Raw genomic sequence first — 127,948 nt, forward strand, 5'->3', positions numbered from 1 at the left:
AGTATATTTAACACGGGTCCCTGTGTTCCACATGGCACCATGAGATACTGAGAAGGTCAAAAGAAAACAAAACCAAAACCATCCAAACTAAAACAACAAATCTCAATATGGCCTATACATATTTCATGAAAATCATTGAGGCATGGAGGAAATTGAAACCCATCTGGACATAAACTCGGATTAACCTGTAAAGTTGGGAAGGCTTTACAACATACACTGGAGGTAGTTTACAGAAGGAAATGCAAACAGTAAGGGTGGTATGCTAGACACTCCAACCTTTAAAAAATGTCACTTTTAGAGGTGGAGAGATGGTTCCGAGGTTTAAGAGCACTTTTTTCAGAGGACCAAGTTTAGCTCCCAGAAGCTATGTTGGGTGGCTCACTATCATGTTCAACTCCATCCAGCTGCAGGGGTATCTACCAGCAGCTGTACCCATACACCCACACCCACTCGGTTTATAAATAGCAGTGAGCTGTCTGAAGTGGATGCTGGAAATTTAACTTGGGTCCTCTGCAAGTATAGTAGTACATAAATAAACAGCTGAGCTCTTCAGGTCCCAATTATAACCATGTTTTTTAGTTGAATGTGGTGGCCTCATGCCTGTAATTCCAGCACTTGGGGAGGCTAACATAGGATAGCTCAGGAGGCCATCCTGGGCTATAGAATAAGACTGATTCAAAAAACTAACCAGTCCTTTTTAGTTTTTCTCAGAGATCTTAGAGATTGACTGCTCTGCAACACTAGGCTCAGGCTCAAGCAGTGTTTTAAAATAACTATTACCTGCCACTGGATAGCACCTATTTCAGTTGTTAAAACACTACAAGTGCTTGCTTAAGCAAACACATCATGCCTACCAGTTCAAGTGATCCATGGGTCAGAATCCAAAAAGAAAAAAAAAAAAAAAAAAGTCCTGGGTGGGGGTCAATAAGATGGTTCAGTTTGACATGCAGGCCTGATCACCTGAGTTTGATAACTGGCATCCACAAGTGGAAGAGAACTGATTCCCAAAGTTATACTCTGCCTTCCACATGCCTAAGTGTGTCATTATGTTACCAAGGGCTAAAATTATGTAAATAAATCACACACAGCACAGTTCCCTAAGAGAAGGCAGGGCCTGACCTTTGGTGTGATTTAATTAGGCCACCTCTAGTGCTGCCACTAACTAAGGCTACAATGTTTGGTTTTGCTCCTGTATTAAACATTCTTTTCAAGTGGCTTTTTTACATGACATGGTACATGGCTCTTCAGGGCTCCTATACTTAACAGCTTGACTAGTGGCACAAAGGATTTCATCTAATTCCAGTATGCAAAATGCAGGGAAGGACTAAATTTGGCCTGGCTCAGTGTCTATCACTCAGGCAAGAAGTTCTAAGTCTAAGTCTGACTATTATTAGCATCATTTGTGAACTTAAGGAAATTCAGACCTAGAAATCGTAGGCTTAAGGCCCAGAAAGTCTTTCAGATGAATGTGATGCATACTCACAATCCTGAGGAACTGGCTAAGAGACTAGGCTCATGGGAAAACTGAATTCAAGAGATTTGCCCTGTTTCTTCTTGCCACCTCCCAATCCTTTGAGACTGGGTCTCCTTGTATAGTGTTGGCTGGCCTAGAACTGCCTTTGGCTTACATGTGTCACCATGCCTGGCTTCACACTCTATGAGACTTCCATCCTCATCAGAAATGTTCAGATTTCTTAAGGTTTCTCTTTTCATTTACAAAACAAGTGTCATACTTTTGTGGGCTTACTCTGATAAGGAAGAGATATAAACACAAAGAATTAGCCAGGTTGGAGAGATGGCTCAGCGGTTAAGAGACTGGCTACTCTTCCAGAGGCAGAGTTCAATTTCTAGCAACCACATGGTGGCTCACAATCACCTATGAGATCTAATATATATAATCTTTTTTAAAGTAAAAATAAATGAGTGTGGTTTAGTTCAGAGGATAAGAATGTAAAAAGCAAGCTAGACAGGAGAAATGACAATGTGAAGGGTATTTTACAAGGTACAAAGAGGCTAGATGCAGAGTCCTATGAAAGGAGGCAGAAAGCCATTTCATCCCAGTTTTGGATTTTCAGTTTTCTAGGTAGGGTTTCTGTGTTGCCCTGGCTGTCCAGGCTCTGTAGATAGACCAGGCTGGCCTAAAACTCAGAGATCCGTTTGCCTCTGTTTCCCCTGCCTCCTGAGTGCAGGGATTAAAGGTGCATACCAACACTGCCCAGCTGGATTTTATTTTCAGTCCAACAAGAAGCTATTAAGAGTTTTAAGCTGGGGGATGACATCATTCAACTGATCCATAACATTTTAGCTATGTGAAGAATGGATTATACGGGGTTAAACATGGCCTACAATTTCAACTGTTTCTGGTTTGTCTAAAACACAAATTTATTGTGCCTTCTTTCACCAGAACTAGATAATCGCCTGGTTAAGAGTTGGCCTTTCATAGTCATGTGATGGTAGAAGTAGACAATCAACTCTACAAAATTATCTTGAACCCAACATGCACCCTATGGCACCTAAATACATTCTCCCACACCCATCTTTCTCTCCTCCCTTCCCCTCACTCTTCTTCCTTCTCCCCACCCCCCAACCCCCCTCACATATATGTGAACTGTGGCGCAGAGGGCAGGGCCCAGAGGATACAAGCTGCTGAGGCACAGCCATGATGTTCCAAGTTGAGGACCTAGAACTGAACTAGACCCCAGAAGAGACACAGGACGGTCCTCTCCAAACAGTCTCTTCAATACCCCAGATTGCTTTCTGACCTCCATGTGTACACACCTGTAACACACAAATCTTACATAAAGAGTGACTTTTTTTAGTCAATAATGTTAACCATCAGTGCCTGTTGCTCAACATTATAAAAAAGAAACTTCAATAAAGTGAAAAAATTGTGTAATTCTAAACTTTTATAGAATTTCACTGGACCTAATAAAAACTTTATGGATCAGAAAACAAGTCATAAAAATGCCTAGAATTTCTGTACCCATGCAAGGAAAGAAGCAAAGGACACATGTCAAAAAGCCTATGTAACCTTGCCTAGGAGTTCAGTAAGAACCCAACACTCTTATTGTCAATCAGCGAAGGAAACAAAACACCCCAATGTACCAAACAAAGCAAGCTTCACAGGAGCATGGGAAAGGTTAATTTGTCAGTTACTCTAAACTCTGCCCATGCCTGTGCATTGAAATGGCTTGGAGACTGTAGCAGTTTGAATAAGAAATGTTCCCATAGGCTCACATAATTCAATCCCTGGTCCCCTGCTAGCAGCACTCTGGGGAGAGTATGGAACCTTTAGTTGGTGGACCCTCACTTGTACTTCATAGGGGTAGGTAGGGTATCCCACTCACAGTTCTTGCTCTTTTTCTCCTGTGTGAAGATGAAAGGTAGAATTTCTTAGCTTCCTGCTCCTGCTACTATGACTTCACTCTCATTATGTAAAGCTAACCTATCCTTTGGCAAGTGATCCTAAATAAATTCTTCTTCAGTAACAGAAAATTACTACAGAGATTGAAAACTTAGATTTATTCTTCCTTCTGCATCTAAAGGGATGAGAGTCTGTGTTATTAAATGCAGAGCCTACACAGAAGTAACTGATGATGACCTCTGACCCTCTTGCCTTCACTTCCCAATTGCTGGGGTCACAGACATGTGCTGCTGTCCTGAACATTTAGGCTTCTGACATAAACAGTGAAAATCCTTTGAGGGACTACTTTTACACTGCTCTTGTAGATAACATGTGGGTCAATCAGTGATTAGTACAATGCAATGACTGTATTTTAAACATATAATTAGCACCAGGAGTCTTGAGAAATAAAGTCTAGATGAGAAACATTAGAACAGGGGTCACAGACTGGTTTTTTGCTGTTTCTTTCCCCCAATCCAAAATAGACACTTAAATTCAAGCAGGTAAATTTAATAACCCCAACACTTCCACTGTGTTCATAAATTTCAAAACTAAAGGTTAAAAATTAGTTTGAGTTTGTTATAGTTAAGATACATTTGCATCCAAGTTCAAGCAAATGACTAAGAAATGATTGCTACAGCTATAAATGGTAGTTGATAGAGGATTGCCACAAGTTTACGTGGACTACACAGTGTGTACTAGGCCAGCTTAGTTTCAAAGTAAGACCCTATCTCATATAGAGCAGGCTGCACGTACTGCTTTCCTTCACAGGTAACCAGACTGCTGCTGTTATTGGCACTGAGGTTGAACTCAGGGCCTCTCGTGAGGTAAAGAGGTGCGCACTGAGCTTCACACCCCAGCATCTCACTGAAGTACTGTCATTCTTAGGTGAATCTAAGAAACCTCTCCTTCTTAACACTCTCAGTCAAGACCACAGGTTGCACTGGTTTACTTTAACCAGTAAAATGCTTCTTTCTGGGCTGGAGAGATGGCTCAGCACTGGCTATTCTCCCAGAGGACAAAATTCCAACCCCACATGGAGACTCACAACTGTCTGTAACTCCATTTCCAAGAGATCTGACACCCTCTTCTGGCCTCCACAGGCACCGGGAAAGAAGACAGGGTTAGACATACAGGCAAAATATCCATATATATAAATAAAATTCTAAAAATGCTTTCTCCCTAACAAAGGAACATTTTATATAAGGAAACTTAACACCCTATGTTCTGTGAAATACACAAATACACAATACACAGGGGCGGGGTTAAGTCTTCCAACACCAATTTAAGAGATTTCTTATAAGAATGTAAACAAACTTAAAAATATATCCAAGTATTTAACTTGCATAAGCTCCCCTCTCCCATTTTCTAGTTAACCTTTCCAGACATTTCAAATCCTGTAGCTAAACTCAAACATATCTTACCCATTTCTGATCAGGTTAGACCTATTTAGTTAAGGAAGCTTTAGAGCAATGAGAAATACCTCCCTAAGCCTTAAATTGATCTATAAAGAAAAATGATTTGAAATGAAGTCTGAATCTTCATGTGTGGATTTCTTTTAAGGATTAGATATTCTGGGAAACATGTAACCAGTTCTCAACTTTAAGTGCTTCATGGCCATGTTATAATTTTAACCATTTAGTAGATGCCAAAATGGTTATTAACATGGTATATGCAGAAGAAAGTCAAAGACAGGAAGTACCCAAGAGTACTCAGCTCTCTACTGGCCCCTGAGGCAGAAGTGTTTTGTTTTTAACCAAAGGCTGCAACATAAAAAACAACTGGGAAAAGTTCATTTACTAATTTTGAGAACCTAGGAAAAAAGCCTGACTATAATATCTGATGACATAAAATATAAGAATTAAAAAATAATTATCACTGAAAATATAGCACAACTCCAGCTGTTTCCTCCAAATTTACTTTATAATTGGATGGATATAAATTAATAAACAGAAATTAAGCAAGGTATATGTATCAATTTAACAGAACCTGATAATCTAATTTCAGTATTTTCCAAGTTAAGTCATACCATCATGGGGTTTGTTGGGAAATTAAACAACATATGAATGCTTCTGCTGAATGCCAATTAACTATGACATAATTTCTTCTATAATGCAATTAGGAAGAACCTTCAAGAAACTTTTGATGTAAAAAAGGTGTTAGATACTCAATACAATATAAAAGAATCATTTCTGATTTGTTAGGTAGAGAGCTCTTTTGCTCTCAATATCACTGGGTTGAAGGAACAAATCACCTTGAGAACAGAAGGAGAAATAAACACATGCTAAATGGATAAAACATTACATCTTTACTAGACCATCTCTACCTCTAACACTTCAGAAGTTTAGAGACTTGGAGTATTCTTACATTAATTGCAAGAAAAAGGAAAGAAGTTCCTTTGAGATCACAACTATGAAGTCATATGGTTATACAAATCCTGCTGCATTGGTATGTGAAACATGAAACACATTTACCTTTCTTGCCAGTCACTTAGCCAGACTTAACAGACACCTTTCCAGACTAGATGTGTTTCTGTAACTCCATAACCTCAGCACTACAGTAACAAGAGATGCAGTATCCTTTTGCTATGGTTCCAGACATGGGGAAAGAGGTCACAGAAGAGAATCAAAACTGTTACTGCTGGAAAACTACTTGTTAAGTTTCACCATGGTGCCACCTTCATTTTTTACATAAGTGTAGTGGCATAGTTCAAAGCTCAATAAATCAGAATATTAATATTTAAATTTCAACTTGACTTTCAATTATCACCATATTAACAACCAAAACAATAAGATAAGACACACAAGGAAGGGGATATCAAATCCATTTTGCTAGCGTTGGTTTCCTCCTGACACATCAATTCATTTTTAATAGAAAAGGGATAGTGCATCTCAGTTTGCTTACAAGCTAGGAGATCACTTTGAATTCTGCATTTCCTAACTGCAAACAGAATATAGCACTTACAACAGGTTATAAATAAACTGGTTTTCAAGCATAGAGCCAGCCCCAACGATAATAATACACTATTTAAAAAGACCTAAGGCAATGAATTCCATTTCCAATGGAAAAAAAGAACTGTGCAAACAAGCTTACAACTACTTTTTTTTTTTGTGCCAGTGTTATAAAATGTAGCTTTTAATAAAACCTTGACCCAAATGCCAGTAACTTTTCAGAAAAGAATTTGGGTGGAAGGGAGAAGAAACTTATTTCATTTAGGAAAAATAACAACTATCTTTTTCCTAATCTTCAACACACACAATTTAAACATGTACAGTTGCTGTAACACTTTACACAATTCCTATGTACTGGAGCAAGAACAAGGTCTAATAACAATTATATTTTAAACACTGGGTCAAGGCTTTACATAAAAATACCATCCATCCTACTTTCCCCGTAAGTTTCTAAAATATCACATACTTTCCTCAACATCTGCAGCCATCCAGGAATTTTTAGGAAACTTTTGTGCATGATCTTAATTCCTAATCCCTGGCTCTTTGGGCTCAGTGACAAAAGATCAAAACCACCCAAAATGATGGTTCACTTGAAGTCAGACGAGAGACCCTGGCTCAGTTAGTCTCATAGGATGAAAGCAGTGCTGCATCAACTGGCTCCATGCAGGAGGGGCACGTGAAGGATCTCATCAGCCAGTCATCTATACAGTCCAGGTGATAGATGTGCATGCACGGCAGAAATCGAATTGGGTCCCCATAAACAAAGTCCATCATACAGATCACACACCTGTAGAAACAAGGAAGAAATGAAAAGTTCCCATAAATGGCCTATCCCAGAATATTCTTTACAAAGACAGTGTTAACCCAAATGCACACACATATATACAAGCAAAATACACACCTAAGGTAAATAAATTTCATTATCAAAGCATATAAATTGAAATTTTCCTCACATGCTTTGATCCATCAATATTCTTTTATTTTGATCTCTTGTTAATGTATAAGCCTGGAAAGCAACTAACTGAGCAAAGAGAAACAGACTACATTAAGTATCAAACTCATGCTGTGCCTGAAAATAGTTACATTATTACAGGAGACATCTGTGATGCTTTAGGTAGGAAATCAGATCAATTATTTCCTTGCATTGAGTTTTCAGAGTTAATAGGAGCATGTAAAAACTGAATGGCTGGGCCTGGAGTGGTGGTACACTTTTATAATTCTAGTTCTCTGGATACAGAAGCAGGTGGATTTTTGTGAGTTTGGCCAGCCAAGGCTATATATATACTGTCTCAAAACCAATGCAAAATCTGCACTCAGATATCTGCCTGCCTCTGCTATTCAAGTGCTGGTATTAAAGCCGTGTACCAACATGCCTGGCTAAAAAAATTTCTTAATCACAAATTACTCAACCATACCTCTACTGGTGGACATTTACAGAGTTTATATTTTTGCCCCTCAATAAAACTTTGTAAGTAAACACTTTGTACCTAAGTTTTAGTATGCATTTGGCATGGAATGGGGTATAAATACTGAGGACATTAATTAGCTCAAGAGTTTTAAAAGAGGTTTAACTCTTTTTAAAAAACAAGTTTTAACTCCTTGGAAAACTGGTAAGTCAATTTCATAAAATAAACTACCAGAAATGTCACACTTATATAGGTAAATGGTTTTAACTATCATCTAAATGGACATGCAACTATATTTATCAGAATGCAAGACTTATCCTTTATTGCTACATTTAACTTTTTCCAATATAAATTTCATAAGCTTCCTAAATAAATGAGAAAAAGACAAATTCAAAAAGCTAGAGTTTATGGATGGATAGACACCCAGTAGCATCATCCAAAAAAAAAAAAAAAAAAAGAAAAAAGCGCTACACATACAAATCTCTACTACTTACTCTCGTATCTTTTTTTCTGATCCATCTCTTCCAGGGTCATAAACTCCTTTAGGCAGATGCTGTATAAGGCCTATTCTTTGAGCTATTCTAATTTGTTCCTCTTCAGTCAGCTGAGTTGCTAGCCGAGTCTGGCTAGGTGTTGGATGATAGACGGGGACGGGAACTTGTTCCTAAATATTAAAGTGCAAAAAAAAATTAAAACCATTTTCTGGGGTGTATTAAATTACTTAGCCAGAGAAGAAAAAATAGGCCCCGTGATAAGCAGGAGGCTGAATAAGCATGCAGCAGTCTTGACTGTATCTCACTGACTTGTCAAGTCATATAGACACTCTTGTCTATAAGATCAAAAATGGGAGTGACCCTTTACACTATAACTGAGAATGTGAGCATCTTCTTAGACACACTTCTTCAAAGTTTTATATTTAGTAAGCAAATTTCAATGCAAACAAATCTAACTATGATGCTTATTAACTATGTACAACATTGACCAAGTTATTTAAATTGTGCCTCAACTCATATTTAAAGAGAATCTTATTTAACTTTTGTAGTGAACTTTTAGTGTTGTCCTTACCACCACACATTAATACACGTGAAAGCTTAAATATGTATCAGTTAGGATTACAATTTGGCTACTCGATGACTGCAGAACAGCATTTCAAAATCAACAAAGATGTACTGGAGCCAGATGTGGTTTCACACTCCTTTAATTCCAACAGAGATTGAAGTATCAAGGTGAGTTTGAGGCCTGCCTGAACAATACAGTGAGACTGACTCAAAAAAATTGGATTATAGTGAAAGTAAATTTATAAAATCATTTATGACAAGGGCTGTCTATATTTGCTCCTGTTTCTTTTCATCTTTTTAGTTTAAGCCAAGGTCTCTCTATGCAGACCTACCTCTGTTGGGATTAAAGGCAAACTTCACCATGGACAAGCTCTCCTTCTTTGTATAGAACAGTCTTTGATAGGATGGAACAAAGAAAGTCTACTAAAAATGTAACCTACCCCAGGGTTTCATTTCAGTTTATTGTATCAAACATTTCCTGGAACCTGTAGCCCATTGTTAAATACCTAATTAAAACTTGAGTTCAAGCCACAGTCTTTTGGTTTTGTTTTGGAAGTATATTTTTAGGAGTGACTGATAATTGTACTCACTTCTGCCATCTCCTCTTACCTCAAAATATAAACCAAGTAATCATTTCCTATATACAAACAACACAAAAAAGGTAATTATGAGTTTATGAAAAATCACTAATTAGTAGAGACACTGGCCTTCAAAAGTCTGTGTAAGCACAAAGTATCAATCAGTAGGAAAAGTTTGCCAAAACATACTTGAAGACCGGCTATTTCTGAATGGAAAGGCCCTTAGGTACGTATTTCTACAAGAATAACCTGAGTTCACTGGTTGTAACCATTTTTTTTTTTTTTTTTTGGTTGTAACCATTTCTATCTAAGAATACAAAGATAGTTACTTTGCTATAGAGTTACTAAGAGTAATTATCTGTGCTCCAGGCATATAATTCCAAAACAAATCTGCCCGATTTGGTGTGTGTAGGGGGGGCACACAGTGGTGGACCGTGCAACTTTAATCCCAGCATTTGTGAGGTAGAGGCAGGCAGATCTCTGTGAGTTCCAGGACAGTCAGGGATACACAGAGAAATCCTGTCTCAAAAACACAAAACAAAACAAAATAGAAAATTTAAGGTACTCATAGTTCTATAATCTATATCATGTAACATCAGAATTTTGTAACCAGTATTTCTTCTCCAAGTGACAATACTGGGCTTACTGCTTTAGATTTAACTTGGGTCCAAAACCAAACTGTATTTCTGTATTTCTGTTTCTTCTACTACCTTCTTAACTGAATAATTTCTACCTAGTTGTCTACCTAGGTTAATGATAGGTAAGTATAATTTTTTTGGGGGGGGTCACTTCATAGAATTTCAGACCTGGCATATTAATACATCTGAACCTCAGGGCTCCACATAGCAAGTGGTGTGGTACATACATACTATAACCCTAGCACAGGGAAAGTAGAGGCAAGACTGCTTCCAGCTTAAGGCCAGCTTGATCTATACCCCAAGTTCTAGATTAGCCAGATATACATAGTGCAAATCTCTCAAGTAATAGACAAATAAGAGGTAAGGAAACCACAAATAATACAGGAGCTCAGTATCTAGGCCACTCTATGATGACCTCATTTAGTCACGCAAGGTAGCTAGTTTATCCTCTGATTCCTCCAACTTCCTCCTTTCCCTTTATTCTACTGATTTTTCCCCCTTTAGTTATATTTCTGTATTAGTATTTGTGTTTGAGGTCAGAAAACAACTTGAGAGAATTCATCCTCTCCTTCCTCTATGTGGATCTAGGGATTGATGTAAGAAACTCAGGTCCTCACATTTGGAATACCTATTATTTGCTAAGCAATCTCAAGCTCCTTTTTAAAACAGGGTCTTGATATGTAAACCCATGCTGGCCTCTTGTCTTAACTTCTCAAGCACTGTATTATAGAGTCTTATCCAACCATTTGTTCTACAAATCCACATTTTGAGATAATATGGAATTCATAACTGGAGAAGCAAATATATTTCAAAATAGTATTTTCCTTAATGCTTTGGTTTCTCACATGAATCTGCATGGGGGGGGGAGTGGGGTTTAAAAAGTATTTGCCCTAAAGGGATAATTTTAAATTAAAATTTTCCTCCAGAACAGGAAAATATGGTGATTAAATATGCTCAGACAGGGCAAAGGGAAAGGGAAATGATAGGGTTAGATACCCACATCCTCCCATCCCCCCCCCAAAAAAAAGGAAAAAGAAAAAAAAAGGCAAGTTCTGAAACACTAAGAAGATTCTGTAACATTTGCTATTATTGTGTTGGAGTTCAAACCTATGGCCTTGTTATATATATAATAAAGCATCTATATAGAATGACAAATGTTGTCAATAATAAGGCCCTAACCTTAACATAAAGGAAGAAACATGCTAGACAGCACACCTTTAATCCCAGCACTCAGGAGGCAGAGGCAGGCGGATCTGAGTTCAAGGCCAGCCTGGTCTACAGAGTGAGTTCCAGAACAGGCTACAAAGCTACACAGAGAAACCCTGTTTTGAACACTCCCTCCCCCCCCACAAAAAAAGAAATACATGCAAATGTAAAATGTGCCTTTAATCTGAGCATTTGAGAGGCAGAGGCAGAAGATTTTGTACTTTGAGGCTAGCCTGGTCAACATAGTATGTTCCAGGAGAGCCGGGGCCACTTAGAGAAACCCTGCCCCTCCACCCCCAAAAGAGAAAATGTAAAATATGTCTGCAGTATAAAGCTGGATTTAATTCCAGCATGGTAGAATATACCTGTAACCCCTGCAATTCAGGTGGAGGCAGAAGTTCAAGGACATCCTTGACTATACAGCAAATTTGAGGGCAGCTTATGTTACATGAGACTCTCTCAAAAATTGTTTTATTCAAGTTAGAGAATATGATACAATTTCCGAAACTAAAACAATGCAATGGGACATGCCTAAATAATATCCAAGGCTGGAAATAGTACAAGTCTGGCTTGTGGTGAAGGAAAAATAAAGTCACTACTAAAGAATGCAGCCTGTCACCAACAGCTGTATATTTTCAGCCAGTAGGAAATGAGAGCTTACTCTTGATTTTTCTCCTTACACGATGCTACTGGCACCACCTCCTCTCCAGCTGCAGTCTCTTACTGGGAATGCTTTCTCTAAATTTTGCCACACTTACATTTAAGTCCATAAAAAGGAAGATTCGGAAGTTGGTCTTAAGTTTATGTTTTAGTTCGGATAATTCATTAATTTTGACCATAAAAGGGTGGGGGGAGAACCCCAGCAAAGCAAGATTACATTTATATGTAGTTCTCAAAAGATACATACAAAGAGAAATAAAAACCTGCATATCATCTATGGTATGGAAATACCACTTTATATTTAATGGTATAAACCAGAGTGGCCTGCATGTTTCAAAAAGAACTTCAACCAGGGAGGTGGGCTGGTATTTCTTGTTTAAGGTAGGTTATGTAGCCTAGACTTGTTTAGTAGCCAAGGATGAACTTCTGATCCTCCTGCTTCTACATCCTGAGTTGCTGAGATCAGTCATGTACTACATCTACAAGATTATAATTAGTGTTCAAAACATCCTCACATTCCAACCTTCACGTAGGTTAAGCAAACAAGAACTGAACCATAACCTCAGCCCCATTTTATTAAAATTAGGGGGCTAGTGAGATGGCTCAACAATTAACATTCTGAGTACATATGCAAAGGATTCAAGTTCATCCATTTGGGGGAGCTCACAACTGACTACAACTCCAGGGATGCTCTCTTCTGACCTCTGGGTATTTGCACTCTTATGCAAGTATTAAGTATTGTGGCGTATACCTTTAATCTCAGAATGCTTTCAAAGCTTACCTACACTCCCCAGCATGTATTAGAACTGCATTTTTTTTCCTTTTTGCTATTCTATCCTCTGGATATATAACAATTTACACAGTCACTGATATACATTTGGGTTGTTTTGATTTAGTTGTCATAAAATCACACTATTATGAAAATACACTCACAAGACTTTGGACATTTCTCTGGTACACACTCAGGAGCGAAACTCTCCACAAGATTTTGAAGAACTGCCGGATTCCCAAACCTTTGAATTTACACCAGGAATGAATAAGTGATAGTCCCAATTTTTTCATCATTACTAAAACTTATTTGTCTATCTTATTTTAACCACTCTAGTAGGTATGAAACGGTAGCTGATTGTGAATAGTGTTAATCATCTTTTGGGTTGCTGCTCTTTAAAAATTAGGTCCATCTTTTTTATAGGCCAAATACCATCTAGAGAAATGACTTGTGAAAATTTTCTTGTCTTCTATGAATCTTTTCACCTATTGTTCTTTATAGTATGCTGCAGGAGATTTGTTACCTCTCAGAGACTGCCAACAGGAATCCGACCTTGGTTCGGAGGGTGGAGTCCATATTCAGCAGGACAGAGAGGACCATAGAGTTTTCTGGCCTACTTAGAGGAAGCTAGAGACACACACAGGAGGAATAAGGAGGGGTTGAGGAAGATGGGCCAGCTTTTCAATCCAGGAAGGTGGAAAAGAGAACAGGTGATCGTTTCTTCATTACTCTGTTTCTCTCAGGTTTACTCCCTAATATTTAACTCAATAAAAGTTTCAATAGTAGTACATGTTTATTTTTCCTTTGCTGAAGGTGCCAAGGATCTTGCCCAAGGCTTTGAACATGCCAGACAAGTGTTCTCCCACTGAGCTATACCTCCAGCTGCCAAAGCACAAGTTTTTAATTTTGATGAGACAAACATTTTCTGATCACAGAGCTTTTGGCATCAGATCTAAGCAAGTTTTGTCTAACCCAAGGCCATAAGGATATACTCTGTTTTCTGAGTTATATTGCTTGCTTCTATTATTCTGTAGCCCAGTCTGTATGAATTCACATTAACCACCATCCCCACCACCAATATTGCATTATCTTTGAGTATAGCTCTTAAATGTATGGAGCATTAATTTTTTTTTTAAATGACAGAGAAAAGGATACAGTTTTGCTTTTTATGTTGACATGAGAAATTGTTCTTTGCCGGGGGTGGGGAGGGGTAGGATGAGGGTGGGGATGGGATTCTCACCAGGCCTCACCCCTTGACAAAGAATTATAGGCAACTAGTGACAATTGATAAGGATCTCTCAACAAGGATAAGCCCCTAATTAGTTATCCAACTCCAAATGGTCATCCCTGAAATCATATATATGATTATATATATATATAAATTACATATATATGAGGAAAAATCTGAAAGCATGAATATGAGTGCCACTAAACAGAAGACTATGAGGGTTGTATTTACATATCTGTATTTATATATGGAATGTATGTAACAAGAATAAAGCGGCCAAACTTCAGATGGAGCAGGAGGGAGACATGGAAGGGGCTGGAGGGAAGGATATGATATAGTTATTTTAATTAAAATTTACATTTATAAACTTACTAAAGTGATAGCATTTCCTAAAACCTCAGTGAAATATTTTAGATTGAGGTATAAAGAAAAAAAACAGGAATCACCTAAAACCTGAATTTCTGGAGGTCACCTAAAATTAGCCCAACTAGCTAGATTTTTTTTTTTACACTCTACTCAGATGTGCTGATCTTTCTGTACAGGTGATTATTTTCTAATAAACAATCCAAAGGCATCAATAATGCATTGGACTACTACACAGTATACTGCAGGTATTTTTTCTACTACACAATTCAATTTTACCATATGTCAGTTTCTATAAATCTTGAAGTGAAAAATTGGGTTGTCTTGCTTTCAGATTTTTTTCTCAGGGGCATAAGGCTCAGTAGTAAACTGCAAACAGTAAGTTCTAGTATAGCCTGGGTTAGTGAGATCCTATGTCAAACAATGCAAAACTCTTTTAGAAAATACAAGAGTGGTTTCATATGACCTAGGGTTAGTCAAAACTTTGAGGACCTCAAAAGCTCAATAATGAAGTAAGTTGGTCATGGCTAAAATTAAAACCTGTATTTTCAGAGGGATAATCGTTCAGTCAGTAGTAGAGTTCTTGTCTAACACACTGAAAAGTCAGGGTTTTCAGCCCCTCTCCTGTCAAAATCATCTCATCCTATTATTCTCAGGTAAAACTATAAAAGCTCACTGGCATAATTAACTTTGGAACTGAAACATGAAGCTGTTTACAGCAATGTCATCTGCCCATATTATAAGGGTTTTTGGTTTTGATTGAAAACAGTCTATAGTGTAGTTCAGAGTAGTCACAGGTTGGCTGAGGTTGCCCTCTCCTATTTCACTTATTTGTCCAATGCTAGATTACAGATGCATACCACCACAACCTGGTGGTTATTTTCATATAGAAACTGCTTGCATGTTTTTTGTTTGTTTGTTTGTTTGTTTGGGTACAGGGTTTCTCTGTATGGCTTTGGAGCCTGTCCTGGAACTCACTCCATAGACCAGGGTGGCCATGAACTCAGATCCACCTGCTTCTTCCTCCTGAGTACTGGGACTAAAGATGTGCACCACCAACGCTTTTTTTAAAATGCTCCATGGCACAAAGATGAGAAACATATCCCACCATCTTTACTACCAAGAGTTCTACCACTTTGTTGCTGGGACACATTTTTTTCCATGATTTAAATAAATTGGTTAAAATACAACTAAGTACAATTATCTTAAAGCGTTTAAAACATTTTTTTGTATCTAATTTTTTTTTAATTCTTAATTAAAATTTTTTTTTTTTTAAAAACAGGTTCTCTCTATAGCTCTGGCTGTTCAGGAATTCACTTGAGATCCATCTGGCTCTGCCTCCCAAATGCTGGGATTAAAAGTGTCACCATGCTTAGAGCCTTTCTTAACTATCTGAGTTTGAGCTCTAGAACACAGATGGTGGAAAGAGAATCCCTGCAAGTTATCCTGACCTCCACATGTATACTGTGACATGTGTCACTTTCTCCCAAGTAAGTAAATAAATGTAAAAGAGAATTTTAAAAAATCCAGTCATACCTAGGTAGTGGTGGTTTACACCTTTAATCCCAGCACTCAGACAGAGGCAAGCGGATCTCTAAGTTTGAGGCCAGTCTGATCTACATAATGAGTTCCAGGACACCCAGAAATGTTAGAGAGAAACCCTGTCTCAAAAAATAAAACAAAATCCAGTCATTCCCAAGAAAATGTACACTTCAAATGTTTTAACAGTACAACAATGGCAGCTTAGCAGTAAAGTGGCTGCCTGGCATTCACAAGGCCCTGGGATTCAATCCCAGGTACCATAAAACAACCAACAAATATTGGCCATATTTACAAATATGTTAAGAGCAGAAAAAGAATTATCTTTATATTCTAGCACTTAATATAATCTCTCAGGTTTTCCTTTTACTTAGTATTACATGGAGAAAATTACTATTGTTTTTATCAGCAAAATATAACTTGTCTCAAGTGCCTAAAATTATATATACATATTTTTTTTTATTTAAGTATGTGTAGATCAAAGGTCAAAGTAGGTCAAAGTAGTACCAGCATACTTAGGACATATGCTGGAGATGGAGCCCAGAGGCTTTGTGCTAGGTAAGCAGTCACATCCCCATTTATATGTTACTTTAACTGTACATGATTCTGCACCTCCCTGAACTCTTAACTTGTGTCTTCCATCTACTGATAAATTCTTTCAACTATAAATTTACCTAACCAGGGCACCTCAATTGTTTTTATTCACTTTTATAGTAAGGTTCCATGTAAGATTTCATAGGAAGCTTTCATCAATTAAATTTCAAATTCATGATTCACTACACTATCATATAGTTATGCAGACTTCAAAAATCTGTATTAGGGACTACTGGTGGCTTACTGGCTAAGAGCACTTATTGCTCTTGCAAAAAATCCAGGTTCCATTCCCAGCATCCATATGGTGGCTCAAATACCATACCCCTAATTTCAGGGGGTCAAACAAGTATGTATGTCATGTACACCTAGGCATAATAGTCTTATACTAGTCTTATCTCCTGAACTAAAATGTCAGCTAATTCCTTGAAAGCAAGGGATTCATCACTTCTCCTTTCTCCTTGGTGTCTCAAACATACTGAAAGAGGATACAAGTGGGCTCAGTTGATAAGAAAGCATGCTGACTTAAGTTTGATCCCTAAGACCTACATGGTTGAGAGCCAACTCCTGCAAGTTTTTTGACATGCACTCCTAACCCACATGAAATAATAAATTTTAAGAATAATTTTTGAATATTCAGAAATTTAAAAAATTTCTACTGAGAAATATATTTGAAGGAATGTTTTCTTCATTTCTACACTTTCAGATTCTGTAGTTACTTTACTGCATGCTTTCTAGTTAACTAACAAGATAATTACTTATCTGCTCCTGAGAGGAGCACACATCAGGCTAGTTATTTAATTAAAAGACATGTTTTTTAAGACTGGAGATATGGCTCAGCATTTAAGAGCACACAGTATACTGCTCTTTCAGAAGAGGTTCCGGGGATCTACATTTGGCAGCTCACAACCAACAAACTCCAGCTGTAAGGGAGCTGATCTTTTCTACATGAACACACACACACACACACACACACACACACACACACACACACACACACACAGAGAGAGAGAGAGAGAGAGAGAGAGAGAGATATCTAAAAATCCTGTACTGGTAATCCACATTAAATAGCATGGTAAGAAAAACTTCTAGGCATTTTATAGCACAATTTCCCCATTTTTACCACCTTAAATATCATTTAAGTTCATAGTTTAGTAATATGACATATAATCACTACCAGTATCTACCTCCAAAACTCAAATTGTCTACTTACTAAACAAAGCAACCTGCATCCCATGGCCACATTTCATAGGACAGTTATACATGGTCCAACACATTTGCAGATGACACCATAATGCCAAAACACCTGCTAGTAACTCTTCATTTACTTGACAACTTATTTGAATACAGAATAGAAACCTATCATCTTTAACCCTGTATGTGAAGGCAATATTCAGAAAACAGTTTTTTAAAAAAAGTATCATTTCTTCCTGGGGGGGGGGCTCATGTGCATTTGTGTGTATGCAGTTGCACACCTTTAATCCCAGCAGTTGGAAAGGCACAAGCAGATAGCTCTGTGAATTAATTTAATTAAGAGCAGCCTGTCATACATAGCAATTCCAGGTCATCCAGGTCCACAAAGTAAGACCCTGTTTTTTATTATATCTGTGAGTACCCTCCAATTTACTATCCCCATTTCTGGACTTCACCCTGACTAAAAGAAAATAAAACAAAAATTAACTAAGGAAAAAGAAAGCAAAGAAATGACACATTTTGGAGGGGGATTGAAAAAAAATTCACAGTAGCCTGATGGGAGATGCCATTATGTATATATGTTTCTCATACTGGTAATGAATAAAGCACTGTTGGCCAATAGGAAAGGAGATAGGAGGGACTAGGAGACAAGGAGGAAATAGGAAGGAGGGGTCAACATGGAGAGTCTGGAGAGACTAGAACCACCAGCCGCCTCTCTCGCTGGTAAGACCACGTGGAAATACATAGAAACGGGTTAATAATTAACACAGAGCTAGCCGAAAAGAAACTAGTAACTGGACAACAGAATTATATCATATACAGAGTCTCTGTGTGTTAATTGGGGCCGGCGTGGCAGCGGGACAAGACCGGCGGCGGGAGGAAAAACCTTACTCATTACAGTAGCCATTTGATTTTTTTTGTTTGTTTTTTTTCATTCAGAAATAAAGCCCTGAAAAACAGACTCATGGTGGGCATGATGGCAAATGCCAAAAATCCTAGTGTTCAAGTCCAGCCTGAGCTACTTGAGACTTTGCCACAAACAGGCACACAAACAAAAATCTACTGGGCATGTTCTCAAATGCCTTTAACCTCAGCACTAGGAAGCAGTGGTAAACTCTTAATTTTGAGTTCAGCCTGGTCTACAAAGTGAGTTCCAGGACAGCCAAGGCTACATAAAGAAACACTATCTAGAAAACAAACAAAAGAATCAATCTCTCCTATATCAAGTAGTTTATGAAATTGAGATCTAAAACCAAGTTTTATCTAAAAAGGAAAATCAAGTTCAGACTTTTTATACCAAGTAACTCATCTCATGGCCCCATCTTCTCATATTACTCTATAATTAGCTCTAGAATTAAACTGTTGATGCAGACTGTCCTACTCTTAAAGGAACAGGCATCCTTAATAACATTTGACCCAATGACTCAGTTCAAAGTCAAGACATAAATAACAAAAATTTCAATAATTGTCTATGAGATGGCTTGTAGGAAGACACTTGGGACCAAACATGCAAGCCTGAGTTTGATCCTTGAATTCCTATAAAAGTGGAAGAAGACACCTGCAAAGTTATCCTCTGATTATCATACCTATACCCACAAGTACACCCAAAGTTGTGTGGGCATACCCACAAGTGCATGCACATAACCCCCCCCCCCAAAAAAAAAAAAAACTGAACCAGAGAGGGCAAACTGTTCTGTCAAGTTGAACTACAAGTTGTATAAGAGAAAATACAGGGCTTTAAAGGGCTGGAAAGGCATAGAATAAAACCACAATTTCAGTGATTAGTCACAAAGAATCACTAAGGATTAATCCACAAAGGATCTGATCTGGGGCAAGGTAGAAGGGAATGGGTAGAGAAGATATCAATTAAGCTATGTTGCAGGAATTAATGAGAATCTCAATTAAGTTAATTGCAATAAAGGAGAAAAAGGCACATTTCTATGCTAGTCACTCAAATAGTTACTGGGTGTCAGCATTTTGATTTGTTTTTCAAACAATGATGTCATGCAGGCTGGCCTTGAACGTCTACCTCCTGCTTGTCTACAGTATTTACAGTGATGTGTACATCAGTGAGAAAATTTGAAAAGTTTACTATATCATTCTCATTTGAAGAAGGTGATCTGGAAAACCTAAAATTATGAAATTACTAACAGCTAACCTAGGTATGGTAGGTAGCTTCTCTGAACTGCTATCTGCTCTACATAACCAGTTTCAGACAAGCAAGGGCAACTTAAGCAATATCTATTTTATGTATGTGAACCATACACACGCAGAAAACCACAGAGACCAATGTGGGTGGTGGAAACAGAATTTGGGTCTTTCAGGAGCAGCAAGTGATTTTAACTGCTGAGTCATCTCTCTAGTCCTGATAGTCTAAAGTATATAGGACAGACTTGGGACTCTTCAAAAAAAAAAAAAAGAAAGAAAGAAAGGAAAAGTTGTTTGTACCTGTATACCTGTGTAAGGCCAGAAGAGGGCATTGGGTCCCCTGAAACGGTAGTTATGATAATTGTGACAAACTAAGAGTGCTGAGAACAAAATTCAGGTCCTCTGGGTGAAGGCTTTTACTTTAATCACTGCACCATCTCTCCAAATTCTCTGGACTATACCTTTTAAGAACAAAATTGTACTTTAAATTGTACTTTATTCAGGGCTGTGGGTTCAGCTTACCACATGAGAGCTTGATTTTGGATCACCAGCACCCACCCAAATATAGGCTGACTGGGCACAGTGAAGCACATTATACTTGTAATCTCAGTGCTAGGAAGGCAGTGATAGAGGTAGATCCTTGGAGCCAAATTGGTGAGGTTCAGATTGAGAGAGACCCTATCTCAGAAACAAAAAGACCCTGTTTCAAAAAACCAAAAACAAACAAAAAAACTGAATAGTGAAAATTTTTGGCCTTGTGTATATTCACACATGCTAATGACATAATACAAAGAGAAGCCTTACTCATTATAAAATAATATGAATGTTTTCTTGTGTTCTTTTTTCATATTTTACAAGTATGCACTAGAGTCAGAATTTGAAAACAGGTCCATGAGTCTAAAACTAAAGGAAAGATGGTAAAGTGCTTGCTGTAAGCAGGATGACCTGACTTTGGTCTCCACGATCTATGCAAAAAAGCTGACTTTGGTAGAGCTGGATAGCTGGAGGCATATGGATCCATGGTGCTCCCCAACCAATCAACCTTGCACCAAATCAATGAGAAACCCTATCTCAAGAAAAATCTAGGTGACAGCATTTGAGCAATGATAGCTAAGGTTGTCATCCAGCCTCCAAACAAATGCACACACAACCATACTCCCAAAAGAAAACCTTAGCTATCTATACTTGAGGCAAGTAGGACTTTGGGAGTTAGGGCTAGCATAAGCCATGGTATCAGATCCTGTCTATCACTACAACCAAAAGTATAGAACAAGAGATGACTGGCAAATCTCAAATTTAGATAGACATGATGGCTCTCACTTGAAATCCTAGCACCTAGGAGGGTGAGGCAAGACTGTCTGAAGTTCAAGGCCAGCTTGGACTACACACTATGAGACCCTCCCTGTCTCTAAAACAATCCATTTCAAACTAAAGATATTCCTTGATCTATAGTGGAGTTAACCCTGATAAATCTACATAGTAAGTCGAAAAAACATACAAACAAAACCAAAAATCTCCTGAGAGTATAAAATATCTCATTAGTCTAGGGAAAAAAATTCAAAGTATAGACTATCATGTGTTACTTTTACACCATCAAAACTGTAGGATGAACCAACACAAGTCAGGACGATCTATAAATACTGTAAAATTGAGACACACCAATCCACATAAGCTCCTCAACAGAGTGTCATCCTCAAATACTCCTCCACTAATACTTTATGAATAGAGATTTCAAGCATTCTTCCATAAAATGTTTACTTTGTGGCAGGTAATAAATATGTAGGACAAAAATGTGAAATCATTTTAATCAATAATTGTTTTAAACCAATTCTTATATTTAATGTTGGCCTTTGGCTTTTTAGGTTTGTTTACTTATTTTTTTCCTAAAGACAAGAATGTCAGGCAGCCTAGACTGCCCTTAACTAACCTTCCAGTCTCACCAGGGATTATAAGTGTGTTACCATGTGATTATCAGGACTTTAAGGTCATCCTTGGCTATATAGCCACTTAGAGGCCAGCCTAGGCTACAAGTGACTCTGCCTTTTAAAAAGTTTCAGGAATAGAGCACAGTGTTTGCCTACCATGTGTGAGACCCTGTGTTTGACCTCCAGTATAGTCCCTCACCCAAAATTTCTCCCACCATCAAAAACAAAAAAACTTGAAGGAGGTAAAGGAATCAGTCATGCATTCATGGTGAAGCCTAGGGAGTAATCCAGTCAGAAAATAAACAGGACAAAGGTCTGAGACCTAGACTATCTTAATAACAGTCCAGAAGGCCAGGGGGAGAGCTGGAATAGGATTTAGGGAACATTGTAAGAATTTTTGTAAAATTAATCATTGTAAAATTAAACATGGATCCACTGAGGAGCTTAGGAGAGAGTACTGTGGTCCCATTACTCTAGCTGTTATGTTGAGAACATGGTATAGAGAAGGGTGAAACCTGGACCAGATAGGATGCTAGTAAAGAAACCAGAACCTGGTATGATGCTCAGATCTGTAATCTCAAAATACTCAGGAGACCGAGTCAGGAGCTTAAGTCTCAGACAGAGGAGACAGTTTCACTATTTATCCCTGGCTGGCCTGAATTTGGTATTTCAACCAGGCTGGCCTGGAACTCAAGATCAAATACTTCTGCCCTGCCTCTTACTCTAAAGGTGTATGCCACCATGTCTAGCCTGAGTCTAATCTTTAAAGAAACAAGTCACTGGATGGTAGTTGGGCACATCTTTAGTTCCAGGACTTGGGAGGCAGAGGCAGGTGGAATCTCTGTGAGTTCAAGAGCTAGTTCCAGGACAGCCTCCAAAGCCACAGAGAAACCCTGTCTGGACAAACCAAAAAAAAAAAAAAAAAAAAAAAAAAAAAAAAAGGTCAACATTACTGTGCCTATTATGTTAATTATACATTATTCCTTTTTTTTTTTAAAAAGCCTATATGTAAAGAACACATTATTATTTCTATAGCTTTCTTTTAAAAATTCTTGAGATAAGGTTTTATTCCACAGCCCAGACCAGCAATCCTCCCACCCCAGCCTTCCTTCTAAGCACTAGGATGATAGGCATGAGCTACCATGCCAGACTAAAATTTTCTTTTTATGTTCTCATCTTTTAAAGTAATCACTCTTTCAATTCATACTCACTTTGCATATCGGTATCCAGGTCATTCATTCATATCAGGAAAAGGCAACCACAATACAATTTCACTGTCAAAAATAACACATTCCAAAAAAATCTACTGGCAATACTAAAACCCATCATGCTCTATTTAGTTCCTCTATAAAGGACAAAATAGAGTTCCTATAAACTCTAAAAATGATAAGGATAACAGAAAACAAGTCAGATAATTCAATTTTCCTAGAAAGAGGCTATAAATTATAGATAAGGGGGGAGTTTGCTCATGACACCTCAATAAATACATCTGTTGAGTAGCTATGGTAGAGGGGGAAACAGTAAGCTACAGATACCTGAGAGGAAGGCCTGGTGGTATAGGTCTCCAATTCTAGCAACTCTGGAGGCTGAGGCAGTAGGACAGAAAGTTCAAGGCCTGTCTGAGTGACTTCATGAAACAGTTTAATAAAAAGGGGGGGGTGTACGGGAATTATAGCTCTGTATTTGTGTTTTGCTAGCATGTACAAGGCTCTCAGTTCAATTCCTGCTACCGATAAAACATCCAGATTCCATTTAGTATTAGACTCTGCTCCTGGAACAATTTAAACAAGTTGGGAAAAACGGGGTACATAAATACAGTAAATATTGCATTTTTATGTGACAGATAATGCATGAACCACTGAAAACAGAGCTTCTATTCTTCATTTATCTCAGTTATTGAGGATCTACTATGAGTCAGATGCTGGAGTATAAAAGCACCTGGAAAATGTCCCAAATTCAGCTTATACAAGGGGGGGGGAGCACATATTTCAAGGATGAGCACACAACTGCCTGAATTATTATAGGCACAGTATTGCTTATAAAAGTGTGTAAAGTTGGTGAGGGACATGTCCAGGAATTCAGGGAGAGAATGTCAGGACTTTAGATAGTGAGCTGAGTCCTTAAAGAGGATTAGACGTTCACCTGGGCAACCTTGGGGCAAAAGCTTTTAGCAGCAAGATCACCTGGAGCTAAGAGGAACTTGTCAACAGCCTGGTTTGGTAAGCTCGAAATAGAGGCTTTTGCAAGGCTACAATGAAGACTGATGAAAGACCACTGAAGGGGTCAGAACAGCAGCATATGTGATCACATGATGAGAAACTGGTTTACATAGAATTGAGAAAGGAAAACACTAAACTAGATAATGATGTCACCACATAAAAAACAAAGGAGACTGCCCCGTTAGAAAAGCAACCTCTCTCCAGGAAAATACTGAAGAATTGTATTTAAGTCCACCTGGGAGTTTACTCAGTATCGTTTAGAAAGAGCCATTCAAGAGTCTCTTGATAAAGAGAAGGCCTTAAGTAACAGATGGCATTTTCCAAGTCATGCAGAAAGGTCTCTAGAGTTCAAGATAATCAAGGTTTTATTAAGTCAACTTATTTAAAAGGTGTGTCACAGGGTGGAGCAAAAACTGGAGCTTAAAAATTACCACATATGTATATATAAACAAGTTAATTCTTTAGGAAGCTGAGGCTAAAATCCCCACTTGGAATCCTACCTCCCAAGCAGATGGTAAAAAGAACCAATTAACAAAGATAGGGTGGGAGTGGGGAGGATTATATACACAATTATAAAGGGGGGGGGGGTGACAACCTACCCACAACCCATAATCCTGTTGGTAGTCTGTTGAGGAAATCACACAATTCAGACATAAAGGCAGGAAAACCATGTCATCCTTAACTCCACAAGCTAACTATCAGACACCGGCCAAGGGGATATGATCACATACTTTGATTCCTGAACTCAAGGGCAGAACACCATCCCCAAACGGTGCCCAAGGGGAAGGCAAGAAGGATCGTTCTCTACTGGGGGACTGGGCAGCAGACACCCTCAAGGCCAGCCCCGAAGGGGTCAACGCCCCCCCCCCCCCAGGCTAGGCCTTGGAGGCCAAGGGCAGAGGGCCTGAGCCGCCTCCCCTCTTACGCCAACACACACCCTCCCCTACCTGATATGGCGGCGGCGGCTCCTGATCTGGCTCCGTCCCCTCGCCAAAGCTAGCCCGGTCGGACTGAGACTCGTGAAGCAGGGAGATGTCATCCGAGGTCGGGGATTTGAGGCAGTTCCCCATCTTCCAGGGCTGAGGTGTGTGCGTGAGATCTGGGGGAGGAAGAAAGCTGTGACCCGGTCTCTCGCACACTCGGCGGTGAGCTCGCCCGGCGCCGCGGGGTCCAAGGCGGCAGGCCCGGGGCTCAGGCGGCGGCTCCCCCGCGCCCCGGCGCCGCCGAGGGGCCACTCATGCCAGCCCCCGGGGCAGGGGGCGCGAGGCTAGGCCGCGGGCTGCGCCGGGGTCGCGCCGGGAGCCTGAGGGGGGCGGGGGCGGGGAGACGGAGCGCTTCCCCCACCCCGCCCCCCGCGAGGCGGCGGCGGCCACGGGGCTGCTGGGCCCTAATCCAGGTCAGGAGGGGGGGGGCGCGGCCGTCGCGGCTGCCTCAGCTGCTGCCTCAGCTGCTGTTGCCCCTGCCGACGCTGGAGCCGCGGCCTGGGGCCTCATCCTACTCCGCCTAAGCGCGGCGGCGGCAGCCAGAACGAGGCCGGCCGGGCCTACGTCACGCCGCCGTGCGTGTTCTGGCCCCGCCCCGGACCCCCTTGCGCCCCGCCCCCGGCGTGGCTCCGAGGTTAAGGTGCTGACTGTGCGCTTGTCAGTCTCTGGCACCCCATCTGTATCCCGGCTGCACCCTGCACGCTCGCGGCGTGAGGCTGGTCCCTTACCTGCGCAGCGTCCTCAGAGACTGTTCACCCTGTCTGCGAAGTGATGTTTATATGCTCGCACCTGAATGGATCTGGCAGATAGCTGAGGTGTTTAAATAGCGTCTCCTTTATCCTTTCAGAATAAAGTCCACACGCATTAATGGCACGCCCTTTCCAATCTCTTCTATCCTCCCATCATCACACGGCCAACAGATTCTTAGATTGATCCATTTCTTCCCAGTCCCACCACCCCAATCTGAGCCACCTCAACACCTCTCAAACTAACTTTTGCAGCTGATTCTCAGGCTCCCTGCATTCACCATTGCACCCCATCCCACCCTTTGAATGGTTGAGGATTTTTGTTTTGTTTTTGTTTTTTAATGCCATTATAGTTGCATTTAAGATTTACAGTGGCTCCTCAGTACTGCCTACAGCCTATCTCCTTGGTGGTGGTGCACTCCCTTAATTCCGCCTTTAATCCCAACACGGGATGCAGAGGCAGGCAGATCTCTGACCTCAAAGGTCAAGGCCATCCTGGTCTACAGAGTGAGTTCTAGGACAGCCAGGACTACACAGGGAAGCCATGTCTTGGGAACATAACTAACAAACACACTGCTATTTCATTAGCAGTACTTCCCCTCTTTCATACATTCTAAACTCCAAAATGGCCAAAGTGCTTTAGTTGTCTCAAAGACTGTTCCCACTGGCTGGGATTTCCACAGATAGACCCTACTTCTGAACTTCTACCCCTCATTGGGCTAATTATTATCCCCACAAGTCCTTCCTGGATTTAATTTGCTTCCCTCGGGAAGCTTTTCTGACCCTCTGGGTTAGTCTCCTCTGAGTTCTCAGTCCCTGTGCCTTTCTGTCAGGAGGATCAAGCTGAGTTATCTGTCCCTTCCTTGTGTAGGCCTGGCATGTTGCCTAAGGTAGATTCTTCTCCTTGGTTGAATGAACAAATGCTAGAAAAGAAGAAACATGAGGGTGTTCTTCCATGGTCATTCCTTCAACAAGAAGGCGGGAGGTTGACTTTGACCGGTTTTTATTCACCATTTACTGACTTATTATTATTCTTATTGTCAGGCCCTATGCCAGCACAACTGATTTGTAAAACCCGCTTGTGCCTGATAGAGCCAGGTCCATCTAGAACAACAAATAAACAGGAGAGCCATTGAGCCACCCATCCCCTGCAGTTTTTAGGGAAGTCTGACTGATGATGTCATTTGAGTGAGGGTCAGAAGGGATTTTGAGAGATACTGCCATGTTTAACGGGTAAATTCCAAACACTTTTACTTTACATCCAAATTCTACAACATCACTACCTCAAAGTGCACTCAAATTCTATGTTGAAAGCAGGGGGTCTTAGTCTGGTGGTAGTGGTGAAGGCAGCAAACACCTTTAATCCCAGCACTTAGTAGGCAGAGGCATGCAGATCTCCATGAGTTCAAGGCCAGCCTGGTCTACAGACAGCCTGAGCTACACAGAGAGAGAGACCCTGTCTTGAAAAACCAAAACCAAACCCAACAACAACAACAAAAGGTGGGGGAGTTGATGAATGCCTATAATTCAAGTACTCAGAGGGCCAAGGCAGGAGGCTGCTGAGTTCAAGGCTAGCCCCTGCCTCAAAAAAAATTCCAGTATTCAATTTTTTTTGGTGGGGGGTGGGGGAGCTGGGGGAAAGATGGGTCTCACTATGTAGACTATGTAGCTCTGTCTGTCCTGGAGCTCCCGATGTAGACTAGGCTGGTTTGAACTTACAGAGCTCTACTTGCCTCTGCCTCCTAAGTGCTAGGATTAAAGGTATACAGACCACACCTGGCTTCTGACCTGTTTGTTTTAAAAACGGAACCAGCCAGGGGGTGGTGCACACACCTTTAATCCCAGCATTTGAGAGTCAGAGACAGGAAGATCTCTGTGAATTTGAGGCTGGCCTGGTCTACAGAGTGAGTTTCAGGACAGCCAGGGATCTTCCGTAGAGAAACTCTGTCTCAAAAAACAAAACTCTATGGCTATTAACCTAAACAAATAAAAGCCACTGTACTTATCAATGGGCCTAATTTTGTTACTAGTGATCCACATGGTCAGGTCAACCAGCCCATACCATGCAATATAGAATTTGTAACCACCAATGCCTTAGGACTTGCAGAGTTTTGTTGAGCTTATAAGGAAACTGCAGATAAGGATAGCAAATATTGTTTTCCCATTGAAAAAGCTCAGAGATATTTCCTTTTCATCATTGGAGAAGATGATAAGAATCTCAACAGCAAAATGCATGCTCATCAAGCCACAGCACTGCTGATAAAAAGCGGGAAGAATTGGACTCTGCTGTCTTACCCTGGGGCAGGTTACCTCATTGAGCCTCCCTTTGCCCCTGTGCTCTGCTTCAAGGATCCCCTATGTGATCCCAAGCATCATATGGGGGAGATGTCCTATATGCAGTCATACAAGGAGCATTCTTGGAAGGAGATACAGAAATTTCTCAAGAAACATCTTGTCCCAGATATGAGCAGCCAGCTCTGGGTGGACTTGATAGTATTACTGGGAAGTAGAGCTGTTTAATCTCCTTACCAACACTGTCTCACTTTCCATAGAGGGATATCTCTGATCTCTCACTGGATGACGAAGGAATCTATCACAAGAAAATGCAGGTGGGCTGAGAGTGATAATATCTTGACTTTGGAAGGGGAAAAATGTTTTTCATGTAATGAAATGTCAGGAAGTGAGAGCCCCATATATGCTTAAATAAAATCTTAGGACTACCTTTCTTAAAATTTTCATCATCATAAAAATCTTCTGTAATCATAATTATCAAGGAAATTTATTAGTGACAAAACACAGGATACTGTTTTATAAAATAAACACAAAAGGAAAAGAAGAAGAAAAAGAAGAAGGAGAAGAAGAAGAAGAAGGAGAAGAAGAAGAAGAAGAAGAAGAAGAAGAAGAAGAAGAAGAAGAAGAAGAAGAAGAAGAAGAAGAAGATTGAGTTCCAGGACAGGCTCCAAAGCTACAGAGAAACCCTGTCTCATAAAACCAAAAACAAAAACAAAAAACCAAAACAAACATCCCCCCCCCAAACAAATAAACAAAAACAACCAAGAGCTGGACATGGCGACAAATGCCTGTTATTCTGGCACTTGGAAGGTGTAAATGGATGGCCAGGGGTTCAAGATCACCTTCTGATACATAATAAATTCCAGGCCAGAGTGGGCTACAAGAGAACCTTTTGTCAATAACTCCTCCCCACCAAAAGACACTAAGTCTCACTAAGTAGCCCAGGTTGGCCTGGAATTCCACATTACCTTTTAGCCTCCCAAATGCTGGGATTACAGATGTGTGCCCCTACATCCAGCACTCTTTGTCTTTATTCTGTTTTTCTTACCTTATTCCTACAAGTTCATTACATGTATGTAATATGCCATATATATTATCTATTAATATATACTCACTTCTTCATAAAGGTACAATTTTAGGCCTGTGTGTCTGGTGAGAAAACAATTGTTGTGTGTTTCTTTGAGCCTACTACCATTTCCATTAGAGAACAGTACTGAAACATTAGTCACTCTCTCATCTGGCAGGAAGTTCAAGAGAGGTGTTAGTTACTTGTAAATCGCCAGAGGATGTTTTTGCAACAGCACCTATAGAAAAAGGAAAAGGAAACGTGAGCCAGGTGTAGTCTAAATTCCTGATATACAGGACTACCATGAATTCAATTGCCTGGGTTACATAAGGATACCCAGTCTCAGAAAGAGGAAGGAAGGGCAATATTGAGAAAGTGCTAGCTTCACAAGCCTGAACCTGAGTTCTGTCTCTGGAATCCACATAAAAGCCAGATACAGAGATTCAGTGATGTTATAATCCCAGCACTCCTACAGTGAGATGGGCGACAGAGACAGGGCAACTTCAAGGAAGCTGGAGTATGCAACATAGCAACAGAAACAAGGAGGAACCTGCCTGGACCAGTGGAAAGCAAGAATGGACTACTGAAACTTGTCCTCTGGCTTCTGCAGGTTCCATGCGACATGCACAAACCAGCATTCACATATCAGACACATACACTTTTGAGAGACAGGGTTTCTCTGTATAGCCTTGGCTATCCTGAAACTCTCTCTGTAGTCCAGGCTGGCCTTAAAGTCATTACTGCCCGGCAACAATCTCTTATTTTACTTCAAATATACAGCTTTTCAGAGTGCCTCTTCAGCCAGGTGGTGGTGATGCACGCCTTTAATCCCAGCACTTGGGAGTCAGAGGCAGGCAGATCTCTGTGAGTTCAAGGCCAGCCTGGTCTACAGAGCTAGTAGTTCCAGAACAGACTCCAAAGCAATGCAGAGAAACCCTCTCTCCCTCTAAAAAAAAAAAAAAAAAAAAAAAAAACTTTTCTTGAAAAAATTAAGTGGTTATTGATATTGCAATAAACTGCATATTCCATGATGATCCCACAAGAACAAAACAGGTTGAAAGTTCCTTTCGCCTCCATGATGTCACAGCCATTGAAAGGTCATAGCACAACATATAAAGGCTGTATTTGTGATAATCCTAGTGTAAACACACTTACTGTGCTGCCTGTCCTCTTGTATAGTGCAGGGCTATGCACACTACATGGTACTTCAAGACAAACAGCTATGTCATGGGTGAGTCTATATATTTATTATATCTTTCTTTTTCTGGTTATTTTAGAAAATACTGTCAGGTGGTGGTAACACATGCCTTTAACCCTGCACTCAGGAGGCAGAGGCAGGTGGCTTTCTCAGAGTTCAAGACCAGTCTGGTCTACAGAGTGAGTTTCAGGATATCCAGAGCAACACAGAGAAACCTTATCTCAAAAATCAAAAAGAAAACAAGAAAGAAAGAAAGGAAGAAAGAAATAAAGAGTATATTTGTATTTACAAAAGGAAGTTTTGCTGATCTTGTCAGTGTTGAATCACAGAAGCTGCCCCATCTAAGGATCACCCACGCCTTATAGCCTGCCTAGTACCTGCCCCAAAGTGCTAAACTTCCAAAGTGTAATAGCCGTTAGTAGGGTTGGAACAATAGGATTAACTCCCTAAATTAGTGCCTTATATCCCACCTAAACTTCCATTACTAATCTGCTAAACTTAGAGATCTTAACTCCTTTATGTAGACGGACCTTTTCTAGGGCCTCCAGCTCACAAAACATGACATGGACTTATTATTGGTTGTGAAAGCTCAGCCTTAGTTTAGGCTTATTTCTAACTAGCTCTTATAACTTAAATTAACCCACATTTTTCAATCTACATTCTTCCATGTGCTTGTTACCTCATCTCCATTTCATCCATTCTGTTTCCTCCCAGTCTGCCTGGAGACCCCATTTTCTTCTTCCCAGAGGGTTCTCTGTCCAGAAGTCTCTGCTACCCCTCCTGCCTAGCTGTTGCTCAGTTAGCTTTTTACTAAACCAATCACACATCCTCACAGTGTAAAAGAATATTCTACAGCACCTCTAAGTTCAGAGACCACTACCCTATAAAGTCTGTAAATACAAAGAATGTTCTTGTTCTAAAGATGGCTTGCGGTTGGCTCTCCTATCCCAGCTTCCTCCATGTGGCCAGCTTTACTAAGGACTTACCTCAAATCTCTCTCGGAGTGTATCTCTACCAGACCTGGGATCTCTTATTCAAAACAGGTGGGCCTGTGATATGGTTCAGCTGGTAAGGTGCCTGCCACCAAAACTGATCCCCAGAGCCCATGTGGTAGAAAGAGAAAATCAGCTCCCACAGGTTGTTCTCTGACCTCCACATCAACCATAGTACACACACACATACAAGACTGATGGGTTGTGCCACACCATCTGAAGCCCTCATACAGCTCATGATTTCATGATTACCACATCTTTTGATTTCATAACTTTCTCTCGCTCTTGACTTAATCTCCTGTTGTTTGGGTTCATAGTGACCCCTGAGCACACCAAACCCACCCCAAATGTTACCAACCATCATTTGACTGACCTAGGAATGAGTTTACACTGATTAAGAAGCTGGGCATGCACAAATGACACACACCTTTAGTTCTAGCTATTAGGAAAGCTGAGTCAGAAGAACTGCTGAGGCTTAGGAAATCCTGGCCAGCCTAGGAAACATAGCAAGGCTTCCATTTAAAAAATTACGAAGGGCTGCAAAGGTGGAAAAGTCAGACAGAGATTGCTCACAAATCAAGTCAGTCCTGTTCCGGCACAGCTGCCAGGACAGCTGTGATCTTGGAGAGGAACTAAGGGGTGGGATCAATTAAAGGTCTGTTTCACTGAAGGCAACAAGATGTAACAGCAACAACAAGAAAGCCCTATAGAAAGTTGTTGCTTCTTTGCAGAACTAGGGGTTAAACCTAGGGTCTTCCGCATGCTGGGCAAGCACTCCACCATTGAGCTACATCCCTAGACTTTTAGAATTATGTTTATTTTATCAAGGTGGTGGTAGTTGAGCCCTGATCCCAGGAGATAGAAACAGGCGGATCTCTGAGTTGCAGGCTAGCCTGGTCTACAGAGTGAGTTCCAGGATAGCCAAGACTACACAAAGAAACCCTGACTGACTTGAAAATAAAATAATATTTATCTTGAGACAGGTTCTCAAAATAGTTGCCCAAGCTGACCATAACTTGTTATGTAAGCCAGGCAGGCTTTGAATTGTCAGTCCTCCTGCTTCATCCTCCAGAAAGGCTGGAATTACATGTGTATGCCACCAGACCAAAATTGGGAATACTCTTAATGACAGATATTGATGTCCAGCCACATAAATTAATCCCCTTTAACTCCAAAATCACAACTGCTGTGACTGGGTTGGGTTGTGGAATGCTGGCTCTAGGGGTGGTGAGGGAATGAAGGACAGACACACATACACATATACACAGGAATGCTGGGATCAGGTTGGCATCTGCTACTGCTGATGGAGGCTGTGTACTATCACAAACCACCCAGAACCTCAGCACACTCAGGGTAGCAGCAGCTGATCTTGGTAGGAGGGCTCCATAGGTTCCATAGGTGAGCTGTTTCGGGCTGGAAACACCAGGGAAAAGGAAGCTGCAGTTTCTAGTTTTTGTACACAGTGGTCACTCTTTCCTACTGGAACCTGGGAGGAAAGTGTTGCCATCCCTCAGGAGCCTTGCCCATGTAGGGAAACCGCTTTGTCTATTTCCGATGGCTTCAAAGCCTTAGTATCCTTGACATCGAAGTGCCCATATCAACGTCATACTCACTCAGGGGTTCCTTTGCTCCCCAACACAATCAAAGCAAGAAGCCTGAAATGTTGAAAGAAAAGCCCAGCCTGCCAGTGATATTGGATTCACTGCTATCTTTGGGTAGCTGAGAAGATTCAGGAATCATCATCATTATTATTTTTGCTAAGAAAGTAGCTCAGTGACAAATTACTTGTCTAGCATGATCAAATTCTGCCAAGAAAGGGAGGGAGATGGGAGGCAACAGAGAACAGGACAAGATGCCATGGGAACCTATAGTTTTCTCCTCCTCAGGAGGCTGAGGAGAGGGGATCACTTGAGCTCAGAGGTTGGAGGCCAGCCTGGGAAGCACATTGGGACTCTGCCTTGAAAACAGGTGTCCAATGTGGCACTTAGAAGGCATCAAGGTCATCCCAGCCATACAGTGAATTTGAGGCCTTTTCTGGGCTTGTATGAGACCCTGTCTCAAAACAAAACAACCTAAGTGAAGTGTTTTGGTTCATACCAACAGCCTCAGTACTCATGAGGCTGAGGTAAAAGACAAATTTTTGCCTACAAAGTAAGTTCTAGGCACTGGGATAAAGTACAAGCTCTTGTTCCCTCAAAAGCCAATAAACAACAAAAACAAAATAACAAAAAGGAATACAAACGGTGAGTCTTAAAGGGTATTGTGAAGACTGCAGGATCATTTTGGGGGCACTCCACATGAGCTGACTATGGAAGAAAAAAAAAATCACCCGCCAGAGCAAATCTTAAGCATAGGGAAGCATTCCCATTCTGGAGACAAACAGATCAGTTCTAAGTAGCAAGCCTTTTAAGGATGGCACTACAGTCTTGCTTGGGAGCAGTGTTGCAGTTACAAATTGAAAGTCTTGGTGATCTGGTTAGAGATAACTCCAGGGTCTCCAAGCATATCGGTAAGTACATAATGCCCATGTACTTCAGTAGCCACAAGAAATCTTGGCCCAGATTTTCTGAGATGTTCTGGATTGCTATGCTAGCAAGAATGAGGACTGTTGTTAAAACTACACATTTCAAGAGCTTTATTATTAGTTGGGTTTGTTGGAGCATCCCTGTGGTCCTAGCTACTCAACAGCAGAGGCAGGAGGATCACAAGCTCTGCCTGTGCTATGAGAGTGAGTTCAAGGATAGTCTGGCCAAGGAACTGAAAGCCTGTCTAAAAATAAGGAGTCTGGGGCAAACCACTTTTAGGTCTGCTCCCTGTGGGACTCTCTGGCCTCAGGGAGCTGCTTCTCTACCTCAGGAAACTCTGCTTCCTTTGCCTTACAAAACAAAACAGCAACAACAAAAACCAAACCAGTTGTCATGTTATACACTTTGGGAAGTAGAGATTGGACCAATAGGAGTTCAAGGTCATCCTCAGCTACACAAGATCCTACCTCAAACAAGAGGGCTGGAGAATTAGCTGATCAGTATTGGGTTAGCAGTTATGAGACCCTGCATTCCATTCCCTCCTCTCTCTCTCTCTCTCTCTCTCTCTCTCTCTCTCTCTCTCTCTCTCTCTCTCTCTCTCTCACACACACACACACACACACACACATTTTTGCTTATTGAGAATATTCTAATAAATTCTTCTATGAGTGATGTTCATTCCAGCACCAAGCTGCTGTTTCTCCACCCAACCTACCTATTTGATCTAACCATGAGATCAAGGAGTTATGGTTAGAAAGCCCTGTGGCTCAAGGAGAGGACCCTTGCCCAGGTTATTGCTGCAATGGAGGAGGATGCTGAAAAGACACTGATGCAATTCTGGAAACATTGTGACATCTATGACTGTATCCGGAACCTTGTCTGTGGTTAGGTGATGTCACCGAGGTATGAATGCATGGTATCTGGAATAAGACACTCAAGAGTTCATCCAGAACTACAGAGGACTCACCAAGGGTGAGGAGGTAGCAATATCTGTAACACTGCGTGGAGATGGCCAACAATTTCACCTGGGTGTGGATGAGGATGACGCTGAGCTCCCAGGAGAGGTTTCTTGGCAACTGGCATGGGAGTTGATGGGAACAGGAACACAGCTGCAGACAGGAAAGGGAAAAGTAAATGGCAGAAGAAGACAAATCCCAAGAAAACTCAGGGAATAGTTGAAAGGAAACCTTATAGACTTTCGTGATCTCCTCAAGAACCACTTCAAAATAAAAACTGTGTGTGTAGCTGGTGGGAGACCACTTGCTTAGGATGCTTAAGGTTCTGTCCCCAGCACCGTAGGAACAACAAAATAACATGGACCCCGATACTGAAAGATTTTCTCTTTTATTGTTGAGATTATGATATAATCACATCATTTCTCACTTCCCCCTTCCTTCCTCCTTGCTTTTTCCCTAACCCGTGGCTTCTTTTTTCATGCATATATGTATATACACATATATTTCTAAGTATAACCTGCTCAGTTCGTATGATGTTACATGTACATTTTCAGGGCTGACCATTTGGTATTGGATAATCAATTGGCGTACTCTTCTCCATTTTGCCCACTCTCAGCATTCCTTAGTCGCCTGTAGCTCCTTGTGTGGGGTTGAGGCCTTGTGGGCTCCCCATCCACGTAGGAATGTCTATAATTGTTGTCTTGGTTCAGCTGATGTTTAGGCAGTCATGTGGTGATACTTTATGGGTGTAGCTTCAGACATTCCTAGGAGACACAGACTCACAGCAAATTCCTGATCCTCTGACTCGTCTACAATGTTCCCTGAGCCTTAGATGTAAGAGTATATCCATTGGGACTGGGCTTTGTAACACTATAATTTGATTGGGCAAGGGCTTTGATTTAGTTATTACTTTGTCTTCAGCCTCACAAACAGTGTGTAGTATTGTTAAAACTATAGATATTGTTTTAATATATGTACGAACAAAATGAGATTATCTTAGTATGCGTTTAAATTTTATTATATCATACATGTATGGGTGTTTGCCTTAACATATATCTGTGCACCCCTTGTGTGTCTGGTACTCATAGAGGACAGAATGGGACATTGGATCCCTGGAACTGGAGTTACAGTCTGTTGTGAGCTGCCATGTGGGTTCTGGGAATTGAACTTGAGTTCTCTGGAAGAGAAGCCAGTTAACCTCTAAGCCATCTCTCTGGCCCTAGGATGTACTTATTCAAAGAATTAAGAAAAGGAAATGATATATGTTCTTTCTCTCCTTGACACATTAAGGAAAGGACACATATATGCCCACAGAGAATGGGATTTAAGAACTTGCAGAGAATAGTCAACAAAATAATAAAGAGAAATAAAAATTGTTTATCCGATAGGGAGCAGAATTGCTAGCAACATCACCCCTCCTCCTAAGGATTATGGCTTCAAAATGTGCTGTGCAATGACAAAAGCATTAAAAATCATAATGAAGGTATGGATAGAACATTATGTTTGTTTGCCAAACTTGTTCCTGACAAATGGGAAGCCACAGTCCTCGAAGCTTTCAGACAGAGAAATAAGCTCAAGATGCAAAGTGATTTGCTTAATGTTTGAACAGTAAGTAACAAAACACATTAGAAAGACAGGATGTGGGGAGAAGAAATGGAAAATAGCCTCTCTGCCTGTGTCCACAGGCTCTGTTCTGAATTTATTAATGGAACATTAACAATGAGGCATGCCAGCACATTGAGCTGCACAGTTTATATGTGTTGTAAAGGTGCCCAACTCAGGGAACAAGAGGCAGCTGCAATTCAGAAGTTATTCTCCAAACTCTTGAAACTGCCCAGAGGGCAGGATCTGCCCATGTGGCGCACACTCTTCTTGTTTCCACAAAGGCATTGCAGAGTATGACAGAGGTCCTATCATGGGTAATGGGGCAGGCCACTCATTAATGTGTTGGGGGTCTAACCCCTTAGCTGCCACAGAAGCCTTTTTCTCCAGCAACACTAGGGTCAGACTCAACATGTTGCCTTCACAGAACTGTATGAAAAGATTTGACTAATATTTGTCATACACAGCCCATTTTCTAGTCTTGTTCATATTGTTGAAAGATAGTACTTTGGGTATTGGTACACACACAGGACAGTTAGGACCTCATCTTTTTCTATTCCTAGTGTCATGATTCAAAAATGGACTATATTACTTACATACCCAATAGATAAACCACACACACACACACACACACACACACACACACACACACACACACACACAAACACTTCAAAATAAGGAGCAAATGGGGAACATGGAAAGAGAAGCTTTGGAGCCATAATTCTTTTCTATCTTTTTTGATCTTTTGAGACAGGGTTTCTCTGTTTAACAGCCCTGGCTGTCCTGGAACTTGCTCTATAGATCAAGCTGGCCTTGAACTCACAGAGATCCTCATGCCTCTGCCTCCCATGTGCTGGGATAAAAGGCATGTGCCATCACTGCCTGGTAACCCATAATTCTTAGAATCAACAACAAGATTAGCCTTGGGGTATAATGAGTACTTGGAAGATGGAGGCAGGAGGATAAGGGATTCATATTATCTTGGGTTATGTAAAGAGTTCAAGGCTAGCCTGGGCTACAAGAGACACAAAACCGAATCAGTTTTACCTCTAAAAAAGGAAATCACCAATAAGAAGAAATGAGGGGTTTTTGTTTTGTTTTGTTTTGTTTTCAATCACTTTTCCTTATCCCTGACTTGGTAAAAATTATGAAAATAATTTTAAGGAATTTGTCCTCCTCACATTCCACACTAGTCACCAGAATTCAGTGTGTCTAAAATATACCAGGCTCTCAGCACCTCTTTTCTCATGTCTGGAAAGTTCTCCTAAACTAAGGGATTGCATTTATTTATTTGCTGAGGATTGAACCCAGGATCTTATAAATGTTAGGCAAACACTCTACCTCAGAACTATATCTTTATTACCAGCATCTTTCTCCTCCCTTTAAAACTCGGTTCTTGAGCTTGTGAGATGGCTCATGCAGCTAAGCCTGACATCCTGGGCTTGACCCCTATGACCCATATAACAGAAGAGTTGACCTACAAATTGTCCTGAGAGTTTCATCTATGTGCCGTGGCGTGCATGTGTCCACACATATATGCACACACACACACACACACACAGTGAAAATGTAATTAAAAGTCAGGTATGGAGGTGCACACCTTTAATCCCAGCATTTAGAGGGCAGAGACAGGCAGATCTCAGTGAGTTTGAGGCCAGCCTCGTCTACAGAGTGAGTTCCAGAATAGTCAAAGCCTACACAGTGAGATCCTGTCTCAAAAACCACAAACAAACAAACAAATGTAATTTAGAAAGAAAGAAGAAAGGAAAAGGAGAGAAGAGAAAGAAAAAAGGAAGGAAGAAAGAAAGAAAGAAAGAAAGAAAGAAAGAAAGAAAGAAAGGAAAAAAAGAAAGAAGTCTGGGAGTTGGAAAGATAGTTCACTCTTTGGGTGCTTTATCTCACAAGTTTGGTTCCCAGAACCCACATGGAGGCTCACAACTCTCTGTGACTCCAGTTTCAGGGGATCTAACAGAGTCTTCTGACCTCTGAGGGCACCTGCCACCCACATGATGCACATGAGGCAAAACACTATAAACATAAAAATAAAAATATGTCTTTAAAACTCTGCTTACAAAAAAAGATGAAATTTGGGAGGGAATGGACAGGAGAAATAATGTGATTATATTATAATCTCAAAAAATAAAAGACATAATTTAAAAGATGAAACTCAGTTCTTTGGGAAGCCCACTCTGATATTTCTTTTTCAACAGATGTTTTTTCTGTCATACAGATGACTCCCTCATTATTTGGAGCATGGTGTTGGCATCTACCATGTCTACTGATCTTCCTAGACTGTATGCTATTTCAGCCAGCCATTGTGCTTGAATCTGATCAGATTCTGTGGTTTTGACTAACATAATGTGGCAGAAGCTGGGTGAGGTATCACATGCCTTTGACACTAACATGTGGGAAACAGGGGCAGGTAGATCTCTGTGATATGGAGGCCCGCCTGATCTACATAGCAAGTTCCACGCTAGCCAGGGCTACAAAGGTCATGGTGATCCTCTTGCCTCTCCTCCTGGGTGCTTGGATTACAGACCTGGTTTGAAAAATCTTGAGTTCTTTAGTGAAAACTGAAAAGGTGTGGTTACTGGTGAGGATTCACCACCAAGGAACTGTGGGTAGCTGGAAGAGTTTAATAACACAAGAGCACCAAAGTGTAAGTAAAGTATTTTTTTGGGGTGGGGTCAGGACCTCCAGCTCCCAAATAACCACACAGAGACTTAGTATTAATTACAAATGTTTGGCCAATAGCTTAGGCTTATCTCCAGCCAGCTGTTACAACTTAAATTAACCCATTTTTACTAATCTTTGTGTTGCCCCTAGGCTTGTTTACCTCATATATGAACTTCCCCTGTTGCTTCTTCTGTATCTTGCTCAAGACTTCTCTGACTCCACCCTCCTTCCCAGCATTCTCTCTGCCCTCAAAATTCTGCCTAGCTATCAGCCAATCAGCTTTTTATTAACAATGAGAGCAACACATCTTCACAGAAGGACTATTCCACAGCACCAAATGAAACTGTGGATCTTGCTGTTGAGTTTCCAAGCAGATGTATCAGGTTTGTTTTTGTTTGTTTGTTTTCCCAAGACAGGGTTATTCTGTGTAGTCCTGGCTATCCTAGAACTTACTCTGTAGACCAGCCTGGTCTCAAACTCAGACATCTGCCTGTCCACCAAGTTTGATCCTAGAGTCTGCCTCTTTAACTGCTTCTTTCCTCCACCTTAACTAACCATCTAGCTCTCCTCACCTACTCAGCAAGTGTTCTCTCTCCGTCATACACCCTTTTGGGCCGCCCACCACATGGGCATCTCTCTTCTACATCTTTTTGGGGCACTCACCATATGGGCATCTCCCTACAATGCCCTTTAGGGCCCCACCACATGGGCAATTCTATTCACTAAGACCTTGCACCTCTCTAGCTATTTTCTCTTCCTCCTGCTCTAACTACTTGCCTCTCTCCTTCTACTGGTACACGTCACTGTGGAAGTCCCTGCTTTGTCTGCTTTTACTATAGAAGCCACACTGGTACGCCAGGAAGCTTCCTCTTGCTCTACGGGGCTCCAACACATGGAAAGGGATGTCTCTCCTCTGTGATTTGGGACATTTCTCTCTGATGAATCTTTCAGTCCACTTGGGGATGCCGTGGATTGAAATTCTTCTTACTGTGACACTTACCTCTTCTGCTCCTTCATGCCTCTTCATCTCCCACTAGGAGCTGATTACATACTCCCAGATCTATGACCCTTTCCTTGATCCCTTTCCCTTGGAGCCACCTGATCTATCTCTCCTTGTGCCATCCTGGGCCTGTATGCTATGCATTTTCTTGCCTCTCCCTAGGAGCTGCCTGCTCAATCCCACAACTTCTCTCTGTCCTGGCTTCTGTGATATCGGAACCCTTCTTGGGTGAAGTTCCTGCTTGTTCTTCCTTGTCCCCCATGGCTACACTGTTCTCTTAGCTCCCTCCCTAGGGTGGATTCTTTTCATGACCCTTCCTCCTTTTCTCCTTGATCTCAATTCCTTTCTAAGACTCAGAGGTTTTCTTAAAGCCTCACTGTCTTACTAAAACCAGTTTGGCCTCAGTATAGCTTGCTGGCCAAACATGGCACATGAGTTCCTGCACAAGCAAATAATTCCAAATTCTCTTATCTCTAAGGTTTTACCACTTTCTTTTCTTAAGTCTTTTTTTCTCTATGATTTCTCTGTGCTCTGTTCTCAAATCTTTTAAGGCTATTGTGTAAACAGTCTTTATATCAGGATTTGTAAATTCATTGGTGTGGTTAAAGAATCTGTAAAATCTACAACAAAATTTGGCATAAAACTCAAAGCAAAAGGCTATGGTTAAACTTACACGTAGGAATTTGCTACAATATCCTATATATGTGATTCTATCCTTGTTTACTATGTATTTAATTGGATCCAACTCTTGTTTAAAAAGTAGATCTACCAGGAAAACATGTTTTAAACAGCAACCATATGACTTGCCTCCATCTTGGCTGATGACCTCATCAAGATGTAAGCAACAACGTGACTGACAGCTATCTTTACTAAGGTTGAAGGGTACATGCCAGTCCCCCCCAAACTCCTCCTCTACAGGAAAATCTGTTGGGCCTGGTGGCCAAAGATTGACGTTTTGGTATCTCTGCCCACAGTGATCATTGAGGGACCTAGGGTGATTATGTAGGTAGCCACTAAGTCCTTTGTTGTTTTTAATAGCTTCTGGATCGACTTGGTCTATATTTCCTGCTTACTTAGGTGAAATTTATCCTTCTCAGATCTCTGATGGTGTTGATGACTAGGCTATAGCTTTGTCATTTTAGCAGTTTAACAGCACCAACCAAGGCTTCAGATGCCTTTTCAGTTCCCTTCATGTGAAGAGAAGCCTCACTTCTCTAAGCCTCCAGCTGAGAAAGACAGTGACTCTTGTTATCAGACTCTAAAAAGAGATAAACTCACAAAACAGGTTCAAAGGAACCTGTTTTACAATGACTGCTGTCAGTAACCACTGTGTCTCATGGGCAGTAATATCTAGAATAAAAAATGTTTAAAGTTTATGTAAGTTCTAACGGTGTAAGAAAGTGACTTAAGTTATATAAATAATGGAAAAATGCTTATTATTTCTTTTCTCCTCCCTTCCTTCCTCCCCTCTCTCCACATGGCCCTGCTCAGCCTGGTCATGTCAACTTTGGGCTCTTCCAGATGTCCCTGCCTCTGGCTCTGCTCTCCCTTTTATCTACAACAAGCTTTGTCCTCCATCATACCTAGGAGCAGGCATGTCTTTTCCTTTTTATTTATTTATTTATTTTTTCATTCAAGGCCCTGTCTCAAAAACACACATATACACAAACCAACCAAACAAAAGAAAACTTCTAAGACCTTAGAGTTGCTAAGGCAAAGCTGAAGGTTGTGGCTCGTGCCTTGTGATACCTACCTCGGAGGATCACTATAAACTTGAGACCATCTTGGGCCATAGAATAAGAAAGACTCAGTCACAAAACAAGTAAAGGCACTGTCTCAGAGATCATTTCAAAACCACAGGTTTTATATGCCTCGGAGACCCTCCAAGCTAAGCAACCCACCATCTTCCAGGTGTGTCCTAACATCAACTTCACAGCCCATATTGAGACTGTGAAAGAAAGTTATGAGACTTCCCCCCACCCCAACTAATGGAGTTAGGTATATTGATATTCAAGAAACTTCCCAAATTAAAAAAAAAAACAAAAAACTCATTAGCTCCCTCTAAAACCCACAGAGACAATACAAAACAAAGAGGTCTCTGGATCCCCACCTACCATGGCCAAAACAGCCTGAAGAAAGTACTCAGCAACAAAAAATGGGCTGCTTCTTAAGGGGATGGAGGGTACATGACTCAGAGCAGAATCCAGTCACAAAGGCTTATTCTTAGAGAGCGGAATGCAGCTGTAATTAAAGAACCAGCCAGCATATCTGGCCAGACTTCAGAATGTCTTGTTTCATTGTTTAAATTTATTTAATTTGTTTCAATTTTTTTTCCTCAGTGCTTGGGACTAAACTGAGGACTTTGTGCCTTCCAGGCCAGCTCTACCACTAAGCTAACTCCCCAACTCTTATTTTTGTTTAAATAATAATAAAATATTAAGTTAAAAAACAGAGAGAGAGAGAGAGAGACTGTGTGTGTGTGTTTGTGTGCGTGCGTGTGCGCGCGTGTGTTCAGAGGACAGCTCTCAGGAGCTGGTTCTCTTTCCACCATCTGGGTTCTAAGGCTTGAACTCCGGTCATTAGGCTTGGCAGCAGGCACTCTTACCTGTTGAGCCATTATGTTTGCCCTCTAAATTTGTTTTTGAATTAGGATATCAGTAAAGAGCTCATTAGGCAGGTCAGCCTTTGAACTTGCTGAAACCTCCTGCCTCAATCTTGTGCTGAGATTACACCATTTTTAGCTATAGATTAAGGAAATTCTGATGAGTGTTAATGTACTTTAAATGTTTACAATTTATGTGTGATTGTGTATGCCACATGTTTGCAGGTGTCCTCAGGTCCAGAAGAGGGCATTAGTCAGACCATCTGGAGTTGTGAGCCGTTGCACACGGGTGTTAGGAAGAACATTGCTGGCTAACGTTTTTTTTTTTTTTTTTTTTTTTTTTTTTTTTAACCACTATGCTCTTCAACAATAGTGTTATCTACTTCTATCTTAACTCTATCTCAGAATTGCAGCTTAGTGTGTAAAGAGATAACATCTCTTTAGTTCTGTCTTCTAGCTGAAAGGGACAATACTAACCAAGCCTGATTTCAGGAGAGGTGTCTGGACCCTTGACCACATGATGAGCTCCATCCTAGTCTTCTGCTGTAACAGAGTGGCTGGATCTTGCTGGGCAGGCCCTCTGAAGATGAGTGAACTTTGCATGTGAAAGTAATATAAATAATGCCATGATGTGTGGGTAGAGGACAGAAGTAGGAAGTGGTGACACATGAAAGATAGCTAGACATTGGCTAAGTTGGTACCATGTATCTTCCTTTTTTTTTTTTTTTCCCTCGTTCTGTTTTTGACAGAGTCTCATGTAACCCAGGTTGGCCTCTAACTTGCTATGGAGCTCAGGCTAGCTTTTAACTGTAGATCTTCCTGGTACCATCTCCCAAGTGCTGAGATTAAAGGCATGGGCCACCACTTAAAGTTTGTCTCCTGCTCTTGAGTCTAGGTGGGTTATGAGTGACTGACAGTCCAAGTCAAGTAATCCAGGAATTGTCAGCTTCTACTTTCTGAGAGCCCTGCACTCTGCTGTAGATCCCATTATATGTATGTATGTATGTATATATGTATGTATGTATATATATGTATGTGTATATATATATATATACACATACATATAGGGGAGAGACTAAATAAAGCCAGCTTCCTAGTTATTTCTGCCCTAGATCAAACCAAGGAGATACAATGAAATAAATGACACTGAGTGACCCCAGATACATCTTGACTGTTTTTGGAGGGAATAGCATATTGATATATGTATGGTGTGGGAGCAGGGGGCTGTTGGTGGGTCTCTGTAGTAGAGTACTCCCTGTGTCCCCAGTTGACTTCATGAACAGAAGTGACTTGCCTCAGTCATTGAATTCCTGACCCACCTACAAGCTCAGAAAGCCCCCCTACTCTCTAACCTCTATAATGTAAAGAATAGCCCTTGTTCTGAAGGTTGCCTTTTGACCTATTTCGCTTCTCTGGGGAGTGACCAGTGTTATTAAAGGAGCCGATCTCTGGAGATCTGTCTGAGCACATCTCTACCAAACTTAAGAATCATTATTTTAAACACCTGGGTTTGTTTCCAACATAACTATTTTCCCAGGTTGGATACTATACTGGGAAATTAGTGAACTCTGCGGGCCATCTTATTTTAGTTTTTGAGATAGGTTACCACCGTGTAGCCCAGGCTAGCCTATAACTCATATGTAGCCCACTTCTGCCTCTGCCACCAGGGTGAGCCACAACACCAACCTTCCTAGGGACTTCCTAGCTCTTATTTGGAGCTCAATGCATCTGGCATTTCTTGAATGACAACAATATACATAACTAAGAACTCAGTTTTGTTTGAGACAGGATCTCACTCTGTAGCCAAGGTTGGTCTCAAACTCACAATACTCCTCTGCCTGTGTCCCCAAAGCATTGAGATGGCAGGCATGTGCTTCCAGGCCCAATTGCAACACATATTTTTGAAATAGTGTTGTCTACTTTACATCCAATTCCTCCTTTATGTGAAGAGTTCACTTCTCAACTTCTCAGCTTTTGACCTGATCCAGCAGAGTGTATGTTCTTTTTTTTTTTTTTTTTAAGATTTTTATTTATTTATTATGTATACAGTGTTCTGTCTGCGTATAGGTCTGCAGGCCAGAATAGGGTCCCAGATCTCATTACAGATGATTGTCAGCCACCATGTGGGAGCTGGGAATTGAACTCAGAACCTCCAGAAGAACAGCCAATGCTTTTAACTGTTGAGCCATCTCTCCAATCCCCAGAGTTTATGTTCTTAGCAGTTTAATAAATATAAAAAAATGCCTGTTTTACACAGTCATGGTATAAAATAATAATACATGAAACATTCAGAACAATGTCAGATACTGAATCAGAGCTCAGCAGTGTTTATTCTGGCTTAAAATGAAGGTTGAAAAGGAAACATAATTACCCTGTGTTCTTTAAGTTAACACATATAAATTTAATGTATAAAATAATTAATACATATTAGCTCTGGCTATCTTGGAACTCTATGTAGGCCAGACTAGCCTGGAACTCACAGAGATCCATCTGATTCTGCCTCTCAAGTCCTGGGATCAAAGATGTACACCACAACCCCCTGCATTTTAAAAATAAATTTTTATTTTATGTGTATGGCATTTTGCTTGTATGTGTCTGTGCACATAACTGGAGTTATAGACAGGCATGAGCAGCTATGTAGGCTCTGGGAATCAAGTTTGGGTCCTCTAGAAAAGCAGCCTGTGTTCTCAACTGCTGAGCCATCTCTTCTGCCTTATAAAATATCCTGATTTCTGGGCAAATTGAAGATTTAGTTGATATATTTGCATTCAGTGTTTCTCATAAGTCAAAGATAAAATATAAACACTTGACCATGCATACCAGTCTGCCCACAGCCTAGCGTTTGCTTTGCTTCTGCTTTCTTAGCTCTGATTCATATTTTAAACTCATTAAAAACATTCATTGAAACAGGTTGAGGTAGTGCAGGTCTCTAATGCTAGCCCTTTGGGTGGTGGATACAGGAGGATCAGAGTTCAAGATCATCTTTAAGGACTAGCAAGTTCAAGGCCAGCCTGGGCTACCAGAGGCCCTGTCACAAAAAGGCCACACAACAAACAATACCAAACTTAAAGGAGAAGATGAAAGGCCTGGGTAATTTGTTCCAAGGTGACTCCTTTAGCAAGGCTTAATTGGACCATTTTGGATTAGATATCACCTTTTTTAAGCATAAGCAGAGAAATTCAAACTGGTTCTATAAGAAAGATTTGTAGCTGGGAGGTGGCGGCGCACACTTTTAATCCCAGCCCTGGGGAGGCAGGCAGAGGCCAATGGATCTCTGAGTTTGAGGCCAGCCTGGTCTACAGATCGAGTTCTAGGCCAGCCAGGGCTGTAGGACTGTACAGAGAAGTCCTGTCTCAAAAAAAAAAAAAAAAAAAAAAAAAAAAAAAAAAAAAGAATAAAATGTAAGCCAAAGGCCATTTTTAAGGGAAAACCAGAACAAAACCCATATGCAAATGTTTGATGGCATGAAAGTTTACTGTGTTCCAAGAATAAACTTTCAGAGGAGCTAGAAGCTAGGGAACATTTTGTGAGTATGTGCTGAGGGGAGGGAGAGGATGAGAGAAGATGATAGTCACGGGGTGCTGGACATGCAAATCAGGATGAGGTATGGGAGAACCCTGAATGCTAGAACATAGTTTGGACTTGATCCAGGTGGCCATGGGGAGCCATTGAAATAGTTTTTCTTTCTCTGTGTGTTTTTCATCATGGAGTTACACTGTGAGGTGTATCTATTGAAAAGAACATTCTGGTGGCAAGGGGAAATGGATCAAGTGGAAGACAGAGAAAACATGATTAGAACTGGGCCACAGTGACTTGGTAGGGAGGCCTATATTAGCAATGGTGACAGCCAGGATGAGGGAGAGTGAGCCAGGCACTACAGAATTCATGCTTACTCTCTCAGCCAATATCTATTTTCCTTAGTGTGTTCGTGTCTTTGAATGTGTCCCAGGCCTGCCTTGAACCTTTGGTCTTCCTGCCTCAGCTTTAATGTTAAGCTTACAGATGTCAACAAAAGTTCCTGGAACCAAGCAGCATCTTACAGTAAACAACTCCCAAAGGTTGAGTATCTGATTAAAGTTCAATGATTGTGAAGAGGTTGGAATGTTGCAGGTCTAGATCCCAGTTACCGTCTGTCTTGGGCTATGTTTGACCTCTTTAATAGCCATTCATTGTCCACCTCTGTCTGAGCCAGCATCCTTATGACTATCACAGAAAACCTTTGGGGATTTTCTATCCACCCACAAGGGAGGACTGACATTGAACAGCATCTGGGGTCTACAGCAGAAGTTTCCTGACTTGTCTTCCTCCTACCTACCCAATTCATTACTGACATATTGAAATATTTTGAATTATGACTTTGTTCTAGTACTACAAAAATTTCATGAAACCATAACCACATTAAAACACAGAAAATAACTGTGCTGTTTGTTGTTGTTGTTTGTTTGTTTGTTTTTCTTCTTAAATCATCACAGGAATGCACCACCAAAACCTGCAGGACACAATAATTTGAGAAAACATTGCCCATTGTTTTGCTTGAAGAGGTTAGGATAAAGGTTCTTTACTACCTCTTAAGACAAAGCCTTAATCTGTAGTCCAAGATGACCTGGAATTCACTATGTTAGCCTAGGTTGGCCTTAAACTGTCTGTAGCCTTCTAAAGTTTCAGCCTCCTGTCTCAGAAGTCCTGCCTACAACTAAGTGTTCTCACAGAGCGACTTAGTTTGCCGTGTTAAACATCATAACCAAAAGCAATTTGGGGGAAGAAAGTATCTTTGGCTTACAGGTTGCAGTCCATCATCGGGGAAAGCCAAAGGAAGCAGGAACTCAAGCAGGTCCCTGTGTTGACTCACCGTTAGGGTAGCCTTCTCTTATTCACAGCTGTAACTTTACAGTGCAGTCACAGCATGCCCAGAGGCATTTTTGTCCATCACTTTACTCTCCATGACTGTAAATATGGCAAGCTCAGGAATGGGCTAACCCCTATATGAATTTATAGGCTCCCCAAATAAAAGGCCCATGCTTCCTTTGTTAGGGAGAGTGTTGCTTTGGAAATGACTGCCTGGCTCTCCTTGCCTGCTATTGGAAACAAATCTCAGCACGCTCATGTCATGGCTGTGCTCACTTTGCTTTGCACTCATCATGTTGTGAACCTGTTGCATCTGCTTATAAACCCATGTCACGTATGTCTTGTTTTGCTTTCTAACCTCAAAAGCAAACCAAACCTGAAGAAAAGAACTTGCTGACATCTTCAAACCATTCACAGCAAGTCAATTTCCCTAGAAAACTCTGTAAGTTGTTCAGGGGACTGCAGTAACATTAACTTCTTCTAGTAGACAAACCTACCCCAGATCAATCTCAATGAAAAGCAGACACACTCTTCTTCTGCTACCATGTTCCCATCATATTTTTCTTTTAGAGTAGTTGACATTTGTTTCGTAACTACTTGATTGCTAGTTTTTCTCACCTGCAGGTAAAGTAAACTATTTTAAGGATAATGTTTTAATTTTTCTTAGCTGGAGGTTATGGAACTCACGTATAATCAATCTTGGTACTTGGTAGGTTGGGGCAGGAAGGATCAAGGCCAACTTGGGCTACATAGAGAATTTGAGGTCAACCTGATCACTTGTTTCAAGAAAGTTTATAAGTAACAAAGTAGGGGCTGGAGAAATGCCTTAACCCTGATCGCTCTTCCCAAGGATCCAAGTTCAATTCCCAGCCCCCACATGGTGGCTCACAAACATCTGTAACTCAATCCCAAGGGATGCAGGCACCATGAATGAATACAGAATAAATGTAGACTAAACACCAATACACATAAAATAAATATATTTTTAAAAATTAAAATAAATAGATATCAAAGTAACATTTTCACATATAATAATACTTATGATAAAAGCTGGTTCCTGGGGCTAAGGAGAAGGCTCAGTTGTTAAGAGCACATGTCCCTGAAGAGGGCTAGAGTTCTGATCCCAAGACTCATGTCTGGCGGCTGCCAACAGCCTGTAGCTTCCAATCCCAGGGAATTTGATGTCTTCTAACCTTTGAGGGCACTGAATTCATGTGTTAAACCCCCCCCCCCCACACACACACACGAGTCCAAGTTAAAACAAGGCAGGCCTGGCACTGGTGGCTCATGCCTTTAGTTCTAGCACTCGGGAGGCAGAGGCAGGCAGATCTCTGTGAGTTCGAGACCAGTCTGGTCTACAAGAGCTAGTTCCAGGACAGCCTCCAAAACCACTGAGAAACCCTGTCTCAAAAAACCAAAACCAAAACCAAACAAACAAATAAAATATTGAACATGGGGCATGGTGGTGAACTTCAGTACCTGGGAGGATGAGGCAGGAGTACGTTGTGGGTTCCAGGACAGCTTTGGCTACATAGTGAGTTCTAGAACAGTCTAGGCTGCAGAGTAAGACCCTCTCTAAACAAGCAAACAATGAATAAATCTAAAAAGATGGCTGGGATATAGCTCACTGTAGAGTGCTTGTCTACCATGGGAGACCCCCAAAATGAGAAAAAAGAAGGTTGTGGTAAAATTTTTTGTGGGAAGTTAGTTGTACATTGCTTCTATCAATAGATACTAGTATAATCCTTTTGGAATGCAGAGATCTTTATTGAGTCATATTAATGCTTTCATTCTTAACTAGCTGTTCAAAAAAATTATTTGAAGAAAAATACCAATAAACAAAACCTATTACTCATTTGACTTAAAAAAAAAATCAGACAAAAACTTCCAACAACCCCAGACTGCTAAACTTAGATTCTAGCGTATCCAGTTGGAGATATTATACAATAATTATTTTAGAATGTGCATTGCTTTAAAATTAAAATCTACCAATTAGTGCAATGGAAAGGACACTAACACACTAACACATGTTCACTGTGGGTTAGCAATGTTAGCTTTATTTGCTTATAAAGTACGAAAAAGGAAAACCAGTTGTGACAGAGAGATAAAGTTAAAGTATTTTTGCTTTTCTTTAAAAAAAATTCTTTCATGTTGTCAAAAGAAATGTTTTTATAATTAAGAGAGAAAGAAAGAGAAAAAAAGACCCCTCGAGCCTAAATCTGACAAAAATCATAGCGGTTATGTCTCCCAGGCCCCTTAGATGAAGATGAGAATTAACATCTGAAAGCCCCAGAACAGCCCTGCTTTGATGTCCCGTAGACTAAACAACCAGATGTTCCACTGAAGTTTTCCATTTCCCTCTGAAAGGCTGACATTATGTAGCTATAGCCTGAGTGTATAACCCATGTCAGTTTCCATAAGGTTCAATGACTTGCTAGCATGGCCCCACACAGCTGTCCTGGCCTTTTTCATGGTGCTCACAATGGCCATCTATAATTTGCTTTTAGCCATAAGCGTACCCACATCTTTGATTGTTCTTTGTTACCTAGAGTACGAAGGCTCAACTTAATCCTTTGGACGGTGACTTCTGCTGACTTCTCATGGGTTCCCTCCCTCACAGCCTTCCTACTGTAGATGCTAGGGACATTCCCTGGGTTCAAGACCAGTCATGGTTCCGTCAGTACTGTCACTATGTCTGCTCTTTAGGGGATAGCATTCCTACCACCCTTTGCACCATTAGGGGCCAGAGTGCTTGGGCTTTTTGGGCTCCATTTTCCCCAATGAAGAATAGGAGAAGGCAAGTATTTTGTCTAAAGTCATAACCAGGAAGAACAGAGGCAGGATTTAGCCTAGCGGATCACAAAGTCTGCTCTGGGTGTGGTGACACATGCCTATAATCCCAGCACTTGGGGAGCTGCAGAAGGGAAGTCACTCAAATCAGAAGCCAGCCTGGGCTGTAGAGTAAGACCTCATCTAAAACAAAAACAAAAACAAACAAACCAAAAAAAAATGCAACAAAAATTATAGGTATAGTGATGTCTTTTACCTCACTATTTCTCCTTTTAAAAAGATATGTTTTTCAATTTTTATTTATTAAGTCATTTAATGTGTATGAGTATTTTAGCTTGCATGTATGTGGTATGTGCACCTGTGTATGCCTAGTGTCTGCAGAAGTCACAATAATGTCACATTCCCAGGAATTGATCTTATGGATGGTTGTGAGCTGTCATATGGATGCTGGAAACTCAGGTCCTTCCAGCCAGTGCTTTTAATCATTGAGTCATTTTTTTTCTGGCCTCCTAAATCTTTCTATAAAAAGAATACAAGCTACAAATGGTGGAGTTTTATTTCCAGTACTGGGAGGCAGAGGCAAATGGATCTGTATGAGTTTAAGGCTAGTCTGGTCTACATAGTGAGTTCAGGGCAGCCAAGGCTACATGGCAAGACCCTGAACTCCACCTCCCCTCTGCTGGCTGAAATTTAAACCCTTGTCTTGCAGCCTCTATGCTCATTAAGAGTGGAGAAAAAGGGTGCGCGCCTTTAATCATAGCACTTCGGAGGCAGAGGCAGGTAGATAAATCTCTGTGAGGAGGGGGGGGGGAATAGGCATGGTGGTGCAAAACTGTAGGCCTGGACCTTGCTGTGTAAGCCGGGTTGGCCTACAACTTGCCTCTGATTCAAAACTGTAGGGATTATGGCCATGGACCACCACAACTAGTTCTGTTATTGTTTGTAAGAGATGGGGTCTTGCTCTGTAGCCATGGCTGGCCTAGAATCTGACATCCACCCCAGCCAGACCAGCCTCAGGCTTTTGTGGCAGTCCTCTTGCTTCGGTTTCCTTGGTGCTTGGAACAAGGTCCTTTTTATTTTATGTTTGTTTTCATTTTTCCCCAGACACGGCTTTACTGTTTAGTTTCTGGCTGGTCAGAACTGATCATCCTGCCTCTAGAGTGCTTGGATTATAGGCATGTACCTTCATGTCCTCACCCCCACCCCCACCCCCTTTTTGATTTGTTTTTCTTTTCTTTCTTTCTCTCTTTTCTTTTCTTTTCTTTTTTTTTTTTTTTTTGAGGTGGGGGAGTTGTTTTGTTTTGTTTTCAGAGACAGGGTTTCTCTGTGGCTTTGGAAGCTGTCCTAGAACTAGCTCTTGTAGATCAGGCTGGCCTCCAACTCACAAAGGTCCACCTGCTTCTGCCTCCCGAGTGCTGGGATTAAAGGCGTGCGCCACCACCACCCAGTTCACGCCCTGCCCTTTGAAAGTATCATTAATCAAATGTGTTCTTTGACTGTCTCATACACTCACATAATGAATTGTGGATACTCTTACCCAACACTCTCTCTTATCTCCCTACTCCTCTGTCAACTCTCCACTCCTCTCTAAAAATCCCTTTCTCATATTCTTCCTGTTTTGTTTTGTGGCACTGGACTTAACCAGAGCTATCTGTGTGATTATGGGTTTGAACAGTCCACTAGAGCCTGGCGCTCATAAGTGGGTACAACCAAAGACAGGGACTGTCCTGACCCTGCTCTTTTTGGAAATGTTATTTTCCCAGCATGAAAACACTATTTCTCAGGATAACAAAGACTGAACTCACATGTGTATTTAGTAGTAAGTATACAGAGCTTATATTTATTTATTTATTTATTTATTTATTTATTTATTTATTTATTTTTGAGGCAGGGTCTTACCATGTAGCCTTGGCTCTCCTGGAACTCACAGTGTAGACCAGGCTGGCCTTGAAGTCACAGAGATCTGCCTGCCTTTGCCTCCCAAGTCATGAGATTAAAGGTACATACTGCTATATCCAGCTCAAAGTTTAATTTTTCATTTCTACATGGAGAATTATATTTTGTATAAAAACTTACAAATAATAGCTTTGATTTAGAGTTTTCCAGTATTAAAGAAAATTGTCTTGATGGCATATTAAGATGTAAAGTTGGCAGGCATATTTGACAGAGCAGGCAGATCTCTGTGAGTTTGAGACCAACTGATCTACAGAGAGAATTCCAGGCTGGTCAGGGCTATTATCTCGCAACTCTCTCTTAAAAAAAAAAAAAAAAAAAGACTAATTAGAAAGACTAATACTAATTGCTTGGAGGGGAGTTGACCGCCTAATCTCTAGCTGCTGCCTTACAGATGTGAGCTAGAGCTCACTCAACCAGTATTTTGTATTTGTTGCATCAGGTACTGCAAGTAAAGAGCCAAGGAGTCAGCACACATGTGTTTTGAGTAGTATTTCTACAAAGCAAGCAAGCAAACAACAAAGTACAAACCAAAGGGCTGGTCATGGAGCTCAACAAGTAAGGACACCTGTCTTGGAACCTAATAGCCTAGGTTTGATCCTGGGACCACATGGGAGAAGGAGAGGATAGACTCTACATGCATTGTTTCTGGCCTTCCTGAGGATCAAGGCTCGCTTCTCAGGACCCCCATGGTGTGTGTGTGTAGGCCAGAAGAAGATTCCTTGGAACTGGAGTTGCAGGTGATTGTGAGCCACCTGATATGGATGCTGGTAACTGAATTCCTCTGTAAGAGCAACCTTCACTCTTAGCTGCTGAGTCATTTTTCCGCCTCAAGGCTGGGACTTTTATCCACTAGTTTTGAGAAGCACTGCTTTATTCCCTGGCCTGCAAACAAGAAAGTATGTGGATCTCTTTCCTGCTAGCAGGTAGTTTGTGTCCACTGGGAAGGCAGCCCAAGGAAATAGTATTTGTATAGGAGGTCAGAGATGCACAACTGATGAGCACTAGGGAAGCACTGGTTGAACTAACCGCTCTGGGTTCTTGTTATTGTCTGACTTTCAGTTACATTCACCAAAAGATTCTTTCATCGATTAACCCACGTTGAATTCATTTTCTGACTTGTAACAAAATGGATCCTAATTTGAAATGCAGATGTATATAATGACAATGCATCAACTTCCATTTTCCCTCACTCGCTTCTGCTCCCTCTTTCCAGGAAGTGGGATGGAGCTGAATTCCATGTTCAAGGAGATAAACAAATTAAAGAGAACCCTGATGTTAGATGGAATAAAGGAAGTGTCAACCTCAGGGCAAGATTCCACCAGGATAAGTTTCCAACTAGTGAAAAGGAATTAAAGAAAAGCTCAGAACTGGGCAGTGCTGGCACACGCCTTTGATCTCAACACTCTGGAGGCAGAGGCAAGGGGATCTTATTCCTAGGCCAGCCAGGTCTAAAGATCCAGTTTTATGCCAGATGTTGGTGGTGCACACCTTTAATCCCAGCACTCGGGAGGCAGAGGCAGGTGGATCTCTGTGAGTTTGAGTCCAGCCTGGTCTACAGAGTGAGTTCAAGGACAGGCTCCAAAGCAATACAGAGAAACCCTGTCTCAAAAAAAAAAAAAAAAAAAAAAAAAAAAAAGATCCAGTTTCAGGACAGCCACCAAGCAAAACATAGGCAGTGAAGGAAACTATCAAAAAGAGAAAGTGTGTGAAAATGTATTTGAACGAGGGGGCTGTGTTCCAGCCCCAGTAAGCAGCATAACTTGGAGCTTCGGCCACATTGGTCTGAGTTTAAAATCAAGGATAGAAGAAAGGGCTTATGGAATCTCTCTTGAGAATAAGGAAAGACACTGAGGCAAGGCATATGTCAGGGGTGTCCCTGCAGGGAGGCCTAGAAAGGTCATTGTGTGAAGCTGTGAAGTTGAATCCTTGATTACCTTGAAGACCCCAAGATGTTGGAGACGCCAGAACCGTGTGATACCTGCTGAAAAGGGCTGCTAACAGGGAATGGAACCAGCCCGAGAGAAGCGTGTTGCAGTCGACAGAGCTGGAGGGAGTTGGAGATCTGAAGAGCGTTTTGACATCGGGTGTGGAGATGCGGAGATGCGGAGTTTGGAGTTTGCCCATCTGGTTTTCTGTTTTGCTTTAGTCCAGTATTTCCTCATTATGCTTCCTTTCCAACCTTTTGGAATGGTAATGTATATCCTGTATCATCCTATGTTGGAAGTGTGTGGTCAGCTTTATTTTTATTTTGCAGGTGATTACAGTTAAGAGATTGCATGAATCTCAGAAGAGACTTTGAACTTCCGAATTTTAAACAAGTTTGAGACTGTTATAGAGTACAGGGACTTTTAAAGTTGGACTAAATGCATTTGTATTATGGTTTGGTTACAAGCCTGTGGGCAGGGAGTAGAATACGGTGGTTTGAATAAAAATGGCCCCCATAGGCCCATAGGGAGTGGCAGTATTAAAAACTGTGGACTATGTTACTAGGGGGTGGGCTTTGAGGCCTCAGAAACTCAAGCCAATACAGTGTATCATGTCACTTCCTGCTGCCTGTGGATCCAGATGTAGAACTCTCAGCTACCTGTCATGATGATAATCAACTGAACCTCTGAATTGTAAGCCAGCCCCAATTAAACATTTTCCTTTATAAGAGTTGCTGTGGGGCCAGGCGTTGGTGGCACATGCCTTTAATCCCAGCATTAGGGAAGCAGAGGCAGGCAGAGCTCTGTGAGTTTGGGGCCAGCCTGGTGTACAGATTGAGTGCCAGGGCAGACTCGAAAACAATACAGAGAGCCCTGTCTCAAAAAACGAAAAAAAAAAAAAAAAAAAAAAAAAAAAAAAGTCGCTGTAGTCTATTCAGGGAAATAGAACCTTAACTAAGATACCTTCCCTCTCTTCTTCCTCTTTCTATAGTGCTTACAACTGTACCAAGGGCTTTGAGAATTCTAGGGAAGCATTCTACCATTGGGCTTTTTCCACAACCCTTTATAAAAGTAAAATTACATTTATGTAATGTGCACTGTGCTATAGTGCACATATGTAAATCACAGGACAATTTGTGGGAGTTGGTTCTCTCCTTCCAACATGAGATTTGGGGATCGAATTCAGATCATCAGATTGGTGGCAACTGATTTTACCTGCTGAGCTATTTGGACAGCCTCCTTTTAATTTTAATATTTTGCATTTTGAGATAGGATTCCTCTGTAGCCAGGGATGGCCTCAAGTTTGTGGTAATCCCCCTGCCTCTTTAGCTTCCTGATTGCTAGGGTAGCAAGCAAGAACCACTATGCCTGGTTTGTTTAATTTGTGTATAGCCTTTTGAGACTGTGTCTTACTAAGTTGTCAGTGTTGTCTTTGAATTCACTCTGTCACCAATGAAGGCAGGCTTTGAATTTGCAATCCTCCTGCCTCAGCCTTCCTAGTAGCTTGTTGTAGTTCTGCTCTTCCAGGCCCTTTTTAAAAACATTTTTTAAAAGATAATTTAAGACAGGGTTTCTCTGTGTAGCCCCTGGCCATCCTGGATCTCACCCTGTAGGCTAACATACTTATTTTATTTTAAAGTGTATATATGTGTGTGTCTTTGCAGGTGCATTCAGAGGTCAGAGGCATTGGATTCCCCCAGAGTTGGGGTTATTGGTGCTTGTGAACCCCATGACATGGTACTGGGAACTGAACTTGGGTTCATGGGAGAGCAGTAAGTGCTCTTAACCACTGAGAATCTCTCCAGTCCCACCAGATTCCCCCTTTTAATATTTATTTAACTTTATTTTATGTGCATTGGTGTGAAGGTGTCAGATCCCCTGGAACTGGAGTTACAGATAGTTGTGAGCTGCCATGTGGGTGCTGGGAATTGAACCCAGGTCCTCTGGAGGAGCAGCCAGTGCTCTTAACTGCTGAGCCATATCTTTAGCCCAACCACACCCTTTTTTATTTTTTAATTTTTGAAACTGGCTCTCACTATGTAGTTCTGAATGGCTTGGAACCCATTATGTATACCAGGTTATCCTTGAACACAAAATGATCTATGAGGCTCTGATTCCAAAGTGTTTGGATTAAAGGTGTGTACCAACATGACCAGATACCAGGCCCATTTTTAAACTTCTCTCTCACTCTCTTCTTTTGTTTTGTTGTTGTTGTTGTTGTTTTTTGAATGCTTGGCCTGGCTTAGGCTCATTTCATATAATACATATGTGTGTGTGTGTGTGTGTATTATTTTTTCTTATTTTACATATAAATCCCAGTTCCCTCTCCCTCCCATGCCCCCCTATTCCCCTCCCATTCCATCTGTCCCTCACTCCACCTGGAGGGTAATGGCCTTCCAGAAGGGATCATCAAAATCTGTCAAGTCATTTGGAATAGGTTTAGGCCCTCCCTCCTGTCTTTAGGCTAAGGGAGTATCCCTCCAAAGGGAATGTGCTCCCAAAGTCCTTTTGTGCAGGGATACATCCTGGTTCTACCTTCAGAGGTCCGTTAGACTGCCCAATCCTTCTAATTGAGATCCACGTTCAGGGGCTCTGAGTCAGTCCAATGCTAATTTCCCAGCTACCAGTCTGGGGGTCCATGATCTCCCCCTTGTTCAGGTCAGCTGTCTCTGTGGGTTTCTGTAGCCTGGTCTTGACCCCTTTTATTATCACTCCTCTCTCTTTGCAACTGGATTCCAGGAGTTCAGTTCAGTGTTTAGGCCGAGGGTGTCTGCTTCTGTTTCCATCAGCTACTAGATGAGGGGGGGCTCTATGATGGCATATAAGTTAGTTATCAATCTCATTATCAGGGAAGGGCATTTAAGGTAGCCTTTCCACTGTTGCTCAGATTGTTAGTTGGGGTCAGTCTTGTAGGTCTCAGGACATTTCTCTAGAGTCAGTTTTCTCTTCAAACCTATAATGGCTCCCTCTATTATGGTATCTCTTTTATTGCTCTCATCTATTAGTCCCCCAGATCAATCTTTCTAGTCCCATATGTTCTCCTCTCCTCCCCTTCTCTTTCTTCTAACTCCCTCTCCACTCACTGCCCACCCCCAACCCACTCCCAATATGCTCAGGAGACCTTGTTCCTTTCCCCTTATGTGAGGGACCTTGTATGAATCTCTTAGGTTCCTTCTTGTATCCTAGTTTCTCTGGTGGTGTGAATTATAGGCTGGTCATCCTTTTCTCTATGTCTAAAAATCCATATATGAGTGAGTACATGCCATGTTCCTCTTTTTGTGACTGGTTTACCTCACTCAGGATGGTTTCTTCAAGTTCCATCCATTTGCCTTTGGATTTCAAGATTCCATTGTTTTTGTTTGTTTGTTTGTTTTTAACTGAGTAGTATTTAATTGTGTAAATGTGCCACATCTTCATTATCCATTCTTCAGCTGAGGGACATCTAGGTTGCTTCCAGGTTCTTGTTATTACAAATAATGCTGCTATGAATATAGTTGAACAGATGTCTTTGTTGCATGGATGTGGATCATTTGGGCATATGCCTAAGAGTCAAATTGCCAGGTCCTGTGGTAGACTGATTCCCATTTTCCTGAGGAACTGCCATACTGATCTTGTCTTGTTTTCTTGAAGTTTTCTCATAAGCATTCATAATTCTCTTCACATGGTTCTATTCCTGGACCATGTTCCAACAATTTACTAACTAAAGACAAATAGTACTTTCCTCAATGACTTCCCGAATGATCTCAATCACACTTGAAAATTCCTTTTGCTTTTGTGGCATGTTGTAGTACTGTAATTACATTTCTTTTATCTTTGGCATTTAGACATCTCAGATGTCAATATCTTCTTCACTCAACTAATGGGGCTTTTGGGTTAGGATCTGTGTTAGTCATCTGTCTCCTGGCAGAGCAGGTTAGAGAAGTGCCAGGGGGTCTTTTTTGGATGACAGTCCAAGGGCAGAGCTTTCTTGGAAGTCTCTGCCTGGTATTCATTTGCAGTACCTGAGAGCCAAGCTGTCACATGTTGGAGATTTAGAACTGTAGAGCAATTACAGTCGTGGGCTAGGGAGATGGCTTAGTGGGTAAGGGTACTTGTTATGCAAGTCTGGTAGTCCTAAAAGCCTGATCTGGTGGCTCCTGCCTAGAACCACTACAGTAAGATGGGAGGCTGTGACAGGAGACGCCCCCCCCCAAACTAGTGGGCCATCTACCCTATAGTCCACAGTATAGGGACAAGCAACAGGGAAGAACCAAAGTAGAGAGTGAGGCCCATCACCAAGGGTATTCTCTGACTCCGTACTTACGCAGTGGAGTATGCATGCACACATACATGCACACACACACATGCAATACACGCACACATGCACATACACATGATGCAAAGTTCATCTAGCTGTAGGCACAATGGAAAATGGATATCTGAATAATTATGTTATGGAGTATAAATATATAGCTATACAGTTTTTTTTACTGAAAAAATTATTTAGTGTTGAAGATCATTTGAATCTAGGACTTCACACATGCTACACAAGCATTCTACCACTGAACTATATAACCAACTCTTATTTTACTTTTTATTTTGAGATAGGATCTTTCTAAATTATCCAGACTGGCTCTTGAGCTCTCTTTGTAGCTCAGACAAGCTTTGAACTTGGAATCCTCCAGCCTTCCCAGAAACTGGGGTTACAGGTCACCAAAATATCTGTTGGGGCAAAAAGATGGAATAATGGGGCATTGAACACGGTGGCTGAAATTATAAAAATATTTCTTTGGTCTTAACTCACAATTGAAAGATAAATTATTCATGCAAATACTTCATGTTATTGTAATTTAAAGGCAAGATCTCTGATTTTTTCTTTAAAATTATTTCTTGAGCTGGGTGTAGTGGCTCAGGGCAGAGGCAGGCAGAACTCTGAGAGTTTAAGGCCAGCTTGGTCTACAAAGCAAGTTCCAGGCCAGCCAGGTAACAGTGAGGACTATCTCAAAACAAAAGTAAAACCAAAATTCTTTCTATTTATTTATTTTTTTAATAGAAAAGCTCATACTTTGTATGTAGCCCAGACTGGCCTCAGACTCATGATCCTCCTGCCTCAGCTTCCGGATTACAAGAGTGCACCTCCACACCTAGCTATGATTTTTTTTTTTAGAAACAAAACAAAAAAGAATGATCGTGAAAATCCAAAGAAATGCTCTGCGAGTTGTCAAGTGATGGCTGTTTTGCTGCTGCATTGCCAACAGAGGGAGCCCTTGCTACAAACCTAAGGTTGTCCCTACAGACTTGAAGGAGGTGGAGCACCTGTGGAAGTAGCTAAGAAATAGACTAGAAAGGCTCAAGTGCTACATAGGTTGGTTTTACATTGTGTTGGGAATCAGAAATCTTTCACCTTTTCTTCTCTTTATTTTTTCATTTATTTATTTATTTATTTATTTATTTATGTGTATATGTTTTGTGTGTATATATGTTTATTCACCAAGTGTGTGCCTGGTGCCTTCAGAGGCCAGAAGAAGGTGTAGGATCCCCTGGGACTAGAGTTACAGACAATTGTGAGATACCATGTAGGTGCTGGGAATTGAACCTGATTCCCTAACAAGAATAGCCAGTGCTCTTAACCACTGAGCCATCTCTCCTGCCCTGGGATCTATTTCTTGAATGATGATATTAGTTCCAAAGGGATAATGTTAAGTTACAGGTATTTTGAAATAGTGTGTGTGTGTGTGTGTGTGTGTGTGTGTGTGTGTGTATAATATCATATATAATTTATAAACATATAATAGTATATATGATGGATATGGCTATATATATAGATATTAATATACTAATATATAGTTTTTGAAAATCCCTTAAAAACAACAAAGTCCTACATGTTGACATGGTTATTTCCTTCCCTCTCTCCCTCCCTTCCTTTCTTTCCTATGAACATGAGCTGATCAGACAACCAAGTAAAATACTAGGACACTCGGGCAATAGTCCTATAATACTCAAAATAGAACTGTCTCTTTTGTGTTCTCTTGCAACTTCAATTGTAGTTGTGTTCTATGTTTGCATGAAAGATTGATTTGACTTTTCCAATGATGCTGACATTTGAGTGTATTCATTAGCTATGGGCCACTGTTTTGATGTAGATGTGATTCCCCTGGAGAAGTTGCTGAGATTCCTGCAGTCTGTTCTCAGAAGACATTCAGTGTTGGGTGATGAAGGTCAAGAACCTGTTTTGTTTGTCTTTGGCGCTGCAGGTTGACCCAAAGCCTCATTGGTGCTATACACTAAACATTCACTCTGGTACTGTGCTGTAGAGTCATTCTTTTGTACACTGTGAAGATTTGTTGCTGTGATTGGCTTAATAATGAAGCTGACTGGCTAATAGCTGGACAGGATAAATTTAGGGGGAAAGCCAAACTGAGAATAATGGGGGAAAGGGCGGAGTCAGGGGAGTTGCCAGCAGATGCAGGGAGCAGCAGGATGGGCATGCCATATTGAGAAAAGGTACCAAGCCATGTGGCAAAGCATAGATAAGAAATAAGGGCTCATAGATAAGAAATATGAGTTAGCTAGTAACAAGCCTGGGCTATTGGCCAAGCATGTAAGTAATCTTAAGTCTCTGTGTTGGATATTTGAGAGCAAGCTTCGGGACAGGAAAAGCTCTGCCTACAGTGCTGAGCCCAGCTGTAATGCAAGCTATAGTGGCCTTTCCCCCCAGAGGCACAGACCAGAAACTTTGATGGTGTCAGCAGGCCGGCTTCTGAAGGCATATAGGAGGCATGGAGCTGGAGGAATGTGACAGTCACCATTTATAAGTTGGCAGAAAGAACCACCAGGAACACTGCATGGCTTCAACTCAGGAGTCTTAACGCATGAAGTAGAGGCTTAGTAAGGGAGAAGCCTGTCAGAGAACCTCTGTCACATAGGTCCCAAGCAAAGCACCCAAGCAGCACCTTCTGTCAAGCTGTGAAGGTCTAGGAGGCAGAACACAAAGCCAAAGGAATCCAACCAAGACTTAAGAGCTCTCTGTCATGAGTTTGGACTTAATGTGACCCATTTCCATTCTCTTTGTAGATATGTCTCATCACACACACACACACACACACACACACACACACACACACTTCTTCTATTTATCATTTTTGGAATGAACATGTCTATCCTACACCTATTTTGTATTTGTATTTTGGATGCCTATGATACTTTGTTTTATGAGTTCGTGGTTAGGAAAAACTTTGCCTCTGTATGGATAGTGTCTTGAATCTCACTGAATCTGATAGAGCCTTAAGTAGTTCATTCTGGCTTTGGCTCCTAGAGCTGGGGTATACAGGGATTGCCACATCTGATTTTGATGACATTATAAGAAACTTTGGATTTTGGCCTTTTCTTTTTTCTTTCTTCTTTCTTTCCCTCCCTTCCTCTTCCTTTTTGAGTGCTGGAGATAGGGATCATGGCCTCTCACATGTTATGGAACTCTTCTATTCCTGATCTACACCTCAGGTTCCTAGATTTTAGGGTTGATATTGGAATGACAAGACTTTAGGCAATATTGGGATATACTGAATGGGCTTTGCATGTGAGAAGGACATGATTTGAGGGAGCTAGAGATGGAATGGTGCTTGCTATGTGTTTATGGTCTTCAAAATTTGTATGTTGAAATCCTAGCTGCCAATGAATAGTAAGTGATTTGGTCTTGATGGCTCTGTCCTAGTGGATGGGATTAATGACCCCATAGTCAGGTATGGTGGCATATTCTATAATCCCGGCACTCTAGAGGTGGAGTTAGGAATAGCAGAAGTTTGAGGTCAATCTGGATACAAAGTTTATTTATTTTTTAAACAAAGGCTCTAGAGCAATGGTTCTTAAACTGTGGTTTGAGAGCCCTTGGGGAAGAGATGACCCTTTCACGGGGATCACCTAAGACCATCAGAAAACATATTTACATTATAATTCATAATAATAGTAAAATCATAGTTATTAGGTTGGGCATCACCACATGAGGAACTGTATTAAAAGGCTGCAGCATTAAGAATGTTAAGAACCACTGCTCTAGGGTTCTTAGCTCAGTGGTAAGGACTAACCTCACATGTCCAAAGCCTTAGGTGTGATTCCCAGGACTGGGGAGGAAGAAGCCTCAGCTCTCAAGTCTTCAGTCAAATCCAGATGTAATTAAAAGACAGCTCTCTCTCTCCCTCCTTTTCTCTTATTCTGTTTTTCCCCTCTTCTTGGTAGGACTGGGGTTGAATTCAAGGCCTCATACTGTAGTGGGATATTCACTTTGTCTCCTTCTGTGGCACTGACCATGCCCATTGCGGGGGTGGAGCCAGGGGCCGAAGTGACCTGTGGAAGGAGGGCTGAGGAGGAGCCGGGGAACACTCTCTGGCTGGGGGGACATGGAGAGGAGAGCATCCGGTGGAACTTGCTGGTGTTCCTCTGTCTAGATTGTAAGTTATTTCTCCCTGAATAAACATCTATTTGGCCTATTTGTTTATCCTGATCCTTATTTAACCACAATATCATACATGTAAATGCATACTCTACATTGAGCTACACCCCAACCTAAGATGACCTTCTATAAACCAGGAAGCAGATCCTCACCGGCACCTTCTGACATTGTCCAGGAGAAGAACTTCTCTGCTGTTTATAAACCACACAGTCTACATTTTTTTTGTTGTTGAAACCTGAATGGACTAAGACAGTCTCTATACATTTTTTAAAATCTCAGCATGGGCTGATGAATTCTTATTAATTTTTGTAAGATATGGTCTCATTTTCAGATTGACTGGCCTGAAGCTTGCTATGTAGTTCAGGCTGGCCTTGAATTCATGGAGATCTGCCTGCCTCTGCCTTCTGAGTGCTGGGATTAAAGATGTGTGCCACCAGACCCTGATTAGGATTCTTCTTCTCCTCCTCCTCCTTATCCTTCTCCTCCTTCTTTTTCTTCTTCTCTTCCTCCTCCTCTTTTGTTTCTGTGTGTAGCTGCCATAGTTTGAATTTAATTGGCCACATAGGGAGTGGCTCTATTAAGAGGTGTGGCTTTGTTGGAGTGGGTGTGGCCTTGTTGGAGGAAGTGTGTCACTGTGGGGGTGGGCTTTGAGGTTTCCTATGCTCAGAATATCAGCCAGTGTATCAGTTGACTTCCTGACTCTTAGCTGTTGCTCTAGCACTGTGGCTGCTTGCATGCTGCCATGCTCCCCTTCATGATAATGGACTGAATCTCTGAAACTATAATCTGCCACCTTAGTTAAATGTTTCCCTTTATAAGAATTGCCATGATCATGGTGTCTCTTTGCAGCAATAAAAACCCTAACTAAGACAAAAGTTGGTACTAGGAACTGTGGCATTGCTGACATAGGCCTGACTATGTGTTTGTTTGGAAGAAATGGGACTTTGGGTTTGGAAAGCAGTGGAATGCTTTAAGCATTGCTTAATGGGCCAAACTAGTAGGAACATGAAAGACAGAGGATTATTTGAACTGTCGGGGGCTCACTCAAGAGGTTTCAGAGAAGAATGTATGTTGCTTAGAGATCTTTCTTGTGATATTTTGGTGAAGAAAGTGGTTGCTTTTTGCTCTTGTCCAAAGACTCTGCTGTAGTCAGATTGTTCTTTGGACTGCCAGCTCACAAATAATGACATGGAGACTTCTTATTATGAAAGCTTGGCCTATAGCTTAGGCTTATTCCTAACTATCATAACTTAAATTAACCCATTTATATTAATCTACATTCTATCACATGGCATTAACTCTCTTTCATCTTGTACCTCCTGTTTCCTCCTCTATGTCTCTTGGTGTCTTCCACTTGCCTAGACACCTCCTTCTCTTCCTTTCTCTCCCTGGAAATCTGACCTATACCTCCTGCCCACCTATTGGCAATTCAGCTCTTTATTAAACCAATCAGAAGGTGTCTTGGCAAAAACACATCTTCACAGAGAGCAAGTTTCAGGATAGCCAAGCTTAGGCAGTGTAAGACAGAAAGCTAGTGAAGATGTAATTGAACAAGGGGACCATGTTCCAGGCCCAGTAAGCAGCAGAGTTGGCAGCTTTGGCCATGTGGTTCTGGCTTTAAAGTCAAAGATGGAAGAAACTAGGGTTTATGGAATTTGCCTCCATTCCTTAAAAAAAGCCACTGAGGCCAGGAGTGTGTAAGGGATGTCTCTGAATGGAGTCCTGTTAGAGAGGCCATTGAGTGAAGCTGTAAAGTTGAAGCCTGGACTGTCTTTGGAGACCCCAGGATATTAGAGATGCCAGGCGTGGGGTACCTGTTGAGGAGCACTGATAACAGGGAATAGAATCAACACAAGAGAAAAAAAAGTGTGCTGCCATCAAGAAAGATGAATGTATTCTTGTTTTTTAAGATTTTTAATTATGTGTGTATCGCAGGGCTATCTGTGCCTGCAGAGGCCAGAGGATGATGTTGGATCTTCTGAAACTGGAGATATAGTATGACTATATAGGTTTAGAAACATCAGGGAAAATAAACAAATGTACCACTGTGAGCCACAGGATGTAGGTACTAGGAACCAAGCTTCGGTCCTCTGCAGGAACAGAAGGAATTGTTAACCGTGGAGCCACTTTTCTAGCCCCTCATGGATTCTTTAAAGTTCAATATATTATGATATTATAAACTGCTGCAGTGTGCATAATAAACATAACATTTAAACTTTTTATTTCATGTACCCCCTCATTTGAACAGAGGAATCTTTTCTTAGTGGCTCAGGTATCTCTTTAGCTTGGTAGGAACAATTTATAAGCACTTTATCCAAAAGGAAACATGCTAGGATTGCTGTCTGCTTTCTTTGATCTGGCTATGCTAACAGCCATTTCTCAGTAGAATGTTGTAGCAGAAAACGGTTTTCTCCAAGGTCCAAACATTAATTATGTTCATTATTAGTAAAGCAGATACAGTATGGATATATTGGTTTAGATATATTGGAGAAAACAAACAATAAGCATACATATGCATAATGTACACACACACACACACACACCCTACTACCTCTAATTCCAATCCAGAGCTTCACTACACAGAATGCTTTTGGATTCCGCTTTGTGTGATGGTCAGCCCAAGTCTCGTTTAGAAACTGATACTTGAGATGAACTTGAAATAATATTTAAGAGCCAGTTATGCAAAAATCTAGAAACAGGTGTTTAGGCAGAGCAAGCACAAAGCCTGTGGCAGAGATAAACAGTGTTCAAGAAGCAGACTCGCCAGTGTGCTGTGCTGTGCTGTGCTGACTTCCCAAAGACAATGGTTTGAAATGAAACCAACCCATCAGGAAGGAGATGTTGTATACGAAACTGCATACTATATAACAAAGGCACTTAGAAGAATTTTAGTAAACTATGAAGATTCTGGAAGGTTTTAAGAAGAGGCTGTGGTACCCCCCCTTTTTTGTCTCAAAAGGTGACTTTGGTTATTGCATAAAGAGTGTACTGTTAAAGAAGAAGCAGGGAGATGGTGCTGAGGCCTGTGGTAATCTTAGACATAGATGAGGGTAGCAGCAGATGATACAGAAAAGAATGAATTGGCGTACCTGTAGGTAGAGATGTACCAATCTTGAATCCTTAAGTTAATTCTGGATGTATATGTCTATTGCATGCTGTCATGTATTAAATTCTAAAGTCAAAACATTAAGCAAAGATGTAAATGGGTGGGAGAGATGGTTCAGCAGTTAAGTGCATTGGCTGTTCTTCCAGAGGACCCAGTTTGATTCCCAGCACCGGCATGGTAGCTCACAACTGTCTGTACCTCCGTTTCTTGGGAATCTGACATTCTCACACAAACATACATGCAGTAAAATACAAGTGCATATAAAATAAGTAATTAAAGACAAAAACAAGTAGGGGCTAGAACCACTTTATGGTAAAGAACAAGAAAAGCAAGATTAGTAGGGACATGATAGAAGACTTGGGAGCTCATAATTCAGCTTTAACATCACCTGATTTCACTGTATACCAGGTTTCAAAAGAAAAAAAGTCATTCAATATCATCTTGACGGTTGTGTATGCCAACCTCTGCATTTTTTTGTGAAAAGATTTCCTTAATGTTGTCGTCTTTTTGATCATCACAAAATGTCACATTCATTGAGTTTCCAGGCCATTCTTCTAATGAAATGGTTGACAGGTATGCGAACACCTTTTCTGCTAGAGATTCCCCAAGTAAAGGCTCTGGGAGATTCTTGGTTTCTAGAGAATCATCAGAAAACCAGTCATCAGCTGCTTCCACACTTTGGCTGCAATAAGAACTAGAGACGGATGTTGACAAGCTCAGGGTCACACTGCTGCCATTTGCTGCTGAGGTCATCTCAGGGGACTCATGGCCAACGGGATCCAGAAGGCAGAATTCACCTTTAGAGTTGATTGCTGTTTTTAAAAAAAAGCCCACTATTACATATTGACAAGTCAAGTCTTTTTTTTTTTTTTTTTTTTTTTTTTTTTTTTTGAGACAGGGTTTCTATGTAGAACTGGCTGTTCCAGAACTAGCTTTGTGGACCAGACTGGCCTTAATAAAGGTGTGGACCACCATACCTGGCTTTTTCAGATTTACTAAGTACTTATATTTATCTGTTTTTACTTATTTATTTGCTTTTTCAAGACAGGGTTTCTCTGTGTAGCTCTTGCTGTCCTAGAACTAACTCCGTAGAACAGGCTGGCCTCGAACACAGAGATCCACCTGCCTCTGCCCCTGCTTCCCTGAGGGCTGGGATAATAGGTATAATGAGCCACTATGCCCAATAGACAAATCAAGTCTTAAGAGTATTTTTAGGGATTTCATGGGTAAAATAATGCTAGAAGGGAAAACACTAAGTGCTATCATCTGTACAGTATTAAGTATATGATATTTAAATATTCTAATCCAGGGAAATACTCTAATTAAGGTTGGAAACCTCTGTTCTACAATGTACCTTTAAAAAGTTTCTTGTAGCCAGGAGGTGGTGGCACACATGTTTAATCCCAGCACCTAGGAGGCAGAGGCTGGTGGATCTCGGCATCTGAGGCCAGCCTGGCCTGCAGAGTGAGTTCCAGAACAGTCAGAGCTGTTACCCAGAGAAACGCTATCATGAAAAGCCAAGGGGCGGGGGGAGATTTTTTGTACCATTATAGAAAATCACAACCAATCAAAGCTCAGAGTTGTGGAGCACAGTCCCAGTGGATATGTCTCTAAAACACTCTGAGACCTAAGGCTCAGGGAACACTGTGGTAAAGGGAATGGAAAGAGGAGTTTTCTGTGAGATTGTGTCTGAAGCTACACCCATAAAGACTGCTCAACCATGAGCTGAACATGGATGACACCACTGGGCATGTCAAAGTGGGCAGAGGAAAGTCCCATAAGGCCTCAACTATAGGAGGCCAAGGGAAGCTGGTAGTGGTAGGAGTGGTCTTCCCAGGCAAGACCACCCAACTGGTTGTTCAGTATCAAAAGGTAAGCCCTGGAAACATACATACAAGTGATTTATAGGGAGGGACTGAACAGGCTGTATTTAGAAATATATCATATTTCTATCATATTTGAAGGGAATTGAAGAGAGAAAGGGGAAGGGAGAAATGTAATTATAATAATTTTAAAAAGGTGTCTTGGGCCTGGAGAAATTGCTCAGTGGCTAAGAGCACACATTATTCTTGTGGAAGACCTAAGTTGTCTTTTTTTTTTTTTTTTTTTTTTTTTTGCCAGGACTCATGTCATGTCATCCACCTCCAGCTCCAGGAGGTCTGGACTCCTTGGTCAACTGAATTCACACCACCCTTCCTATTAAAACAATTTTTTGACACAGGGTCTCTCTATGTAGTTTTGGGTGGCCATGACTAGCCGTTAACTATGTTGACCATGCTGACCTCTAACTCATCTTGTCTCTTCCTCAAGGTGCTAGGATTAAAGGCATACACCACCATGCCTAGCTTTAACTTTTTTTTTTATTCATTTCCTTGTGGATTTCACAACATATATTTCCATCCCACTTATCTCCTTATGTCCTTGCATTTGCCCTCTGCCCTTACAACCTCCCCCTAAAACAAACAAAAGCAAATTTAAAAGAAAAACAAAAACAAAGAAACAAAACAAATAAAAACAAAAACAAAGAAAGAAGAATAATTTCATCATGGAAGCTGTAGTGTGTCCCAGTGAGTTTACCCTCTGGTCCATTCATCTTTACTTGCAAGTATTCACTCCAATGAGTTATTGGTCTGGCTCAAGGCCTCTGGTTTCTGGTACACCACCTAAATGGGCTCTCACTGGGACTCCCCTTGGATAGCCTGTTGTCCTGTGTCATGGAGACTCTGCTGTTTTCCATCTTTAGGTTTGTTCCCTTCACATGCTCTAACAGTTCATAGATTTGGTGGAAGTTGTGTGGGCCAATTCATAACCCTGGTTCTGAGCCTGAGTGGTAGCTGGGTTAGTCAACTTGCTAGCTTTCCCTCATCATCACTATTCCAGCACTATTCCAGCCTCGGCTAGCTCACCCAATGCATCTTACAGTAAGAAGCAGGGCCAGTTCTGCTCTTAAGCCTTCGGATCTAGGTTTTTCCACACTTACATCTCCAGGGCCAGCTGGGCCCTCTCTTCAGGCTGCTGTAGGGGAATGGGGTTTGGGTCAGCTCTTTTGTTATCATGCTCTCAGGGTTGGCCTACCTGCAGCCTAGCAATAGGGTCAGCTCTAGTGTGCTGCCTGCTCTCCTGTGTGCTGCAGCTCTCATGAATGCCACAGTGATGGGGGGATGTCCTTCTGTATATATGTTTCTTTTATTGGTTGATGATTAAAACACTGATTAGCCAGTAGCCAGGCAGAAAGATAGGTGGGGCTACCAGACTAGGAGAAGACTGGGCCACGAAGAGATGCCATGCTGCCCAAGGAGTAACATGCTGGATTACAGGTAAGGCACAGCTTTATGGCAATACATAGATAATAGAAATGGGTTAATAATTAAGACAGAGCTAGCCAATAAGAAGCCCTAGCTATCGGCCAACAGTTTATAAAGTAATATGTATTTGTTTGTTTATTTAGCGCTAATCGGCTGCAGGACCAGGCTGGAAAGAAACTCAAGCTACACCACAGGAAGGGGTAGAGGGAGAAGGACATCTTCCCCTTACCTATTGCTGGCCACCACATGGTGGATGGTGGGGGGCAGGGTCAGCTCTGTTGCTCTCACACCCTCAGGGCTGACTCACCTGCATCCGCAACTACAGGGTCAGCTCTAGTGTGCTGCCCAGGTGAGGTGCCCAGGTGAGGGTCGGGGCAAGCTCTCCCCTGAGGGCTAGGGGCCAGTTCTCCTGCTGCAATGTATGAGAGGGGCAGGACCAGCCATTCCAGGGCCAGTGAAGGGCAGGGCAGGCTCAACACAACATGTTTCCAATGATCTCATGCTAATACCTGTCATGAACATCACCATACACCCCAGCTACAGTAGGACCATGTACCCAGAAATGGCCCCAGGAAGCAGTTCAAGCCAAGATGCCACCATTGCTTGGTGTCAGCACGGTTCCAGAAAGCAGCATGGTCCTTGGGCATCAATGTGAACCCAGGTGGCTGGCCAGACCCCAAGCATCCTCAGAGCCCTTGGTGTCAACTGGAGCCATGGACACTAGGGCTATGGACTCATACATGACCCTAGGCAGCAGCCAGTGCCTGAACATCTCCATGGCTCCAGGTAGCAGCACCAACAAAATTTTTTTTTGAAGCTAAAAAAAAAGTTTCTTAATGACTTGTAGTTGAATATTACATTATTTTTTTTAAAAAAATTAATGAGTAGAATCATTAAAAAAAATTAGTCCACAGTGAATGGTAGAAAGGAGCCCATGATGGGGTGGTCTTCTGCCAATAATGGTAGGAGGCATTTTTTAAACATTATTTATTTATTTATTTATTTAGTGACAGAGCCTCTCTGCATAGTTATGGCTGTCCTGGAACTCACCATATAAACCAGCCTGGCCTTGAACTCACAGAGATCCTCATGCCTCTGTCTCCTGAATCCTGGGGTTAAAAGAGTGTACCACCACAACCAGTCTTAGAATTAAAAATAAATAAATAAAAAGATTTATTTTGTTTAATGTGTGTGAGTGCCTGGTATCCCTGGAGGTCATAAGGGGGTGGTGGATCTCCTGAGGCTAGAGTTGTGGAAGGTTATGAGCTTCCATGTAGGTGCTGGGAATCAAACATGGATCCCATGGAAAGAGCAGCCAGTGCTCTTAACCTTTAAGCCATCTCTCCAGCCCCAGTAGACTTTTCTATAGAGCCATGGGGTCTACAAAGCTTTCGATCATGCTTCCAGATCTCATTTGCTATCTCAACAATTCTTTAGGGTAGTTATGGTTGGTGCCACTTCACAGAGAGCAAACTGCAACACAGAGAAACCACCCACCATCAATTAGACACAAGGTGGATTCAACCTAGATATTAAGTATCATGCTTTTTGTATTACTTAAACTACACAGTGGACACTTTAAAATGTTGTTTGCTGCCAGATGTGCATGCTACAATCCCTGCCCTTGGGAAACCAAGGCAGAACACAATTTTAGGCTATCTCTCCAGGCCAGTTAGGGTTAAGCAGTGAGATTCTGTCCCAAAACAAAACAAATGAACAAACAAATCCAAAATGAAAAAACAATGTAAAAAAAACAAGTAAAATCCCCCAAAACTCAAAAGTTAAGTTTTAGAAAATATCACAAAATTTCTAAAATACATTTTATACTGTTTTACATGTTAGCTGTTACATTTTACACATTCAATTCAACATTGTTCAAAATATTATATTTTATATTCATTTCTAGAATTATGTAGGACAGATTTTGAGATATAAAGACATAGCATAAGTATCTAAATGGCTACAAAATACTCAAGGTTTTTGTTTTTGTCCCTTACCCCAACTCAGCCTTACTTTATGGTCACCATTACAATGTCTTTGAATTTCAATAAGAAAAAAATAATTTTTTATTTTAAGACAGGATACTACTTTTTTCTTCAAGAAGATATGCCAATTCACATACTAGTACCTTGTTATTTCTTTTGAATTTTCATGCAATATAAAATAAATAGCATTTAGGATAGCCTCTTTATTCTTTAAGACTTAAGAAAATATTTGCTATACAAATACTTCTAACAATTCATTAAAAAAAAACAATTACCTTTTATTTGTACTGCTTCCCTTTCTCTTTGCTCCACCTACATAAAAAAGTCATTTGCATTTTTAAAAAAGAAGGAAATTTGTATAGCTTTTATAATATATTATTATTAAGAAATATAATATTATTAAGAAATTATTAAGAAATAAAAATTTTTTTCTACAATATGTTTTTTTTTGTTGGCCAAAATATATTAACAGAAAAGAAAACCCAGTTATTTGAAAATCTGAGGGCTGGAGAGATGGCTCAGTGGCTAACAGCATATACTGCTCTATATTTCTTTTCCACTCCTGTGAGACCTGGTCCACTCTGAGAGACTGCATTGTCCACTCACAAGGGTAAAGCTCCTGGGAGCTCCACCTCCTAAGCTTCCTGCCACCTCCGTGCTGCCCCCAAGCACCAGTCTTCCAGCCCATGAGCCTCTGGGAGATGAGCCACATCTAAATGTTGGCAGCAACTGAACTGCATCTCAATATAACTATTATGTCCAAAATAAAAGTGTGTTGAAAACAAAACTTTCAAAGAGAAAGTAGATATAACCCTTGAGATCTATCATCAGGCTGAATTTTGGAATATTTTATTAACAGTATGACTCAAGAAATAAAAAGAGAAATTATACTTAGTCAATATTGAAAACTTTTATGAAAATCTGGTACTAGGGTGAAAAAGTCACCAGGTGAGATTTAAAAATTGAAAAGCAGGCCAGGTGTGGTGCTCACCTTTCATTCCATCACCTGAAGGCAGAGGTAGGTGGATATCTATGAACCCTAAAACTCAAGGCCAGCCTGGGGGTATATAGTGGATTCCCAGACAACTAGGGCACATAGAAAACCCTATCTAAAAATAAATATATAAATAAATACAATGAAAACAAAAAATTACATAACCAACAAATTACTTGTATCCACAATATGTGAAGAACTCTTAATTTCAATATTAAGAAAATAATCCAGTTAGAAAATAGATACTTAAAGAGATATTTTACTATGAGTAAAAATATGAAATGGAATGTAAAACCAATTACTGGGAAATAAAAACTGGAACATAATATGTTGTATTATACAGAGAAGGACATGGTTCTTGCCTTGGTGAGGACAACTTCTGACTGGGGTGGTGGCTGCCAAAGGCTGTGTGTGTGTGTGTGTGTGTGTGTGTGTGTGTGTGTGTGTGTGGAGACTCGTGCTTGCTTACATGCAACTGTACACTTGTAGAGGTCAGAGGACACCTTTTGGGACTTGATTCTCTCCTCTTGCTGTGTGTGTCCTGAGGATAGAACTGAGGTCATCAGTCTAGGTTGCAAGCACCTTTACCCACTGAGCCATCTTACTGGCCCAAAATTTCTTAGATAATGAAAGGGCTGGGGTGGAGCAGTGGCAGAGTGCTTGCTTAGCATGCACAAGGCCCTAGCACTACAGGTCAGTACTGAACAGTGCAGTGCACTGTCCCCCATGCCTGAGCTGGTCACCATAGATTACTCATCTTGTCATTTAATCTTTCTCTGTAGCATGGTGAACTTCACCTTGCTGCTACTCTGTCATATATGTTTATATAATAGTTTGAACTTTTTGTTGTGGTTTCAGCAATGTTCATAGCACCTAAATCAGCAGTAAATCCCATCTCAAGAAACCACTTTGGAGAGATTCTGGGTTAGATGGAGGATTAGAAACTGCCTCAGTGTGATCAAGTGAAGAATTGTGATGTGTAAACACAGTGTATGGTAGAGAAAGGAGATGATGGAAGAGCTTCAGAAAGCCCCAAGAGCTGATCTAGCACAGCTGGGAAGCACAGAGAACCAGAAGTAGGAGGCATCAACAAGGAGCCCAGCACAGCTCAGCCTCCAGGCTCCAAGCAGAGGGAGGAGAGGCAGAAGCTTCTTCCAGAGGGTCTTGGTGAAAAGCCCTTGGCATTCCTACTCACAGGTCATGTCCATATGTCCACAGCCCTCACAAAGCTCAAAACCAGGGACTGCTCTTGTGGGATGTGTCAGCCATGGAAAAGGATTTCCCTGGCTCAGAGGGCTGAGGCTGGGTGTCATCTCTAGAGGAGACATACTGTTTAAAACTGAACTACCCTGGGGTCCTAAAAACTATGTCAAACAGCCTGAATTCAACCTGTCGCAGTCCCAGCCTGAGAGACAGCTTTAGGAGACAACTGTAGATTGTGGGAGGGACACATTCTGAGAAGCTCCAAAGTGCAAGCACCAGGTAGATCCACCACAGACCCCTGGGAGCAGATGACATTAATATAACTTTGAAGTCAGCAGGTGAATCAACTTCTGGGGCTACCTATCTGCTATGAGGTTAACTATTGTAGAGTCTGTGCACTTTGAAACTCCAGCTACTGCTTTTCTAAAGGACCCAGGTTCTCAAGTCCAGTGACTCAAAAAAAAAAAAAAAAAAAAAAAAAAAAACACCTGTAACTCCAGTTCCAGAGGATCTGAATTCTCTGGCTAAGACCACATACACAAATGCCTGTGCACACACACACACAGACAATTAAAAATAAAAGCTTATTTTAATGTAAAATTTTGTGTATATGTGCCTCTTCGTATGTGTGCAGTATTCACAGAAGCCAGGAGAGGGCACTGGATCACTGGTCTTCTGCAATAAATAGCATCATGGGCTCTGAGCCTTCTCTGCTAAATGGATTTTGAGAAGATGAGGATGGGTTTGCCTGGATGGAGCTCAGTGCTGTGGATGCTTCCCCTACCCTGATGACAGAGAGAAACTACCCAGCTGGAACATTCAGCAGTCTAGAGGGTATGAACTGGGAACTCTTGGGGTGGTGGGAGACTGAAAAAGCTAAAGGTGACTAATCAAGAGGTCTGTGGTACACAAAGAAGGAACACTACTGATGTGCAGACGGCCCTGGTTGACATCAGACATTTGTACAGCACATATTCAACATCATATGTATGTCCTTAGGGAGAACTGTGATGATGGTGAGCAGTTACTCTGCATCTCTTATGATGGTGAATGCTAAAAACACGGACAGCAGCCAGAGCTGACATGGGTGTGGGGTGAAACAACGACCTGCTTCCTGGCCAGTGGAAACATGAACAGATAGAGTTGTTCGTAAAACCACAATGTGATTAACAACAATTCTCTTTGATATCTTCTCAAGTGAGTTGGGAAGTCATGTCCATACAGAAACCTCCACAAAAGTGTTTTTAGCAACTTTTTTCATAATTGCCCAAACTTTGAAGCAACCAGGATGGCCTAATGTGTGTGAAAAAACAAACCGAGTTAAATAGTTCATTTCTCTTCTATCTTGACTGTAGTCTATCTAGGTCTGGGCTCATTTCTTTTTTGGTTTGTGTAGGCTCCATGGTAAAATAGTGTTGCCAGATGGTTACTAGACACATGGTGCTGGATTCAAGGTGAAGGATGTGTAATGAAGGTCTGCCATCCTGTCTGTCACCAGGGTATCTCTGAATGCTGAAGGACCATCAGCCCATTTGTTTAGCTCAGCTATGTCAGAGTTTTCAATTTCTACTAGACTTTGCCATGTCCTGTTTTGTCCTTATGATGCTGTTTTGACACACAACATTATTAATCATAGTCTCATTTTCTTACCAAGTGCCACACAAGCACCTTGAAAGTGGGGGCAATATCTTGACCTCCATAACAGGGGAAGAGGAAGATCTTCAAATATAATATGGATTAATAGATATTTACCAAATTGAATTAAGTTACACTTAACAGGTTTGTCAGGCTATCCGGTTATCTGAGCATTTCTTATCTCTAAATTTCTTTTTTTTTCCCCTGATAGTCCCAAGAATTTTGCATGCCCCCCCTCAACATGCCATTATCTTCATCCTTCTAAGCCTGCTATGGAGAGTGCAAGGTTTTGTTTGTTTGTTTGTTTTTTGCTGAAAGGTTTATAAAAGCAACTGGAGACAGAGTATGTTTTCATTTAATTTTTCTGTTCTCTTAAAAGCTTTATCACCCTCCAAAATAGAAGAGAAAACTACAGTTTTCCTATTACATGAACTTTTGGTTCTTAAACTAAAACATAACCGTGGATATATTAGCCTTCCAATGGAAAGACAACATACTAGTTAACACAAAACTCTACCTGTGGTTGAGGTTGGCCAGCATGAAAGTTTCGGGAAATGAAAACACACTGAGAATGAGATTTAATCTTCGATTTGGATGATCCTTGCATCAGCTTTTCACCAAATGATTTAACTTTGGGATTTTGAAATATTTCTCTGGAAAACATTGTACAGACAATATTACTAAGCAGGAATCAAATTATATTATTTTATATGCCAGTTGAGATAATTGTCTCTAATGTTTATACCTATGAGTTTAAAATCAGCATGTTGCAGACCTTTAAAAGTAGCAATCAGTTTATATACTCCTTTAACACAGATCTGATTTCATTATGTCTACTTTTCAGAAAATGTAAAGTAGCTAATTATAGAAAACTAGTATTTACAGTTTGAATATTACTGAGTTACCTATATACTATTTTTGGTTATGAGATAATCAACTTCATTGTTAGTCTCTCTCTCTTGGTTTTTCAAGACAGGGTTTCATTTCTCTGGTTGTCTTGGAACTCTCTCAAGACCAGGCCAGCCTCAAACTCAAAAATCCACCTGCCTCTGATTCCCAAGTGCTGGGATTAGCCACCTGGTTTAATTAGTCTTATCATCAATCTGTTTTTAATAAAATAAAATGAAATCATTGGTCCCTTTGGCACAAAGGGACAGAAACCGAATTGAAAATAATGGCATGCTGGGAGAGGACCTGTGATCTTTTCTCACCCATACAGTCACAAGCGGGTGGGGGAGGGTTAAAAGTCACAGGGTGCTGCTAAGTGAAACCTCAGCTAATCAGAAAGGAGTCTTCTTTATAAAGTTAAATATTTGTGAGGGCTGTTCTTGGTTGACTACAACTTGACTACCTGTAGAATTAATGAAAACCCAAGCAACTGGGTACACCTGTGAGAGATTTTTCTTGATTGACTCATTTGAAGAAATTCTATCCCAAATCCAGATCTTTGAGTTGGGAAGATCCACCATAAATCTGGGCCACACCTTCTGCTGGTAGCCTATATAAAGGGCCTGGAAGAAGGAAGTTTTTACCTGTTCCCTGCTTGCTCTCACTACAGCTTGCAAGCTCATTCTTTTTCTAGTGTTAGAACTTCTTCTTCGGGATTCTGATGCATCCTTAAAAGTAACAGAGGCATCCAGCCTTGTGGACTGAACAGCTACTGGGTTCTTAGACTTTCCTCTAGGAGACAGCCATTGTTGGAATAGTCAGACCATAACCTGTGAGCCACTCTAATAAATCCTGTGTGTGTATGTGTGTGTGTGTGTGTGTGTGTGTGTGTGTGTGTGTGTATTCATTCTATCAGTTCTGTTTCACTTGAGAACCCTGACTAATAACAATATTTTTAAAAATGATGACAGACAATGGAATATTGTTCAGTGATACAAAGAAAGGAGCTATCAAGTCACAAAAAAGACACAGAGGAGAGCTGGACATAGTGACTCCCATCTGTAATCCAGAGCCTGGGAAGCAGAAGCAGGAGGATTGTCATGAGATTAAAGGTCAACCTCTGCCACTTAGTTAGGCTATATAGTTAAGCCCTGTCTGAGAAAAAGTCTAAGAAGGCTACATTCTGAATGGTTTGACATCTGATTTCAAGTCTGTGACATCACTCTGGAAAAGGCTGAACTACTGAGATCTAGGAATATCAGTGGTTGCTTGGGGTTCAGGAGAGGAAGGGATGGATAAATGAAGCACAGAGGAATTTTAGGGCAGTGACAATACTCTGGCTTGTATGCACAAGTCATTATACATTTGTGAAAACTATGGAATGTACATGAAGAGTGAATCTTAATGTCAAATGGATGCTAACATGTTGACATAGTTCTTCAGTTTCACTCTCCCCAAACAATTGCGGTGGCCAACTATTTTTCTAAGGGTACCAGAAAATTTCCAAGTTAATTCAAGAGATCACATTAGATTCCTTCATAAGATATGAACAATTAAGATCTAATCATTCACTGAATTCAGTTCCCTAAACAAACATTTAACCTATATGTCAGAAATGTTGGGTGTTGGATATCTAAGAGTGTGTTGGGGGCAGGGCCAGTAACCATCACCTACATGACCACTCATATAGCTTAAATACTAATAAGGAAGACAGATATTACAAGAAGATGAAAAATTATGGATTTGGAAAGTTCCATTGAGGAAAGTTACCAGGTACTGTGTATGGGTTTGTACAAGGGGAATCAACCTCAGGAAAATGGTGATTGAACTAGACTGCTAATAGGATTAGTGATGAGGTAAAATTTGGTAGAAAGGGGGAGATGTGGACGTTTTTCTAGGCAGATGGAATGTCAAACACAAAGATATCAGGGCTGGAGTCCCATCAAGTAGGAGAAACACAAAAAGAAACAGAATGTAGGACATGGAGTGGAGGAGTGTACAGGGACAGAGCATGTGGGGGACCTTAAAAGACATGCCACTCGGGGTTCTCTTAAAATCAATGGGAAGCTCTTTGGAAAATAGTGGGCATGGAAGATAAGAATAGATTTGCATATGGAAAATGTATGGCTGAAGTGTGGAGAGGAGATTAAATGAGCTTGGCATTGAAGGCAGGGGTGCGCTATATACCCCAGTGCAGTTGTTCATGTGGGGGACAATGAAGACTCGAGGAGTGCAGCAATGGTTAAAGGAATAAAATGGATGAAAGTGATTTACAAGGGGAAAAAAATCCAACTTGGCGATAGTTCAAGTGTGTTAGGGTGGGAAACAAGAGGCACTTGTCAAGTGTGTCTTCTACTTTGGAAGAAAACATGCCTCCTTTGACTCTTGTTATGACTTGCATCTAAAATTTCACCTACAAACTCATGCTTTGATGCTTAGTGGAGGCTGTGGGAGTGTTAGGAGGTAGAGCTTGATAGATTTCTACTTTCTGGTCCACAGTGTTGTGAAGGTCTTCTGCCACATAACTCCTGCATCTGGTATGTGGCCATGCCTTTCCCACTGTGACAGACTGAAATCTCCTGAAACCATGAGCCAACATAAGCGTTTCCTCCCTTAAGTTATTGTGCCAAATATTTTGGTCACTGTAATAAAAAAGCACCTAATAAAATTCTATGCTCCTCCAGCTACTGTCCCTTTATTAGTTTTCTAAACATACAAACACACATACCTCTTGAAGAGACATTTATACTTTCTCAATTTTCTCACATCTCATTGTCCCCAAGGATTGACCTCTTAACCTATCATTGTACCAACATTTCATCAAGGTTACCAATGACCTCCATCATCTCCTGAAATCAAAAGGTCACTTTTCTGTCCTCATTTCTGTCCTCATTGTCCTCAACTTTCAGTATAACTGGCTTACACCTCCTTCTTGTCCCATTTTTAAATTTCTACTTCCTTAACTATCTACCTTTTGGTTTCTTCTCAGACGTTGATTTTTTTTCTACTTAGCTGCTAACTTTCCAAATGCAGGTAGCGTAAAGGGCACAGCCACAGCTCATCTTCCTTCCTTCCTTCCTTCCTTCCTTCCTTCCTTCCTTCCTTCCTTTCTTCCTTCCTTCCTTCCCTTCCATTCTGTCTTTCTTTTCATAACAGGGTTTCTCTTTGTACCTGCCCTGGCTGTCCTGGAACTCACTCTGTAGACTAGGCTGACTTTGAACTCACAGAGATCTGCCTGCCTTTGCCCCCCGCTCCCCGAGTGCTGGGATTAAAGTCATGGGACAAGGTCCAGTTGCCATAGGTCATTTTTCAACATCCCTGGTTAGTCTTATCTGCCTTTAAATTCACTATACCTAATCTTCCAGTCTGGCTTCTCAGTTTATACCAGCACATCCAACTGTAACATGGCATTCCCATTTTGGATTCTAAATAGGGTTTTAAACTCACACTGAACACATAACTCCTAGTTTATCATCTCCCCTCACAAACTGATCCCCTTTTTGATAATTTTCCCATCTCAGAAAATGGCATGGCCACTCAGCTGTCTGAGATAAAATCCCAGGTGTCAGTCTTCATGCTGCCATCACTCTTGTTTCCTTCCTTCATTCTATCAAGTCCCATCTCTACCTGTGACAGATGTTTCAGGTACAATCCCCTTTTTTTTTTTTTTGTCTCATCTGGTCACATTAGTTCTAAACATCCTCACCTCTCAGATGAAAGCTAGATTGCTCACTTGCCTGCCTACTTTCTTGTTGCTCCATTAAATTCTAGGCTTTACAGAGGAATATCTTTTGAAAATATAAGCCAGATTTAAAATGGTTAAGGGTTTTTCTTAACAGTGAGGCACAACTGCTCCTGGCAACACCAACTGAGTGAGAAGGGAAGATGGACATTGAAGAAACTCATTATGGAGTTTGCTTCCAATATGGCAAGGCTAGCCATTTGGACAAGAAACTGCTCTTGTCTAGACCGTTTAACTATATGCTTTATAAAGTAGACATGCAAGACCCATAGGAAGGTGAAGTGCTGAAACAAGATGGACAATGCTACAGAGTTCCTGCTTCATGGAAGTGTCTGCCAGACTTTCTACAGGATACAGAGGAAAGTGACTGACAAACTGCCAATAAGGTGGGCAGTTTAAAGTTTCCTGTTTCATTGAGGTGTCTGCCAGACACACTATGTCCTACAGGCTAAAGATGGAACATTACAGAAGAAGTTTGGATGACTGTCCAAGTAGCGAGATGTCGCTGTCAATTCTAGAGTTTATATACTATCCTTCTGTGGTCTTTGATGGAGTTGAAGACAGATAGCTATGGTTATAGTTTTCCTTAGGATTAAAGATAAGTTATATATAAGACTTTAGACTCACACAAAAAAAAACAGGATAGATGGAATATTTTCTTTAAATCTTGCTAAATGTTAATGGGCTATTGTTAACTATAGTTCTTATTTGATAACTGTTTTGTTATATATTTTACTATGTTAAAGTCCTTTTTATTTTAGACAGAAAAGAGGAGATGATAGGAGATGTCATTCTGTAAATATGTTTCTCTTATTGGTTATTGAATAAAGCCTTCTTGACCAATAGGAAAGCAAGATAGGCGGGACTAGGAGACAAGGAGAATTCTGGGAGATGTAGTAGAGAGGAGTCAAAATGTAAGCCTTAAGACAAGAGGTCTGGATGGTCTCTCCTGTAAGATAAGACCACATGGAAACACTTAGATTGATAGAAATGGGTTAATATTTAAGACAGAGCTAGCCAATAAGAAATGCTAGTAACCAGCCAACAGTTTCATAATTAAAAGAAAGAAAGAAAGAAAATATAAGCCAGAACTACCATATCTTATTATTAGGAGTGTACATTCACTTTTATTAGCAGTTCTCAAAAAAGTAATAATGTGCTGGGTATTGTTGGCACACACCTTTAATTCCAGCACTTGGGAGGCAGAGGCAGAGGCAGAGGCAGAGGCAGATGGGTCTCTGTGAGTTCAAGGCTAGCCTGGTCTACTTGTGCCATTACACGTTAGACTATCTTGTTGGCCTTAGGAAAATTTTTCACAAGGCATATTTAATAAGTCTGATTCTTTTATCTCAAGTCTCAGATTAAACACAATCTCCTTGTACAGGCCATTCTAGTACACTTTTTATATTTGCTCATTTGTCTCCTGTCAAGTCTAGGAAATGAGAACTTTTTTTGCTTTGTTCACAGTTGTATCCTCAATTCCAATAACAATGAAACATAGCTAACAAATATTTTCCTTTCTTATTTATGTTTTATTGTGCATTCATTGAATATTTGTTAAAAAAATGAACAAATGAATTCTTTCTGATTTGTTCATAGTGGAGAGAGAGCTGGAGGTAGGTTTACTAGGAGAAAATGTGGGAAGGTGGAATGGGGGATGTCTTTCTGTGTGTGTATATATATATATATATATATGTATATATATATACATATGTATATGTATATATATATATATTTCTCTTATTGATTGATGAATAAAACACTGTGGCCAATAGAAGTAGGGAGATAGGGAGGTAGGGAGACTAGGAGGTAAGGAGAATTCTGGGAGAGGTAGGCACAGGGAGCTCACCAGAGGAGTCACCATGTGAGACTTGGAAGGTAGGATGCACCAGACCCTTTTCCAGTAAGTTAAGACCACATGGAAATACTTAGATTAATAGAAATGGGTTAATAATTAAGAGCTGGGCGTCTACAGAGCTAGTTCCAGGACAGGCTCCAAAGCAATACAGAGAAACCCTGTCTAGAAAAACAAACAAACAAACAAAAAAATTAAGATAGAGCTAGCCAATAAGAAGCCCTAGTCATCAACTAACAGTTTTATAACTAATATAGCATTCATGTGTTTATTTGGGGTTGAAGCAACTGTGGGACCAAGCCGGGCCAAGAATCTCTTGTTACAGGTGATCTTACAATTTATATTTTAAAAATACCAGAATGTACATTCTGAGCTGGTTAAATAAGTAGAAACAAAATTTTAGGGTTGAAAAGAAGGAGGCATCAACTAAGTTTTTGTGTGTTTCTGGAGGGAGAACATTTTTTAGACCTATCAGGCTATTCTGTCTATTCTCATAGCTTCTAAAGAAAGGAGGCCTTGCCCTTCAGGCATGCCGTAACCTCCAAAGTGGAAGGATTCCCCCATAATTTCTAGCTTTAGATTAGAGTCAGACCCATGTCTTCCAGTAGGTAAAATAGGACTTGTTTTTCTTCAAAAATTTCAGTGCACAAAGATAGCTGTTGCCTGGTCCTAGTCCTTCTCCCAGGGTATCTAAGGCACATCAAGCCTTGTCCCACCACAGGGTCTCCAGCCAATTCCATCATAGTTATTTAGGTTTAATAGTTGTGGGGGAAAAAAGCCCTTCATTGAATTTTTAACAACAAAAGAAACTTAGACAAACTTTCCAATAAACCTTACCTTCGTTTGCAAATCAGGAACCATAAAGCAGATGCCAAAGCAAAGAAACCAATTCCCAGACTAACGGCACCAGCAGCCAGAAAATAGGTTAAGTGGTTAATAAAACCTATACAAATAAATGGTAAAAGATCATGTCACACATGTCTCAGTTGACTAGGTAAATAAATTATATATGCAATATTAAGAATGACCAAGAAACCAGGGAGCCTGAATTCTAGTCCTATACAATCCAAACAAATGGGAGAACCCAGAGTTGGAGAACAACACATAAATAGAATTGGGAAAGCCTTCAGGGATCTCACTTTAGAGGTGGCAAAATTGAAGCCCATGTAACAGAAGTAACTAAACCAAAGCTGTACAGCAATTGACATTAATGTTCTCATTTTTTCCTATTTTCTTTGCTAAACCTCCATCAGGCAGTTTACTACTGTCTAACTCCAGCTTCAAAGGATCCCACGCATCTGACCTCCACAGATACCTGTATTCATCTGCACATATCCACATATAGAAACACACATCTAGGTAGGAAAATAAAATTAAACCTTTAAAAAAAAATACTATTTCCGGGGCTGGAGAGATGGCTCAGAGATTAAAAGCACTGGCTGTTCTTCCAAAGGTCATGAGTTCAATTCCGAGCAACCACATGGTGGCTCACAACCATCTATAATGAGATCTGGTGCTCTCTTCTGGCGTTTAGGCAAACAAGCATGTAGTACACTATGTACATAATAAATAAATAAAATCTTAAAAAAATACTATTTTTTTTAAGGCTGGGCGTGGTAGTACACTCCTCTAATCCAAGAACTCAGGAAGAAGAAGCAGGACAATCTCTGTGATTTTGAGGCCAGCCTGGTTTACATAGTGAGTTTCAGGACAGCCAGGGTTATGTAGAGAGACTCTGTCTCAATAAATTAAAATAAAATTTAAAAATTTAATGTTTACATGTATTTATTTAATATGTTTGGTGGTGGGTTTTCAAAGAATAAATTTATTAAAATAAAAAATGCATAAGGAAATAGTTTTAATGTGCTGAAAATTAAGATAACACCAGAAACTCTAAAAGAGAGAGAAAATGGCTAAGAGGCTAATAGTCATGAAAAACTTAACTAGTTATAAATGTACTATACATTGAACCACAAATAAAATGTTACAAAGATTACACTCAATGTATAATGTGGAAAATGAAAAAGACAAAATATAGACTGTTGACCAGGGAGGAGGAATCTGAAGTCCCATTCATGGCTGGAGGGAATCTGATTGAGAAGAAGTTCTGGGAAACTGGCTCTAGTAATAAGCTGAACAGAGGCATATACTTTACAACTCAGCAATTCGACCAATGACACATCCATAAGTCCACACATGTGTGAACCACAGGCTAAGAGAAAGTAATCCAGTTCTAAGCTGATTTTGTTAGGAAGACAATAAAACTAGGAGCTTTTACTCAAAATAAGAAGAAAAGGGATAAGAAAGTAAGTAACAGAAAGCCCAAGGGAACACAAATTCATTACACCTAATCAACAGTTACAAATTTCCCCCAAAGAAACTGGTGGGCCCCAAAAGGTTACAATTTCTACTGTATACCCATGATGCTAGCATTTCTTATCTTATACAAGTTCTTCCAGAGAACAGAAAGACATTGCTGGCTGTTCCTCCAAACACATTTTCTTCTTTGTGGGTAAAATGCTAGACTGTCTCAGCTTCCCATACTATTAGGTGAAGCAATGTAACAGAGTTCTGACCAATGGAATCTGAAGGCAATGATGTCATAAAAACCTCTGGAGCCCTTTCTTCCTGACTGTGGGGCACAGAGGTAATCCCCAAGGGAACTGTGGAAGTCACAGGTTGATAACATCTTCATCAGTTTACTGGATATGATCGACATCATAGAAAATGAGCCTCATAAGGTCTACATGGTCTCATATTCTTTACAGAGGTGTGTTCTTACAGAACATAGAGAAACATCAAAACAGTAAAACTTGGAAATGACACATTCTGAAACAACCTACGGGCAACAAGAAATCTCAAGGAGACACATAAAATATTTTTTAATGAATATAATGAAAATACAATATCAAACCTGGTGGTGGCGGCACATGCCTTTAATCCCAGCACTCAAGAGGCAGAGGTAGGTGGGTCTCTGTGAATTTGAGGCCAGCCTAGTCTACACAGAATATTCCAGAACAGCCAAGCATGATACACATGGTTTTTGGCCTCCAAAAACCAAGTATATATATTACCATTCCATTAGTATATTTCTTTTCTTTTTTAAAAAATTAATTTAAATTTATTTTTTCTTATTTTAGATATTTATCCCAGTTCCCTCTCCCTTCCTCCCTCCTATGCCCCCAAACCCCTTCTCATTCCACCCCCCCCCACACATACACACTCCACAGGGAGGGTGATGCTTTCCTGGAGGGATCAACAAAATCTGTTAAGTCATTTGGAGTAGGGTCTAGGCCCTCCTCCCTGCCTCTAGGCTAAGGGAGTATCCCTCCTTTGGGAATGTACTCCCAAAGTCCTTTCGTACACCAGGGATACATCCTGGTTGCACTGTCTGAGGTCCCTTAGACTGCCCAGGCCTTCTAACTGAGACCCATGTTCAGGAGGTCTGAGTCAGTCCAATGCTGTTTCCCAGCTATCAGTCTGGGGGTCCATTAGCTCCCCCTTGTTCAGGTCAGCTGTCCCTGTCCATTAGTATATTTCATAGAAAAAAGATTAAAGTTTTATTCTCAGTGAATTATAGAATGAGTACATAGTCTAATGGCTCATGTGAGAGAAACTTTTATCATATGCTCTCAAATTATGACTTTCATGTCTGAAAATGTTATCATGTTATCAGTCATATATATATATATATACATATATACACATATATGTATATGTGAATATATACATATACATATACATACATGCATATATGCATATATATATATATACATATATATATATATACACACACACACACATAGTGTCTCACTGTGAACCTCTAGTTGGCCTGGAACTCACTATGTAGATCAGGCTGGATTTGAAACCACAGAGGATCACTTGCCTTAGATTCCAGAGTACTGGGAGCAACATTGTTTGCCATCATGGCTAGTTAAAAATATTTTTAAATGATTTTTTAAAATTATATGAATATGTGTGGGCTAGAATTTACATATGTGTACAATGTGTGTGCAGGTGCCTACAAGCCAGAAGAGGGTGTCAGGTTCCCCTGGAGATGGATGGAGTTACAGGTGGGTGGGGACCACAGGGTATGGATACTGGGAACCAAATCCAGGTCCTCTTGCAAAAGCAGCAAGTGCTCTCATCTGAGCATCTCTCCAGTCCCCTGGTTCTATAAATCTTATAGTTACATTGACTATGTAAAAGCTTACCCTCATATTATACCAGGAACTATCTGAACCTTCCCTCTTAAAATGATTCTTCAATAACTTGGAACTATGGCATGGGCATGGACTTATAGGCATCATTAAGATTTTTTTATTGAGAGTGCAGTTTTCCAGTTCACCAAATTGTTCCTTAATAAAGTTACTCATGAGGAATGAGGAAAAAAATATTGAACAAGAAGAATGTGTTGGCTGGACAAGATGGTCCAGGCCTTTAGTCCCAGCACTTGGGAGACAGTTGTAGTCAGAACTCTGTGAGTTCAAGGCCAGCCTTGTCTACATAGTGAGTTCCAGGTAGCCAGGGCTACATAGGGAGAAGTAAGGAAGAGTGGTGGTTAACATGTTTTCTTCCATATTTTGTCTTGTAGGAGGCTGAGAGTTAAGCTTTACTTCAAACATATTATGTAGATTTTTTTTCTATTTTACAAAATAGTCTGCCAATTGTTCATCTTGACTTCTTACTGTATTTTTAAAAGTCTTGTTTAAGTTTGGTTACATTCTAGACATAGAGAATAACAGTGACTAGTGGATGGCTCAGCCAGGAAAGTGGTTACCACATGCAGCAGAAGGACCTGGGTTTGGACTCCAGCATCCATATGAAAAGCATCCATGTAAATCCAGCACTGGGGTGGCAGAAACGGGCTCCCAGGGCTTGCTGGCCAGCCACTCTAGCCAACAAACAAGCTCCAGGTTTAGTGAGAGATCCTACCTCAAAATTAAGGTGGGCAGTAATTGAGGAAGACACTCCACATCAACATCTGACCTTCACATGCACACACACACACACACACACACACACACACACACCTGTATTTACATATGCACACAAAGAAAGATGTATGCACACATACAACCATGCAAAGGATGTGTGCATTAAAGACAATGTTCTGGCTTTACTATCATAAACAAGAATGAAGATCTTAATATTTATTAGGAACAAATCAATATTTCTAGTTACAGAAAATACTTTCCATTTTCCAAATGGACAACGTAGGTAGCTTCCTTCTTTATATCTATGTTTTCAGTTTTAAGCTGTGTAGCTAATTCATCCTAAGGCATCAATCCGGACATGACATAAATTTCAGTACAAGTAAGTCTTATAATAGATGCCAAGACAAAACAATAACTCTCTGCCATAAAATGAAAGTCTTGACAAAGACAACATATTCCGTATTCAATAACCAAAACGCTAACTTCAATAAACAAAAACTACAAAGAGAAATCCTTCTGGTCAAAAGAAAACGTAGTAGTCATTGAACACCCCCAGAGACCCATTTCTTCCCCCGCCCCAGAAACCAATCAGATATTAGTGGGAAATATACTGAGCCACATTCTGATTCTGCATCTCGGCATCTACCTCAGGGAGATGCTTGGAGCCAATGAGTTAAAACAATTAAATCTTGAAAGAGCTATTAAATACTTGTTATTAATCCTGTGAGAATTAAACCCAACCTTCTTTATTCTCAAAATAGAACACCTACTTTATTACCTGTGTATGCTCCATATAAAATATACTGAGTTCCTTTGAGAAGTAAGTGGCTTTGTATCCTTGCCAGATCCCTGTCTTAAAATGATGGCTCTTTGACCCTTTGAAGTCAGTGTGGGCAAGGAAATCTGAAATGTTAACTACGCAATAAGTAAATATTACAAGTGGTCACCCTCTAGAGAGTGTATGACAGTAGATTTCTCTTTCTAAAGAAATGCCTCTGGGGATGGGGAGAAGAGGATAGATTAGAGATGCCCAGAACTTTGAATGTTCCTATGCCTCAAGAAATCTGAAATGAAATCTCAAATCTGTGACTGGAGTGAGTGAGGTGTGGATGGCGTGGAAAAGATGTGGAAGGGCCGCGGGAAACAGCACACAGATAAAGGTAAAATCCAAAAATATTGGCCCTCGCAGCACTAGGTAAAATGGCAGGAAGTGGGGATGTGAAGGGGAGAAGACAAACCTCCTTAGGCTCCACAGGGGCACAAGTTGGCAGCTCTCCTGAAACGCAGGTCAAGAAGGGGCATCTCCCACATGCAGGAAGCATGGGAAGGGAGGCCCTGCGTCTCCTAGCTTGCCTACTACTGCTTTGGAAGGGAATCATTCTAGGGGAGGTCTTACATTATAGCTTTCATTCAGGGAAATCAGAAAACTAATAGCTTCCCAGACCCCCAGCTAAAGGCGTGACCACTCAGAGCCTGGACGCAACTACTACTGTGATTTACTCACACTCAAACAGCTCCACTTGGGTTGAAAATGTTGAGTCTTTCTCAAGAGGGAATCTGGGGGTGATTATGTCAGGGAAACTTTTGTTAAATTCTGGTAAAAGGAGAGATAATAGCTGTGTACATTGCTTGGGGCTAGGGCACTCAGGATTACTGTTGACACTCTGGCACAGATGGCATGGCCTTGCCACTTTCTATATTCTCAGAGGGCCAGGGAGACTTGGTGGAAAGTAGTGCTTTTCTGGGGTTTCTAGGGCCAAACACATTCTGGCTGGTGGCAGGGGACATCCCAGAGGGGTAATGTGATCCTTAGAGAAGAGGAGCTGCTGGATGCTTTGTTTTGGCAGGTCTGCCCACAGAAAAACACACATAGGAATTCAGCCTAGAAACTGGTGCAGTGGCTTAACCCTACAGAAGGGGAGGGCTTCACAGGCGAATACTCCTTAGTGGTGTAATCCCTTTGGGTATGAGAGAAAACAGTTGTCCCCCACCTCCAGTAAAGTGCTTAAGGACAAGCCTGGTGTGGGGACAAAACATTCCATCCCCCTTTTCTACCTGCAAAGAAGAACTAATGACTTTTGTGTTTACTTTCTATTTTTTTTCTCATTATTTCTACCATCATCCCATGTGCTTGTCTATCTTTTTATTATGTCCATTTGTTTTACTTAAAATTATTTTTAGATTTATTGTATTGTATGAGTGTTTTGTGTGCGTGTGTGTGTGCATGCGCGCACGCGTACCATGTCCATGTTTGGTACCAGGGAAAGTCCTAAGAGGGTTTCAAATCCCTTGGGACTGAAGTAACAGAAGGTTTTGAGCTGCCATATGGGTGCTGGGAATCACACTCGGCTCCTCCCCAAGAACAAAATGTGCTCTTAGCAGCTGTTCCAATTCTCCAGCGCTACATTAATTTATGTTATTTATGAGGGATAGGAGAAGGGTTTAGGCACATGCCATGGTGTAGATTTGGAGGTCAGGGGACAGCTTGCAGAAATCTGTAGTTGGTTTTTTTTTTCCCCATTTTACCCTTTGGGGGGCTTGCCACTCAGCTCCCAAATAAATATTTGGAGACTTAGTCTTTCTTATGAATGCCCAGCCTTAGCTTTTCTTAACTTATCCTATTTACCTTTGTCTCTGGGCTTTCACCTTTCTTATTCTATATTCCTTTCTTTTCTTCTTACTCTGAGTCTGGCTGTGTTGCTGGGTGGCTGGCCCTGATGTCCTTCTCTCTTTTTTTACTCCTCCATCCTCTCTCTCCAGATTTCTCCTATTTATTCTCTCTGCCTAGCAGCCCCACCCATCCCTCTCCTGCCTAGTTATTGGCTGTTCAGCTCTTTATTAGACCAATCAGGTATTTTAGACAGGCAAAGTAACACAGCTTCATAGAGTTAAACAAATGCAACATAAAAGAACGCAACAGATTTTTGCATCATTAAACAAATGTTCCACAGCATAAACAAATGTAACACATCTTAAACTAATATTCTACAACAGAAGTTAGTTCTTGCCTTCTACTACATGGTTATTGGGTATTGAAACAAGGTTGGCAGGTTTGTTGGCAAGCACCTTTACCTACTAAACCATGTTGCTGGTCCTCTCTTTACCTCTTCCCCCATCCTCTATTCTTATTTAATTATTAACATCTTTAGTTTGAATAACTTTTAACATCTAGTTATAAGTATTGGAACTCTTTTCTAACTGGGAATGAAGTTCATGTTTCTGTTTTTTACATTTAAATAGCTGGTTTGTTTAGGAATTACTGTTTTTATTATTGATATGTGCTTTCTTTCCCCTGAGGATTGTGACTCCAAGAGAATACTACCCACTTAGGAGACCCTTCTAAAATAAACTGATATCATCCATCCAAACAGATGGGCTCACAATGTGAGATGCATGGAGTACAAAAGGCAAAGAAACAGGATGTCTCTAAAATCTCAGTAACTAGGGGCCTGGGGAGTTATCTTGGAAGAGCACTGGCTGCTTTTCCAGAAGTCCTGAGTTCAATTTACATTAACCATATGGTGGCTCACAACCATCTATAATGATATCTGGTGCCCTCTTCTAGCATGCAGGTAGAACACTGTATACATAAAAACAAACCAGCAGCAACAACAAAAAACACCTGAGTAACAAAATCCAAAATGATGTTGAAATGGTTGGAGAAAGCAAATTCTAAATTTTAAAATAATGAAAGGCTACCTCAAAGAGAATTCAAACAGGCAGATAAATGAGGTAAGGAGGTCTACTTAAGAGTTAAATGAGGTTGGGGCTGGAGAGATAGCTCATCAGTTAAGAGCTTTCATTGGCTGTTCTTCCAGAGGACCCAGGTTCAATTCCTAGCATGTACAAGACAACACACAACCATCTGACTCCAGCTCCTGGAGAGTCAATAATCCCTTCTGGCTCTATGAGCACTTCAAGAGCATTGTATATAGTGCAGATAAAACACACATACATGTAAAAACAAACAGTTAATCTTTTAAAAAAAAAAGATGACTCAGGTGAGGGGTAGCTGTCTTCGTTAGGTTTCTATTGCTGCACAGAAACACCATAACCAAACCCTAACTTAGGAAGGAAAGGGTTTATTTGGCTTGCACTTCCAGATCATAGGCCATCATTGGAGGAAGTCAGAACAGCAACTCAAGCAAGGTAGGAACCTGGAAGCAGGAGGTGATGCAGAGGCCATGGAGGGGTGCTGCATACTGGCATGGCTTGCTTCCCAACCTTCTTATAGAACCCAGGACTACCATGCCAGAGATGGCACCACCTACCATGGGCTGGGCCCTCCCCCATTGATCAGTAATTGAAAACATGCCTTACAGCTGTATCTCATGGAGGTATTTCCTCAACTGAGGCTCTTTCCTATCTGATGATTCTATCTTGTGTCAAGTTTACACACAAAACCAGCCAGTATAGTGGCAATTCTCCAGCAGGTAAAAATTCTCACCTCAGGTATGCTCCTTCACAACACACACACACACACACACACACACACACACAATAATATTTTTATTTTACAAGCTAGCTGAGAAATCCAGCTTCACAGATAAGCAATTCAGTAAGGAAACTGAGATTCTGGGTAACTCCTAAAAATTTTAGAAATAATTCAACAAATTTTTAAAGGGACAGTAGAATTCACAATATGATTGGAGATGTGAGTTCTCAGATCTTAGCTTCTTGCTCTAGCTGCTATGTCTGCTGCCTGCAGCCCTGGTGTCTTTGCTATTATGGAGCTCAAAGTCTTCCGAGATGGTAAATCCAAACAAACTTCTTTTATAAATTATTGTGGCCATGGTGTTTGATTACAGCAATAGAAACGTAACTAATACATCAAGAGGGAAGCGCTAAGGATGGAGCCTGGTGCACTGAAGACCACTCTAAAAGAGAAAACAACACCATCTGACTTCAGCCTAGTTCCTCCTGGACACTGCAAACACTTCTTCTGAAAGAGAAGAAAGGTAACCTAAATAAAAACCAAATTGCATCAATGACTGAACTGCAGACGCACAAGTCTCAACACAAAACAAATCTCTTCCAAAAATGAGCCATCCAACAGTAACGGCTCCCAAGAGAATGACACAAACAAAATCCCCAACAATAAATCCAAACAAATGCTTATGTGTTCAAAGAAACCAGAGCACACAAATAAACTCCTGAATTGATTCTGTGAGAATACAAACAGCTGGACCAAATAAGAAAGTATTTACAGTTCAACAAAGAGATAGGAATATTGAAGAAAACCAAACTGAAAACTCAGTGGAAAGACTCACCGATAGAGTAGGACCATCTCTGGAGGCAGCCTTCAGTGTTGGGTGGGTACCAGGAGTAGCTTTTCCTAGCCTCAAAGTCTCCTCTTTCTCTGGGGCTGCTAGAGCCTGCCCACCTGTTCAGCTTCTGCCAGATTCTATTTCCCATCTCCCCATACAGCGTCCTTTTCCCTATGCCTGCCAGACTCTGTCTCCAACCTCAATATACTTTTTGTTTTTCCAAGACAGGGCTTTGCTCTGCAGCTGAGGTGGCCTAGAACTTGCAATGTTTCAGCCTCAGCTGAAGTGTTAGAGTTATTAATACACTCCTATTTACTTCTAGCAGGACCTTGGTGTTAAGAAGAAAATACTTTATTAAGGTTCACTGTTTAAACCAAAATTTCTCAAATACTCTAAGAGTTCAAAGACAATAAGGTACATATTTATGATTGATTGCTTTACTATAATCACCTTAATAAGTATAATGATGAACCTAATACTTCACAGTGTTAAAATGCTAATAGGAAAACCAATTAAAAATCTTTCCAAGGCAGAGGCTGGAGAGATGGCTCAGTGCTTAAGAGTGCTTGCTGCTCTTTCAGAGGACCCAGGTTTAGTTCCCAGCACCCACATGGTGGCTCACAACTGTCTGTAACTCCAGTCCTAGGGAACCTAACACCTTCTTCTAGCCTCTGTGGGTACTGTGCATACACCCAGACATACATGCAAGTAAAACTTCCACACACAGAAGATAAAAATAAATAAATCTTTAGGAAGGTTACAGCTGTGTGCCATAGGAAGCATTTTTTTTTAATGTGGAAGGAAGTGGCATAATTGTTAATTTATCCTATAACGAAATCTAGGCAAGGACTGAGGTGCATGAGGCCAACAAAGAAGAAACTCCTGGTACATTATTTCAAGGGCACTATTACTGATTGCTGGTCCTTACACAAGCTGCATGGTCATAATTCAGTATGATGTTGTTTATAGATTTGTTGTATATGGTCTTTCTTATGTTGAGATATTATCCCAATAGTCTGAGTCTTTTCAGGACTTTTATCATGATGATGAGATTTTGCACTCTGTCAAAGGCCTTTCTGCATCTATTAAGATGGTGGTGCAATTTCTTTCCCTCCATCCATCATTCAATTACCTTTACTGATTTGCAGATGATGAGCCATCCCTATATCTGCAAAGAGATGGAAAAGGTGTTCCAAGCAAATGAAACTAGGAAATGAGCAGGTACCACTTTTCTACTGTCTGACAACATAAGACCTCAAGCCAAAACTAGTCTGAAGAGAAAAAGATCATACAATTAAGGGAACCACACATCTAGAGGATATTACAATTCTAAATGTCATATGCACTGAACACAGGTGCATCCAATTTTATATATATATATTCATATATATATATATATATTCTACTAAATGTAAAGTTACAGATTAACCCCAACACAGCAATAATGGGTGACTTCAATACCTCACTGTTTTCTATCCTCCCCCTCTTTCTCTCCCTCTCCTCTCCCCTCCTCTCTGTCCCTGTCTCTCTGCCCTATTTCTATCTCCCTGTCTTCAACAGGCTCTGGCTGTGTAGTCAAGGCTGAACATAAACTCGAAATGCTCTGGCCCAACTGGCTCAGCTTTTCACTGCTTAGTTACTATTTACCGAATGGCATCCTTCTGAAATGCTTTCCACCCAGCCGTACTTCTTGAAAGCATGCCTGTTTTTAAGGTTGTGGTCAAATGCTACCTTCTCTACAAAGCTACCCCAGTTTTAGCAGTTGGAATTAATTCAGCTTCTTCGCTCCTCATCTCCACAGTTTATCTAAGGCGCCATCAGCCTATCTCTTGAGTACATCTCCTCTCAAAAGTCACATAAAACCAGAACTGGAACCTGAAAGCACTGGCAGCATGAGAGGCAGTCTGGTCTCTTCTCCCTTAATTTCAGCTGGCCTCCACCCAAGCCCTCCTAAATAAATACACAGTCTAAAACTCACTGCACAGCTAGCTCCGTGAACTAGGCTTCAAGGAAAATCCACTAACCCTCACACCCAGTCCGAATGTTTACTCTTACACTCCCTTTCCTTGAGGAAATTAGGAGTCTTCGACACCATGACGGTCAAGGTTTTCAGAGGTGGGGCTCTGTGTCCTCCATGATGTCCAGATTGCTATCCTGATAATCTGTGCTCAAGAAAAAGCAAAATCCCTTCAGGCATCAGGAGAAGGCTGGTGGATATGTACATGCTAAAGCAAAGTTAGCAAATGATGGGTTTGCATTTTAATTTGAGATCAAGAGAGACAAATACCGTTTTAGCATTGAAAAAAAAGTCTAAAATGTACACTACTGGGAAGAACGTGAATACGGTTACATGGCAGATGAGTGTTATTGATAGAAGACTAACCTTCACTGTAAGAGATGTCTGATTTAATGTTTTTTCTTGAAATGACATTTGTGTGTGGGGGTCAGGGGCAGGCAGTAGGGTCTGTGCATGCTTTAGCACAGGCAAGGAGGTAAGAGGACAACCTGCTGGGGTCTGTTTCCTCTTTCCTCTGGAGGGTTCTGGATAACAAATTCAAGTCATCAGGCTTGACAGCAAGTGTCTCTGTCTGCTGAGTCATTTCACTATTTTGGGTTTCATTTAAACCCTAAAAGTACGTCAGTCATGGGATCTGAAACAAACAAGCAAACAAACAAAAACTTTGGGGTTCAAATTAGGCTCAGAATTGATTAACTTTAGAACTAAACAAAATGTTTTAGCTTATCTTGATTTCATATTCACGATTCTTGGAATTAAATGCAATGATGTAGTGTGCAAAGCATTTACCACATACACTGGCATACTTTAGACTTAAGAAAAATAAATAACTTATGTTTCTTAAGTGGAACAAATAATTACATTTCTCTTTTTGGTTTTTCAAGACAGGGTTTCTTCTGTATTGCTTTGGAGACTGTCCTGGGACTTGCTTTGTAGACCAGCCTGGCCTCGAATTCACAGAGATACAGAGACCCACTTGCCTCTGTCTCCCAAGTGCTGGGATTAAAGGTGTACTCCACCACTGCCCAGCCTACATTTTTCTTTTCTTTGCATTTTCCTCTTAAAACATCTCCATAACACAAAATAAAAAGGAAAAAGTTATCCCTCCCCAAATTGCTCACACATACACACATGTGCACACACACTTCCTTCTCCACTGTTAACAATCTGCTCTGCCTTCTTCCAGACTGATCCTACTTTGTCAGTCACCGCTAAGCTTAGGTATCACTTCCCTTCAAGTGTTCTCTGACTCTCATGGTCAGCAACCATTTTCATTTTATATTTACCTCTACCAGACCTCGGGCCACTTCTATCACAGTATCAACATATATTTGTTAGGATTTGAACGTACCCCACCCTGATCTCCTGTGTTTGGAATGGTGGTTCTGTTTCAGAAGGGTGCAGATGCCTTTGGGATTGTGGCCTGGCAGAAATGAGTTCCTGTGGTGTGGGCCTTGAAAGCCCTACCTGCTTCTGGTCCCAGCTCCAGCACTTTGCTTCTTCATCTGCTAAGATGTGAGAGCTGCCACCCTGTGCACCCATTGTTACAGATGAACTCTCAGCACTGGGCCTCCCTCACCGGGATGCACTGTGTCCTCTGGTACTGTGATCCAAAACAAACTTCTGTTGCCTTAAGTGGCTTCTGCCAGTTATTCCTCCATCAAAATGAGAAAAGAAACTAATGCCGAGTTTTAGGTGTTTAATGTTTTACATCTGGCCTCAATTGTGAATAATCCAAATGGGAGATTTCTTGCCAGTCTTTATATCCCCAGTTTGTCAGAGTGCTTCATAGATTTTTGTTTTAAGAGTAATGTATTACTGTGGTCTATTGGAAACACATAAAAAAAGTCCACAGGGGTACAGGGCTATTGCTCAGTGGATAAGGAGTGGAGTTCAGATCCCCAGAACTTACATAAAAGTCAGGACACCTATAATCCCAGAACTCTACATTCAGAGACAGAGCATCCCTGGGGCAAGCCAGCTAACCAGATTAGCCAGAATTGGCAAGCTTTGGGTTCAGAAAAAGATACTGCATCAATAAATAAAATGCAGAGCAATTGAGGAAGAACTAAATCTCGACTTCAGGCTGCTACACACAGGCATGCACACCCACCCACACACACACACAAAGGAAAGGACAGAGGAGAGAAGGAGAGATGAGAAGAGCCAAAGGAAAGAATGGAGGGGGGGAGGGTAGGAGCATTTGCACTTTCTTTCTTCCAGGAAGGACACTGACCTCAATACTCCACAAACCAGTGGGCTCAAAGGGAGATGATGAAGCCGGAGTGCCAAAGGGTGCCCTGTGGTTACCTTTGACCCGTCAAAAGGAGATCCCTGGAGCAGCCAGTTTCCATCAAAGAAAAGGACGCAGAGTTGTTTTTCCCCCAGAGAGTTTGAAGCTTGCTAGGGTTGCAGAAATGGAGAGAGGTGGGCCAGACTGGGATGGGGCAGGGATGCTGGGAAGATAACCGGGACAATCAAAAGGGCCTTAGAATTGAGCACTTTTGTAACTTGGCAGCAGCTCGAAGACCAGCTGAAAATCAGCCAGAGCCTTGCACCGGAAGCTGGCTGAAGGGGTAAAGATGAATTCCAAGGAGGAAATGCCAGGGCTAGCAAGAGGCTAAAGCCAGTCCTTGTGAGCCGGAAACCTGGGGTTCAGATAGGAAACTCTTGTTTCTGGGGAATGGTTGGCCACTGTCCCTTGGCTGATGTAGAACAGAGGGGTCCAAGCCTCTTTCTCACTGTTCACACTCTGGGCTCAGGTTTGAATAGCCTTCCTTGGCAGCTCATTAGACCCAGTGGATTGTCCGGTCCTTCCAAGGCCCTGCAGGCCCTAGGTAATTAATGGCCAGAGGGAGGAGCCCTAGACTGGATCCCCGGAGCACAGGGCGTATTTTAGTCACATATTCATAGCAGTGTATTTTAGATACATGCAATCGATTTGTGTGTGCATTAAAGTCCTGGGGGAAATTAAGGGTTAAACAGTTGGTTTGGCCTCATCAACTTTGACATTAATTTCTGTAATTTTCTTCCAACCAACATGTAACAATGAACATCCATATACAAAATCTTGAGAAAATTAAAAATGATTTTTGCCCTCAAGGAGCACTCAGATTAGGTACAATACTCAATCCAAGTGTGTCAGTTAGCATATATATTAGATTCCATGAGCATTTATTAAATATCAATCATGTCTTAGGTTCTAGGCTGGGTATTGGGCATAAAAATGGAATCATTCTTTGTCCTAATATCTGAGCTTGAAGTCTTAGGTGGGGGACAGACAGCAGTTCTCTTTCTTAGTACAGGGCAAATGCTGGTAAATGCTGCTGCCTAGATTCAGCACAAGCAGAAATACAAGGTACAAAGTTACTATGATTAAAAAGAATTGGAAAAGCTTTGTGGAGGAGGCACTGTGTGAACGAGGCCCCAAGTCATGTGGAACTCTGGCCCCCATTTTGGTCCTAACAGACCTTAGTTGAGAGACTTCTACATTCCTTGTCTTTTATTTTGTATTGCTGCCCAGTTTATTTTGTCATTCACATACCAACCCAACCTTTGGTTTATTTTCTTGGAAGTAACCTCAGCCAAGGTGTAGCATTTACAAAAGAGAATTGCTCTTTATTAGGAAAAAAAACTCACACACCCACCCCCCAAAAAACCTAATTTCTACAATATTTGTAAAAAAAATGAATTTTCACTTTTATGATTTTGTTTTAGCCAAGTCGACAAAGTACTGTGGCCCTGTCTGCTAGAAAAAATAACTCCAGTATGTAGAAACAGATGTTTAAAGTTTGATTCATCAAAATGAGATTCCACCTGTAATAGAAAGCAGAAAGTGGATGCAAGAGGAATGCTGTGAGCTGGCAGCCCATGCTATTGCCTTCCATCTCCTCAGGAATGTGTAGCTACGGGTGAAATACTGCCAATAGGAATATGCTTCTGGTCTGTTTGCTAATGATACGGATTATTATCAGCACTATTGAAACACAATTGCCCTAACACCTTTAAGAGGGCAGAAGTCAGGAGAAAAAGTTGTTTCTCAAGTAGGTGCCTTAGACAGAAAATTCATGACTGCCCTGTGTTCGTACAGACATGGATACTCTGATTAATTCTGTTTCAGGTGCTTTACTGTACATATATAGAAATCTTGTAAAGGGGCTATTCTCTTTTATAGCCAAGGAAGTTGAGGCTGAAGAATAAATAGCTTGCTCAGAGTCATAACTAGATCGACATCCTAAGCCAGTGTGTTCTTTCCCCTGGGTAACAGCCTTTCCAATAGTGGGAACATGTGGTGGTTAAATTACATGCACTATCAAGTGGGATAGTTGAGATACAAATCCAGGTCTGATTCTGTGGGCACAGGCCCATGTACCTTTATTTTTGACCTTTGCCTCCAAGTCCATTTAGCCCCAGACAATATGTAGCAGAATACACTGAGTTTTCAGGTGTGATTAGCAAAACAAGGCTGGAATTCATAACCATACTGTTAGAAAAACATACAAACTGATGAAAACACAGGAACATTTTGAATGAATATGGAAGACACATTAACTTTACTTCTTAAATCATATCCTTTCATTCATTAATCTGACAAATGTTTGTCAGTTCCTTTTGTGAACAAAAGTTCTTGTTATGAAGTTTGCATTCTTGTTGGAAATGGAAGTGATAAGATAAATAACAACCAGTAAGATATGTTGCATCCTGGTTGGTAAGTGCTGAGTAGAAAAGCAAACTGGTGAATGGGGGTAGAAAGGGTGTGGGAATTTCTGTAATTTTATAAAAGGGTGGCAAGAGAAAGCTGTACCTGAGAGAAGTCAGACACAGAGCCCGGTGTAGGAAGTACAGTCCCTTAGACTTCCAGAACAGAGGCTTTAAGGCCACTGTGGCTGGGAAAGAATTGGGGAGAGTGGCTAGTAAGGTAAGGTCAGAGTGATGAGTGTGTCTATCTTGAAGAACCTTGAAAATCTTAAGAAGGGCTTTGATTTTGCTATAGTTACTGCCGCGCCCCCCCTCCCCGCAGGACCACAAAGCCATGGCATTGGTAAAGGGCCCAGAGATAAACACTGCAGAGACTGTTTCCAGGAACATGGCTGCTTTACTGCACGTGAACGACCTCTTTCTTGTATAGTGGAAGCCTACCCACTGCGATTGGTTAGCACATTCCCTCGGATTGGACAGTGAGCACGCACACCACCAGGGTCTCTATTCGGAAGAAGCACGTGAAAGCAGACCTGGAGAGTGAAGGCTCCTCCACAGGCCTGCTACCAGCTACTCAACCATACTTCAGAATTCAGTGTTCTGCCTTCTGGAGCATGGCGTGACATGCTTCTTCTTTAGAAGCACAGTGTGCCAAGTAGGCTGGTCGCCAGATCATCCCTGCGTTTTCTCCTATAGACTTTGACTGAGTAAATGGAAAACCTGATCTGCCCTGTGTTAGAATAGGGTCACTTTAGCTTCTGTTTTTAGGATAAGGAAAAACAGAGGAAGGAGCATAGACACCATTAGGAGGTTACTGCAGCAAGTAAGCTGGGTGAAGAGCCAACAGGAGATTGGAGAGAGACTGAGTTCGTGCTAAAAATTGCCCTAGATTTCCCAGTGTCACTAATTCCATCTATTTCTGTCTTTTCAAATTATCTCTCCTTCCATTGTGTCTTTGGGCACAGGCTGATGACAGCTTTGCTGCTATTAAACCCAGAACCATCTCTTGTGGTTGTCTTATTCTTACAGCTGTAAGCATTCCTTTATATTAAGCCCTGTTGAGTTATCATCTTTCAAATGTACCATCTGTTTCCTATTGAGACCCTGACTAATAAAATCAAATTTTTAGTTTAAGATGCAATCAATGCTTTAAGTACACCTATTAAGTCAACCTTGCCAATTTAGTCAATCCACATATAAATATTTGATATTATTATATTTTAAAATCTGATTTATCAGTTACTGACAAATTACATTAAAGTTTCCTGTTGCTATTGGTAACATCTCTTATTTTTAGAAGCCAAGATTCTCAATAGGAAAGAAAGGAACTAGAGAAAAAATATGAAGACAGAAGGGGCCTTAGAAAAAGCCCATAAGGAGGAACCCCAACTTGGAATGGTTTGACTCAAGGATTTTTTTTTTTTATGACAATGCCCCAAAACTGATTGCATTCAACAGGATATGTATTTTGATCTTTGTCAGGCTGGTGGTAGAAGACACGCTATCCTCATGCATTGGGCAGCAGCCATGGGCTGCAGCTGTCAGCTAATATTCTATAGTGTACCATATTGCTAAGCTACAGGGTTTGGTGGACTGGATTAAGTATGTTTTGCCAACTTCCAATGGTTTTAACACCCTGTAATTTCAGTGCAAGTTGGGCATATGTGGTACTCAATTTGAACTTGGGGTACTAGCATGAACTTTTGAGATGTCATTTGTATATGTGTGTATCTTAGCTCTGACCCCCTCCACCAAAAAAAAAAAAAATCGTAAGCAAATTGGCAACCATCATAGCCAGATATTTAGACTGTGGTCTTGAATTAACATTTGCTGCCCAAAGGAACCAGGGCTTCTGTGTGTTAGACACACAGTCCACAGCCTGGGCAGTCCTGCTAGTTTATTTAACAAGGAAGCTAGCAACTAGTTCTAGAGTTAAAAGGACACAGACTTGAATGTGACATGGCTTTCACTTTCCCAGTTGTGACCAACTGAGCTTCAGTGGTCACAAAAATCTCAAACCCATCCGGATCTGTGAATTGACAATGATAAAACACTGCTCATGTTCAATGATAAGAGACATTTATGTTGTTTTGAACTGTCAAGAACTTATAGTGTCTTTTCTACATATACTCCACCATTTGGTGACCAAATAATGGATGTGGAGAAGTGTCACTTTACTGGCTCATTTCAACAAGTAAAAAAGTAATATTAAAATTAGGCTATCAGGCTGGAGAGATGTCTCAATGCTTAAGAACACTGGCTGCTCTTTCAGAGGACCTTGGATCAGTTCCCAGCACCCACATGGCAGCTCACATCTGTCAGTAACTCCAGTTCCAGTGTTTCTGACATCCTCACACAGACATACATGCAGACAAAACAATGAACAGAAGATAAAATAAACTATATGTTTAAAAATTGGTTATCATTATTACTATTATGTGTTCACTCAGGAGTCAGAGAACAACTTCTGAGAGTTAACATGGATGGTTTTAATGCCAATTTGCCACAAATTATAATCACCTGGGAACCTCACCTATAGAAGTGTCCTGGTTGCCTGATGGATGGAAAGACCCACCCTGAGTATGGGCAGCATCTTCTGGGAGTGTCCTGTTAGAAAGGGCTCGGTCAGAAGGAAGATCATCTTGCCTGTTGCTCTTTGGCCTTCCCTCTTGCTTCTGAGTAGATTTGCCCTGTTTCTACTGAGTCCTTCGCTGATGCCAGAAACAGAGTTTCCAAACTCTCCTTGTAGACTACACACCACCAACTCTTTAGGTACCTTTTGGCAGCAGGTTGGGTCTGCTAAGGCACCTGCATGTGGACAAAGCAACTATCAGTAGTCTGGCTGCCCACCCATTGGGGACAGCCACTATGGGACTAGTTCAATTGCTGAGGCCCTGGCCTCAATGACCAAGTAACTACTGGGTTCTCAGCTCTCATGGGTAATTATGTTGTTACTTACTATTTTAAAGGAACCAGCCAGGACAACAATATTTTGGTTTGAATTGCTGGAGTTGACTGGAGGGGTTGGTTTGAAGTGGAATATAAAGCCATTTTTTTTTTAAAAATGAGCATTAGTGTTTTGCCTACATGTATATCTGTGTGAGGGTGTTGGGTCCCCTGGAACTGGAGTTACAGACAGGTATGAGCTGTCGTGTGGGTGCTGGGAATTGAACCTGGGTCCTCTGGAAGAGAAGTTGGTACTTTTAACTGATGGGCCATTTCTCCAGCCCCCCAGGCCGATTTTTAATGCATAAATTTTGTAACATTAAGTATCTGAGTGGTGATGCCAAGGAGGCAATTAGATAAATAGGTCAAGAGTTGAAAGAGAGATCTAGTTGGAGTAGTAAATAAGAGAAGCATCGAAAGCATAGAATCCTCAAGTTCCTTGTCAATTGGTGTGTGTTAAGTAGTGTATACATTTTTTTTTAATGCCTGAAAAGGAATGGCACTCATGGGAGGGTGTGCAGAGAAAAGAACCACAGATTGAGAGACAAGTGGAAATCCTGGGGCTGTGTTAGTTGTATGAGTTTATGCAAGTAACTGCTCTGTGGTAGGCCTGCCCTAGCCTTGAATCAACATTTTCAAAATTAACCCCTGACCTAGTATCCTGGAACACCCAGAGCTTGGAGAAGCAGTATTCAAAAGAGTTGGGTCAGAGGGAAACCAGAGAGCAGGGTGACTGCTCTGCAGAGATCATCCACAGCACATCGCTGGAATTTGCAGGGAACACAGTGACCTTAGATGTCCCAACTCAGGTCTGCGATCTTTGGGAAACCAGAGCTGGGAGACACAGTGGGCTTGGGAAGCAGAGGGTGTGCTTGTTGTTTACATTTAAGGGGCTATAAATTGAGATGGTTAACTTTCAACAGATTCGAACTTCTACTTCAGTTCCCTTCTCACACACCCAATGTTAGCAATTTCATAGTATGACTGCAGTTTTCTGTCATACTAATGCTCATAACTTAAGAGCTCCCAATTCAGGAAGATCAAGTCATTTACAAATCTTCTCAATACAAATCTTGTACTATGTGATTTCTAACACATATGTAAATCACATGTATAGGTGGAAATTTAAGTTGAAAATATGTGTATTTGTAATTTTGACAGATTTCACCAAACTGCCGTTTCTTATGTGCATACACAAACACAGTAAGGAAATGAATATCTCTCCACATCTTCTTTTTTCCTTCACCAGTTTAGGAGAAAATTCTCATCACAATGTGGCTCTAATTAATTTTTCTCATTTAAGAAAAGTTTTTGAAAATGTGTGTGTGTCTTTTACCTGCATGTATGTGTGTTCCTTGAATCCTGTGGAACTGGAGTTACAGGTAGTTGTGAGCTGCCATGTGGGTGATGAGACTTGAACCATAGTCCTTTGGAAGAGCAGCCAGTGCTCTTAACTGATGAACCACTTCTCTAGCTCTCAAGAAGATTGCTTTCTAATGTATCTGAAACATTTCTATATTCTTCCTGTGAGCTATCTGCTGCTTGAAAACTTTCAGACAGGGTTTCTCTGTGTAGTCCTAGCCATCCTTGAACTTGCTCTGTAGACCAAGCTGGTCTTGAACTCAGAGATTTGCCTGCCTCTACCTAACCCAGAGTGCCGGGATTAAAGGTGTGTGCCACTACTATCCAGCACTTGAAGACTTTTTGAAGAGAAAAGAGTTTCAAGGCATTTTTAAGAATGTCATAGACAATAAATTATTTTCTAGTATTCAAGTTCAGTTTCTTTTAAAGAAAGTATTTCAAAGAAACCTTAGGGGAAATTCAAGGACAAAGGTTACAGTTACATAAAATCTTAGCTTGGTGGCAATGCCCTTCAGGACCTGCTCAGCAAGATTACCATGAGAAGCCACAGAAATGGGTCTTAGAATTGGATAAATCTTTCTGAAGTGTTACCCAGCCTCAGGCGTATCATTATAACAGCACAAAATTGACCAGTATTATGTTCATTGCCAGTGAGAGATTAAAGGTTTTTAAAGATGATTTCTCAAAGGTTTTCTTTATCTCTTAAAATTTTTTACCATGATACATTTGATACAATTGCCTTTGTTTACACAGATCCTAAAGTTAAAAAATATGAAAATGACAATAGCACACATGCATAATTTCACATGTAAACCTAGGCATACTCTACACACTAACATGCATTAGATTAAAATATCCATGTGATGCATTTATCACCAACCGGCCAATGTGAGATTTTACATAAACAATTGAAAAGAAAATACTTAAAAGAAACATACCCATGCTGAAGTTGGTTGAATCGTTTACTTATCTAGCTGAAGCTCTTTGGAGGAGAGTAAAGAAGATGACTTGCCAACATTATGTTAAATGTCATTTTGAAGCTTTATTTAAAAACAATAACTTTCATTTATAGTGCCTCTCTATAAATGTTTGTATATCCCAGCTATTTAATGAAACATCCACAAGATGGTGCCATGGTTAACATGTTGGCACAGGAATTTGAGAATAAAAGGGGGAACCCTGACACGTCATCACATGGGAGATTGCCGTCACACTTTCATGACTGTGATACTACCCGCTAGTGCATGTCAGACACTCAGATGACTGCATTTCCTGCCAATGGTTTTTGTTCTTTGTAATCAAATTTTTCCATTGGGCCTATTAAATTATGAAATAATAATCGTTGCTAACAGAAGCAGGAATTGGACCTTTCCTACTTTACAAATGAATGGATTATATATTTTAATAATCTCTTGCTCAACCTTTAATGTGAGGATTAAAAATAATACCCCAACTGGATTCCTCTAACTAGTATAAGCTAAACCTAGATATGGTCAAGGCCTTTGCTATGAACAGAAATGAGTTTCCCCAAACTCATAGTTGAAGCTCTAAGCTCCAATATGAAAATCTGTGAAGATGAGTTTTCAGAGAGGTGATTAGGATAGATGAGATCTTAAGGCTGAGACTTTTGCTATGGGCTTGTTGCGTTTATAAGGAAACACACAAAAGATCTTAACTCTCTTGCTCTTTCCTCCAGCTGAAGACATCACCAAAAGATAGCCATCTGTAAGCCTGACTATGCTGGTGCCCTGATCTCAGACTTTTATGGCTTATAATTATGGAAAAATATATGGCTGATTCTTTTGTCACATAGTCTATGGAATTTTGATACAGAAACTCAAGCAGACCTCTTTTCTCTCCTCTGCTTCCTCCTCATTCTCTCTCCATATGCTGGGGATACCTAAAAGCTCATGACTACTACAAAATAACTTATCCACTGAGCTACAGATCCCACCCACGAGACAATTTTAGCAAATAAAAATGCTGAAATATCAGAAGGCATTTTTTTGGGGGGAGACCTGTATAGCAGTTTGTTTTCTATTGATGTGATAAAACACTGACCAGAAGCAATTTGAGGAGGAAAGGAAAGGGTCTCTTTGGCTTATGTGTCTTGATCACAGTCTGTCTTTGAAAAAAGTAAAGGAAGGAAGTCAAGCAGAAGCTGGAACCATGGGGAAAAGCTGCTTACTGGCTTCCTCAGCTTTCTTGGTCTTTAAAATATTTTTAAGGTTTAGTTTTATGTGTATGAGGGTTTTTGCCTGCAGGTATTTATATGTACCATGTGTATTCCTGGTACCTGAAGAGGTCAGAAGAGGGTGTCAGATCCCTTGAAACTGGAGTTACAGATGGTTGTGAGCCACCATGTTGGTGCTGGGAATCAAACCTGGGTCCTCTGTAAGAGTAGTGTTTTTAAACTCTGAGCCATCTTTCCAGGTGCTCAGTTTGCTTTTTACAGCATGTAGGACCACCTGCCTGCCCATGGGTGGCTCCCACAGTGGGCTAGACTTTCCATATTGACCATTAATCAAGAGAACACCCCATAGGTCAATCTGATGGAGGTCATTCCTCATTTGAGTTTTCCTCTTCCCAGGTGATCTCAGTTAGTGTCAAACTGAAAAATACTAACCAATGTTATAGAATAGATAGAACTGACTTACTTAATAGTGTTTAGCTATTATTTATGATTAATGACATATCATTATAATCAAACTGAAACTTGCTAATGTAGGTTAACATACCTGTAGTAAAGAAAAGATAGTGATGTAAGTGAACATCTAATGCAATTACTTATTAGGTTTAATTATATTTAATGTCTATGAATTTTGTGCCTGCATGTATAGGACTGTACATATGTATCCAGTGCCCACAGAGGCCAGAAAAGGGCATCAGGTCTCTTGCAATTGGAGTTGCAAAAAGTTATTAGCCACTTTGTGGGTGTTGGGAACTGAACCCGGGTCTTCTTGAAGAGCAGTCTGGGCTCTTAACCATTGAGCTATCTCTTCAGTTCCTGATATAATCACTTCCCCACCCCCCAAGAATGGGGTTCTCTGTGTAACAACTCTGGAACTCACTTCCAGGATGTAGATCAGGCTGGCCTCAAACTCACAGAGATCCAACTACCTCTGATTCCTGAGTGCTGGGATAAAGGTGTGGGCCCACTAGCAGCTAATAGAATCACTTTGAGAGTATTTACTGGAGGGAATATTTGGAGGGTATTCTGATGGATAAGTAGAGGTCATTTTCAAAACAAGCCATTGGAGTGCAGGGGGAATAAATTAAACTTTAGGAAGGTAGAGAGGAGAAAAGTCAGGAAGTGGACAAAAGTGGAATGAAAATTCTGACTATGATGAAGTGTGGAAATGTCTCTGGATTTCCTAAAAAAAACTTATAAGTCATTATTTTAGAAAATTATCACTGAGCCGTGATCGCTGCATATTTCCATTGGAATGTCATCATTATTAATTAACTCTGCCTGAAATCTTTGATCCCTCAGATTTTTGCCTGTCCTGTGCAATAGTTTTTAAAAAGGTGTTTCTATTTTTAATTATATGTGTATATGTGTGTCTGTGTGTGTGCACGTGCATGCATGCAGAATCCAGAAGAGAACATCACATCTAGAGATGGAGTGACAGACAGTTGTGAGTTACACAACATGGGTGCTGGGAATTGAACTCAGGTCCCTTGCAGAACTCAGGTCAGAGCAGTACGTGCATGCTCTTAATTGCCAAGCCATCTCTCCAGCTGGTTGCAACAGTTATCATTATATTTCTATCTCATTCTTTTTGTGGGGTTTAAGGCAAGGTCTCACTACATAGCCTTGGCTGTCCTGGAACTCATTTTGTAAAGCAAACTGGCTTTGAACTCACACAAAACTGCCTTCCTCTGCTTTCTGAGTGTTGAAATTAAAGGCATGTGTTATTATTTATACTCAGTGTTTTTACCTAATTCTTGAGTCAGTGAAAAAAAATCTAGATACACTTTCATATTTAACTAGTCCCCTGTTTGCAAAATAATTGATTGCTTAAGAATCACCTTTCATAAATTCTATTTTGATGATGCAACTGTTCAGAAATCTTGGTTCCTTTCAGACATAGTCTGAACTTGCAACCCTTTAATTACTGTCTTTTTCTTTATCTTTCAATGTTTATATCTCTTTAATTATTAAGTTATTGTTTATTTAATGCAGACACAACTTTTGAAAATACAGAGGATTTGATAGAGAATGTTATTTGGTATCCTTTTAAGAACTTTAAAATCTAAAATAATTCTCAAATTAAAAAAAATAGTCTTATACACCCTTTACTTGAATTCACCAAATGTAAATGTTTTGCTCTTTTTAATTATCTTTCCTGTTCACTCTGTCCCGTGTGTGTGTGTGTGTGTGTGTGTGTGTGTGTGTGTGTGTGTGTGTAGTAAGGGGGTTAGGAATACATACATGTATTTGAACACATGTGTATGATGTTCTGAGTCATTTGAAGAATGAGACTTGCAAACATAATATTCCTAAATAGTTCTGTATGTATTCCATAAGAATAAAAAAACATCCTCCTAATATACTCACAATTACCAAGTTTAAAAATAGTACTGATTCATTTGTGTTATCAGTTATTACCTGTTGTCATAGTAATGTCTTATGGTGTTTGCCATAATTTGGATTTGGTACATGTTTGTTCCCAAAAGATTCTTGTGCTGGAAGTTTGTAACCCAGTGTGGCAGTATTGATGGATGGTAGAATGTAGTTGAGCTTTTCTGTCCTGTCTGCCAGCTCCCAAATCATGACACTGAGACTTTTTATTAATTATAAAAGATCAACTATAGCTTAGACTTGTTACTATCTCTTACAACTTCAATTAACCCATTTCTATTAATGTACATATTGCCATATAGCTCATGACTTTACCTGTTCTTCAGCATGTCTTGCTCCCTCTGAGTCTCCTGGGGACACTGCCTTTTTCTTCCCATCATCTGCCATGTCTGGATGTCCCACCAATACCCCTGCCTAGCTAACGGCCATTTAGCTTTTTATTAAACTAATAAGAAAGTGCCCTGGCAAAGACATATCTTCATAGTGTAGATGAAAAATATTATTCCACAACAGCAGAACTGTTTAGGAGGTAGAGTCTAGTGGAATGTGATTAGGTCTTTAGGACCAATACCCTAGGAAAGAATTAACTCATTTCCTATAAGACCCAGTTAATTCAACCAAGTTCTTAGAAGAGTGGATCTGACTTCTTATTCTAGTGTACTTTTGTTGATAATGGAACATCTGAGGTTTGTTTGACTCACAGTCTTGAGGACTAGAAGTCCAGATAGTGCCAACTCTGGCAAAGGTCCTTTGACAGATGACAGAGCATGTGCAAGGAGAAATCTCACCTGGAAGCAGGGAGGAGAGTGACCCCTATAATCCCTCTGAAAGTACACCTCCACTTCACCCCTTACCCTGTTAGAACTTCTACTACCATCACAACTGACTTCCAGGCATGACATAGCAGCATTTGAATCCACAGCAGCTGAGATCAACTGCCCAAGGTCTCCTCAAGGTCAGCCCAATAGCACTCTGTCTTGGAAGGGAAAGGGACTCACACCTTCCAGATGAGCTGTTGGCAGTTAATGATTGATGGGGGAGAGAAACATTTTCTTCAGTGGTATGGCCATTGATAAGGTGGCCATGCTCCTATAAATAACCCTAATTAAAGTCCTTGGGTCTCCCTCCCCACATGCACGCGCGCGCGCGCACACACACACACACACACACACAATGTCAAAGTAGAAGGAGGCGGCTAGTTGAGGAGAAGGCTTCTTGGGAAAGGGGGGGGAGGGAACAAGAGAGGTCATTGTGGGTGGGTGTGGTAAATATGGTCCAAATATATTACATATATGTATGAAACAGTCTAGTGAATTCAGTTATTATGTATTAACTAATATATGTTAAGTACATTTTTCAAAAGGTTCTACAACCATCTTAATATCACTACTGTAGGGACCAAGTCTCTGACATGTGTTTTTAGGGGCACTGCACACTTTCAGAAGGTCAAGGATTTGGGAGCAGCTTGTGATTCTGGCCTGGGATTTCTGTTGAGACACCAATTACTTGCAGATTTGATTAGATCAACAGCATCTTCTAAGTGCCCATTTGTATGGCCAGCTGTTTTGAGCTGGTTTCTGATCTTTGTACATCAGCCTTTACCTGGTGGTGTCTGAGAATTTTCAGAGCATGTCGGGTTGTTTCTCTTGAAGTAAAAGTTCAAAGCAAATCCCAAAGAGAAGCTGCTATACCTTCAGCTGGGAAGCCACACAGATGTTACTTCCAGCATGTTCCACTTGTTACATTGACTAGCATTACTCATAGTGAGAGACTACCAAACAAATAAAAAGCATGACCATTAGGACATCATGGGTACCAAAGCCCCCTTATTTTCTCTCACCAACTCTAAGTAGTAAATTTCATTAGTTGTCGGTTTATTCTTCCAATGTGTGGGGAGTAAAAGAAGCCCTGAGTAGGGGAAGTCCTGAGTGAATGTGTACTGTTGGCATGGACAAGGCCATGCCAAGACTCCAGTGCCCCAGGCCCATGGGAAAATGGCCAATTTTCCTGCAGGATAAGACTCAAGGGATGACAAAAGCCTTGCTTAGTTTTTATGCAGGTTTTGACAGTGTTTGCAGAAAATGTCTACCATAGCCTCCTTCCTTGGAAATTTACAGCCTAGAGACTGGTCCCTTGTAGAAACTGCTCCTCCAGAGAGTAGCTAAACCTGCCTCATTGTTCAACTGTATATCATAGATCTACGTCCTTGTTTATCTGTAGGTAGTAACCCTGCCTCTTTGCTTATCTATGCTTATCTATGCATAGTAACTCTGCCTCCTTTTTTATCTCTGTGTAGTAATTCCACATCCTTGTTTATCTGTAAGTAATAACCCTGCCTCCTTGTTCGGCTGTATGTAATAACCCCACCTCCTTGTTCAGCTATATATGCTTTCCATTCAACTCTATATAATAAACATGCTATGCTTCGAGGATGCCGCAGTTTCTCCATCACAGATTCCACTTGATTCCAGGTGTTCTGTGTGTCCGCCTTTTCTTCATTCCCTCACTTCCCAATCAGGTCCATACTCTTTAAGAACAGCTTCTGTACTTCTATAAGATGGGTTATGGTGGCACACACCTTTTATCCCGGAAGTTGGGAGACAGAGGAAGGCAGATCTTTGTGAGTTTGAGGCCAGCCTGGTCTACAGAGCGAGTTCTCCAAAGCTCCACAGAGAAACCCTTGACCCCCCCCCAAATATTTATTTTTGTTATTTTAAATTGTGTGCACATGCACATGTATGTAAGGAGTAAGGTTTTTCCGCCCGCCGCTGGACTTGTCCCGCCACCACGTCAGCCCCAATTAACACACAGAGACTCTGTATTTAATATAATGCTATTGGCCAGATACTAGTTTCTTATCGGCTAGCTCTGTCTTAATTATTAACTCATTTTTATGTATTTCCACATGGTCGTCTTACCGGGGAATGGGGCAGGCGTCTCGTCTCCCCAGTCTCTCCATCTTCACTCCTCCTTCCTACTTCCTCTTTCCTCCTCGTCTCTTAGTCCCTCCTATCTTCCTTTCCTATTGGCCAACAGTACTTTATTCATTAACCAGCATGAGAAACATATACAGAATGGCATCTCCCATCACATGTGTGTGCATGTGTGTGTGTGTGTGTCTACCCGACTGTGTGTGGGGGTTCTCCAGTGCCTGTGTGTGCATGTGAGATACTGGGGTGGATTCTGGGTGTTGTTCTCAGGGCCCCTTGAAGTATACTGTGTGATCTTAACTGCTGAACCATCTCTCCGGGCCTATGTTGTCCTTTAAAATATAGTCAAATCCATATATTTTTGTTTCTCCTTTCATACACTGTTACCATACTTATTTTTCTTACAACTTCCATTTTATGTTCTGGAAACCCTTCTATTTCATACGCGTCCTCTTCATTCTTTATTGTGGCTTTTTACTTTCCTGTGTGTGTGAACCATAACTTATTCAGCCAATCTCCTATGTATTGGTGTGTAGTTGCTTTTAGTATTCTGGTACTATAAGTAAACCATCATTTCTCCAATCTCTATCTCTTCCTTCCTTTGCTTTCTGTCCTTCATGGATTCCCCTAACACATGTGTTGTTTTTCTTGTCTCTCAGGGCTATGAGACTCTATTTTTGCTCAACCTCTTTTTCTTTCTGTTTTTCAAAAGACTTTTAATTGAGCATTTTCATACACATAATAGAATGCTATTGGCCCTCAATATATATTCTTTGGTTCTGTGTTCTCAACCAACACAGACTGATGTCACCTGAACTGTATTTTCTTGGCAGTATTTTTCATTTAATCTCTGTACAATGGTATAGTGATCATTTACAAAGTATTTACATTGTAGTAGATGCTGAAAATAACCTGGAAGTGATTTTAAAATGTATGGGAGGAAGTGTACAGGATGTCTACCAATACTTTGCCGTGTTATATAAGACTCTTGACCAGCTGTGAATTTGATTTCCATGGGGGTCCTAGAACTTCTTATATGGATACCAAGGTGCAACTACATATGGGTCACAAATTATAAAGAGAGGAGAGAAGGCACAAAAATATTTTTAAATTAATGTTCAAGTTTCACACACATTTGATTAAAAATATTAATGTCTACATCAAAAAAAGTTCAGTGTCTCAGAAGACTCCATTGAGGATTGTGTGCTCACAGATACCCAGCATGATATAGGCTTCTGCAATTCAGGCTTAGAGGGGTTTTGGTAACATGATTTTCTAAAATACTATTAAACATTTGTTTCCAGATGGCTGTGTGTGTGCTATTAATTACACCCAAGGTTGCTTTCTGAAGAGTACATTGTCTGCATATTCTGTGTGTAAGACACTCCTTTCTTGCTAAATGGCAGGTATTTTAGATTCTTTTTTTATTTTATTTACTTTTTCCCCCGTTGGGGATCAAACTCAAGGCTTTGCAAGGTTTAGCAAGTGCTCTGCTACTCATCCATAACCCCAGCCCAGAGTCCATTTATGTTAATAAGTGACTTGGATGGAAGGCATCAACCCTAACTAATCTTTGGATTTGCTGCCATTTTTTTCTGGCAGAGAAATCTTACTGGCAGAGAGGTTAGAGCAAAGCTTGGAGAGTTAACTGTCTTGCTTGGAGAAACACACACATTTTCATTTGTTTTTAAACTCCTCTGTATGAGTTTAGATTGTGGTCTATAGCCAGAGACTCTTCTCTGTGGGTGGAATTCTCTTTCATCTTTGCTTGACAGTTGGCCGGTTCTTGCCAGCACTCATCACTTTCAGTATCTTGCTACAAACACCAAGCAACCACCAATACATGTTACACACAGGCATTTTTTAAATCCCCTTCATGTTGATCTCCACATTCTATCAGCACATAGATTCACTTCCAAGATTTTAGAGGCAACAGTTTTCTGAAGTATTTTTCCATGTGTGACGACCATCAGCTTTCTCTCATGGAGTTGTATCCTTCCATATATACTGACAGACTATTAAGACAATACTCAGTATTTGAATACTTTTGTTATAGCATCATCTCTTTCTAATACTGAAGATTCCATCAATCAGGTTTACACATAACACACAGAAGACACTCAACATTTTAAACACATTATTAAAAACAGATTTGATTTTCAGGTAATATATCTAATTATTGTTTCGACTCCCTCTACTCCTTCAGGTTCCTCTCCACCCCCTTTATGTCCCTCATTAGAAAACAGGATTTTAAGGTATAATAAGAAAATAATAAGATAGTATAAAATAATAAACTAACATAAAATATAAGATAGAACAAAAACTAACACACTAGAATTTCACAAAACAAACAACAGAAGGAAAAGAGGCCAAGAGAAGGCACAAGAAACAAAGACCCACTTTTTCCCACTCAGGAATTCCATAAAGACACTAAACTGGGAGCTATAATGTATACACAGAGGACTCGATGCAGACCCATGCAGGCCCTGTGCATGCTGCCTCAGTCTCTGCGAATTCGGGTGTGTAGTGAGCCTATTGATTTCTGAGGCTTTGTTTGCTTGGTGTCCTCCAGACTCTCTGGCTTTTACACCACTTCTGCCTCTTCCTTGAGCTCTGAGGGGAGGGATTTGATGGAGACACCCTGTTTCAGGCTCAGTGTTCCAAGGTCTCTCACTTGCTGCATGTCTGTTGGTTGGATTTCTGCATTTCTTCCCACCAGCTGCAGGAGGCAGCTTCTCTGATGATGGCTGAGCAAGACCCTGACCTACTTCCCTGGCTGGATTGCTAAACACTAAGAGATTTAATACTGGGAACAACGCACTTAGACAATGTCCAGAAGGCCATTGAGTACCTTGGACTGATGACCACCTTAAGTCTGAAATGATTCATAGGGACAGTTCCCATGAAGGTCACCACAGCATCTGTGCTTTAGGTCACACAGTGGTTGAGGGGAAATCATAGTGGAAGAGCATTTGTCTGACATACATAAAGCCCTGGGTTTGGTCCTCAATAGTGGAAGAAAGACAGAAAGACAAAGAAATAAACTTTAAATTTCCTAACATCTCCTAATATACAGTATCATAACATATCATAACCCATTAATGTGAACAATTTCAAAGCATGTTTCTTTATATTACTAAGCTTAGTTGCATTTTTAAAGTATATTATTGGATATGATTATCTAATATTTAAAATTTTTTACATGGATTTTCTCAAATGAAATTGGCCTTTGAGACATTTATTATTTACTTATTTTTTCTTTTCATGTTTTGTGAATGTCCTTTTCTATATGTATGCATGTGGGTGTATATGTATGCCTGTGTGTAGAGGCCCAACATTGATACAAGAATCATCCTCCTTCACTCTCCATCTTTTACTTTGAGGCAGAGTCTCTCAGTCAAACCCAGAGCTCACTGATTTCACTACTCTTCATACACAGCTTCCTCTGGAGATGTGGTTGTTTGTCTTATTGCTTGTATAAAATGCTTGAAACAACTTAAAGGATGAAAGATTTGTTTTGGCCTAAAGTTTCTGGGTACAGAGTCCGTCATGGTGGCTGGGGTCTGTCTAGAAGCTGGTCAATTTTGGAGGATCAGAAAGCAGAAAAAGGAGGTGAAGCAGGGCCAGGCTCTGACCTTTAAAACTCTCTCCCAGTGACTTATCTCTACCAGCAAAGCCCAACAACCCTACCACAATAGCACCACCAGCTGGGTATGAGGTGTTCAAACATGAGTCTACAGGGGGACATGAGCCAAACCATAATAGGATGTCAAAATGCCTTCCTGGATCCACCTCATAAAGTATGTTATTTCAAACGGTTGTGATGTTTTCAGTGATGTCTGAATTCCTTTGAGGCCTTGAAATAAGTGTTTCAATCTTCATGGGCATTATTAAATCTTTTAGGCCCTGCAGTAAGTATCTCAGCCTTCAAGAACACTGGCATGGTTGTCTTTCCCATTATCCCCAACCTACTCTCTTCACCTGCTCATTATTGTGTCACTGTAAGCTTTCTAGATTCCTGTTTGCATTTTGATATCTTTACTGACTTAGACTTATTTTCAAGTTGTGGACTCTGTTCTTTCAATATTTGTTAGTAACATGTACACGAAGCCTGTGTTCACCTTAAACCTTTAACTGGGTTCTTAGAAAACTATTGTTAAAAGTGGAGTTAATAAATATTTAAAAGCTACTAGCAGTAAAGCTCTGTTTTTTTTTCATGTTTTAGATAAATTCTGAGTGTCCCAATCAATTATTACAGAGTCAAACCAGAAAGATAGTTAATTTGCTCAAATCAGAGAATAAAAAATGTAAAAGTTATCAACACACTGGAATGATGGTGCATTGATTTCTGATAAGATTCAGTTTCATGAGGTTAAATAGTTCTGAATTCATGTCTAATAATCAATTCCATCAGTAAATTACAGTTATTAGCTATGGTATATGATGTAGAAAAATATTGGAAACGTCTTTTTATGATTAACTTGGTGTGAGTCTACAAGTTTTTGTTATCTGAAAGATTCATCCACATTTAAAATATTTAGCAGTAAAAGTATAATATACTCCATTGTGGTGAAAAGTATAATATACTCTTTTTTGGTTCTATACACATATACATAGAGTTAGCACTAGTGGGTATAGTAGGTTTAAAAAGGAGAGAGAGCACATGAAGCAGGGAGGGAAAAGGGTATTAGAGGGAGGGCTGGGGGTGGATTACGTGCATTATATGTATCATAATAGCCTCAATTATAAAGAAAGGCCAAAGAATACTCCTTGAAGCTGAGCGGTGGCATCATACGACTTTAAACCCAGCGCTTGGGTGGCAGAGGTAGGTGGATTTCTGTGAGTTCAAGGCCAGCGTGATCTACAAAGTGAGTTCCAAGATGGCCAGGGCTGTTGTACAGAGAAGCCCTGTCTAGAAAACCCTCCCCCATACTCCTTGAATGTAGAATTCTATTAGGATTGATAAACTTTAAGAAATAGGAAAAACTGGAGCATTACCAAAAAAGGAAAGGCTAAAAATTAAGAAGACTCCTTCAGGTTCATGAAGAAATTTTGAAAGACATGGAATATTAGTGTGGAGTAAGGAGACAGCAATTAGACCATAAGGACCTTCTTCACATTAGAAGGCCAGCTGTGTAAGAGAAAATTAAGGACAATTTTGTGTGGTGATGTAAGATAGGATAGAAATATTTTTAAAGCTTGAAGGAATAACTTTCAGAAAAAAATAATTTCTGAAATGAAATTCGTATGCCTTCCCTGGTGCTGGGGAGTGTTGAGCATGTAGTCAACCATCTGAGCCCTTAGATACTTTGAAACTTCACTCAATTAAAAAGTTTCAAATGTATTCTGATCATAGATAACTTTCTGAAGTCTTTTCACACCCTCCCCCACACCCCAGACAGAATTTCTCTGTGTAGCCCTTGCTGTTCCAGAACTCTGTCTGTAGACCCCGATGGCCTTGAACTCTCAGAGAACGGCCTGTCTCTGCTTCCCCAATGCTAGGATTAAAGGCACGAGCCACTACCACCTATGTTTGAAGTCTTAATATTGGGCTCTGGAAAGGAGCAGAGTGGGCAAGATCACAGATCCTGAACCAGTGGGGTTCAGGCCCAGCTCTATCACGTGACCTTGGCAAAGTTGACTTAGCCGAAGATGTGTTTCCTCATTTGTCAAATGGAGATAATAGTGCTTGCCTATGAGAGTATTATAAGAATTTGGTGACTTAATAGTTATAAAGTTCTTAGAACTGTGACTGACATGTTGTAAGTACCGTACAAGTAGTGTTAAAAATAATGAGGTTATAAGGATTGGAGATATGGTTCTGCAGCTAAGAGCATCGGCTGCTCTTCAGAGGACTCGGGTTTGATTCCCAGAACACAGGACGGCTTAAAACCATCTGTAACGCCAATGGTGGATCTGATGCTCTCTTCTGGCCTTTGAGGTAACCAGGTACACAGGTCATGCACAGATGTATATGCAGGAAAGACACACACTCACATAAATGAACATTTTAAAGGAATAAATTAATAAGACCTTTAAAATTTTTAAGGAACTTTTCAGGACTAGATTCTGTATGTTATAAAATATGCTTGGATGTTAAAACACATGTTTTTTTTTTTCTAATTTAGGGCTTTCTTATTTTTAAAGTAAGTCTTGCCACAATTAGAAATGCATAATAATATCAGTGAATTGATTGATGATCAGGGCTATGGATATGCTGACACATCAGAATTTTACTTATACTATACTATATTAGGCTATTGTCCTCCACATTTACTCTGCATCAAGTTTAAATTCCAGAGTATTTCTCTCCTATTTTAAGGCTCATCTTTCATCACTTTCTAGCCTTCCCTAATGCAGCAATGCCCTTGCTTAACCAACTTGTGCATCTGGAATTGCAACATAAAAGTCCCCAAACAACACTTGAGAAACCACCATGATTTATACTTAATGTGTTACAGGTGGCTTCTTAGGAGAAATGCTTATTTCTTCTGTCATTAACATGATGAATTTCTAAATTCTCAACTTGCATTTCTGTTGAAAGTTTACTGCAGTTCATTTTCTTCCAAATTTGGTTTCATATACACAAGAACAAATTTATCATTTAAGTCCTAATAAAAGTAGGTGAATATTTTAAATTTCAACAAAATGAGTTCCTCCTATTAAAAACATCATATGCTACTTAGACTAAACTGTACCAGATTTGATTACATATTCTAAAACTCATCTGGTTAAAAAAAAAAAAAGTACATTAGATCACCAGTAAAACCAAAAGGAATGTAATAAAGGAGGGGAACTCAAATGTAAATTACATCAGAATAAGCAGCTACTGTAAGTTTTTAATTTTTCAATATTTTATTTTATGTACACAAGTGTTTTGCCTGTATATATGTGCATCCATGTGTGTGTGTTTGGTGTCCCTGGAGCTCAGATCTGGGGTCAGATCCCCTGGAACTGGAATAACACGTACTTATGAGCCACTATGTGGGTGCTGGAAATCAAATCCAGGTCCTATGCAGGAGCAGCAAAGTGCTCTTAACCATCAGCCATCTCTCATCCACTACTATAGGGTTTAAGATGTTATCTGATTTATGAGATACCAACTGGCAGGCAATTTACAGGCTTTGAGTCTAATTTTGGGGGGGGGGGAGTTTAAAATAAAATATAAACTGTGAGAGTCATGTCTTTAAAACATTGTCTATTCCCCTTTTGCTGGTTCCAACTTTACTTTAAAAATTAACGGAAAAGCCCAGCACTTACAGATTCAGATAGATTTGGAAAGATCCTGAAAACATCTCTTGATTTAAAACAAAAACATGTTGCATTACAGCAACAAAAGTAAGCTGAAATTCAGTTGCATAGATCATCAATCCAACACCCATTGTTTAAAAAAAAATAGTAATTAATTTTAGAAATCAATATTTTATAATGGTTAGATGAAAATAGTTGTTTTCAAGTTTGAACCGTGATAAGTGAACTTTAAACATGCATGTGGTGCTTTGTCACTATCCATGGGAGGCCTGCCCTTTTCTGAAGAAACGGAGGAGGAAGAGTGGATGGGAGGGCATAGGGGAGGTGGGAGGAGGACTAGACAGAGAGGAGGGATGGGAGACTGCAGTCAAGATGTAAAATAAATAAATACATTTTAAAAATAAACATGCACAATGGTAGACTTTTCTGTATTTTTTATTTCAATGCTGTGGTGATTTGAGGCCCATACAGAGTGATGCTATTAGGAGGTGTGGCCTTGTTGGAGGAAGTACATCACAGGGGGAGGGCTTTTGTGCTGCAAGTGCAGAGTAACATTAGAATGAAGATTGCCGAAAAGACAAGGTCCAGTCAAGAAATGTGTTCAAGGAGATCCTGTAACTTACAGTTTTATTCTGGATAGGAGCCATTTTCCAGCTGTTAGTGTCAGTCACATCATTGCTTTCTGTTGGGAAAATGGAGGAAACTGCAGTGACCTTCCACCTCCAAGAGCGGAAGCATGTAAACATCCCTGCAGCTACCAGGTTTAGATACAGAATAGTTTTGGCATTCTGGATCCTCTTGGCCTCTTTCTTTCTTTTCTGTCTGAAAGTCTATACATGCACTACGTGTACGTAGGTGCCCATGGAGGCAGAAGAAGGCATCGGGTTCCCTGGAGTTGAAGTTACAGGCGGAACAGCAGTCCATGCTCTTAACTGCTGGACTGTTTCTACACTCCTTCATGCCCTTTTCTTATGCCCTCACCCAGACAATCACTATTCTAACTTTAGATTGCCATGGGTTAGTTTCGGCTAGCCATGCATTTTTTTTCCTTTTACTTAAAAAGATAGTTTTTAGGCTGATGAAATGTCTCAACAATTAAAGGCATTTGCTGCCAAGCTCAACGGCCTGGGTTTGATCCCTTGGATTTACATAGTGAAATAAGGGAGCCAACTATTACAAGTTTTCCTCTGACTGTGGTGATGTTTTGTTTATGATCTAACAAATAAGGCTCACATGAAGATCCGAGTGCAAAGCTAACCACACTAGTCAGCCTTAGAGGCCAGGCAGTGGTGGCACACACATTTAATCCCAGCACTCGGAAGACAGAGGCAGAGGGATTTCTCTTCATTCAAGGCCACCCTGGGATACATGAAATTGATCTAGTCTAAAAGTGAAGCAGTGAAATGGCTCGGTGGAGGGAGAAACGAAAGGCAGGAGGAGATGGGAGCTCAGTGTAGTCTGAGGTTTGGTGGAGACATATGCTGTCTGGAGATGCAGTCTGAGGACAGGATCGCCCTTTTCGTCTGAGCATTGGCAGAGGTGAGAACTCTCTAATGGCTGGCCAATTTGCTTCTCTGCTCTTCAGCTTTAACCCCAATATCTGTCTCTGGGTTTTTATTATTAATACCAATTTGTGCTACATCTGACCTGCACACAAAGACCATTGTGCACCCGTGCACACACACGCACACACTTATACACACACTTAAATAAGTAAATAAAACATTTGTTTCTGTATTCAGCATAACATTCATGATATCTATCATAGTAGTGCACTGTACTACTGGTATTTGCTTCATATTGTCTGGTAGCTGTCCTTGTGATTTTGCTATTATTTATTTGACCACCCATTGTCCTTTCCCATCAGCAGTTCTATTAGCTTCGTTTCTTGTTGCTGTGATTAAAATACCCTGGCAAAAGCAACTTTGGAGAGAAAGCGTTTCTTTATTTAGCTAAATTCCAGGCTACAGTCCACCACTGCAGGGAAGTCAAGGCAACCAGAAATTGAAGCAGCTATTCACATTATAGCCACAGTCAAGAGCATAGAGAAATAAACACATACACACCTACTAGTGCTCAGCTTTGCATTCCCCATACTTATACAATCCAGGATCCCATGCCCAGGAGGGGTCCACCCACAATGGATAGGTTTTCCCATTAAAATAGTCCTCCACAAACTTGTTCACAGGCCAACCTAATATAAATAATCTGTCACTGAGACTCCCTTTCCAGGCTAACCTAGACCAGTGCTTTTCAACCTGTGGGTCATGACCCCTTTGGGGGTTAGAGCAACCCTTTCACCTAAAAGGTCACTAAGACCATATGAAAGTGCAGATATTTACATTACAAATTCATAACAGTAGCAAGATCACAGTTATGCAGTAGCCACAGAAATAATTTTATGGTTGGGGGTCACAGCATTAGGAAAGTTGAGAACCACTGCTCTAGCCCATGGCAAACTGACAATTAAAATCAGCTATCACAGTAGCTATTCTGATAGACAATAGATTTATTGTCCCTTGATAGTTATAAATTGTATTTCCATGATGATAATACTGAAAGTTATTGTCACATTGGGTATCTTCTTGTAGGATGACTTATTCAATTCTTTCATGCATATTGAAATTTTAAAATGCCTTTATCAGGACTGGATAGATGGCTCAGCAGTTGAAAGTACTTGCTGCACTTACAGAGAATTGGTGTTTAGTTCCTAGCACCCATGATAAATGGTTCACAACTGCCTGTAACTTCAGTTCCAGCAGATCCTCTTCTGTCCCCTACTCTAGAAGACAAGTGTTGCATGTTGTCTTTGATATTTAGGATCTGAATCTGACATATGTTATTTACTATGGTGTAGTGATATATGATTTATGATTTATTAGAGCTTGCCTGAGGATTCAGAAAGCAAAGTCAGCCATAAGCCATAAAAGTCAGGCACACAGAAGCCAGAAGTTAGGAGGTGGTGGTACACACCTTTAGTCCTGGGATTAAGAGATAGATCTCTGTGAGTCCAAGGCCACATAGATCTACACAAGAGTAAATCAGTCTAAAAGAGATTATAGCTCACACCTTTAATCCCAACATTAGGAACTTTTATATGACAGAAGCAAGATCTCAGTAGAAGCATTCATTCTCCAGCCATCCTGAGAGGTTACAGTCTGAACTAAGTGAGAGCTCTTGGAGGCAGGATGAGCCCATTCAGCCTGAGGTAGAGGTAAGAAGCTAGTGGCTGGCTGCTTTGCTTTCCTGATATTCAGCTTGAAGTTTGAACCCCAATATTGGTCTCTGGGTCTTTTATTTTTTGTGTTACACTATGGTGAACTCTAGGTTCATTTTTCTTGCAAATAAACACAATTTCATTATTCTTTACAGCTGAATTAAACTCTGATATATATATGTATACACACACACACACACATATATATATATATATATAATTTTCTTTATTCTTTTTCACCTCAAGGAATTAAGTTTCATAATCTTTCCTACAGAGATTCAGTTAGTCTAGCAATTAAAAAAAAAACTCCCATGCTACCCAATTGAAGCTATAACTATGTTGTAAATTTGGTGAGTATAGATGGGGGCTCTGTTTTGGAACTCTATTCAGTATCATTAGTGGCCTATATCTCTACTACACATAAATCACAATATATCATTTGCTTTCTGAACTTAAGGAAAAAAATATGTCATCAATGTTGATATATTGATATGCAACATATAAAAACTTTATGGAAAATCTTGAAGTCTTATTTTTCATAATGATCTTAGCTGTCCTGAAACTTCTGCATTTGCATATAAATGTTAGAATCAGCCTGTCAATTTCCATAACCCCCCAAATCTTCTAGGATTTTGATTGGTATTGTAATAGGGTAGCCAATTGGTGTTTTCGTAATATTGAATTGTTTTCCATAGATATTTGTTCACTCAAATCTGTTCAGTCAGCTGTGAATAATCTTGTGAACTGTGCTGACAAACAGACCAAGATTTACCAAGCTCACCACTTAACACTTGTATTTGTTTTCCATACATGTTATCTATTGTACGAGTTCATCTGTTGAAATAGATTTCTCTGTACAGAGCTTAGTTTTTAAATACCATAGATACTGTGAATTCCAAACACATGTTAGTTCCTTTGTTTTAACTGATAATCCTCAACTTCATCACAAAATAAACATAGACCAAAGAAGGCACAATTGGCCACTCATCTGGGACTGTATTGGCTCTATCACTTGGGGCTTTCTGAATAGATGGGTTCAGGCCCCATTCAACTGCTAAAAGAGGATTACATAATGAATACACTATGTGGAAATTACGTGATATATTGTTAATTTTAATCATCAATAGCTCGAACAGACTCATTGTTACTCAGAATTTAAAACCTGTTTCTGAATTCACAAGGAAGTGGCATGTGTACATCACCTTGTCACTCTATACTTGGGAGTGGGTACCATTGAATACTACAATGGAAATTTTTGCTGTATACAAGAGTCACGGAAATTTTAAAAGATGACTTTAGTTGTCATGTTAAGAATAACAAAGTGTGAAGATTATTAGATGTTTAAAATCATCACAATTTTGAAATTTCTGCAAGTTCCTGGGAACGCTGATTTATTATCCTTGGATCTTAAAGAGTAACGTGCCAAGAATTTGAAAATAATGAGAAACTTGCTTTTTACACTGTATGTCATAATTCTAAAATGTATCATTTTTGATGAATAAATATACTTTTATAAAAAATTTTTGAAGAATATGATATGCATTAATTAAGTATAGATCGTATCACTGACGCTGGAGGGTGGCGGTCACTCATGTTATAAACTATATATACACACATACATATTTATGTTCAAAAGATTTATTTTTATCTTATGTTTATGTTTTGCCTGCACGTGTGTATGTGCACCGTGTGTTTGCCCAAGGAAGCCAGAAGAGAACCTCAGAGGCTCTGGAAGTTGGTGGTGGGAACCAAACCTGGGTCCTCTGCAAAGCAGTGAGTACTCTCAACCATCTTCCAGCTCTTCCTATTGAAAACTATAAAAGCTGATTTATACATGACTAGATGAGAGAAAAAATAGATCCCTTTGAAATAAAAATTTTAAATTAAAATATGTACTCAGTAGTTTGATGTGATGACATCTTGCTTGTACAAATAAAGCCGGTCTGAAGGTCAGAGAATGGAACTTTCCACTAGCTAACCATAAAGGTCTGGAGGTCTGTACAGATATACAGGAAGTGAGGTCGCTGGGTGGAAACAGGCTATAAGCAGGGAGAAACAGGAACTCACTCCCTTGTCTGCTGAAATTCTAAGGGGTGGGGGGAGGGGGATGGAATGGGAGAGGGTAGGGAGACATGGGAGGGAGAAAGAGAGGGAGGGAGGGAGAAGGAACTGGGATCCATATGTAAAATAATAAAAGATACTTTTTTACAAAAGGAAATAAGGTATGGCAGTGGTTTGCTCCTTCTCTCTGACCTCTCAGCATTTTTCTCTATATATGATTTTGGGTTTTTATTACTTAGATCAATTAAGAACTCCATTTACAGTTTGTTTTAACTGTATACATGTTATAATAATAACATGTACATATTTCGAACACCCTAGGGCTCTTATGAGACAACAAGCAACTCATAATTTCTCATTTACACTAACTTAAAAAAAAAACTAATCTAAGCTGGGCTTGGTGGCACATGCCTTTAATGGCAGTACTTGGGAGGCAGAGGCAGGCAGATCTATTTGAGTTCAAGACCAGCCTGGTCTACAGAGTCAGTGCCAGGACAGGCTCCAAAAGCTACACAAAGAAACCCTGTCTCAAAAAAAAAAAAAAAAAAAAAAAAAAAAAAAAAAAAATCAAACAATGAAATTAAACTAAAACCCAGTCTATTTTATTCCTACTCCTCAGACAAGATAAATTGTTGTAGAATATTATTTTAAGGTGCTCTGAAACATTTGTTTAAGGGTGTAAAGATGTGTTGCTTCTGTTTGTGCTGCAATTGTTTAACTCTGTGAAGCTGTGATTCTTTGCCTGTCTAAAACACCTGATGGTCTAATAAAGAGCTGAAATGGCCAATAGAGGGCAGGAGCAAGGGTAGGTGAGGCTGGCAGGCAGAGAGTGTAAAGAGAAGGAGAAATCAGAGAAGTCAGGAGCAAGGTAGAACAAAGGGAGGAGGAGGACATCAGGAGCCACCCAGCCACCCAGCCATGGAGTGAGAGTGAACGCAAGAAAAGGAAAAACCCAGAGGCAAAAGGTAGATGGGATGATTTAAGAGAAGCTGACAAGAAACAAGCCAAGCTAAGGCCAGCCATTTATAAGCCTCTGTGTGTGATTTATTTGGGAGCTGGGTGGTGGGTCCCCCAAAAGATCCAAAGAGTAAGAGCAAAGAGTAAAAAACAAACAACAACAATAAATTATTCTGGAGTGCACACTTTTAACACCATTATTAGGGTGGGTTTCAAATGCTCTTTCGTGAGAGTGGAGCAGCTTTCACTTCCTGTTGGAACCAACAACTGCTATTCAGTAAATAAAAATGGGATGTGTAGCCCCAAACACAGAACTAGCTGAGCAAACTGACTAATACACGTTATAGTTTAAAAAATAAAGATTGTATGCTCTATGCCAGGAGTCCCAAGTAGGCAGTGTCAAATGGAATCTGCTTCTCTGCCTTCTGGGTCATCCCACTTCTTAGGAGTATTACAAGTCTTGAGACACTGGGCTTTTTTGCGCTCTGCAGTCGTTAGAATCTAAAAGGAACATGTTAGTGTTTCCTCCACATGTACCTCAGCACTGTCCACCATAATTGATCGGAGGAAGTAGAGTGACCACCTGCTTTTCCTCAAAAATTTCATATTCATCTTCAGTCACCTGATGGGATCTACTTGTAATATGCAAATCATGCTTAGGGAGAAATCTCCTCATCACTTGTGTACCAAATGGGAAAGACACTTACTGTCACTTTTGACCCAGTCTAGAATTTCTTTATAGGGATCAGACACAAGATAGCACAACCAAAACTTGTATTTGTTACATCAGTTTGTTGCATTGTTCACCCAGACTGCTCTGTAGATTGGTGATCTGGTGAGATACACTGGTAACAGACTATTTTCCCATCAGTGATGGCTGCTGTGAACTTTTCCCGCAGTTAAATTCATCGTGAAATCCATAGATTTTATCCAACATAGCCAGGATTCTGGGAAGAACAGACTTTCTGAATATTTGATGTTGTCAGCTAGTAAGAGTCAGTCTCCAGTGATTGTCTGCTCTGTCCCCACAGTCTCCCAGAAACACATAGTGCTTTCTGGAGGGATACCAAGTTCCAGTGAGCAAGGCAGACTGAGAAAAATCTCCTGAGGCTTTAGTCACAGTTCTCAGATTTCATTCTTGTGTAGTGGAACAGGGTTACCTGGCTTGAACCCGCTCACTTCATTTTAAATGGTTTCAAATTGTGTGTGTGTGTGTGTGTGTGTGTGTGTGTGTGTGTGTGTGTGTGTGTACATGCCAGAGAATGCATGTGGAGGACATAAGGCAGCTTGTGGAGTTAGGTTTTGTCTTTCCAGTATGGGTGTCCCAGGGATTTAACTCAGATGCATTGGTCTTGACAACAGGTGCTAAATCAGCTCATAGGCTCTGACACTCTTACTTCTTCAGTGATGCGGTCGATGCTGTGTTTGACTGTGTCTGCCCTTGTCTGTCCTTAGTAGATGTTCTCTGAGCTGCACCTCTACAGGCTGGTCCCCAAGACTTGGGCCAGTACACAGAAATGTTAGCTGTGGGCAGCAGGCCACTCCTGGTGGGTCCTTGTTCCAGCTACCCTTGTCTTCTGCTTTCTCTTCCCACTGGAACCACTAGTATCTTAGTTTGGGTTTCTATTGCTGTGAAGAGACATCATGGCCACAGGAACTCTTATAAAAGAAAACATTTAATTGGGACTGGCTTACAACTCAGAGGTTTAGTCCATTGTCATCATGGTGAGAAGTATGGTGGTGTGAGGCAGACACGGTGCTGGAGAAGGAGCTGAGAGTTCTACATCTGGATCTGGCAGGCAGTAGGAAAAGAAAGTAACCCTGGACTAGGCTTGAGTACTTGAAACCTCAAAACCCCCCCTCCAATTGACACATAGAAGACAAAACCTCCTAATAGGGCCATTTTCTGTGAGCCTATGGGGGCCATTTTTATTCAACCCACCACAATGAGCCTTCCAGAAACATTTCAATTAAGGTCTTTAACTTTTCTCAGTGACAGCTTGTAGTTTTCCATGTTGAGATCTGTTTCACTTTTTATTAGGTTTGTTCCTAGAAAAGACTTTTTAAATGTTATTATCAATGCTACTGTTTTTATAAATTTCACTTTTCCATGATTTACAGAAATTACAATTAATTTTTGTGTGCTAACCCTGTCTATATCTGTCTTACTAATTTATTCTTTAGATTTTTCAGTGTATGAATCATTATCTATAAATAACATTTTATGTCCTTTCCTACTTTCCTACCTTAAAAACTTTATTTGATCATAATATTGAGTAGTGAATTACAGACATAATGTGTCTGTAAATGCAGGAGAAATGTGTTGCCCCTATAACTTAGCTTCAGGCCTGTTATGAGCAGGTTTTCCCTGCTGGTCTTCTTCCTCTGCTGTGCCAGCCCCAAATTATACGCAGAGACACTGTCTTTGATATAATGCTGTTGGCCAGTTACTAGTTTCTTATCAGCCAGCTCTGTCTTAATTATTAACCCATTTCTATTAATCTAAGTACTTCCATGTGGTCTCATCTTACCGGAGAGAGGGGCTGGTGTTCTCTCTCCATCCTCCATCTTGGATCTCCTCCCTACTCCTTCCTCTCTTCTCCTTGTCTCCTAGTCCCACCTATCTTGCTTTCCTATTGGCCAACAGTGCTTTATTCATTAACCAATACGAAACCTATTTACAGAATGGCATCTCCCATCACAGGCCTGAGTCCCCAAGACCAAACTCATGTTGTCTGGCTTGGTGACGGTCACCTTGACCTGCTGAACCATCTCATGCTTCTTTAGTTTCTTGAGACATAGTTTTACTGTGAGGCTGGCCTCACAGTTCCAGGCTGGCCTGGAACTCACTACATAGCCCAAACTTGCCTTGAACTCAGGCAGTCCTCTTCCTTCCACTCCTGAAATACTGGGTTACAAGTGTGTGTAACCACACCAGACAAATTTCAGATTAAGTTTCTCCCTCCCCACCGCCCTCCTCATTGGTGAGCTTCTGTCTTAGGTGAGTATTGAACTTTATCATAATATTTTTCCTGTCATTCTTGATGATTAATATGAAGAAAAACACAAATATAAGAAGAACGTAAGTATGGTTTTCTTCTTACTCAGTCAATATGGTTGATTTCTCAAATGTTGAGTCCACTTTCTTCCTGGAATACATCTAAGTGGACCACTCATTACGTATTATAATTTTTAAGTGTCACATTGTTTAATTTGTTGATACCTTACTTGGAATTTCAGCTTCAAGGTTCATAGGAGGAAAATGACCAGTAGTATTATTTTCATGTGTTATCATTTGCAACTGTTAAGATTATGGTTATAATGTCTACTGTCTCCCAAAAGTGAGTTGGGAAGTGCTCGTTATTTTACTATAGTCTGAAAGAAGTTGTATTGGTGTAATTATTTCTCCCTCAATGTTTGGAATGGTTATGTAGCAAGGCATCACAGGCCTGGGGATTCCTCTGGGGGAAAGGGCTTTAATTGTGAATATAATTTCTTTACCCGACATATATTTTGGAACTATGCCATTGAGTGCATACATATTTAGCGTTCTCTCGTGCTCCTTCTGGATTGACACTTTGATCATCATAAACTACAGCTCTGTATCTATTGATAATACATTTTGTTTTAAAGTCTCCTTTTCCCACATTAACACAGTCCTGATAGTTTTCTTTGGGGTTGGCATTTATTTTCAGCTTCCTCCTTTCTCATCTCTACATGTGTCCTGAAAACAGCATCCAATTACTTCTTGTTTTGCAGCCATTTGTACAATATTTATCTAATTTTAGCACTGACATACTCGGAGTTAATCTACTACCTAGCTGATGTTTTTTATATTTGTCTGACAATCTCTGTTTATTTTTCCTCTCCCTCTTCTTAACCAGCTGAGGATTTTTAGTTGCACATCTTTTTGGTATTGCTCTCATAAAGATCACTCACTTCACAGCCAAATTTCTCAACCTCGGCCCTTTGACACTCTGGGGCAGCTATTCCTTCTGTGACAAGATGTCCTTTGCATTGCAGGGCCTTAAGTACAGCACCCTTGGCCTCTCCCCAGTAGCAGTGTCCTCCTTCCCTTCCTGTTGTGCAAACTATCTCCAGATATTGCCACAGAGTGTCTGATTTAGCCAAATCAACCATGTTTGAAAACCCCTGCTCCAGAGTATTGTCTGATAGTGCTAATCCCATTGGTTAAGAATAAGACCACTATGACCATTTATTTAAAGCCAAACTTGGAGCAAGCTTTAATTAAATACTGGCCAGGTTGATAGATGATGGCCATGTCCAAATCTTGGTTCCCAGGAAATGGCCATGAGTCACATCTTGCCATGAGTCACATATAGCCACTGTATTTCCCATTAGGTCCAATCAGGGGAAAGCATACATCCTGAGTATTTCCTACCATGTTCTTCCCATCTACATGTGATCCCGAGTGTGGTTGCGTCAAAGAAACTTGTTTAGGGTAGTGAAAACTTGTGGTTTGTTATCTCCTATTAAAAAATAGCCTCCAGCATTTCAGAAAATATCTGTCCTTGGGCAAGGAGATTACAGG

The 127,948-nt window shown here is 40.6% G+C and overlaps 2 protein-coding genes and 1 long non-coding RNA gene across 3 annotated transcripts; all 3 read right to left on the bottom strand.

Annotated features, from left to right (window-relative positions):
- Positions 1 to 5,307: 5,307 nt before the first annotated feature.
- On the bottom strand, positions 5,308 to 25,412 carry Rnf11 (ring finger protein 11). The gene is made up of 3 exons (XM_051188452.1): positions 24,824 to 25,412; positions 8,255 to 8,424; positions 5,308 to 7,141 (listed from the first exon to the last, which is right to left on the bottom strand). Exons 1-3 carry the CDS (start codon positions 24,944 to 24,946, stop codon positions 6,970 to 6,972), a joined length of 465 nt encoding a protein of 154 aa, XP_051044409.1. The 5' UTR covers positions 24,947 to 25,412; the 3' UTR covers positions 5,308 to 6,969.
- Positions 25,413 to 25,537: 125 nt separating this feature from the next.
- LOC127225020 (uncharacterized) lies at positions 25,538 to 34,786 on the bottom strand. Its single transcript, XR_007834762.1, has 3 exons — positions 34,646 to 34,786; positions 29,013 to 29,201; positions 25,538 to 25,699 (listed from the first exon to the last, which is right to left on the bottom strand). It is a non-coding gene; the product is annotated as an uncharacterized LOC127225020 (long non-coding RNA).
- A 31,063-nt stretch (positions 34,787 to 65,849) lies between these two features.
- Positions 65,850 to 83,747, bottom strand: CUNH1orf185 (chromosome unknown C1orf185 homolog). Its single transcript, XM_051188297.1, has 5 exons — positions 83,587 to 83,747; positions 82,006 to 82,111; positions 75,201 to 75,336; positions 71,127 to 71,163; positions 65,850 to 66,373 (listed from the first exon to the last, which is right to left on the bottom strand). Exons 1-5 carry the CDS (start codon positions 83,588 to 83,590, stop codon positions 65,988 to 65,990), a joined length of 669 nt encoding a protein of 222 aa, XP_051044254.1. The 5' UTR covers positions 83,591 to 83,747; the 3' UTR covers positions 65,850 to 65,987.
- Positions 83,748 to 127,948: the final 44,201 nt, after the last annotated feature.

This window comes from Phodopus roborovskii, unplaced genomic scaffold (assembly GCF_943737965.1).
Source record: "Phodopus roborovskii unplaced genomic scaffold, PHOROB, whole genome shotgun sequence".
NCBI lineage: Eukaryota > Metazoa > Chordata > Mammalia > Rodentia > Cricetidae > Phodopus > Phodopus roborovskii.

Bases quoted from the DNA above. Each gene is read 5' to 3' on its own strand.
- Rnf11 (XM_051188452.1), bottom strand. From the start codon at position 24,946: ATGGGGAACTGCCTCAAATCCCCGACCTCGGATGACATCTCCCTGCTT. The intron at 8,425-24,823 runs GTAGGGGAGGGT...TTTAATATTTAG, and splicing joins AGCCGCCGCCGCCATATCAG to GAACAAGTTCCCGTCCCCGT. The intron at 7,142-8,254 runs GTAAGTAGTAGA...TTGTTTCTACAG, and splicing joins TCAGAAAAAAAGATACGAGA to GTGTGTGATCTGTATGATGG.
- CUNH1orf185 (XM_051188297.1), bottom strand. The intron at 71,164-75,200 runs GTAGAGTTTTGT...TTTTTTATGTAG, and splicing joins CTGGCCAACCTCAACCACAG to GTGGAGCAAAGAGAAAGGGA. The intron at 66,374-71,126 runs GTAATTGTTTTT...TTTTAAAAACAG, and splicing joins GGAAGCAGTACAAATAAAAG to CAATCAACTCTAAAGGTGAA.